Genomic DNA, 144,179 nt, shown 5'->3' with positions numbered 1-144,179 from the left:
ACCTCCTCCTCCTACTCCTCCAGCCCTACTTCCTACTCCTCCCCCTCCTCCTCCTCCTCCTCCCGCTCCCCCTCCTCTCCCCTCCTCCTCCTCCTCACTTACTCTTCCTCCTCCTCCTCCTCCTCCTCCTCCTCCCTACTCCTCCTCTCCTCCTCCGCCTCCTCCCTCCCCCATCTCCCTGCCGTCCCCCTCCCCTCCCCGTCCCCTCCTCTCCTCACTCCTGCCTCCTTCCTCCTCCTCCTCTCCTCCTCCTCCTCCTCCTCCTCCTCCTGCTCCGTCCTCCATCCTCCACTCCCTCCTCCTCCGACCTCTGTCCTCCTTCCTTCTCCTCCTCCTGCTCCTCCGCCCTCCCTCCCCTCCTCCCCCTCCTCCTCCTCCCTCCCCTCCTCCTCCTCCTCCTCCTCGTCCTCCCTCCGCTTGGGGCCTGGTCCCCACTGGGGTGTCTCCCGGTCCCCCTCCGTCTTCGTTTCTCCCCGGCTTTCTTTCTGAGATTCCATAAGAATTGTAAAAAAGACGCAAACTTTCCCTCAAAAGAGGTTTGTGTCTATTTGACAAATTTCAAGGGAGGTTTATGAAATTCTTAAAATCTCAAGAGAGGTCAATGAAAATTTTGAAATTTCAAGAGCTTTTTAGCGAACATTAGGGGAGGTCAGTGTATTTTGCCTAAATATATATGAACACACACACACACACACACGTTCACACGCATACACATTTAGAAAATTATATTAGTAATCTTCAAATTATAATTCATGTTTGACACTTACGTTTGCTTTCATTTATCATCTCATATAGTATCAGATCTAAGTGATTTTAGTCGACTCTTCAAGCTATTTTACCAATATTCTTGATCATCCTAATTAGTTTACGAACTACTAGCAGGTGCAATTTTGTTAGATATAACTACCAAAAGTGGTGTTTTGTCTAAAATTCTCAATTGAGACTAACGTGAGAAGACAAATTAAATGTAGTTTAATTAGCAATGTGTATCAAATAAGGATCATGATTTGGGAATTATTGATGCAATTTATGTTAATTATAGGTCGTTAAGTAAGAGGGTAAAAACTTGTGCATATCTAAAGAAGTTCCGTATATAAATTTCTAACGCTTTAATACTTTTTTATTGTGTTAGCTTGAGCAATTTATTCAAGTGAAGTATAGGTCCACTTGCACAAACCCCGAAAATAATAAAAGTGGACTGCTTGCATAATGCAACAAGTGAAATTAAGGACTAATTCACTTGAATGAACTCGTATGCACATCTTGTATAAATTGAATTCACATTCTATTTGCATGTAAAATGCTAATGGGGCAAAATTAATTGGGAAATTATACTAAGAAATATCACCACCTAATATGCTCTTTCTTTTTTCATATATTTGTGTATGTTTGAACTTTGAAGAGGTTGAGGAGGTGTGGATGAAGAGGAGAACACTAGACACTATGGCCGCTCTAGCAAAAGCAACAGAAACTTCTTCTGCAGTCCCATACCCATACCATCCCTATTTTGTGCAGATTGTGACCTCTTATAGCTTTCAAAACTCAATAGTGGTAAGTCTTTTCTTGAAATATATATATTTTTATTTTGTTAACTATTCTCGACAAAATTTTCACAAAAACTAACTCATCTGGAATCAAAAGTTAAGGCTTAAGGCTTAGAGCTTTTCATGCATTGGTATGAGCTAGCTAGTCTGGTAACTCCTTTGAAATCAAAAGTTTACAGTACTACTTCTTCTTACAAGAGAGCTAACTTTCTCTTAATCATTATATTTATACATAGCTATGCATGAATATTTGTGTGTGTGTTGAAGATATATTACATGGCTAACAAGTTTCTTTGCATTTGTGATGCAAATTGATTTGTAACTCTTTCAGTATATACCAATACGCTTTGCAAGAGAAAATGGTCTAGCCAACTGAATTTGTGAAATAGCTCTTAAAAATGAAAAAGGAAAGTCATGGTCAGTGAGCTTAAGGTACAAGAAGAGTGATAGTCAAGTTTTTTTTGGACATGGTTTGCGTGACTTTTTCATTGCAAATGGCATAAAGAAAGGCGATTCTCTCACATTTGAGCTCATCGAGAATGGGATTAAGCCCATTTTTGCTGTTCACGGTATGTTGTACGAATGTAATTTCTTTATGAATATTTTGTTGCAAGAAGTCACTTTTTCCCCTTTTCTCTTTATCCTTTTTACCTTCATTGCATTATTCTATGCTGTCATAGTTGTAGAGACCCGGAAATTTATGTTATGATATTAATTAAGGAAAGGAGTAAAGGAAAGAAAAGAAGAAGAAGAAGAAAGACATTTTAAAAGGGGAGATTATACAGGGCTTTGTCGACGAGTGCCCTGAGCTCGTTGACGAATTGCCTTCTTTGATCGTCGACGAGGACATGTGTCTCGTCGTCGAGGAAATACCGAGAGCAGGATTTCAGGACATTCAGGTTTGTTGACGAACCCATGGCCTTCGTTGACGAACTCCCTTCTTCGGTTCGTTGACGAGTACACGTGGCTCGTCGACGAAGCCACGTGGACAGCTGTCTAAATATAGCTAGAAATTGCATTTCAGCAAGAAAATTATTCTCTTTTCTTTTTCTCTCTCTAGAATTCATTTTCCTCACCTTCTCTCTACAATTCCGACCCCGTCTTTCTTGTTTCGACGATCAGAAGCTGTCACGATGATCCCGGGGAAATTCTCTACAACTTAGTCGGAGTAGAATGTTGATTTAAGTTTCTTGGATACCATCTCAAAATCAGGGTAAGTAAGTTATTTTAAAGTTTTTTGGTTATCAGGATTTTCTGAACCCAGATTTTGTGTTAGATGAAAATATACTGAAGTTTGAATTGATTAAATTAGGGTGTTGTGATTTCAGGGTTTGGGTTTTCAAACACCACAGACTTGGGTTGAGAATTCCAGCAGGTGTTTCCTCAGGAACTCAAGTAACATTGATAAATAATTAGTAGTTTAGAATTTTATGGATAAAGATATATGTGAGCCAGGAGAAAAGACGAGTACAATTATTATTTTGAGTTTGGGTTGATTGAATTAGGAAATGTACATTATTTCGGGGTTTTGAGTTTGGTACACTGCAGACGTGAGAATAAAGTTGAGATCAGGCCCCCCACTTAGTTAGGTAAGGGAAATATATTAGCCAGCTAAATTAGAGATTTTTACTAGTGAATTATAGTATAAGAATAGGGGTTTTTCGAGTAAAAAGTATACAATTTTGCAAATTACAGCACATGAGTTTTATTTATTTAATTGTGTGGCATAAGTAAATATCAGTTTAGTACAGAATTTACACAACTTTCTAAGTATCACGATTTACAGTATATAGACAGAAAAATGTCTTACAAAACTAACAAAATCATGATTTACAGTATATACATAGAAAATTATTTTACAACATTTACAGAATACCATGATATACAGATTACATAACCATAACATTAAGATATTACAGTATATTCAGATATTACAGTTTATTTAGATATTACAGTTTATTCAGATCAGTTTTATAGTGTTATGGTTAATTTAGTTGAAAAAGAATCATGGTAACAGTAAAATACATATGCACATTAGTATTATATAGTATCAGACCCTAATGGACCAGATTAGATTTCAGAGCACGGTACCGTAGCTATTTCAGTTCAGAGTGCAATCACATGTCTCAGACAGTGTGTGGATTTTATGAGTAGTCGATTGTGCCTTGGGAGAGATTGCAAGCTCTCTGGTAGTTCGGGTTGAGGCAGCTGATATAAAGACAGAGGTTTCCATTGACTTATCCTGGTAGATCAACTAATGTTAAGTCCCGCCAACAGGCCACACAACCCTGTCATGAGGGGTCAAATCATGACATACAATTATCCATCCAGGGAAGTTTTTCACACACACACACACACACACACACACACACACACACACACACATATATATATATATATATATATATATATATATAGATTTACTGAAAATAGCAGATATACCTATAGATGCTAAAAGTATGATTAAATAGAAAGTTCAGAAACAATTTTATTTTAAGCCATATAGGTGTGAGTTATACTGTACTTTATTTTACATGTTATCTTAGTTTCAGTTGATTAAAAGTATATTGTTCATGTAAACTTAGTTGCCACACACTGGTAATAGCATATTTCGTCTTACTGAAAATTGTCCTATCTTAGTAATTTAAATATTTCAGGTGATCTAATTAGACGAGCAAATTAGGCTCGGAGATAGAGGGGATCTTGTATTGTTCTGTCTGTAGGGTAAGTGAATGCTAAGAGATATATTTTTGTGTAGACCCTAGACGATCTAGTGGAGAATACTGAAGAGATGTGTATATATATGTTTTGGGAAAAATAATAAATTATGGTATTGTAATTATGGTTATATGATTTTATGTTTTTTGTTGCATAGGTGTGTTATCTTACGAACAGGAATTCCTCGGTGCCCACTTTGGAACCGAGATGTTATAGTTGATTTTATCAGGGGTATCAGAGAAATATGATTTTACAGTATATATATAATAATAATAAAAAATTAGGACGGTCGTTACAATTTGGTATCAGAGCTTAGGTTGTTAGGTTCTGTAGACTCTAGTATACAGCAGAAAATAATACCAGAATATAGCAATGTAATTTTGAGAAGGATAGAAATTGGCATAAAATAAAATTTTAGTGGGTTAATGTTCAGAAATTAAGATGAGAATTTAGGGTTCTATTCTACAGTCTGGAAGCAGGAATGTCGGGGTGGTTTCTGTGATTTTCCTAGGGTGACGATTTCAGGAAAACCATAGTAAACTATCGTTGATTTCTATTTCTATTAGTAGAACTAGACCTTAAATTAGTGAGAGGTGGTGTGAGGATATCTTAGTTAGATTAATGTAAGAATAGCATTATGAGATCCGGATTCTCAAAAAAATTTGGTACTATTGTAGGATGGACCCTGGAGGTAGTAGTGCTCATACTAGCGGCGATGATGGTGCTATGCCTTCTAGCATGGGCGGCGGGGATTCAGATGTTGTTTTGCGCAGCGTAGCTCAGCAGGTTATGGCTGAAATTGCATGGAGCTCTAGGGAGTAGGGAGGCTTGTTTGCAGTTTAGGGGTGTACAATAGAGAAGTTTACCAAGATGAACCCTCCAACGTTTTCAGGAGGAGCTCATCCTCTAGCTGCTGAGAACTGGATGCAGGAGATCAAGAAAGTGCTATTGATGCTCCACTACATCGATGAGCAGAGGATCCTTTATGCCACGTATAAGTTGAAAAGTGAGGCTGAGAGATGGAGGATGGCTATGAAATTATAAGGGGAGTGAAGACCCGTACAAGTAGCTATGACTTGGAGCCAATTAAGGGAGGTATTTTTCGATAGATATTTTCCTACCACCGTCGGAGAGGCTAAGGTAGTAGAATTTCTGAATTTGACTCAGGGAAATCTCAAGGTCCAACAGTATGTGGCGAAGTTGATTAAAAGTATATTGTTCATGTAAACTCAATTGCCACACACTGGTAATAACATATTTCGTCTTACTAAGAGTTGTCTTGTAACAATCCGAAAACCTATATTTTTTTTTTCAAAATAAAATAAACCGCAAAACATAACATTATGTCACTCCTCTAAAATCTGGTATAACATCTCAGCCCCCAAGTGAGCATTGAGGAAACTTGATTATATTACATACTTATGCAGTGGAAAAATATAAAATTGTCCATCCATATAAACAATACCAGAATTTTAGTAACTCATCCCAACCATACACACATATATACACATCATCTGTTAGAATTGGTGTATTCCTAAAAGGGGGGGGGGGGGCGGTGAATTGGAATTTTAAACTTTTCTCCTAGGTAAAACTAGATGTTAGCAGGATATTACAACCGAGGGTCTTTCGAAGCAATCTCTAATGCGTTGATAAATATAATCTATGGAAATTTAAATCATCTGCATCATTCACACCATAACATACACGTGTGGTAAATATAGAGTGCAGAAATATAAACAAACACACGATATGTTATCGGGGTTCGGCCAACTGTGCTTATGTCCCCGCCTCTAGCTCGCAAGCTCGAGGATTTCACTAAAGGCTCACTTAAGGGTGGAGTAGCACCGATTACAATCAGGTCAATTAGCACAGAGCTGACCTCAACCTTTACAACTAGGTCTGTCGACACCCCAATTTTAACCAGGCCTTTCCAAGGAGACTTCATGGCAAACCTTCCCACACATTCTTGTAGGTCCCACGCTGTTGGTGGACCCCACACATTCTTGTAGGTCCCACGCTGTTGGTGGACCCCACATATCCTTGTAGATCTCACGCTATTTGTGGACCCCACACATCCTAGTAGGTCCCACACTGCTTGTGGGCCCCACACATCTTTGTAGGTCCCATATGGCTTGTGGACTCACATATCTCCATTGAGCCCTACATGGTTTGTGGGCCCCATATTTCCTAGTACGCTAGCTCGGATTCATACATCCGATGCACGTTACCTCCTTTGGTATGCTTCTGCCTGCTGGCTCGTGTTCCTATAACCCTTAAATGGTTCGTGGACCCCACATGGCTTGTGGGCCCCACATCTTCTGGTACGCTAGCTCGGATTCCTACATCCGATGCTTGTTATGCCCTCTAGTACACTAGTTCGGATTACTACATCCGATGCACGTTACCCCCTCTGGTATGCTAGCTCGGATTCCTACATCCGATGCACGTTACCCCCTCTGGTACGCTAGCTCGAATTCTTACATCCGATGCACGTTTCCCTCTTTGGTACGCTAGCTCGGATTCCTACATCCAACGCACGTTACCCCCTCTGGTATGCTAGCTCGGATTCCTACATTCGATGCACGTTACCCCCTCTGGTACGCTAGCTCGGATTCCTACATCCGATGCACGTTACCCTCTTTGGTACGCTAACTCGGATTCCTACATCCGACGCACGTTATCCCCTCTGGTACGCTAGCTCGGATTGCTGCATCCGATGCACATTACCTCTTTTGGTACGCTAGCTCAGATTCTTACATCCGATGCATGTTACCCCCTCTGGTACGCTAGCTCGGATTCCTATATCCGATGCACGTTACCCCCTCTGGTACGCTAGCTCGGATTCCTACATCTGATGCACGTTACCTCTGTTGGCATGCTTGCACCTGCTAGCTCGGGTTCCTATAACCCTCAAATGGCTTGAGGACCCCATGTGGTTTGTGGGCCCCACATATCTTCATTGGGCCCCACATGTTTGGTGGGCCCCACCTCTCTTGGTACGCTAGCTCGGATTCCTACATCCGATGCACGTTACTCCCTTTGGTACGCTAGCTCGGATCCACATATCCGGTGCCTTGCTAGCTCGGGTTCCTGTAACCGTCAAAAGGCTTGTGGATCTTACATGGCGCGTGGGCCCCACACATCTCCGATGGGCTCCGCACAGCTTCTAGAACCTCATATTATTATTATTATTATTATTATTATTATTATTATTATTATTATTATTATTATTATTATTATTTATTTTAATTTGTCAAATGCAAGCGTACTTTGTCCCCCCATCATCATTCACCACATGTCATGTTTTCTCCCTTTATCATTCTTCCCATGCTATATTCCCTTCATCATTCTTCATCCCATACTTTGTCCCCCCATCATCACTCACCACATGTCATGTTTCCTCCATTTATCATTCTTCCCATACTATATTCCCTTCATCATTTTTCATCCCATACTTTGTCCCCCCATCATCACTCACCACATGTCATGTTCCTCTCTTTATCATTCTTCCCATACTATATTCCTTTCATCATTCTTCATCCCATACTTTGTCCCCCCATCATCACTCACCACATGTCATGTTTCCTCCCTTTATCATTCTTCCCATACTATATTCACTTCATCATTCTTCATCCCATACTTTGTCTCCCCATCATCACTCACCACATGTCATGTTTCCTCCCTTTATCATTCTTCCCATACTATATTCCCCTCATCAATCTTCATCCCATACATTTTTCCCCCCATTATCACTCACCTCATGTCATGTTATCTCCTTTTACCATTCTTCCCATGCTAATTTCCCTTCATCATTCTTTCCCCCATACTTGGTTCCCCCAATCATCACTCCCTTATGTCTTCTTTCCTATGCTTGCCCCAAGCTAAGCCTATAAATAACCCTCTCATTCCAAGCACAAAGAGAGGAGAGCTCTTAGTGGTGGTAAGGAATATTGAAGTTTTCTATTATAAGTTTGTGAAGTTAGTTTTTTTTTTGAGTGAAGATCAAGAGGTCGACTAATCCCGTTTCCTATCGGTGCTGAGTCACCCCATTTGAAGAAGGCACCCCGTAGTGCCTCGAATCAGAGCTCAAGAACAACTTTCGGGAAGACGTTGTAGAGCGGCCCTAGTAGACTCACCAACAGGAAAAGAAGACTGGAGCAGAGGAAAACGAAAGAAGATCAAGCGATCGATTGATCCCTTTTCCTACCGGTGCCGAGTTACTCCATCAGAAGAAGGTACTCCGTAGTGCCTCGAGTAAGAGCTCAAGAACAACCCTCGGGAAGACGTTGTAGACCAACCCCTGCAGATTCACAGACAGGGAAGGAAGACCGGAGGAGAAAAAGATGATAGGTAAAACCAATGAACTTTCTCTTCCTATGTTACATCTCTGCCCCCCTTTCCCGAACCGGCCTCTTCTGGTTTATTTGATTATATTTCATTTCTTATTTTATTTTAAATAGCTTCTTTTTTAACCCATAAAAAAAAAAATTCATAAAAGACACAAAAATTCAGAAAAATTGTCAAAGAAAATTCAAAAATTTTTAAGGCTTTGAAACTTATTTACATTTGAAAATTTTTGAAAAAAATCCAAGAAAGTTTCCAACATGTTTGGCAAAGGTTAGATTTGTTTCCTTACATTCAAAATTTTCAAAAATACATTCTAAAGTCATATCTTTAAAACTATGACTTTCATGATTGTTGTCTAAAATTCTGTTGTATTCGGAAGAACAATGGAAAACCCCAAAAAATCAATGGTCTTGACCAAGACCTTAAACTGGTTTTTCCCCAAACCAGTCAACGTTTGACTGGCTCACCATTCCCGAACTGGTTCACCCCGATTTTCTCCATTTCGCTTGTATATTATTGTTGTATCCATAAAATTCACAAAAATCACGAAATTTTCAAAAAATTCCAAAAATATTTTCACATTTTGATTTCAACTGATTTCATTTGTGTTATTTTGAAAGTTCGGGAAAAATCACAAAAATCATTTTCGCACTTAGGAAAAATCACAAAAATATCTTTTTAGGCACAAAAAAAAAAATCATTCCAATCCCGAACAAATTTCAAAAACCTCTCGAAATAGTATTTTTGATACTTTAAAAAAAAACCTATAGATTTCAAAATCCCCGGGAGCGTGTTTTGTATTCTATTTTCGATTTTCCTTCCTGATGATTGCGACCAAGAGCATTGGCTCTTTGGGGTATTGGATTGCCCCGGTTCTGAGGGAATACCTATATAGTATTTTCATTTTTTTGACTTTTGAAAGGGAGTAATTTTTTAAAGACTTATCACATTTATTTTGGGAAAACTCTTTATTAATTTGGTATCGTTCGTAAGAACGGGCGTGTAGGGGGTGCTAATACCTTCCCCTTGTGTAACCATACTCCCGAGCCCGACTTTGGTGACGCAGACCGATTCTACCCCTAACGGGGTAGCAATCAAGTGTTCTAACCACACTTCAAAAGGTTAGTGGCGACTCCACCACACATCGTTTTCTACGAAAATTCATATTTTCAAAATACACATTCATTTTTCCCAGTTCGTGAGCCGAACCCATTTCTAACCAAAGATTGGTTCTCTGGGTCGGGTCTGGGACGTCGCGACAAGGTCAATTAAAGGGGCTGACATCAACCAACACGCCTTACCAGGATGGCGCACCTAACTTTCCTAACTGGGTCTAAGCCAATCCGAGACTATTTCAAAGGGCTAGTATCTCTTTTCAGGTCCGTGCCTAGAAATACAACATATTTGCTCAATCAATGAAATGGTACAGTGATTATGCTTTCATGTATAGTAAATGTGTACACAGATACGCTCAGTCGCATACACCACAATATGATTTAATATGTAAGCTCAGTGTGGTCTAATATTTCAACTCTCAAAATATTTACTATCAGTGTAATGAGTGCGTGAGAGTGTCAACAAACAACCTTTGTTTCTTAAGATATTCAATCAAGGTGTTCACACAAAGATATCAAACAAGTCTCATGTATATTAATCAGTATGATATCTCAGTTACGTAGATTAGATAAGGTATATGCTTGGTTTGCAAAAGATATATAGTCTTTGTACTCAGCAAATAATATATGAGTTCATGAATATAGCAACAGAGATCAATATCACATAAACAAATATCTTCTCAAGAAAATATGTTCAAATAAATCAACCAATATATTTGAAAATTTTTTTGAAAATATTTTTGTAACCCAAAAAAAAATACGAGTTTCCTAAGATGTTGCAACAAAAATGCAATACTCAGAAACTTAGGCTAGTCTTCTTAGGATAGGCTTATGAATAAAGCCCTCTAAGAGAACTTAGGTTTAGCTCTCGTTAAAATCTTTTCAATCAAACAAACAAGAAGAGCAAACCTTATAGAACAACAACACTTAAATCACACTTACAGAAGATATTTGAGTCGTAAGATCTGGTAAGAACAAGTGTTGGAGGCTAAAAAGGGCGTATTATAAATTTTGAAATTTCAGAGTATTTTTCCTAATTGATATTCTTAATCTCCTGCTAATTTTCCCAAATAAAGGGGTATATATAGACACCCCAAGAATTATAACCGTTGGGGACAAGATTGAGATTATTAGAAAAGATTAATGATGTTTTTATTATTTTAACCCTATTTTAAAAAATTAACCCCGGTAAAAAATTTAGGGCAACCCGAGAGTCCTGGTCGACTAATACACTTTCAGTCGAACGAAGTTCATATGGCTTGGTCGACTGGGCCATATTTGAATTTCAGGGTCGATCGACCAAGAGAGGCGATTTTCCCAACTAGCGCTGTTCAATTGACTAGGGATATTTGAACTGGATAATTCGATCAACCAGACCATTGGGACTTCTCCCGAGGACCCTCGATTGACCAGAGCGTTATAGTTCATTTTGTGCTCGATTGACCAAGTAGTCAAACTATTGACTCCTGAGAAGTTCGATCGACCGGGGTCAAATGAACTATAAGGGTTTGATCAACCGGGTTGTGGTCAACCGGTTGACTTAGACCGAATTCAATTGACTAGGGCAGAATGAACTATATGGGCCGGTCGACCGAAAGTGCACAAAGTGTGCATTTCAGTCCTATTTTGATTCACAAACACCCTATTCAAGTTCCTAACATATATGAGTGCAAAGGTGAGTGTCCTAGGGTTTCTTTAAGTCCAATTGAAGACACCGAAAAAATTCAGTGTTGGTCAACCGAAGGGTAATCGCTAAGGTCTTTCTAAGGTCATTTTCATTTTGAGCTTACGTATTTGACCATGCATGTGATGTGTGTGATTTTTACAAACAAAAAGCCCTAATTACTATTACAGACCCTTTACATGAATGAAATATATTACAACAAAAGAAATTAGGTCTTCAATAGAAATTTGGTCTTCAAGCTTCACTTGTTTTGTGTTCATCTTGATCTTGAAAATTTTAGGTTCCTGCACAAAGACTTAAACACCCATTAGATACAATGAGTATTTGTCATATCAAAACCGAGCGTGACTTATAAGGTCAACATCATCCCACTATCGTCTACTTAAAAATATTATCTCCTGTATACACTTATCCAGCAAATAGGGTAGTGTACTCGCCTTCTCTATCTGCAAGCCTGATCCACTTGCCTAATTGGATCACCCAAAAAATATTATATCACTGGGATGAGACAACGCTCAGTAAGAGGAAATATGCTATTACTAGTGTGTGGTGACTGAGTTTCATAAATACTATACTGACAATATCTGAAACTGTAAAAGCTGGTAAAACAATATACAATATAACTTGCATCTGTCATAGTTTAAGGTATAACTATAATGTGTAAGTTTTCTACTTTTCATACTTTTAGTATCATACTATATCTGCTGATATTCTGTAAATCCAAATACATATATATAACTGATATGTTTACCTCGGAAAACTGTACGTCATGATTTAACCCCTCATGACAAGGTTGTGCGGCCGTAGACGGGACTTTATCCTGGTTGGCCTACAAGATAAGTCAACTGTAACTCTACCAATCCTTAGCCCAGCCAAACTACAACCTCTCCTAGGCACGGTACTGGTATCTACCTCATCAAATCGGCCACCTCAACCCAGTCTTCTAGGGAGTCTACAATCCCTCCAGGCACGGTTGACGAAAACCTTCCACAATCTATCTAAGATGTGTGGTTGCACTTTGATCTTGTAATAGCAACGATATCGTGCTCTAATAACTGAATATTTACTAAACTGATTCATCAGGGTCTGATACTATATAGTACTGATATACATAATTATCTTGTTGTTTCATCATGATTCCAAAATAACCATAACACTAAAAGTTAATCCTGAATATATTGTAATATCTGTACTGTGTAAACTGTAATATCATAGTGTTATGGAAAATAACCATAACACCAGAAACTGATATGAAAATACTATATTATCTGAGTTGTATAAACTATAATAACATAGTGTTATGGCTTTAGTGTTTTAGAAAATCATGGTAATCTACATATGCTGTAAAATATCTATCTGTATAAACACTGTAATTCATACTCTTGTAAAATATGATAAAACATATCTCTACATAATAATATAAATCATACCAATATGAAAACTGTATTGTTTCTGTACTGATATGATAAGGTCTCATAAACATATTTATGTTTAGATACTATAAAACATAATAATCTTGAACTATATATATTCCATATACTGATCTAATATTGTCTCATGCCACACAATACATAAATAAATATCTCATATACTAATACTGTATTTTCTGATATACAAATAATTTTTGAGCTGAATAATAATATGGAAAACATATAATTTATTAATAAATATTATAACATTTCTAGCATAGCATATTTCCCTTACCTAACTGATTGGGAGGCTCGCCTCCAACTCTACCCTCACGCTCTCGGCGTACCAATCTCAAAATCCTGCAATAATACATTTATACAAATTCCTTAGTAAAACACGAAATTTCCCTAGAGAATTATCTCACTCATATTTCCTAAACATGCCTATTCACAATTTCTTAAACTTTAATATACCTGGGCTCTTGGAAAAATATTTATACTAGGGTCCTCAACCCATGCTTGTAGGGTCCCAAAAACATCCTAACCCTGAAAATATAACACCCTAATTTTACTTCACAAAACGCCAGTATATTCTCATACAATACCAAATCTAAGCTTAAATAAATCTGGTAATACTAAAAATACCCAAATAACCTTCTTATCCTGATTTTGGGATGGTGCCCAAGTTGGCCTAACTAATAATCTACCCCAGTAAACCTGAAGAGAATCTTCCTAGGAATAGCGTGGCGGCTCCCGATTGTCGAACCGGCTAAGAACGAAGCCAAAATCAAAGAGAGAAGTGAGAGAAACCGAGTTAAAGAGAGAAAGTAAATTGATAAAATGAATTTTTCTGCTGGAAATCAGTTTTAGGGCTATATATAGAGTGTTGTCCACGTGGCCGCTTCGACGAGCCACGTCACCTTTTCGAAGAGTCCAAGAAGGGAGTGCGTCGACGAACACCTACCCTCGTTGATGAGACATGCATCCACGTCGATGAGCCCAAGAAGACTCTTCGTCGACGAACGCTCTGCGTTAGTTGATGAGGCTTTGCTATGTTCCCTTTAAAATTTCATTTTTCCTCTCATTTCTTTATTATTGGATTCTCATAATTTTCCAGGTTACTACATTCTCCCTTCCTTATAAAGTTTCGTCCTCGAAATTTGCTATCTGTATTGAACACTATCCATCGAGGAAAATGGTCTACTTATATTATTAATTACCCTAACTTATGGTATAGGAATACCGTGGTTACATAAGTTGTTATGGGAGATTACAATTATACCCATAAAATAAAAATTTCTCCCAAAACCAAAACACTAACTATCCTATAACCTAAAATACAACTATACATTCATCACTCTGTACTGAATAAAATAAAACTGTTGTTATCTGAAAAATACTGATTCTAACTATACCCCACTAAATAGGTGTGGGTAATTCTATATAATTTCCTCCTCAAGCTCCCATGAAGCTTCCTCTATGGCATGATTCCTCCACAAGACTTTTGCTAACTGAATTTTCTTGGTGCGCAATTTATGTTCCTTCCTATCTTAGATCTGTACTAGTGCTTCCTCATATTCCAGTGAATCTCTAAACTCTATTTCTACATAAATGATCACGTGTGATGGGTCTGGGACGTATTTCCTCAGCATGGAAACATGAAATACGTTGTGTATTCTAGATAGAGCTGGTGGTAAAGTTAGCATGTACGCAACCGACCCCACTCTTTCAAGTATCTCAAATGGGCTTATGTACCTAGGGCTCAGCTTACCATTCTTCTCAAATTTCATAACTCCTCTTAGTGGAACTACCTTCAAACATACTCGATCTCCCACATCAAACTCTAACGCTCGGTGGTGAGTATCTGTGTAGCTTTTTTGTCGACTCTGAGCTGCACTAATTCTGTCTTTAATAAGTCAGGCTTTATTGTACGCCTGCTGCACCAACTCTGGTCCCAATACTCGCCTTTCTCCTACTTCATCCCAGTATAATGGAGAACGACACCTCCTACCATATAAAGCCTCGTACAGTGCCATCTTAATGCTAGCTTGATAGCTGTTATTGTACGCAAAGTTGACTAGCAGTAAATACTGAATCCAACTACCCACGAAATCCGGAACACTTGCATGTAGCATATCCTCAAGTATTTGTATTGTCCTCCCTGTTTGCCCATCTGTCTGAGGATGAAAAGGGGTGCTAAATGCTAACTGTGACCCCATCGCCTTTTGAAAGCTCCTCCAAAATCGTGAAGTAAATTGGGAGTCTCGGTCTGAGACTATAGATACTGACACACCATGTGAGCACACTATCTCCTGAATGTATAACTCTACTAGTATGTCCATAGAATAATTGAATTTGATAGGGATGAAGTAAGCGGTCTTCGTTAATCGATCTACGACCACCCAAATAGCGTTTTGTCCCTGTCGCACTGGCAGTAGCCCCTGTTACAAAATCCATAGAGATGTGATCCCATTTCCACTCAAGGATGTAGAGTGAGTGCAAGTGCCCCGCAGGTCTCTGGTGCTTAGCCTTTATCTGCTGACACGTCAAGCACTACTTTACGAATTTAGAAATCTCCTTCTTCATGCCGCTCCACCAGAAGGATACCCGTAGATCCCGATACATTTTAGTACTACCTGGATGCACGGTGTATAGGGATTTGTGAGCCTCCTGTAAAATAACTCTCCTAATCTAAGCATCAGCAGGAACGCATAATCTGGTATAAAATCACAGGGCTCTAGGATTTGATATACTGAACTCTTCTTCATGCTCATCTTGCACTTTCTCTATCAACTCTGCTAGTTCTAGATCAGTTCTTTGGGCGAATTTAATCCTTTCTTGCAATATAGGTTGTAACACTAGGTTGGCAATAAATTTCTGGTGATCACCCTCTATCAGCTCCACGCCTACCCTCTCCAAATCAATCTGGATAGGGCGCTTAATCTCCATTGCTAACACCGCTGCTCTTGTTGTTTTCCTACTCAGTGCATCAGCCACCACATTTGCTTTACCTGGGTGGTAGCTGATAGTACAATCATAGTCTTTGATAAGCTCCAACCATCTTCTCTACCGCATATTTAAATCTTTTTGGGTGAAGAAATATTTTAAGCTTTTATAATTTGTGAAAATTTCGCATTTCCCACCTACTTCTCAATTTTAGCAACCAACATTTTATATTACATCTCATACATGTAACATACATTTACACTGTATTACCATCTACTTATGCCACACAATTTTAGCAATAAAATTCCTACATTGCCTGTAAAATAAGCCAACCAACATTTAACATTTATATATTGAAAATACCTTTCATTTCTCATATAATTATCCTGAAAATATTTTCAACTTTCATCAGTTCAATTTCACGTATACATAGCTAAATAAGCAGCCCTAAGTTCAGAAAATATAATTTACATGGTTGGCATTTTATACTCACATGAAAGCATATTTACATATATATAACTTAGTCCATTTCATTTAATTCATGAAAACCTGATTTAATATATAAATTTCCCCCTTACCTGAATCCTTAAACTACACCAATAGGTATCTCAAACTGATGTCTGTGATGCTCACCCAGTTCTTGGTTCAAAAACCCTAGTTTAATTAAATAATCCAAAATAAACCACTATTTCAGCATTTTCTCAACTTAATATCCTTAAATAACTTTTTAAAAACTCAAAACTGAGAATTCAGACCCTTACCTCAACTTAGGAGCGTTTCCTAAAATGCTCAGTTTAGAAAACTGACCTGCTAAATGTGAAGAGAATCTTCCCTAGAATACCGTAGCGACCTCCGATTGTTGATTTGGCCTGAATTCGAGCTCGATTCTTAAAGAGAAGGGAGAGGAGAGGACTTAGAGAGAGAAATCTGAAGGAAAAACTAATTTCCTTCATAGAGAAGCTACCCCAAACCTTCTTATACTCGTCTTTGCCACGTGGACTCGTCGACGAGAAGATAGGACTTGTTGACGAACCACTGAAGAACACTCGCTGACAAGGCCGTGAGCTCGTCGAAGAGTTTCAAAATAGCCAAAACCCTCTCGGTTAATCCTTGTTGACGAGACATACATATTCGACGATGAGTTTCTACAAATCTCTCGTCGACGAGAAAATCCTATTCGTCAACGAGCATCTATTTGTAGCCTTTTACAATTTCTTTTCCCTTTTTCTTCTAAACTTTTCTTTTCCCCTCTTTTCCTTTATTCCTTATTTATCTTTTTCATCTATTATTTTTCTTAATTATTTTATCAATAAAATTTTCCGGGTCATTACATTCTTCCCCCCTTAAGAAATTTCGTCCTCGAAATTATAGGCAATGGTTCCCGACAATTTTTCTTGATATGACCTAGTTTACCGTACCTGAAACAATTCAGAGTGCCAAACCCGCATTCGTCCCTATGCCTTTTATTAGATTTCTGGAATATGGAGTCTACCACCTCTTTTCCTTTCTTCCCGGATCCCTGACTGACCTCAAATTGAAAACTAGATGGTGCACGCCTCTTCTTCTGCTCTGAAGGCTCTGTGCTACTCTGGATACTCTTCTCCAGCACTAAAGCCTTGTCAACTAGATCTGAAAAATTCTGAACCTGAAACCCCACCACTAGCTCGTATATTCTGCGTCTCAAACCTTTTTCAAATTTCCTGGCCTTTTTCATTAACAATGCATTTCTTACGTAATCTGCATCTCATACATGTAACATGCGTTTACACTGCATTACCATCTACTTATGCCACATAATTTTTTCAATAAAATTCATACATTGCTTATAAAATAAGCCAACCAACATTTTTATATACTGAAAATACTTTTCATTTCTCATATAATTATCCTGAAAATATTTTCCACTTTCATCAGTTCTTTTTCACATATACATAACTAAATAAGCAGCCATAAGCTCAGAAAACATAATTTACATGGTTGACATTTTATACTCACATGAAAACACACACACACACACACACACACACACACACACACACACACACACATATATATATATATATATATATATATATAACTTTGTCCATTTCATTTAATTCATGAAAACCTGATTTAATATATAAATTTACCCCTTACCTGGATCCTTAAACTACACCAACAGGCATCATGTGATGCTCACCCGATCCCTAATTCAAAAACCCTAGTTTAATTAAATAATCCCAAATAAACCACCATTTTTGCATTTTCTCAACTTAATATCCTTAAATAACTTTTTAAAAGCCCAAAACTGGGAATCCAGACCTTTACCTCAACTTAGCAGCATTTTCCAAAATACCCAATTTAGAAAACTGATCCGCTAGATGTGTAGAGAATCTTCCCTAGAACACTGTAGCGACCTTCGATCGTTGATTCAGGCTGAATCTAGGCTGGATTCTTAGAGAGAAGGGAGAGGAGATGACTTAGAGAGAGAAAGATGAAGGAAAAACTAATTTCCTTCGTAGAGAAGCTACCCCAAACCTTCTTATACTCGTCTTTGCCACGTGGACTCGTCGATAAGTAGGTAGGACTTGGCAACGAACCACTGAAGAACAATCGTCCACAAGGCCATGAGCTCGTCGACGAGACATACATATTCGGCGACGAGTTTTTGAAGATCTTTCATCGACGAGAAAATCCTACTCGTTGACGAGCACCTATTTTTTAGCCTTTTACAATTTCTTTTCCCTTTTTATTCTAAACTTTTCTTTGCCCCTCTTTTCCTTTATTCCTTATTTATCTTTTTCATCTATTATTTTTCCTAATTATTTTGTCATTAAAATTTTCTGGATCATTACAATATACATATAGGAAAATTTTAGAGAGGTTAGTGCTAGAATTATGGTCGAACACAACCATTTTCTTAAAAATGCTGAACCTAAACAAATGTCAGATATTTTGGAAGCATTGAGTTGGTGGGTCTTATGGTAAGTGATCATGATGTTTTACTTATGGGTTCAAAACATCGATCTATGGAAATTGATAATGCATGAGCCTTGTTTGCACAATCAGTACATGATGTATATGCTTTTCTTATGCTAGTATTTAAACAATAGGGAGAGGTCTCATCCTCACCCTAATTTACAATGGTTGCCATCAAGTGCCATATTTTAAAAAGAGAAAGTAATAGTAAGCTACCCACACATATCATAGAACTTATGGGACATCAACAATGGAATCCATGGTGCAAGATACATATCTTCAAGTTTTCTTTAACTGAATCGTGTTCATGTGCCAATGCTTTGTTCAGAAAATCATTATTGTTGTTTCAAAAATCATTATTATTTTTTTAAAAATATTTATAAATTATTCTACTATTACTTTTATATTTAAATATGAAGCACATCAATTTTGGAATGTCTAGAGAAGTCTTAGACCTATCTTTTTCACGACTACAAACTCTAAAATGTCAAAATGTTTTGCCAATTCAACCATAGTATAATATTAATATCAATATTATTATTATGGCAACCTTTTTCTAAATATAAAAGCAAAGAATGATCAACTAGACATTGTCATGGTCTCACCCACTTCCATCAAAACCCAGAAAAAGCCTATGCATGGATCTTAGGTTCATATACAGAATTAATCTGATTGGATTATGAGAATATTTGTCCCATACATACATATATATAGGGAATTATACTAGTGAAAAAAAAAAGCTACTTCTCTGGATACTCTATCTACTCAAAAGTTACTGTGTCCTTGCTTGCTCGAATTAGGCTACCATTTCTTCCATACTACCACCTGCAGTCAAGGCTTTGTTTGTTAGCGACTAAGAGGGAAACACACTTCTCATTCAATATTTTCTTAATTTTCACTCTTCTTAGAATGCAAATAGAATGAGGTCCAAACTTTAATGGTATGTTTGAAAAAGTTTCGGATTTAGATTTGTATTGCATTTAGATAAAATGTAGTATAAAATTGTATTAAAATTTATCAAAATCAACTCAAATCCAAATCCAAGATTCGAAATCCATACTTCCAAACATAGTGTAAATATTACTTTTTTTCATATAATATTAAGTAGTGTTTGGGAGAGTAAATTTCTTTCTTTCTTTCTTTTTTAAAGAAAAAACTCAATCCGGTAATTTTATACTACCTCCCAAATTAACACAGGGTAATGTTTTTTTTTTTTTTTTATATATATAAATGAATTAGGCCTAAGATAAGTACATTTGCACATTTTGCCCTTTTCATATAATATATAATATATAATTTATATTATACTATATATATATATATATGTGTGTGTGTGTGTGTGTGTATATGTTGAGCATCTTCGAAAATAAGAATTTGAGATGGGATATAAGTCAATGTTTTTATTGACCAAAAAATGATGTATTTTTTAATTAAATTAGTTTAAATTATTTTAAAAATATTTTGTATCTCAAGAATGAAGTAATTAAATTAGAGGTTTAATTAACTTACCACAAAAATTCATAATAATATTCTTTCCTCCTGCCTTGTCGAGCTCTAGCATGAATAAGTCTCCTACTTTTAATCTGTTTGCTGCAATAAACTTACTCAAGCCACGTCCAATATAAGTAACGCCAGTGTTCTTCATGTGGCTAAGCATCATGGGCCACAATTTTCCCTTTTGATCTCTAAGAATTATCTCACAATCTTTGTTACATAAATCATTCGCTCTTGCAAATTCAACAGGAATATTCTGCATCCAAACATCACACATATATATTCGCACAATTAATTTCCAATTGAAGCAAGAAAATTAATAAAATAACAAAGCTTAATTAGTTATAATTAACCCATCAAGTATATATATAGTGTTGTACCAGTTGATTCATCTTGAGGCAACGTCGGTTTATGGTGGCAACCAAGTACTGGTGAAGAGTAGGAGGGGTGGTTTTCCATGTAGGAGTTCTCATCACTTGCTTAGCCATATCCATGCCTCTTGTTGCCATAGGAGACCCTACTAATATTTAATGTGACAAAAAAAATTCCCATATTATATATATATACATATATATATATATATATAATTATGCAATTTTTTGGTTTAAAATAAATTAATTTATATATTATTTGAATTTATTTAAAAAATAGTTATTTGAGCTATGAGTCTCTGGGAGACATGCATGACTTAAGCCATGAACTTACTAATTTCTCTTATTTATATAATTATAGTGGCATAGAATAATGCAATGAAGGTAAAAAGGAAAAAGAGAAAAGAGAAAAAAGTGACTTGTTACAATAAATATTCATAAAGAAATTACATACATACAACATACCGTGAACAGTAAAAATGGGCTTAATCCCATTCTTGATGAGCTCAAATGTGAGAGAATCGCCTTTCTTTATGCCATTTGCAATGAAAAAGTCACGCAAACCACATCCAAGAAGAACTTGACCATCACTCCCCTCGTACCTTAATTTCACTGGCCATGACTTTCCTTTTTCATTTTTAAGAGTTATTTTACAAGTTCTGTTGGTTAGACCATTTGCTCTGGCAAAGTGTATTGGTATATTCTGAAGAGTTACAACACAATTTGCATCACAAATACAAAGATATTTGTTAGCCATGTAATATATATTCAACACGCACACACATATATTCATACAGAGCTACCTACAAATATAATGATTGCAAGAAAGTTAGCTTTGTAAGAAGAAATAGTACTATAAACTTTTGATTTCAAAGGAGTTACCAGACTAGCTAGCTCATATATTTGATTATTGCAAAAATATTATTAAAAGCATCACATACACTCATTAAGTTTTAAGATTATATTCTGTGAGTATGTGTAGGAACTTATTGTACTCATCAACTTGTTGAGAAGTATTTGAGTGTTCAGAAATTTCATTCAATTATTGTATTGATGGTTCGGTTTGTGAACCGGGAAGGAGGAAGCTACACCTCTTGTAAGCAGCGGAGTAGGAGGAAGTTGTGTTTCTTGTAAACAGTGGAGTAGGAGGAAGTTGTGCCCCTTGTAAGCAGCAGAGTTGGAGGAAGTTGTGCCTCTTGTAAGCAGTGAGTTTGTAACGAGAAGCTCTGCCCGAGTTTAAGGAGCAGATTAGTGGAATCCTTGGGTGTTTTGCCCAAGACGAGGATGTAGGTCGGGTTTGGCCTAACTTTGTTAAAAACTTAGTGTCTGCGCTCACTCTCTCTCTTCTCTCTTTACAATTCCGCATTTATATTTATTTGATCTGCTGTGCATGTTTAAATATTAGCATATCTGAATATCTAAAATACTTGAAATTGATTGAGTAATACTAAAATTAAAGATAGGACATACGAAGAATTTTAAAATACCCAATTCACCCCCCCTTTTAGGATTACACCTAATTAACATTTGGTATCAGAGCCAAGTTGCATAGAACTAAACTTTTTTTTGTAAAAGATCACGATGGCTCATTTTGGTATATCCCCATTCGGTGTGGTACAAATCTCTGCAAGGCCTCCAATGGTTTATGGTGAAAATTTCACCGAATGGAAAATAAGAATGACTATTTTTATCAAATCAATGGATTGGAGGAGGTGAAGAGTAATTGCTCAGGGAAACTTTGTACCTATAAACATAGTTGATAATGTTAAAATTCCTAAATCAAAATATGAGTTGAATGAGAATGACATGAAATTAATGCAAATAAATTTTAGTGTCATGAATATTCTATTGCTTGCTTTAGATACTAATGTCTTTCATGAAATCAAGTCATGTCAAAGTGTTAAGGAGATATAGAAAGAATTCGATAGGAGATTTGGAGAGATCAAAGGAAAGAAATCCACTACTTGAGAAGATTCATACTCAAATGATGAGATAGTGGAAAATTGTAGCCTAGTTGCATTAATCGACGAAGAGGTACATTCCTCTCCTTCTACTTCTCATAATGATTCTCAAAATGATTCATGCAATGATTGTGATCAATCTTGTGATATATATTGTGATAATTCTGGTAGTGAATCTTATGATGAATCAAATAATGATAACTTGTAATCTTATGAGGAATTACAAAAGAGATTTGTTAATACATATAAGATTCTAACAAAGATGTCTAAAAAGAAAACAATGTTGAAAAATGAAAATAAAAACTTGGCAAAACAATTAGAAGATTTTAGAGAGTCTCATACTTATTGAAAAAAAGAAAAGATTGAAAAGGACTTAGAAATTAAGAGATTAGTAAACAAAAATGAGGCATCATTAAAGGAATTAGAATAAAAAATTCTTGTTGGAAAAGAAAATGATTTGAAAATCATGAAATTAGAAAACAAGAATGATATGATAGTTAAAGAGCTGAAAGAGTTAATTTCCAAAATTTCGAGTGATAATGCAAAAGATCTTCAAATTTCTGTACTTGAATATAAAGCAAATAAAATGACCAATGAATTTGTAAAATTACAAATTGTTTGCAAAGGCTTAAAGAATTTAAAAATTCAAGACCTAGAAAGAAAGATAGAAGATCAAGCTAAGATCATCCACTCATTTACTAGGGGCAAGGAAAACTTTGATAAAATCTTGGGTTCTCAAAAGATGACCTTAGATAAGGAAGGGATAGGTTATAATGGAATTGAAAATAGGAGAAGAAAGAACCTATACATGAGGTACTTTGTTAAAGCATCAAAATTCTATGCTAGTACCTTCTCCAGTCCGTATGCTCACACCACCGGCGTATTATGCAAAAATAAAGGGCACATCAAATTTGATTATCCATTTAAAAGAAAATGAATGAAACGCAAACAGGTCTAGAGAGTCAAAGAAAAATGGGTACAAAAAACGAACCCCAAAATCTCCTCCTTAGACCTTAGGATTGAGAATTTAGTGGAACCAACCACACAAATTATGACTAAAGGCTTAGGAAGTGGTGTGTAATTATAATGACAAATCTTAGTATATGCACACTATTGGTACACTAAGAACCGTAGAAAGGCTAACCAATGTGGAAATATATATAAATAATTTATCCAATCTAAACTTAATGAATATATATCATAATGATCGGGTAAGATAAAAAAATATTGGTTAAACCATGCTAACTTTGATTTGTTCAAAGTAAAAGGTTGAAGGCTTAACTAGCTAAAATATCAGGAACCTTATATCTTTGCAATGAGTAACATAAATCATAATATTAAATAATAAATCCACTTCCAAATGGACTAATCATCGTTGTTTAGCGAATAATTCTTATTGCTTAACCTATGCTTAAATATTAAAATCTTAAGTTAAGTAGATCATGTCCATTGCCTAAGACTGAGCCTAAGGAAATAAATGATATACTAAGCATCATCTAATCCTAAACTCATCCTTGGAGCCTTAAATGCTTAAATCAGTCATCACTTTAACCACAAGCACTAATAATCATAAATTCCATATCTATCAAGTGCTTATTAAAAGACATTCTGTTATAATCAAATCAGGAGCATTCTCTAAGGAAATCAAATTGTTTATCAAGACATTTTTAATAAATATTCCTTTTGTGCTTAAAATGTAAAATTCCCTAATTTGGATTTGTGATAAGTCATTTCCTTCACAAGAAATCTTTACCATCTATCCTTGGCTCGTTCCCTTACTTAAAATTGAGATCATACTTGTGAGATACCATCCAATGGTGGGATAATTAGAAATACCCAAAGAGCAGTAATCAAAAATTAATATTCTCCCAAATTGCTCTTTGCCTAAGTAGTTGGATATATTCACTTCCACATTATATTTTGAATATTGTTCAATCATAATGAATATTCTTCTGAACTTAATGATAATTTAATTGTTAAGAGTATTTGTCCAATCTTACTTCACAAGCTCTCAAGCCTCAAATCAAATCTATTAGAAGCTTTTGAATATGTCAAATACTAAGTTATTTGTAATAGGTTTCAATATATATGAAAATGCAAATGACTAGGAAACCTATGCGTTGAGATCCATAAGAAAAGAAGCAATATTGGCTTATGATCCCGAAGAAGAATTGTTTATGACTTTTTGGTCCTCTAAGCCAAAGCAGGTAAAGTCAAGTATAAATCATTGAAAATCTTAGAACAATCGGCTAAACTAGTGAAGAATAATTAAAAGAAAAAGATATAAGACGATAATAAGTGCACAACTGAGGGGGAGTAAGTTAACTTGAAAATACTATAGCTCTGATAATCATAATCTCATTTGGTGTCACATTTTGTATTTACATTTGGTATCAAATAATGAATGGTATGTATAAATTCTTTTATGCATATTTGATGCAACTTGTTAACCATATAAATTTTTTTAAACTATACTGAACTAAACTTGTTGCATGCTTGAAAATATTTAGGGGAGCTGAGCTCCATCCCTAGAGAAAGATCATAAAGAACTCATGTGCATCATGGTATCGCTATAGTTTGTCAAAGTTATTCTAAAATGATTGTTTATACGGCTTGGAAATATTAGTGAAATTAATTTTTGATAAGTATAAGCATTCATTTCATCAAAGCAAGTCTTCAAACTCAAAGGAGGAGCATTTGAAAATTATTTTGTATCTTATTATGCTCACCAATATTGTTATACTTAGATGTGCATTGAACTTTCTGTGGCATGTACTTAATTATGATGATTTTATTGAATACTCTAAATGAAAAATATATTGCTTTACCACAAGTTCCTTGAGTTAACCATATGATCTTCTTTTAAAATGCATTGATATTGTTAGGATCTGCATGGTTAGTTTTTCTGGTTATATTTCTTTTCAAAATGTACTTCAATGCTTAACTAGAAAGATGTGTGTTTGCTTAAGCTTTGAATTATAGTTTCTTTTTCACCAAGCATCATCCCTAGTGCTAATTGATAAATATCGAAGGGAAATCTTTTCATATCATATTTTTATGGCAAAGAAATTTTTTTTACACTAAAATTTTTCTTCTCTTAACTTATTCTTTATATATATATGTTGTCGAATTGCATAATTGGTTCAATATCTACACATAACAATGCATGCGAACAAGTTAGATGGAAATTGTGCTCAAACCTACTATTTGCTATCATAAGCCGCATGTTCTGAACTCCATTCATTTTACGGGTCTTATGTATTGCTTGAACTGCAATGGCTTGTGAACATTTCCAATTTGACCTGGTTTCACTTATCATTTTAGGTTTTTAATGGTCAGTTATACTATCTTTATGAGCTTAAATGCCAAAAAAAGGGGGGAGAGTTTCTTAAAAAGGGGGAAAGTTTTTTTGAACTAAAATAAAAACTGTTTCAAAAGGGGGGAGTTCTCTTTTTAAAGCTAAGAAATTTTTTGTTTTATACTTAACCCTTTTGCTGATGCCGAAAGGAGGAGAGGATTGTTGAGTAAAATGATATACTCCTTGTGTTTTTAAACGAGCTTTAAATTTTAAATGAGATATGCGTATATGCTAAATCTAGATGTATACTGCACTTAAAATTCTCAACTTGAAATATTTCAATGTCTTCTCTCTGGATATGATTGAATTACAATGTCTATTTTGAATTTATGCATTTTGCTCTTACGTTTGTCATTATCAAAAATGGAGAGATTGCTGACTTTTTGAGTCTAATCCTATTTTGATAATGACAAAACACAAATATCTCATCTGTGTGTTTAGTACTTGAATAGGTTTATACTTCAAACACGCACACATGACCAAAGAAAAATGGAAGTCATAAGGAACATAAAGCTCACATATCTTGGCCCAGTCTATAAGAGAATTTAAAAGTAAATGAGTGAAGACATAGTCTTATTTCAATTGTGTAATTTTAGATTATATTTGTGTAGTGACCCGAAAAATAGTATTTAAATAATAATAAGGGAGAAATGGAAACAGAAACAAAAGGAGGCAGTAGGCTTCGTCGACGAATACAGGGTTTCATCGACGAAGGTCTTCAAGACCTCGTCGACGAGACGACGAAGTCCCGTCTCGTCGACGAGAAAATACCGAGCGAAAGATTTTGGGCTACTCCGAATTTCGTCGACGAAGGGTAAGGTTCGTCAACGAATTTACTGAAGGACTCATCGACGAGGTGACGTGTCTCGTCGACGAATCTGGCCCTAAAAATAGTGTAAACTCAAATTTTTATCACATTTCAGCGCCAAAACTTCCCTTTTTCTCTCTCCTACGGCCCATCCTGCTTCTCTCTTCAATTTCGGCCCCGCCAATCGCCAGATCGACGATCCGAAGCCACCATGACGCTCTTGGCGAAGTTCTTTGCAAGTTTATTGGAGCGGATCATTGGTGAAACGAAGTTAGATTTCATCCCAAATTCTGGGTAAGGTCTTTTAGTCCATTTTTTGGTCTTCTGACAGTTATAATAAATGATATATGTAAAGAAATATTGATATTATGTTCTGTAAAATATTATTTTCAGGGTGCTGTGTAGGAGGCCTTGCGAGTGTTAGGCCAGTAAACTATAGGGGCTTTCCAGTAGTCAGGTAAGGGAAATATGCTATGTTAGGAAATTTTAAAATATTATACAGTTTATTAAATTATGAATATTTTGTATTAAAGTATGGTGTGGCTTGAGAATATGAATATAGTACGAAGATAAGTTTTACGAATTTCAGTACCATGATTATAGGAATTTTAGTACCATGATTATACGAATTTCAGTACCATGATTATACGAATTCCAGTACTATAATTATGCAATTCTCAATGTTATGATTATACAGTTCTCAGTACTATGACGTATGGATTATAGTTACAGTTTATTCAGTATCATGGTTATTACGGTTATTTCAGAATCATGGTAAATCAGATAGTTGTATATAGAGATATATTATATAGTATCAGACCCTGTTGGACCATACAGTAGAGTACGGTACCATTGTTATAGATATTTATGTTATGAGTGCAACCACCTATTTAGATAATACGTGGTAGTAGGTCGATCACCTAGGCCCTTGACATGGACAAGCTCCCCATCAGATATGGGTTGAGGTGGGCAGATCAAACTGATAGAGTATAGTGATTTACCTTGGTCGACCAACTAGTGTAGATCCGCACAACCCTATCATGAGGGGTTAAATCATGGCATACAATTATCCACAGGGAAAGTTTTCAGTTACTATTACGTATATACAGATTTACAGAAACAGGGAACATACTTATGTACACTAGAAGTATTTTGAATAGTAACTTACAATACTGTTATGTTAAGCAACATGAAAAGGGTGGTGGATTTTATCACTTGTACTGTATTTACATATTCAGTTATATATGATTATATGAAAAAAGATTTTCATAATATTGTAGCTCATTTGTCACACACTAGTAATAGCATATTTCGTTTTACTGAGCGTTGGCTCATCCAAAATACTTTAACATTTTTCAGGTGATCCAGGTAGGCGAGCAGACCAGGCTCGCAGATAGAGGGGCCATCGTACTGCCCTGTTAGTAGAGAGTGAGTATATTTTTGGGAATATTTTGTGTAACCCTCACCAGTTGAGGATATTTTGAGAACAATGATATATGTAAATTTTGAGAAAACTATTAGCACTCTAGTATTGTATTGTATATAATTATATATGGATATGTTTATTTGATTTCTGCTTCTCGCTGCTTAGGTTGATGATTGGGTTTAACCAATATGGTATCAGAGTATGTTAAATGCCTTAGTATATATGAAAAAAAAAAAAACCCAGAAATTGCAGGTCGTTACAATTTGTATATGCATTCTCACATAATATAGTTGGAAGCTCAAAATGATATATAGACCAACCTTAGGATGTATGTTTTTCATGACATATTCATATGCATTGACTTAGGTTGGATCAGGTTGATTAACAGGCATCTCGTTGACGATTCCCCTGATCTCGTCGACGAATGACTGAAGGTCACTCATCACCGAACGCTCTGCTCTCATCAACAAGAAAATACTGAGAGCGCAAAAATCTTAGACAGTCCACCCGTTGACGAATCCCATGGTTTCGTTGATGAACGAGTTTTGGACACTCGTCGACGAATGTATCCAATCGCCGACGAGGTCGTCACACTAAAAGATGCTCCAACACTAAAACGGATAGATTAAATTTTAATTAAAAGATCCAACGGCCAGAACTTGATCTAATGCCGAGAACACTTATTTAAACAAAGCCTAAACCCTAAAAACACAGGAAGAAACACATTTGAGAGACTAATATTCATATCTGGTTCTAAGTGTGTCTCCATTCAAAACACTTTGCCAACAATCTATTGTATTCATACATCTTTGGGCAAATCATCTCAATTTTTCAAAGGGCATTCATATACACATCTTGCAAGCAATCTTTGGTTATTGAGGTTTGATTAATAAGTTGTTTCTTTGTGTATTCAATCTACATATTAAAGGTGTTTCATCTCTCATATTCTTATATCTAATATTTTGATTGAGAAGAAAAATCCTTCTTCTTCATCTATCTATTACTTGAAAATTTTATTTGGAAAAATTTTTTGCTAGAGTTTAAATCTATGAAAGCATTCATGTTTATACTTTATTCAAAGATTTCTTCGTATTCCATTATTGCAAAAACTATTTGAGAGTAAATCCTAAAATCTCCAAAATACATATTTTTGAGATATCTTTAGTGGAGAAATTTTTTAAATAAATTTTAGATCTTTGGAGCAAACATATCATATATATTTTTATATACAAAGATCATATATTTGATTATTGCAAAAATATTATTGAAAGCATCACATACACTCGTTGATTCCTGAGGAGTTACCAAATTCATATAATGTAATTTAGTTTAAATTAGTCGACAATTACTCTATTAGTGTTTTGTGAAAATTTTGTTGAGAATAGTTAACGATATAAAAAAAAAAATATTTCAAGAAAACACTTACCATTCTTGAGTATTGAAAGCCGGAAGAGGTCACAATACGCACAAAATAGGATTGGCATGGGTATGGGACTTCAGAAGAAGTTTTTGTAGCTTTTGCTTGAGCAACCACAGTGTCTATTTTCCTCCTCTTCAACACCTCGTCGACCTCTTCAAAGTTCAAACATACCCAAATATATGAAAAAAGAAATAGCACATTAGGTGGTGATATTTCTTAGTATAATTTCCCAATTAATTTTGTCCCATAAGCATTTTACACGCAAATATAATGTGAATTCAATTTATACAAGCTAAGCAAACGAGTTCATTCAAGTGAATTAATCCTTAATTTCACTTGTTGCATTATGCAAGTGGTCCTCTTTTATTATTTTCACAGTTTGTGCAAGTGGACCTATACTTCACTTGAATAAATTGCTCAAGCTAACATAATAAAATAGTATCGGATCGTTAAAAATTTATATATGACACCTCTTTAGATATGCACAAGTTTTTCTCCTCTTACTTAACAACCTATAATTAACGTAAATTGCATCAATAATTCCCAAGCCATGATCCTTATTTGATACACGTTGCTAAACTACATTTAATTTGTTTTCTCATGCCAGTCTCAATTGAGAATTTTAGACAAAATACCACTTTTGGTAGTTATATCTAACAAAATTGCACCTACGCTAGGAGTTCATTAACTAATTAGGATGATCAAGACTATTGGTAAAAGAAATTGGAAGTCTATCTAAAATCCTCAATTGATACTAATGAAGAGATAAATTGAAAGTGAATGTCAAGTATGAAACATGAGTTATAATTTGAGGATTACTAATATAATTTTCTCTATGTGTGTGTGTGGCCATATAAATATAAGTAAATTAATACACTAACACTTCTTAAAGTTTGCCAAAAAGAAAGGGATCACCCTTGAGATTTCAAAAATTCCATTGACATGTCTTTAAGATTTTAAGAATTTCAGAAACCTTCCAAGTGGTTTGTCAAAAAGACACGTACAAACCTCTTTTAAGGAGAAGTTTGCATCATTTTAACAAACCTCATGGAAGGTTTCTAAAATCCTTAAAACCTCAAGATAGGTACTTACCCTATGTTTCGATAGGTCTTGAATTTGGAATTGTATTAGATTTAGATAATATGTAATGAAATTTGTTCAAATCTATTCAAATTCAAATTCAAGGTCGGAGATCCATGTTTTCAAATACATCATTAGACGGTGAAGATTTCTATTTCTTTTTTTTGTAGAATCTCAAATAAGGTCTGTGTCTTTTGTTCATATATATAACATATCAAATCTACAAAAAGAAATTGATAAAGGAACTCACCATGATGGGTCCCCAAAGTTTGATATTTCTCATCCTCCCTTAGACAATATTCTTCTTCTGTTTTCACGTAATATTCCTTCTGGCAGGCGGTAGGATCAAAGACCATAACATGAAATCTCAAATTCAAAAAATTGCATAATTTCCAATTGAAGCAAGAAAATTAATCAAATAACAAAGCTGAATTAGTTATAATCAACTCATCAAGTATACATATAGTGTTGTACCAGTTGATTCTTGTTGAGGCAATGTTGGTTTATGGTGGCATACAAGTATTGGTGAAGAGCAGGAGGGGTGGTTTTCCTAGTAGGACTTCTCATCACTTGCTTAGCCATACCCATGCCTCTTGTTGCCATAGGAGACCCTACCAGTATTTAATATGACAAAAATTTCCTGTATTAAGTATAATCAATAAAAAAATAATAATAAAAATTAAAAGGTGTTTGAGAATACTTATACACACACACATGTATATAAAATTATGCAATTTTTTTGGTTTAAAATAACTTAATTTATATATTATTAAAAAATAGTTATTTAAGCTACGAGTTGCTTGGAGACATGCATGACTAAAGCCATGAACTTAATAATTTCTCTTATTTATATAACTATAGTGACATAGAATAATGCAATGAATGTAAAAAAGAAAAAGAAAAAGATAAAAGAGAAAAAATGTGACTAGTTACAATAAACGTTGATAAGAAAATTACATACGTATGACATACCGTGAACAACAAAAATGGGCTTAATCCCATTCTCGATGAGCTCAAATGTGAGAGAATCGCCTTTCTTTATGTCATTTGCAATGAAAAAGTCTCGCAAACCACGTCTAAAAAGAACATGATGACCATCTCTCCTCTTGTACCTTAATTTCACTAGCCATGACTTTCCTTTTTCATTTTTAAGAGCTATTTCACAAGTTCTGTTGGTTAGACCATTTGCTCTTGCAAAGTTTATTGGTATATGCTGAAAGAGTTACAAATCAATTTGCATCACAAATGCAAAGATATTTGTTAGCCATGCAATATATCTATTCAACACACACACAAATTCATACATAGCTACCTATAAATATAATGATTGCAAGAAAGTTGACCCTCTTGTAAGAAGAAACAGTACTATAGACTTTTGATTTCAAAGGAGTTACCAGACTAGCTAGCTCATACCAATGCATGAAAAATTCTAAACCTTAAACCTTAACTTTTTATTCCAAAGGAGTTACCAAATCCATTTCATGTATTCTAGTTTAAATTAGTTGGCAATTACGCTATTAGTGTTTTGTGAAAATTTTGTTGAGAAAAGTTAACGATAGAAAAAAAATATATATATATTTCAAGAAAACACTTACCATTTTTGAGTTTCGAAAGTTGGAAAAGGTCACAATATGCTCAAAATAAGAATGACATGGGTATGGGACTTCAGAAGAAGTTTCTGTTACTTTTGCTTGAGCGGCCACAGTGTCTAGTTTCCTCCTCTTCAACACCTCCTTAACCTCTTCAAAGTTCAAACATACACAAATATATGAAAAAAGAAAGAGCATATTAGGTGGTGATATTTCTTAGTAAAATTTCCCAATTAATTTTGCCCCATTAGAATTTTACATGCAAATAGAATGTAAATTTAATTTATACAAGTTGTGCATATGAGTTCATTCAAGTGAATTAATCCTTAATTTCACAATAAAATAGTATTGGAGCGTTAAAAATTTATATATAGCACCTCCTATGTGCACAAGTTTTTCCCCTCTTACTTAACAACCTATAATTAACGTAAATTGCATCAATAATTCCCAAATTATGATCCTTGTTTGATGCACCTTGCTAAACTACATTTAATTTATTCTCACGTTAGTCTCAATTGAGAAATTTAGACAAAATGAGTAGCTATATCTAACAATTCATAAACTAAATAGGATTATAAAGACTATTAGTAAAATAGCTTGGAAGTCTATCTAAAATCCTCAATTGATACCGATGATGAGATAAATTGAAAGCAGTATGAAACATGAATTATAATTTGAGGATTACTAATATAATTTTCTTTGCGTGTATGTGTGTGTTCATATATATTTAGGTAAAATATACTGACATCCCCTAATGTTTGCTAAAAATAAAGGAGTCTTCAAAAATTTTATTGATCTCTCTTGAAATGCTAAGGTTTGTGTCTTTTTGACAAATCTTATGGAATCTTTGAAATCCTTAAAACCTCAAGGTACTTACCCTATTTTTGGATAGATTTTGAAGTTGGAGTTATATTGGATTTAGATAAAATATAATATAAAATTGTATTGAAATTTATTCAAATTCAAATTTAAGGTCTAACATCTATGTTCTTAAATACAATATTACAATTTTTTAAATTTTAAAAAAAATTTCTATTTTTTTACCTAATCTCAATTGAGGCTTGAATCTTTTGTTTATATATATAACATATCAAATCTACAAAAAGAAATTGATAAAGGAACTCACCATGATGGGTCCCCAAAGTTTGATCTTTCTCGTCCTCCCTTGGACGATATCCTTCTGTTTTGACATAATATTCCTTCTGGCAGGTGGTAGGGTCAAAGACCATAACATGAAATACCATGTCCCCTTCGTGTCTGAACACCAAGAGATCTCCCACGTGCAGGTCATGCTCTCCGGCAAACTCCGGCCAGCCCTCCTCCAGACGTCGTCCGTTCACCTTCACCGGCCATTGCTTCCCGGCGACCAGGCAGCTTCTCAGCACAGCTTGCTGCTGCTGCTTGCATGATGAGTACCCATCACCACCACCACCACCACCACCCAAGTACTTGAGGAAGAAAGCAGATGGAATTAACTGCATGTATGCAATTAATTAATTAATCCACAATTTCTTTATTTAATTTGTTCTTTTGAGTTAATTAAAATCGTTTCTGGGCAACTTAAAAATGCTTGAATCAACTAATCACGAACCATATATATATATATACACACACATATATATAAACGTACAGTACAGATCTGTGTGTGTGTGTGTGTGTGTGTGTGTGTGAGAGTGAGAGAGAGAGAGAGAGAGAGAGAGAGGAGAGAGAGAGAGAGAGATACAAGTTGGAGGTGGAAACCAGGGAGAAGAGGCTGGAAGAAATGGGGTTTGGTAAGAGGGATTGGTGGGCGTGCCATTCTACATGCAGGGAATGAATTGGATTGAATGAAATAGCACTGAAGAAATGTCTCTCTGTTTTTTTTTTGGGTTAAAAAATAAAAAGGGGGGGGGGGGGGGGGGGTTGGTTGTAGATCGTAAATGTTCATATAAATTTATTTGCAGTACATTGATTAACCACGCATGCATTGATGGGATCAAGTAGGCATTATTTGTTTCTTGGTTTCTTTATTAGATAATGAATAATTGGTAGGTACGTAGCTGCTAGAGCTCCTCTGGGTTTTGACCCTTGGTTTTTACTAAACTTATTAGTAAAAGAGGGGGGTTGGGGTTGTTGCTTACACCATAAATGTCCAATTGCATTCATTATGCATTATCCCATTGAAGAAGACCATTTGCATTCATTATGCATCATCCCATTGGCAATGATCTTTGATTGGAAAATAGTTTTTACAAAAGGTGGAATAGCTTTTCTCGATTAGCATATTTGTTTCCCAAGGCATTTAAATTTTAGAGACATGTGAAAAAGGAAAAAAGTATATATTTTTTATATACCAACTAGGAGAAGTTATGTAGGAGACATTTCCCTCCGTTATCCATATGTTTGTTCTTTGGATGTGAACATGTGACAAACAAGTCCTGCTCCCCATATGAGAAATTATATAGAGGACCAACCTCTCTACATGTTTATGTGCTTGTTAGATGTTAAACACATGGTAAATGGGTCTTGCATTCATAATATTAGACATATAAAGAGAGGGACTCATTTCCTGACACGTGAAGAGGCAAGTCCTTTATATAACTGTCGCAATGTCTCAAAGGGTCAACTCCCAAAATAAGGGGGTCGAATCTTTGAGTTGCCTCCATCAAATGGCGAACTCGAGATCATATGGGAAGGGTTAATATATGCAGTGAGAAATGGGTTGAAATATAATCTAATGGGATCACCACTAACCTATTTTTAACTCTAAGTGAGGTTAGAACACCCATTTAATATATTACTAGGTTTTTGGTCTCTAAAACTATTCTTAGGTCCAAGAAAATTGATAGTCAATGGAGTTTGCACTAGCAGGTTAGATTAAGGAGTGCAATTATGTAAAGGGAATGTAATAACACTCTGTTACACCCCGTCCGATGGACAGTACCTAATTAACATATATAGGATTACCATTGAAATAAACTAATAAAGATTAAAATCCTTCCTTTTTAATCAATTACCAATCCATAATATATTGGTCATGCAATGAGCAAGAGACACAAGAAAAACTATTGAAAATGACCTAAACCAAGCAAAAAGGGTCTTAGGGTTTTTCTAGATTATTATCTCTATTTTTCTCTATTTTTTGAAATTTCTAAATATTTTTAAATGTTTTTTTTTCCAATTTTTCTTTATTTTAATGAATTTTATTTTTTTTTGAGTCAAAAAATTGGAAGGATTTTTCCTGATTATTTTTCTTAATTTTTTTGTGCATTCTTTTTTGTAATTTTCTTGATTTTTTATTTTAATTTTAATGAATTAAAAATAAAATTTTAAATTATTTTTAAATTAAAAATAGGGAGGAGCAGTTCAAGCAGCTGAACTAGGTCAAACTAGTTTAATTGGCTCATCAAGATCAATAGGGGTGACCCGAGTTGGCCCGGGTCAAACCAAGTTGACCCGGTTCAAAGAATAGAGAAGAGGTAGGACAGTTCTAGTTCTACCATGTTTCATCCATTTGAAGGTGACATGTGACACACTAATAATGGCCATATTTTTATATATAAAAAAAAGGTACATGACACATAGCAGGGTGATGTCACCACTATGTCATTTTTCATGTGGCGTCACGTCACTGGCTTGGGCCAGCTTACATGGTAACAATCCAACCATTCACAGAAAACACACAATAGACGAATTGGATCGTGCCACATCACTGAGTGACGTCACTTAGAACACAGAGTCCTCAATGTGCCATGTGCCACCACCCAATAGGTGACACATGGCCCACAATGGGCAAAATTAATTTTTAAAAAATAATTATTTTGTTTTGAATATATATACGTTTTTTTTTTCATTTTCTTCTTTTACTTTTAAAAAAATTAATTTATTTTGAATATATATACATTTTTTTTTTCATTTTCTTCTTTTACTTTCTTTTCTTCTCTAGTTTCCCTCTCCATTTCTCTCAAGGCTTCTCTTTCCCTCTCTGTTCTCTCACATAGTAGAGAACCCTAAGGATTCTTTACTACCTTTCTCTCTCTACATAGCCTCTATAACCACCTCTAGCAAGCCTCACAAGGTAAACCCCCTTTTCTCTCTCTCTCTCTCTCCTCTCTCTCTCTCTCTCTCTCTGTATATATATATATATATATATATATATAAAATTCTCATTTTCTCCTTTATTTCTCAATCTTTCTCAATCTCTTTCGTTGATTTCTCCCTTTCTTCCTCAATCCCTCTCTCATTGATCTCCTTCTCTATTCTCTCTCTAATTCCCTATATATAAATCTAACTCTGTCTCTGATCCCTCTTCTTTTGAAAGTTGATAAAAGGAGCAAGGGCAAAGAGCTTCGAACTCTTAGCCTCTTCTCTAAGCTTGAATCGAACCCCTACCACATAGGTATACGCCTCTCTCTCTCTCTCTCTCTCTCTCTCTCTCTCTTCTCTCTCTCTCTCTCTCTCCTCTCTCTCTCTCTCTCTCTCTCTCAATCCCCTTCTCTATTCCTGATATCTCTATTCTTTCTTTCTTCATTTTCTCATGAACCAACCAGAGGTCGAGGGTTTTAAGTTTTATCACAAGTTCGATTTGGTTTGGTTAGGGTTAGGTTGGGTCAAGTTTGATTTGGGCCTAAGCTATTTGGGCTAGGTTGGGTCATGGTCTAGTTAGGCTAAGAGTGGTTAGGGTCTAAGTGGGTTTAGGATTTTAGATTAGGTTATGGGCTAAACTTGGTTGGGTAAATGGTCTTTGGGTTTAAGTTGGGCCATATATAATTTAGTTTCAAGTAGGCCCAATGATGCGGAACCCCAAGAATAAACGTCCGGAGACCCCGAATCAAATTTATCAAAACCCCAAACCCAAAATAAGATTTGACATGAGCACAAACCAAGAATATCAAATTAATAGATGAACGCCACAAAGGTAGCACCTTTGATAAGTTCGGTGAAAATTCAATGGAGAACTTGAAGAGCAATAAACCTCACTTGGAATTGTATTCAGCAAAAAAATATTCCTCTTTAATACAACAGTGAGTTAGCTACTTATAGAAAATAAAAGAAACTCATGACATCAGTTCAACCAATAAAAATAGGCTATAACATCAATCTGACCAATAAAATAGCCCCACATAACCTTAAGCATGCCATGTCAATTAATGAAACATGTGCAAGTCACATGTCATGCTTAATCGACACAATTGACCCACTATTTAGTCCATAAAAATTCCCCAAACAACCTTATTAGCTTAAGGTTCCATCTTCACACATCTTTAGACAATTTACCATCTTAGGCTCTTCAAGAAAGTCCTTTTATTTAGTGTCCATGGCCCTCATTGACTCTTGCTCAAGAAACTTCTCGATTAGTCTTTGCATAGCCTCCTTGACCTTCTTAGCTCTAGCTCTTGTGATGGGTTCGCTTAGCATGTGCAGATCATCCTGTGCAATCGGAGCTTGTGGATTCATATCATTTCCCCTCTCCTAAAAAATATTCATCCTTGAATCATCACCTACATCAAAAAGGGATAAATCGGAAACGTTGAAAGTTGCATTGACCTTATACTCACCCGGTAGATCCAACTTGTATGCATTATTGTTGATCTTTTCTACCACTTGAAAAAGTCCATCACCCCTCGGGTGTAGCTTTGTTTTCCTTTTAGTAGGAAACCTCTCTTTTCTCATATGCACCCATACCCAATCTCCTGGTTCAAAAGTAAAGAACTTGCGCCCCTTATTAGCTTGAGATGAATATTGTCGGTTCTTCTTTTCGATGTGTTCTCGTGCTTGTTCATGGATCCTCTTCACCAAGTCAGCCATGTGTCGTTCGTCTAAGCTAGCTATCTCATTCACAGGTAGTGGCATCAAATCCAATGGAGTTAAAGGATTAAAACCACAAACAATTTCAAATGGAGAAAAATTAGTATAAGCATGCATAGTTCTTATAATGACCTCTTTATTTATTTATTTATTTATTTATTTTTTTATGTGCTCTGATACCCCATACTATGGAACTCGAGCCTCGGAAGGCACCGGGGTGAATCTGAATATAAAATCATACCTATGTAGTGAAAATGTAATCCATACATCCATACATATTATACAATACCAGAAATCCGTATTTCTATACCATAACTATATAATACATCTCTCTCCAAAATACATATCCCAAAATACAAAACCCTACACAAACTTACCCTTTAAATCAGGATAATCAATATACTCTCTATTTGCAAGCCTGATCTGCTCGCCTAACTGGCTCACCTGAAAAATGTTAAAGTCATAGGGTGAGTCAACACTCAGTAAGTGGACACATGCTATTACTAGTGTGTGGCAATTAAGTTAAGAATACTGTTTAAATAATAACTGAACTGTAATACAATAATAAATCGGTAAAGCATATCTTTCTTTTCACAATTTAAAATATAATTGTATCATCTGTGTTTTCTTCTTTTCATACTGCTAATATCATACTATATTCATCATATACTGTAAAGTTGTATACATATACATAACTATGTTTTATCCCTGGAACTATGTATGTCACGATTTGACCCATCATGACAGGGTTGTGCGGCCCGTAGGTGGGACTTAATCTGGTCGGCCCTCCAAATAAGTCAATATATTCTACACTACCTCAGACCGGCCAAACTACATCCACTCCTAGGCTCTGGAATGGCTGCTTCCTCGTCAAACCGGCCCCCTCCACCCAGTGAACTGGGAAGCTGCATACTCTCCGAACATGGTCGACCGTACCCACATACTATCTAAGATATGTGGTTGCACTCTATCTGTATATAGCAACGGTACCGTGCTCTGTATTCTTTATCTGTATTTGTCTGTATTCTTTCCTCAGGGATCTGATACTATATATATACATATATACTCTTTTACTGTTTTCATTATGGTTCCAAAATTACCATAACGCTATCTTTCTGTACTGTAAATATTGTAATCTCTGTATACTGTATCTATAGCATCTTGATTTTATCTTTGTGTATTTGTTTGTATACTCTGCCTATATACTCTGTATGTTATGGTAATAGGAAACATGACATACTATAAAAACTGTATATACAGTTCTGTATAAAGCTATAATATATACTGATTTGAGTAAATCTGTAACATACTAATTTGGATAAATATCTGTGATATACTAATCTGTATAAAACTATAACATATTGATCTCAGTAAAAATGTAATATACTGTTCTGGATAAAATATCTGTAATATACTGTCTATATCTGTGTAATCAATATAGTATGACATACTGTAAAAACTATGTAAGTTCTTCATCACATAAATATCTACTCAGGCCACACAAGTATTTAAAACTCATATTCTATAAAACTGGGTAATAAACTAGTATGCACATACGTATGTGAAAAATCTTTGATAACATTATAAAAATTCCTAGTATAGCATATTTCTCTTACTTCAGCTCTGAAAAGCCCCTACTAAATTCTAGCCCTATACTCGCAGAATTCTCCACTCAACACCCTGAAAATCAAATCCCCCAGAACAAAACATCAGTATTTTTTCGTGAATTGTGTTTCTTATAATTGAGGGAAAGATAAATACTGAATAAAATATCTTACCCTGAGATTGGGACAAAATCCAAACCAACTCCACCAACTATCAGCTCCAGCAGACTTGCAGAGAACTTCACCAGGAGCGTCGTGGTGGCTTTAGATCATCGATTCGGCATAAAACGGGCCCGAAATCGAAGAGAGAAGGGGTGGAAGATGTTTTAGAGAGAGAGAAGGAATTTCTTGCGCTGATTTTTCATTAAAAATCTGGGTTTTCACTATTTATAGAGCTAGATTTGTCGATGAGACATGTCACCTTGTCGACGAGTTCTTCAATAATTTCGTTGACGAATTTCAGTCTATTCCGAAAACCCTTCTCGGTATCTTCTTGTCGACGAGTCATAGCTTCATCGATGAGGTCCCCTTGTGCACTCGTTGACAAATCCCCTGTGTTCGTTGACGAGGCCTTATGTAAGAATTTCGGGTTATTATCTCCAAAGTGCAATACGTTTGTCGACTTCACAATGAAGCCTACTGCCTCCTTCTGTTTGGGTTTCCATTTCCCTCTCTTATTATTTAAATACCATTATTTTCGGGTTGTTACAGTTCTATTATAAGCAAACTCAACAAGCGGTATGCATTCTTCCCATGATTTTAAATTCCCTTGAATGATCGCACACAATAAGGTAGCTAAAGTCCGATTAACTACTTCAATTTGACCATCGGTTTGAGGATGACATGTAGTAGAAAACAATAGCTTAGTTCCTAAGTTTCCCCACAAAACCTTCCAAAAGTAGGTAAGGAATTTAACATCCCTATCACTCACAATTGTCCTAGGAATGCCATGCAATCGCACAATGTCCCTAAAAAATAAATTGGCTATATTTGTGGCATCATCAATTGATGGCAATGAATAAAATGTGCCATTTTACAAAATCTATCCACCACAAATATAGAGTCCATACCCCCTTTGGACCTAGGAAAACCTAATATAAAATCCATTGAAATGTCTACCCAAGGTTCACTAGGTACAGGCAAAGGAGTATAAAGGTCATGAGGTAAGACCTTAGACTTAGCTTGTTTACATGAAATGCATCTAGAACACACTCTCTCTACATCTCTATGCATATGTGGCCAAAAGAAGTGTTCATGCAGAATATCTAAAGTCTTTTGTACCCTAAAATGTCCCATCAAACTCCCCACGATGTGACTCTCGCACAAGCAATTCTTTTAAGGAGTAGTTAGGCACACAAAGTCTATTCTCCCTAAACAAATATTCATCATTCCTATAGAATTTATGAAACGCAACTTTATCACATGCCTCATACACATTAGAAAAATTAGAATCTTTAGCATATAAATCCTTTATGTACTCAAAACCCAATAGCTTAGTGCTAAGTGTAGTAATTAAGACATACCTGCGAGAAAGCGCATCAGCCACGACATTCTCTTTCCTCTGCTTGTACTGAATGACATATGGGAAGGTTTCGATGAACTCTACCCATTTGGTGTGGCGATGATTTAGCTTACCTTGTCCCTTCAAATGCTTGAATGATTCATGATCAGAGTGGATCACGAATTCTTTAGGCCACAAGTAGTGTTGCCACGTCTCCAATGCCCTCACCAAGGCAAGTGGATCACGAATTCTTTAGGCCACAAGTAGTGTTTCTAGTTTTGGGAGGGTTTTTTTGTACTCTCTCTTTTGTTTTATCTTGTAACCATGGTATTCTTTCGCCAAAAGTGAGGGTATATTAATAAATAAATGGAGGTGTCGCCCTCTTTTTTTTTTTATTTAAAAAAAAGGCATATAGTTCTTTATCATACGTGGAGTAGTTCAATGCTTCCCCATTGAGCTTTTCACTAAAATGTGCAATGGTACACTCATCCTGCATCAAAATAGCTCCAATACCAATCCCAGAGGTATCACATTCAATCTCAAAAGTTTTAGTGAAATCAGGTGTTGACCTTATTGGTTATGCCCGGTTTTGATTATGACAAATACTCATTGAATCTAATAAGTGTTTGAGGTTTTGTGTAGGAACTAAGATTGTTAAGATAAAGATGGGCATAAAGCAAGCAAAGACTGCAAAGACTGAAGACCAATTTATATTCAGTATTGTAATATATTTACATAATTGGTCTGTAATAGTAATTAGGTCTCTGGTTTGTAATAAGCTCACACACATCACATGTATGATAATACGTAAGCTCAAAGAAACCATAAATGAGAAATGACCTTAGAAATACCTTAGGATTTTCCCTTCGGTCAACCGACACCAGACTTTTTCGGTGTCTTAATTTTGGACATAAATGACCCTAGGACACATACATTTGCACATATGTTTGTTAGGCACTTGAATAGGGTTTGTATGTTTTGAAACGGGACCAAAATGCACATTTGGTGCACTTTCGGTCGATCGGCTAACATAGTTCATTTTGGCTTGGTCGACCGAACTAGACCTAGGTCAACAGTTGACCAAGGTCCTGGTCGACCGAGCTAGGTAGTTTAAAGAGCTCCGATAGACTAAAACCTCCTTAGGTCAACATTTTGACCATCTAGTCGATCGAGCCTTTTTTGTACTCCAACTACCTGGTCGATCGAGGGTCCTTGAAAAAATCCCAACAGTCTGGTTGAATGAACCAGCCAGTTCAAATTGGCTCGGTCGACCGAACCTCGGTAAAATAGGAAAATCGCTTTTGGAAAGGGTCTTTCGGTCGACCGAGCTTTTAGTTCAAAATCTCCCTGGTCGACCGAACCATATGAGACCTCGTTGACTGAACCTGTTCTGGTCGAATGGGCCTCTCGGGTTGCCCTGATTTTTACCACAATTAAATTTTTTTTAAACAAGGTTAAAATATTTGAAACATCATTAAATTTTCTTAATAATAGTACCCAATAGGTCTCTAACGGTCATATTTTCTCCCATGTCTATATATATAAGATCATTTGTGAAAATTATATGGGATTAACCACTTTGATTAGGGGAGAACTCTCTGAAAATCCAAAAGCCTATACTACTCATTTTTTAGCCTCATTCACTCATGCTTACTATCTATTAGTGCCTACATCATTCGTAAGTGGATTGAGTGTTTGTTTCCATAGGTTTGCTCTCCTTGCTCTAGTTACTTGGTATAATTTTCTTGAGAGCTAAACTTAGAATTTTTCTCCTTTTTAACTTTTTTTAAAAAATATATATTAAATAATACCTCATTCTGGGAAGTATTTCCCAGAATGACTCTGACGTAATCTCGCTACTCCAAGTAGTGAGATTTACTTTTGACTAAAGGGCTCGTGCTAACGCATGACAAATCTCGCTACTCCAAGTAGCGAGATTTTATTGGGATAATTAATGCTCTGCCAACCGCCTTTCGACGCGTGGTAAATCTCTGCCAACCGCCTTTTGATGCGTGGTAAATCTCGCTACTCCAAGTAGCGAGATTTTGTTGGGATAATTAATGCTCTGCCAACCGCCTTTTGACGCGTGGTAAATCTCGCTACTTCGAGTAGCGAGATTTAAATGACCATCCACCCGGATTTCGACGTGAAGCAAATCTTGCTACTTGGAGTAACGAGATTTGCTTCAAAATAACCTCGCCCGTTCTTCCTCCTTTCTTGCGAGAACAGACAGTACCTGTTGCAGAGCCGAGCAGGTTACCATTGAAGGAAGACTCCGGAGCAGGTGACCATTGCGGGCTTCATCAAATCGAGAGTTATATAAGGAGATGGGGTAAGTTATGTTTTCCTTGTTCAGTGCATAGATTTTTAAATTATTTTTATTTCATCCAATGCTTTGATAATCGGAGAGACATAGTTTGTGATTTGTGTTGAAAGATTCGTGGATAAACACTTTTCTTAAGGTTTGTATTTCATTTTTTTGGTATTTGAATTTAATTTTTTGCCGATAATATTTTATTTTTTCCATTCAAACTGTTGTTCAATATATATATATTTTTTTGATTGTTGTTTCATTGTAAAATTCATTATCTTTCCTGCCCTAGAATTTGTTGAAGTTTCCTCCACTCACTAAATTTGTTGAATTTCCTTCTGCTCTTTTTAATATAATTGTGCAATTATAATTAGATCATATGGTTTACCTTCAAAATGGGAAATTTTGTTAGTCAATCCTTGAATTTTCTTCTGCTGTTTTTAATATAATTGGGCACATCCACTAAAGTTTTTCAAGAACATGTAAATTGTATGGTTTTAATTGATGCTTTGAGTTAATGTCAGTGCACATTGTAATTATAAATTGTATTGTCATTTATCGTATTAAGTGTATATACTTTTCTATGAGTTAACGAAATTTAGAATTTAAATTTTGACTTATTTTATTTCCTACACAAACTTTAATAATTTTAGCTCATTTAAGAATGTAATGCCTATGATATATTTCATAGATAACGCATAGAGTATATATATACACGTGCCTTTAATGTTTCTTATATTTAATTTCAAGCTTTAGTTTTCCTTGAATTTTAGTTTCAATTCCTAATGAATCAAGCTCATACCTTGAACCAACCACATAATAAAGTTCAAGTTGAGCCGCATGTTTGAAATATTTGGAATAGATTAGAATAGAACTTTATAATTATAATATAAGGAGTATCATTTGTGAATTTTTTATTGTCAAATAAGAGGTCCTAGTGACGGGATTAAGTCCCCTCTCCCTCTCTTATGATTATTAGAATACAATAATTAATAGGATAAAAGATATTCATTTTTTTTAAGTTTGCTTAAAAGACAAATATCTTTCCTGAAATTTCAAAAATGTCACGGACGTCTCCTAAAGTATCAAAAATGTTAAAAACCTCATTTGATATTTGTCAAAAGAAAATGAAATTTATCTTTAAAAAAAAAAAACTTGTCTTTTTGCAAATTTTAAAGTGAGATTTGTGCATTTTTAACAAATCTCAAGAGAGATCATTGAAATTCTTGAAATGTCAGCGGACGTTCTACAAATTCTTAAAACCCCTAGTATAATATATAAAATTCTTGAAACCTTAGGATATGAGATTGTCTTTTTATCAAATTTTTGGGAAGATTAGTGTCTTTGTCTAAATTAATATACTTTATTAAAATTACCTTATAATTTAGTTCACCAATCACACTAAAAAACTGAAACTTGCAAAAATTATATTTAAAATAAATAAAAATATCCAAAGGAAGTAAGAGCAGATAAGGTGGGGAATTCATCATGAGACAAGCCCCATATGTATAAGATCCTAGGGTGGGGGGTGCTTGAGGAAGCCACAGTCCACAGAGCACCATTAAAGATCCAACGGTACAAGGGCGAAGCCGACCTCGACTAGTCACCGTCGATGATGCTGATTGGGAACATCGTAGAGATGATAGCTAAAAGGTCACATTATTAGAGGAGAGTAGTAATGAGTTTTTTCCTCCCCGAATTTATGTATTTTTCACCAATATATCGATATAAATGTAGTGTTCACATTTTAAAGCACTTGCCATAAAACGATCCCATTCCCATTTCATGAATCGGGATGTTATGCGTCCTAAGTAACATTTTTCCAAAAGATCCCTTCAACTCCTTTGAGTATGACTGTTCGGATTAGCAATGAATCCTCAAAAGGCTACTTAACAAAATTGAACTTCAAATTAAGTGGCAACCCAACCCATAATGAGACAGAGTACTAAGTACCATTTTGGAAAAATTACTCTTAAGAGCACCATTTCATAGTTCTTTGGATTCTAAGTTGAATTACAATTTTGGGAAAATCCGAAGTATATGTCATATGGGGAAAATCAATACATATTCATGTTGTTTATTCATAGACGTTGAATTCATCTATTTATTTTCTTAGTGGGAAAGTTAGGTCCAAACTCTAAGCTCATTCATTCATTAGAATTTGTATACATCTATTTGGTTTATAGTTATTAGTTATTTCGTCTCATTTACACATCACTTATACATACAATTTTGTCTTGCGTAGGTTTTTTTTATTTCCCGATCGCCGATCTAAGTGGCAAGAAGCTCAAGCAGTGATCCAGTCACGGTATTTTTATATATAGGGGGGAACATTATAACCACATTAGATGGTGTTAGGTATAGTAGTCGGCCAGTTCGACTCATTCGAATTGGCCGTAGGTGTAAATTAAGTAAATTATATACGAAGATATATAAATATTTGCATATTGATCCAGATCAATATGCATTGCGGGTGACCACAAGATACCCTGCGCGAGAGTTAAATAATACAGTGTTCTACGAGGCTGTTCCGATATCAGATGATTATGGGTTGCGCATTGTATTGGACGCACACTGTGTTGGTGAGACATATTTAACGATGCAATTGAATGTCGAGACCATTCCTCAAGTGGGTGTAATCGCAGTTAGGCAACCAGATGCGCCCGCGGAGCAATTGGATGAAGTCGGTGAAGACACCGAACAAACACATCAGGTCGATGTTGGTGGGGAGGTTCGTGCTATGTCCACGGTCAATTTTAACGAATATCCAGGATCGTAATTTTAGCCATCGGAGTACGAAGCACCTGTTCCCCACACGTTTCCGCAGGGAGGTTGCGAAGACATCCCGAGTACGGGACCAGCATCGTTGTTCGCCATTGCGAACAACGCATTGGACGAGGGCATGAACATTACGAACGATGTTCATATTGAAGACGAACACATGCACGAGTAGGAAATGGGTGAAGGGTTAAATGAAGTCCCCGATGATGTGAACTTACCTCACCATGACATGGACGACGCAACGTTTGACGCGCAATTCATCGGCGAGCTCCGATGTATGGTCATATTGACCTAGCTGCTGCAGATTTAACTGCGGTCGATGAGCTTCCCATACGCGTCACTCGTTGGTAAGAATCCTCTGAGTTGAGTAAGGGGATGCTCTTCGGTTCAAAGGATCAGCTGATCGCCGCAGTGCGAATATATCACGCTCGCACCCACCATGACTTCCACGTGGTGCGATCTACTCCTGAGTTGTGGGTTGCTAGGTGTAAGGACCACAATTGCGCGTAGAGATTGCATGCCATGTATCGGATGATACACCGTTTTTTCGAAATCACCCAATATAGTGGTCCGCATACGTGTCTGAATGAACTTATATCACAGGACTATAACCAAATCACGTCTTCCCTCATTGCTGGGGAGATAGTGAATATGATCAGGGGAGATGCGTCGACGTTGATCGATACATTGAAGGAGTTCATTGATCGTCGATTCGGGTATGCAATCTCTCATAAGAAGGTTTGGTTGGGCAAACAGAAGGCAATAGCCCAAGTCTTCGGTGATTGGGAGAAATCGTATGAAATGTTACTGAAGTGGATGGAAGCGATGCGCGCGTACAATCCTAGGACTATAGTCAGGTGGAGGTCAACTCTTGTTCCAGGTAGCACTAACAGCGCAACCTTCGTATTTGTATTTTGGTTATTTGCAGCATCTATTCAGGGTTTTCGTCACTGCCCTCCCGTTATATGTGTGGATGGGACACACTTGTACAGTAAGTACAAGGGCAAACTCTTTATTGTGGCGTGCCCCGATGCAAATAGGTAAATATTTCCCCTTGCATTCGCTATTGTGTAAGAGGAAAGCCTCGACACATAGAATTGGTTTCTATGTTCTCTGCGTTTGATTACCAACAGGGACGACATTTGCCTCATATCAGATCGACATCCAGGGATTATCGCTGCGGTGCAACACAATTCTGATTGGCAACCACCACGTGCGCACCACCGATTTTGCCTTCGACATGTCGTGAGCAACTTTAATACGAAAGTGTGGAGTGTCAATATGAAGCGAATGGCTGAGCGAGTGGGAAGGAAGCATCAGGTGAGAAAATTTGACACTTGGATGGAGAGGATATTCGATGAGGGTGGAGAGCCAACCAAGTCGTTCTTTGATGAGATCCCTCCTCATATGTGGACTCAGTGCCACGACGGTGGAAAGAGGTATGGAAACATGACCACCAACCTGGTCGAATGTTTCAACGCCGTCCTAAAAGGTGTACGTAGCCTTCCCATAACGGCTCTCGAGCAACTAACATTTTATGGCGTTGCACATTACTTTAATAGCCGACGGGAGGCTGCTCGTAATGCAATATTTGGAGGAAATACGTTAACTCCGCATATGTTGCTAGCGATGGAAAGAAGGAAGCTAAAGGCAACCGGACAACTGGTCTAGGGGTACTTTTAGCATCACGACCGCGCAGCGGGGACCCATAAAGGAAACAATGTCCAAACTTTGAGCATCCAGAGGCGCGAATGCTCCTGCGGGAAGTGGCAATCTTTACATTATCCCTGCTCGCACCTTCTTGCAGCCTGTGCCAAGACACGGCTAAACGCGAGCCAGTTTGTTGAGCCATATTGGAGCACTGCCGAGCACTATGCAACATATGCTGCCGAATTTTATCCAATCATGCATGAGGCATATTGGCCAACTTGCTCGTTGCCAAACTTGCAGGCAAATCCTGCATACGCTCGACATAAAGGTCAGCCTAGGAGCTCATGTATACATAACGAGATGGATGCTCGGGAAGGTCGGAAACATATCACGTGTAGCATATGCCGTCAAGAAGGACATAACCGCACAAGATGTCTGAGAATGACCCAACTTGGGGATGCAGCTGGACCTTCGCACTGACCTATAACTTATAGGTTAACTAGGATTTGCGTACTCATACTCGTCGTGTCACGACAAGTTTTCAGCTGCCATTCTACTCCTTCCTTCTGAACAATTTGTTTCCAAATGTTAAATCCTCAAACCGCTTTCATTTTTCGGTGAACACGCGAATGCTCCATGCTCAATTTTTCTCTGAGCAATTGAGTCACTATGTCCATCAATCAAGAATAGTGTATGTTCAAATGAAAACTTGGTGAGATATTTTCATTTGTACACATATAGGATAAACCCTGAGATTTTTGTTCGGTTCCACCATACAAAGCACCGGGGACAGATACTCAATTCTTATGATTTCTATGTTAATGCTTTCAATATTCTGGCTTGTTTGCAGGATTGATCCAGGGCCGTCCGATACTAATGTACTGAGTATGGGCGATCGGCACTAGTCCAGTCGGGCGTGGACCGATTCGCATGCTAATGTGTCATATTGCCGAGGGGGCAGTCAGAGCGTACAGGATAGGATAGGCGCAGACCCTCGCATTATTGATTGGATACGTGACGCGGGTTTTTATGGGATATATTAGATTGGCCATATCCAGTTGGATTATCGATCTGACTCTGCCGCGACGCCGTCGATGTCATACTTACTAGACGACCCTCTCGATGCGGAGGAGGTGGACGCACTCGGGTTGCCAGCTCGGACTCGTCCAGAGACTACATACGACATAACTCCCCGTCCGCTTCACTTAGAGATGGATTATCCAGTACGTATGGGTGGAGATGACAGACATGTAGCTCGTCGACGTGACCGGACGCCAGATGCGGACGAGCAGCCAGGTGAGGGTAGACGCAGACGGCAGCCACCCCGACACCGGAGATGACCTCCATGCGGTACCGAGTAGGCGATATATGTATTTTTTAATTAGTTCGTACTTTCATTTGTACATCAGATATATGTTTACAACTTCATTTGTACATAATGTATTTATTCATTATTCATTTGGGCATAATGTATTTATTAATGACTTCATTTGTTCAGCATCTATTTGTATAGAATATATCATTTGTACATAATGTATTTGTTTGGAGTATCATTTGTACATAATGTAATTTTCTTAATTCTGAATCTATAGAGCAGCAATAGGTAAAGTGACAAGCAGGTATCATTTAGTGTAGTAATTTGATATGTTGAATGCATACGAATCTGATGAATGTAACGTTGTGAACATATTGGTATCAATTGTATTTGAAGAATGTTTTCTTTGCACAGGTGCGTGGATGGATATGGTCAATTTGTAAACAGGACACTGCCAAAATTAGTATAATAATTTGATAGGTTGAATGTATATGAATCTCGTGAATGTAACGTTGTGAACATAATGGTATCAATTGTATTTGAATAATGTTTTCTTTGCACAGGTGCGTGGACGGATATGGTCAATTTTTAAGCAGGACTCTGTCGAAATTAGTATAGTAATTTGACAGGTTGAATGTATACGAATCTCGTGAATGTAACGTTGTGAACATAATGGTATCAATTGTATTTAAATAATGTATTCTTTGCATAGGTGCGTGGATGGATATGGTTAATTTGTAAACAGGACTCTGCCAAAATTAGTATAGTAATTTGATAGGTTCAATGTATACAAATCTCGTGAATGTAACGTTGTGAACATAATGGTATCAATTGTATTTGAATAATGTTTTTTTTGCACAGGTGCGTGGATGGATATGGTCAATTTGTAAACAAGACTCTACCGAAATTAGTATAGTAAGTTGATAGGTTCAATGTATACGAATCTCGTGAATGTAACATTGTGAAATATAATTTAGTCTCTCTATGTATGCTTCTTAGGTTTTATTTCTACTTTTATTTTCACAATATTGAAACTAACACCAAATGGGCCCCCGAGGAAAAAGGAAAGAATTCAATTAGGTGCAATTCAACTTGAATAGGGTTGAAATGTATACTTAGTAAAAGAGCTGTATGATATGATGATTTATCTTTAGAACTACCCAAAAAAATATAATCCTAAAAAGTGTATACCGAGCCATTTGTATTTCTACAACAGTTGGTTCGTGGCATCATTGTATCCTTTGACTTTCGGATGCTTCAGAATTGCGTTACTGAAGATACAAAATTTTCATGAACATAAGAATTTTAATGTTTTGACCACAAACATATTGCTAATAGATTCCTTGGAATGGAGCATTAATCTATTGTTCATAATAAGATTGATATGGAAAGGAGGGTATGTCTTATTATTTTAAATATAAATTAAGATTTTTTGTTAATTAATACCAAGTTGCGAATTTAGATATGAATGAACAGCTTCAATGAAAAATCTTTATTCTTGATAATGGAATTCGAACTAAACGAGAGAAAACATTGGAATACTTTGGAATCATTGAATGCACAAACCAAATGCTAAGAAAAGGCACAATAGAACCAATCATTAAATCAAAAATGTAATGACAATCCAAAATGTAGAAAGTTAAACATGAACCAGACGAAAATAATAACCTATGATCTGTAAAGGAGGAAGTTCTATTAACTCCTATCGATAATGGATACATATATGATGAAGAAGTAAAAGTTAAAAAACATTAAATGCAGGACAGTGTTGTCCCAACTCTATATGCTAGAACATGTTAATAACATAGAAAAAGGAAATAATTTACAAATCTCTACATTTTGTAGGATTCATGAAGGGTGAAACCATTTAACATTCGGAAATGTAAAGACAATCCAAAGGGGGATTGTCGTCTGAAGGAGAAGTAGAATCAGAATTCACCTTCTCTCAGCTACTCGCTGCCTTCTCTTCATTACCACCTACTCTGCCGAACACTGAACTACTCTTCTTCTCTGGTGAAATCCATGGATTCTCTGCAGGCTTCAAAATGTCCGTCAGCAGCTTCTGGCCTTCTAGCTGAGGCTGCTGCTTATTATCTTGTCCTCTTTTCTTTCATGCAGTTGTTATTGTCCATTTGGCATTTGTTGCTACTTGTTTTTTTCGACCCCCATTCTTTCCATATTCTGGGCGACCAGCTACCACATCCACCTTAAAATTTTCATCGCTGAAATCATCGTTTTCATCTTCCCTATCAGATATCTCTGTAACAGTTAACGACTTTTCTGTGCTGCAGCCTTTGATACTTTCTTCCTCGCTGGCACTTGGGGAATTTCATGTTAATTCCCAACATCAAGAACAATAAGTTTTGAAATGAACAAAAGACTCCATAAGTATAATTGTAGTAGTCATTAGAGGAGTAATGACTAGTCTATCTGATCTGAGATCATTAGGGTGTTCCCTTACTTGGACAAATGGTACGGTTTGGAGCAAATTGGCCAGGGTGATTCCTAATTAGAGATGGATGCTGGGGGATCTGAGGGCCTAAAAAAACCTATAAAGGCTCTTAATGCATCCCATTTCTCCCAACAAAAACTGCACGACAATCCCTCGGATGGTGACCTGCAACTACTACTGAATGAAAGGAGAGGGACTGTGAAATGATAGATGGGAAAGGAGAGGGAATGTGAAATGATAGGTGGTCTAGGTGTGCTGGATCTGAAAGCTTGGAATCTTTCCTTGCTCACAAAAACACTTTGGAATATCCACTCTAAAAAAGCTTTGTCTGGTCCAAATGCGTCAATCAAATATACCTGAAAGGTTCAAGTCTGTGAGAGGTCAGGATATCAAATGATGAATTCTCACTATACAAAAAGCTCATTAGAATTAACAATCAGATTATGTGAAGATGTGCGAACCACTTGGATGCATTGCTTCAGCTTTTTGAGGAATGGGACCTCGATCATTCTAGCTCCTTCATTTGTTATAACTTCTGGATAACTAAAGGAACTACGGTTCCTTGGTCCATGGTGGTTTGGAAGAGTGGAAGTATCCCTATACATGCTTTCACTCTTTCGCTGGGAATTATAAGGAAACTACCTACTTGTGATAGGCGTATTGGGTTTGAAAGAAACCTGTATTGTTCCTTTTGGTTGGTAAGAGAATTGGTTTCGCCTCTACTGTTTATCTCATATGGAATGCCAGAAATAGGAAAAGGTTTGAAGGAAAATTCATATCTCCAATGGAGTTGATTGTGACCATTTAGAAACATATATACACAGTACTAGGCCAAAAGGTCCCTAGATTTGCTCAGGCTCTCTTAAGATCCTGAGTGTTAACTTTATTGCTTGTAATTTTGATGGAGTTCATTTCCCCCCTATATCTGTCCAGTGTTCCATGTAAATACTCATTTTGATCAATATATTTACTTTTCGATAAAAAAAACAGTATGATAAATTAATGGATCATCGACTCTCTTTGTGCTACAGATAGCGGTAATAAATGGAACATAACATTTAAATATTTCCTACTCAATAATAAAATATATAAAGATTTTCCTATTTATATATATATTTATAGTGTATGATTGTTATATAGTGTATGGAGTAGCGATATTTAACCAAATCTGGCTACTTGAAGTAGCGAGATTTGCCAAGTGTCAATTTGAGAATTATTTTTCTAAAAAAAAATATTATTTAATATCCATATTTTAAAAAATGATAAATGGGGAAAAAACTCGGTTCCTTGTGCTGTGGTGTTTTTTGGTTCGTTGGATGGATCGTCTCTGGTGGACAGCCCCAAACCCTAATTTGTCAGCTTCTGATTGGACAATATGAGATGGCTGACAGGCAGCTTAGTCTTTTGGACGGTAGCAAATCGCAAGATGGGATTCAAAAATTTTTATATAAATAATTACTAAATATATATATATATATATATTATATTTATTTTTATTGCTTATTGGTATCCTAGTTGGATAGATGCTAGCAAAAATAGAATGGCAGGAAATAATGGCTATACCTGCAGCTGCTCTGCACGTCAATTTCACATGAATAGTACTTCCAAAATATTAAAGATGAAATATTAAAATTTCTTTAAAAATTCAAAAATTAAAATTTTATAAAATAAAATAAAATATATATGTATTAAATGTGAAATTAGATAAAAATATTGAATAAAAATGTTAACAAATATAGCATATGAGTGCTGAGCTAATTTCCAAAATCCCCTCGAAAAAAATTATTAAACAATAGTTTTTGTTAAACTTATTTTTATTAAGCATTCACTTTTTACGTGTCTTATTGTAATTTATCATTATCATTATGGAATCTTTTAAAAAAGAAAAATTGAAAGATTAGGAGTTAGGTAGGTAAAAGAGAAATTAAAATAAATCATAATTTTGGAATTTAGAGATGGATTTGAGTTTTAATATTTTATAAAAAGGGTAAAAAATATTTCCAATATATATTCTATAATACTTTAATTAATTCTTGGCTTGTAAAGTAAAAGATAACTTGATGCTTGTACTATGGGGGGATATCATACAAATTTGTTATGAAAAATATTAAATTCAAAATTTTGAATAGTATATGAAACAATTTTGAAATGAGGATACACTTCTTAATTTCGTTGTCTTGCCTGATCTTAATAAACATTTAAATGGATCCAAAAACATAAGGGGGCAGCAATACAATATTAATGAATTTTTTGTAAAATTATAATTGCATTATTATTATTATTATCCCCAAGATCCAGCACTATCTATGATAAATATTTTTGTCATTTGACTTAATAAATGAAAGTGTCGGATCCTTCTAATTTAAATATTAATATTAGTAAAGATATTTTTAAAAAATAGGCTAAAATCAACAAAATTATATTTAATTTTTTTATTTTTATTTTTAAAAGTAGCTAAGACTTAAAATTGGGACTAAGGAATTGTATTACAGATGACCTCCTCTTCCTCTGTCTTAATTAGTCTCAAGCGATAACCACCCTTAGGCCTCTCTATTAAAGAAATTTTTTTTTTTTTTTTTAAGAAATGAATTACTAAAAAGGTGAATTACATTTTTATTGTGCATGTCAGTATAATGGATGTGATCTATAGGTCAGAATTCTGAGCTGTTGCTATAGAACATGCACAACAGCCTGCATATAGCTATTATTTCCTACCATCCTATTTTTGCTAACATCCATCAACTACAGATACTAATAAGTAATAAAAATAATATAATGTATATAAACATATTTAGTAATTATTTCTATAAAATATTTTAAATCCCATCTTGGGATTTGCTGCCGTCCAAAGAGACTAAGCTCTTTGTCAACCATTTGATATTGTCCAATCAGATACTAACAAATCTGGGCTGACGTGGGCCATCCAACTCTGCACATTTTGGGGCTATCCACACAATACGATCCATCCAACAAACCAAAAAACACCACAACACAAGGAACCGAGTTTTTTCCCTATTTATCATTTTTTAAAATATATATATTAAATAATATTTTTTTAGAAAAATAATTCTTAAATTGACACGTGGCAAATCTCGCTACTTTCAAGTAGCGAGATTTGGTTAAATATCGCTACTCCAAGTAGCGAGATTTGTTTTTAGAAAAATAATTCTCCAATTGACACGTGGTAAATCTCGCTACTCCATGTAGCGAGATTACGTCAGAGTCATTTTAGGAAATATTTCCCAGAATGAGGTATTATTTAATATATTTTTTTAAAAAAAAGTTAAAACGGGAAAAAACTCGCTAAACCTAAGTATTCTTAGGGGACTTTGTTAATAAGTCTCTCCTAAGAAGACTTATATATAACTTCTGAGTATTGCATAGTCATTGCAATATCTTGAGAAGTTTGTATTTGTTTTTGGATTGCAAAAAATTTTCAAACACTTCCAAATATCTATTGTGCTTTTATCTTGAAAAATATTTGAAGAGATATTTGTTTGTGTGATAGTGATCTTTGTTGCAATATTCACTCACTCATATATTATTTGTTGAATACAAAGATTACACATCTTTTGCAAACCAAGCATATACATCATTTGATACTTACATGCTTGAGACATCCTGCTGATTGAAATACTTAAGACTTGACATCTTTGTGTGAACTTATTGGCTGAATATCTTGTGATACAAAGATTGCTTGTTTGACACTCTCACGTACACATTACACTGACAAAAAATACCTTTGAGAGTTTAACTATCTAGACCACACTAATCTTACATATTAAATCATATTGTGGAGTATGTAAATTGCGCGTATTTGGGTACATATCTTCTTTACATGAAAGTATAATCACTGTACCATTTGATTGTAATACACTTCTATTGTATTTCCAAACGCGGGCCTAAAAAGGGAGACTAGCACTGAAATAGTATTGGATTGGCTTAGACCCGGTTATGAAAGTTAGGTGCGTCATCCTGTTAAGGCGTGTAGGTTAAGGTCAGCCCCGCTAATTGACCTGGTTAAGGTTGAGGTCAGCCTTGTGCTAATTGACCTGGTTGTAATCGGTGCCGCTCCACCCTTAAGTGAGCTATTAGTGGAATTTTCGGGCTTACGAGCTAGAGGCGGGGACGTAGGCACAGTTGGCCAAACCCCGATAACATATCGTGTGTTTGTTTATATTTCCGCACTTTATATTTACTGCACGTGTATGTTATTATGTGAATGATGCGCTTGATTCAAATTTCCGTATATTATATTTATTGGCGTATTTGGAACTGCATAGAAAGACCCTAGGTTGTAATATTTTGCTTACACCTATTTCAACCTAGGAGAAAAGTTTAAAATACCAATTCACCCCCCCTTCTTGGGAATACACCAATTCTAACATCAGGTAAAAACAACGATGGAGCAAAACATAACCTATCTTTAAGCATTTTAAAGGAATGTTCTTATGCATTACCCCATTTAACCCCACGTTCTTTTTTATCACTTCAGTTAAAGGTGCAGCAATGGTGCTAAAATCTTTCATAAACCGCCTATAAAAACTAGTCATCCCATGAAAACTACGTACGTCAGTCACAGATTTAGGTGTTGGCCAATCTTTTACTGCTTTCACCTTTTCCTCATCTACTTCTACACCTTTAGCACTCACCATATAACCCAAGAAAATAACATTTTCCATGCAAAAATTACATTTCTTTAGGTTAGCAAACAATTTTTATTTTTTAAGAATATCCAGTACACCTTTCAAATGATCCAAGTGATCATCAAGATTCTTACTGTACACTAGGATGTCGTCAAAGTAGACAACAACAAATCTACCTATAAATGCACGCAACACATGATTCATCAAGTGCATGAAAGTACTAGGTGCATTGGTGAGACCAAATGACATAACCATTCATTCATACAAACCGTACTTTGTCTTAAATGTAGTTTTCCATTCATCACCTGATTTCTTTCTTATTTGATGGTAGCCACTTTTTAAATCAATTTTAGAAAAGATGCAAGAGTCATGTAGTTCATCTAACATGTCATCTAGTCTAGGGATAGGATGGCGATACTTTACAGTGATTTTATTGATGACTCTATAGTCCACGCACATCCTCCATGATCCATCTTTCTTCGGTACCAATAGCACGGGTACCGCACACGGACTCATGCTCTCCCTCATATGGCCCTTGGCTAGTAGCTCCTCAACTTGTCTTTGAAGTTCCTTAGTCTCCTCAGGACTGCTCCTATAAGCTGGATGGTTGGGAATTGTAGCCTTGGGGATGAAGTCAATCTGATGCTCAATTACTCTAATTGGTGGCAAACCATTAGACACGTCCACAGGAAAGAGATCCTTATATTCCTGCAGCAAAGAAACAATAACACTAGGCAAGGAAGAGGTGAGTTCGTTAGTGCTCAAATATGTCTCCTTTTACATGAGTACAACTAGAGGTCTTTGTGCATAAAAAGCTTTCTTACACTCTTTTTCTTTTGCATACAAACTCACTTTTTCCTCTCTCGCTGTTTTTCCCTCATTTTTACTACTTTTTTTTTTTTTTTCCTAATTTCAGCTCATCTCTTGCCCTCATTTTCTCTCCTTTTTTTTTTTTTTTTCAATGCTCTCTGCCTCTCCTTTTGTTTTATTCTCAGCCTCTTTTTTGGTTTTCTCATCATTTGCTCTTTTCAATCTCATTTGATCTTCATACACTTACTTTGGAGTCAATGGTAAAAGGGTTACACTCCTCCCATCTTTGATAGAGGAATACCTATTCTTAAACCCATCATGAGTGACACGTCGATCATATTGTCATGGCCTTCCCAATAAGATGTGACTAGCATGCATAGGGACCACATCACATAGAATCTCATCAGAATATTTTTCAATTGAAAATACAATCAACACTTGTTTATTCACCCTAACCTCCCCACACTCATTCAACCATTGAAGTTTGTAAGGCCTAGGATGTTTTATGCATTGTAACCCCAACTTCTCTACTAATGTGGTACTAGCTACGTTATGTAAAAAAGGAAAGTGAAAATGTGGATCATATTTTCTTGTATTGTCATTTTAGCAAACAAATTTGGGCTAAGGTGTGTCAAAGAATGTGTAATCATATGGTCATGCCGAATTCGCTGAAAACAATGTTTTAACATATAATTTTTCAAAACTTAAAGGATTTCTTAAAATGATGAAAGCAGTTATTCTGATAGTCATTGGTTGGGAAATTTGAAAGGAAAGGAATGGAAGAATTTTCAATGAAAATTAGTCCACTGTCACGAAGGTATTTGATAAATATTTATCAAATTCTATATCTTTTGACTAGATGCAATTCTTTTTCTTTCTTTCTTTTTTAAAGACTAGATTCAATTCTTTATTGTTGCATCTGAATTGGCAAGAATTTTTATGTATTTTTCAAAACTTGAGAGGGTGATTAAGTTCATCTTTTCCTCACTTTTATATATATTTTTCACTTGGGATGATTGAAGCTTCTTGCTTATCGCTCAATTAATAAATTATCTCTTTTCAAAAAAAAAAAAAAAAAGATTGAAAGAAGAAGAAAGAAATTGAGAAGAAGAAGAAGAAGATGGAGAAAGGAAATAGTAGTAATAGTAATACGAAATGCCACTTCTTCTAGCCTCTTCTTCCTAGTTTTCACCGTGAACTCGTATGTTTCTCTCTCTCTCTCTCTCTCTCTCTCTCTCTCTCTCTCTCTGAGCACTACGTGATAATTAATAATGGGGATGATGAGTGCGGCTGCAAAAAAGAAATATCGTCGAGAAGCTGCATGTCCGGCAAGCTTTGGCCGGTGAAGATGAACGCTCGGCGTCTCCAGGACGGCTAGTCGGAGTTTGCCGGAGAGCATGACTTGCACGTGGGTGACTTCTTGGTGTTCATGCACGAAGGCGACATATACTATGTCATGATCTTTGACCCTACTGCCTGTGAGAGGGAATACCCACCATGTGAGATTGGAAGATGATCAAAGTCAAATGAAATATCAAAGTTGGAACCCAGATCTCTCTTTAAAGGAAGATTTTAATGGTAATGTGCGTGTGCAAGTGTATACACATTATAATTATTTTTTTTTGCTAATCATCCTTTTATAATCATGAAACAAAACTTGACGGATCGGCGAGAGAAACTAATCTCACGTCTGCATGTACGGCACCTTCCACATGTGCAGGAGTAAATCGCGGATGTGCACTCGAAATGGTAGGGTTCGAACTTTCAACCTCTTCATCAAGTGGCTTACGAGAATTCATCCTTACCACCCGAGCTTATGCCCAAGGGCTTTTTGGTCATCCATCTTGTACATTATTTCAAATGTCTTTTTAAATCACTTTTTTAATATTATTAATATGTTAATTCCAAACTCATTACCTTTCTCTAGAAGTTTATATAACATATGACAATATTTATTATTATCATCCTCATTAATATTATTAAAAAGTATTATTAAAATTATTACTATTATTATTATTAAGTTGGGTTTATAGTGAAATATTATTAAAAGATATTTCAGTCATTTTTAATAATTAGAAGGGTATTACGGTCAGTTGACATTTTTATGGAAAATGCCAGCTGTTACATCTTGTACGTAATATAAAATACAAAATTTCTCCTTCTGTAGTTAGCATGTAAATCATGAGGCCCTTTTCCCTATACATGTTTACTTTATTTTACTTGAAATTTTAAATTTCTCTCAATAATATTTTTATGGTTTGTTTGATAAAGATTTTACTTGGAAAAAAGAAAAGAAAAGAAAAATAAGAAAGAAACTCATTTTTCATTACATTTTCCTTTTACGTTAAATATTATTAAAAATAAAAGTTTGTTTTAATATGATCTAATAGTTTAAAAATATAAATATTAATAATCTGTAAAATAAAAAATTTGTTTATGGGTTCTAAATATTTTTTACTTTCCTTTTCTTTTTTCTTGATAACCAAACATGAATTAAATTTCCTTAATATATATTTTTATTTCCTTTTCCTAATACTTTTTGAGTTCCAAACGTGACCTTAAGCTCTATAAAGAACTAGTAAACACTAAAAAAGGAAGAAAAATATCAAGAAATTTGCATTTTCATATTTGGTTATCAAGGAAAGTGAAAAAGAAAATAAAAACTACACCAAATCTAGAAGAAAATTTTGATTCTACTAATAATTAATTTTCGGTTTTTTTCATACTTTCAAACATATTAAAATAGACTATTATTTTCAATAGTATTTAATATAAAAGGAAAATATAATGAAAAATAAATTTTCTTTTCCTTCTCTTTTCCTTTCATTTTCTCAAGTAAATTTTTTCATTCAAATAGACCATTCTGCTGCTTTTGAGAGCATAACTTTTAGACCTTAGATTTGAATTTGAGTAAATTTTTATAAACTTTAATACAATTTTTATTATATTTTATTGAAATCTAATACAAACCCAAATCTAAAACCCTTTCAAACATAGGGTTCGAAACGACTGTGTTTTTGTTTCAAAGATTGTGAAGACATGTTGAAGAAGGGAGGAGAGATGGTTCATCCTAAAGAAGAAACATTTGTTCAACGAGAGATCCCTATTTTCTATGCATAGTAAAGTCTTATAACATTACTTTATCAAGACTGGCATGTAAGTTTTGTAATTTATTATTTTCACAAAAAAAAAATTACGACCCGTTTGAATGAAAGATTTTGATTGAAAAAGGAAATGGGAGAAAAATGAGAAAGAAATTTATTTTTAACTATATTTTTTCTCTCCACCAAATATTAGTAAAAAATAAAATTTGATTTAATATGATTAAAAATCAAGAAGTATCAAATGTAAAGGGTGTATAAAATAATATTTTTATTTATTAATTTGAAAAAATCAAATATGAAAAAAAATGAATTCTTTCTCATTTTCCTTTTGTTAAGATTTTCAAGTTCCAAACAAATACTTAGATATTGCATGAACATAAAGATTTTTGGGATTTGAATCAATGTAGATTTATGTAAATTTGAAAAAAAATTAATATAATTTTCTACTCCTTTTTATTCAAATCTATACAAGTATAAAGTTCAGAGTCTGAATTTCATTAATTATATTTTACATACAAGACACAAGTTGCAACATTTGTACATCGTCCAATGTGCCTTCTTTATTTTTTATTTTTTATTTTCTTGAGGTGGATTGAAAATCTCACATATCTCTAAAGAGAGAGAGACACACACACACATAATTTGTCAGATATAATAAATTAGGGTATTCAAAGAGGACGGACCAAGCTTATGTTGGAAATGGTTGGTGTGACTTTGATGTTGGAAATGACATAAAGGGGGGAGATGCACTGATATTTCAGCTCATTAAAAATGGAAGAAAGCCCACTTTTAACGTTGTTGGTAAGATTAATTTAACTGCTTTGTAAACATTTATTATTAGTCAGTCTTTTTTTTTAATTTGTTTCTTCATTTTCATGCATGGAAATATGGAACTGACTTGGTAAGAATAAATTATGTACCACAAAAGTGAAGTGAGGGCACCTGAAAACAGTTGGAATAAAAATCTTTGTGTGAACATGTTGAGTGCTTCTTTTAGGCTTTCTGCCGAACATGTGGTGTGCATAAATTGATAAGTAGTCCTTTATCCGATCTGCGTTTCCTTCTAAAGCTATCTGCAACTAGTTGCTTAGTGTTCAATGCGCCCAGCTTTTTCCCAAATGGGAGCCCAAGATGTTTATAAGGTAACTCTACTTTGATTTCTGCAATTCCGCTCTTGTGAAAATTGACATTAAGGCTTTAGAGGAATTCAAATCACTGCTTCTGATTTCTCTCCATTCAGGTTTGCAAAACATAATCATACCATCCATGAATTGACTATGAATGATGGTTAGGTAGAATGCAAGTGAGACAGTTGATTTGCATTCTAAAATCCATGAACTTCATTTAGCCTGCAATTCCACCTTTTGCATCATTGTGCTTGGAAAATTTCACAGTTGAAATCACATTTCAACATTCCAACCAGTAAAAATATCTCTGGGAGAACATGGTTTCCTGCAACTTGAATTTGTTTGGGTCCAAATTCCAAACTGCTGATGATGCCCCCTGATTTACATTCAACAGTAACCCATTTAAATTCTGCATCTTTCCTACCCCATAGTATGAAGCTAATTTCTTATCAAAATATGCCTGCAGCTTTGTTTCTTGAATCAAATTGGGTTAATTTGCCTTATCACTCTCCTCTTTTGTTTTCATCTGTTCTTCGCAATCTGCTGGACTATCCACGTGAGACAATTCATCATGATGCTGTGAGAGGACCCAAAACATTCTTTGGCACCAATATTTAAGGTCTAATTTTTTCCCCCCCTCCCAGTTCCTTTCTTTCCTACCTTTTTCTTCTTGCTCAAATAGAGTTTGCATTATGTCTTCGTCACCACTGTTGTCAAATAAGCCTAGATTAAATGCTTGGTTTCATATTTGTATTACTTCTGTTCTAAGCAATATGTTTCTGTTCTCCATTCCATCATTTGAAACTGAAATATCTTCAGGACCTTTCCTTTCCTCCAAGCTTGAATCATTTTGCCCTTTGACTTGTTGGCTTTTGGACAACAGTTGCCATCAGATTTTTGGCCCCTTTCCACAGGCATCCATTTCTTTATTCTTTTTTGCAGTCAGTCTCTTTCAACTATTTTTCTCTTGGGTTGCCTTCATTGTAATATTCCAGTCAAGCTTGAAGTTTAAATAAACAAATAAATAAAGATGAAAAATTATGGGGTCACTGGTGATTATTTTTAATATTTTGGTGCAAGATGAGCATACACTAAGCTTTCCCCAACTGGAAAAAGAAAAGTTGTAGTGGGTAAAATCTTATAAGCTTATTTCTGCCATTGCAGAAGTCGCCATTCCTACAAGGCAGCAGCGTTGTTGTATTGCTGCCATAAATCGGCATAGCCTCAGACCTCAGGGCATCTCAATTGGTAAGTAAATGCCACATTTGGTCATTGAACCAAAAATGGGTCATAATTAAGATCTTTTTCCCTATGCATGAATTGAAGGCAATGTGTTTAATTTTTTACAGAATTTTCTCATATTAGTTATCAAGAAAATTTAAAAAAAAAATAAAAAATATATTGAATCAATTGTTAAAAAGGTAATTTATAATTTTATTAATATAAATATATAAAAAGAAATGCTGCGTGTGAGGAATTGTGTTGAAGCTGCAGTAGTGACTTGCAGTCCCTGCTGTAATACTTCTATACTCTTCCACTCACAGCACTCTCCACACACTTTATGCAGACAACACTCTCCACACATTATAATAATGCAGCCAACAGCTTCTACAGATACGCCTAAAGCCGCTTCCTTGGAATTGATCTTCTGTATGCGTTTGACTAGTGTTAAAAGGATTCATTTCTTGACCTGAATGTTCAAATTTCAAAGACTCTGTCTCGACTTGCAAACCCTAGGCCAAGCCGACGAGGTGCAGCGGCACTCGCCGACGGTCTCTGTGTGTGCTAGGTGGGTTTGGCCACAGTGAGAAAAGGCGTTAAGTGGAGACGATTTGGGAGGCTTCCGGAAGGAGGCGGCGTTTTTCATTCATGTGAATTGCCGGAGGAGCTCTATTTGTAGAGCAGTTGTTGGAGTTTTTTTCCTTGGAGTAACAGATTTAACACGTATCAATTTGAGAATTATTTTTTTAAAAACAAATCTCACTACTTGGAGCAGTGATATTTAATCAAATCTCGCTACTTGAAATAGTGAGATTTGTCACGTGTCAATTTAAGAATTATTTTTTTTTAAATATTATTTAATATCTATATTTTAAAAAATAATAAATAAGGAAAAAACTCGGTTCTTTGTACTGTGGTATTTTTTGGTTCGTTGGATGGATCGTCTTGTGTGGCCAGCCCCAAAATGTGCAGAGTTGGATGGCCCACGTCAGCCCAAATTTGTCAGTATCTGATTGGACAATATCAAATTGGTGACAGAGAGTTTAGTCTCTTTGGACGGCAGCAAATCCCAAGATGGGATTTAAAATTTTTTATAGAAATAATTACTAAATATGTTTATATACATTATATTATTTTTATTACTTATTAGTATCCGTAGTTGATGAATGCTAGCAAAAATAGGATGGTAGGAAATAATGGCTATATGCAGGCTGCTGTGCATGCTCTACAGCAACTGTTCAGAATTCTGACCTGCAGATCACATCCATTACTGACATGCACAATAAAAATATAATTCACCTTTTTAGTAATTCATTTCTAAAAAAAAAAAAAGTTTCTTTAATAGGGAGGCCTAAGGGTGGTTATCGCTTGAGACTAATTAAGAAAGAGGAAGAGGAGGTCATCTGTAACACAATTCCTTAGTTCCAATTTTAAGTCTTAGCTACTTTTAAAAAAAATAATAAAAAAATTAAATATAATTTTGTTTATTTTAGCCTATTTTTTAAAAATATCTTTACTCATATTAATATTTAAATTAGAAGGATCCGACACTTTCATTTATTAAGTCAAATGATAAAAATACTTATCATAGATAGTGCTGGATCTTGGGGATAATAATAATAATAATAATAATAATGCAATTATAATTTTACAAAAAATTCATTAATATTGTATTGCTGCCCCCTTATGTTTTTGGATCCATTTAAATGTATATTAAGATCAGGCAAGACAACAAAATTAAGAAGTGTATCCTCATTTCAAAATTGTTTCATATACTATTCAAAATTTTGAATTTAATATTTTTCATAACAAATTTGTATGATATCCCCCCGTAGTACAAGCATCAAGTTATCTTTTACTTTACAAGCCAAGAATTAATTAAAGTATTATACAATATACATTGGAAATATTTTCTACCCTTTTTATAAAATATTAAAACTCAAATCCATCTCTAAATTCCAAAATTATGATTTATTTTAATTTCTCTTTTACCTATCTAACTCCTAATCTTTCAATTTTTCTTTTTTAAAAGATTCTATAATGATAATGATAAATTACAATAAGACACGTAAAAAGTGAATGCTTAATAAAAATAAGTTTAACAAAAACTATTGTTTAATAATTTTTTTTCAAGGGGATTTTAGAAATTAGCTCAGCACTCATATGCTATATTTGTTAACATTTTTATTCAATATTGTTATCTAATTTCACATTTAATACATATATATTTTATTTTATTTTTTAAAATTTTAATTTTGAATTTTTAAAGAAATTTTAATATTTCATCTTTAATATTTTGGAACTACTATTCATGTGAAATTGACATGCAGAGCAGCTGCAGGTATAGCCATTATTTCCTGCCATCCTATTTTTGCTAGCATCTATCCAACTAGGATACCAATAAGCAATAAAAATAATATAATATATATAAATATATTTAGTAACTATTTATATAAAAAATTTTAAATCCCATCTTGTGATTTGCTACTGTCCAAAAGACTAAGCTGCCTGTCAGCCATCTCATATTGTCCAATCAGAAGCCGACAAATCAGGGTTTGGGGCTGTCCACCCAAGACGATCCATCCAACGAACCAAAAAATACCACAACACAAGGAACCGAGTTTTTTTCCTCATTTATCATTTTTTAAAATATAGATATTAAATAATAATTTTTTAGAAAAATAATTCTCAAATTGACACTTGGCAAATCTCGCTACTTCAAGTAGTCAGATTTGGTTAAATATCGCTACTCCATACACTATATAACAATCATACACTATAAATATATATACATTAACTATATTTAATTAAATAGGAAAATATTTATATATTTTATTATTGAGTAGGAAATATTTAAATGTTATGTTCCATTTATTACCGCTATCTGTAGCACAAAGAGAGTCGATGATCCATCAATTTATCATACTTTTTTTTTTTATCGAAAAGTAAATATATTGATCAAAATGAGTATTTACATGGAACACTGGGCAGATATAGGGGGGGAAATGAACTCCATCAAAATTACAAGTAATAAAGTTAACACTAGGATCTTAAGAGAGCCTGAGCAAATCTAGGGACTTTTTGACCTAGTACTGTGTATATATGTTTCTAAATGGTCACAATCAACTCCATTGGAGATATGAATTTTCCTTCACCTTTTTCCTTGTTTGCATTCCAGAATAGATAAACATAGAGGCCAAACCAACTCGCTTACCACAAAAGGGACAATACAGGTTTTCCTTCAACCCAATAGTCTATCACAAGGTAGTAGTTTCCTATAATTCCTACGAAGAGTGAAAGCAGTAGGGGGTACGTCCCTCGTCCAACCACATGGACCAAGGAACCGTAGTTCCTTTAGTTATCCAGAATTTAGAGCAAATGAAAGAGACTAGAAATGATTGAGGTCTCATTCCCAAAAGCTGAGCAATGCTCCAGGTGGTTTCGCACATCTTCACATAATCTGATTCTAAATTCTAATGGCTTTTTGTATAGTGAGAATTCATCTATAATTTCACAGTCCCTCTCCTTTCATTCAGTAGTAGTTGTAGGTCACCATCTGAGGGAATGTCATGCAGTTTTTGTTGGGAGAAGTGGGATGCATTAAGAGCCTTTACAGGTTTTTTTAGGCCCTCAGATCCCCCAGAATCCATCTCTGATTAGCAATCACCCTGGCCAATTTGCTCCAAACCGTACCATTTGTCCAAGTAAGGGAACACCCTAATGATCTCAGATCAGATAGACTAGTCATTACTCCTCCAATGACTACTACAATTATACTTATGGAGTCTTTTGCTCATTTCAAAACTTATTGTTCTTGATGTTGGGAAATAACATGAAATTCCCCAAGTGTCTGCGAGGAAGAAAGTATCAAAGGCTGCAGCACATAAAAGTCGTTAACTGTTACAGAGATATCTGATGGGGAAGATGAAAACGATGATTTCAGCGATGAAGATTTTAAGGTGGATGTGGTAGATGGTCGCCCAGAATATGGAAAGAATGGGGGTAGAAGAAAACAAGTAGCAATAAATGCTAAATCTACAACAACAGCTGCATGAAAGAAAAGAGGACAAGATAATAAGCAGCAGCCTCAGCTAGTAGGCCAGAAGCTGCTGATGGACATTTTGATGCCTGCAGAGAATCCATGTATTTCACCAGAGAAGAAGAGTAGTTCAGTGTTCGGCAGGGTAGGTGGTAATGAAGAGAAGACAGCGAGTAGCTGAGAGAAGGTGAATTCTGATTCTGCTTCTCCTTCATACGACAATCCCCCTTCGGATTGTCTTTACATTTTCGAATGTTAAACGGTTTCACCCTTCATGAATCATACAAAATGAGCTAAAATTTGTAAATTATTTCCTTCTTCTATGTTATTAACACGTTCTAGCATATAGAGTTGGGACAACACTGTCCTGTATTTAATGTTTTTTAACTTTTACTTCTTCATCATATATGTATCTATTATCAATAGGAGTTAATAGAACTTCCTCCTTTACAGATCATAGGTTATTATTTTTGTCATGCTCATGTTTAACTTTCTACATTTTGGATTGTCATTACATTTCTGATTTAATGATTGGTTCTATTGTGCCTTTGCTTAGCATTTGGTTTGTGCATTCAATGATTCCAAAGTATTCCAATGTTTTCCCTCGTTTAGTTCGAATTCCATTATCGAGAATAAAGATTTTTCATTGAAGCTGTTCATTCATATCTAAATTCGCAACTTGGTATTAATTAACAAAAAATCTTAATTTATATTTAAAATAATAAGACATACCCTCCTTTCCATATCAATCTTATTATGAACAAAAGATTAATGCTCCATGCCAAGGAATCTATTAGCAATATGTTTGTGGTCAAAACATTAAAATTCTTATGTTCATGAAAATTTTGTATCTTTAGTAACACAATTCTGAAGCATCCGAAAGACGAAGGATACAATGATGCCACGAACCAACTGTTGTAGAAATACAAATGGCTCGGTATACACTTTTTAGGATTATATTTTTTTGGGTAGTTCTAAAGATAAATCATCATATCATACAGCTCTTTTACTGAGTATACATTTTAACCCTATTCAAGTTGAATTGCACCTAATTGAATTCTTTCCTTCTTCCTCGGGGCCCCGTTTGGTGTTACTTTCAATATTGTGAAAATAAAAGTGGAAATAAAACCTAAGAAGCATACATAGAGAGACTAAATTATATTTCACAACATTACATTCACGAGATTCGTATACATTGAACCTATCAAATTACTATACTAATTTCGGCACAGTCTTGTTTACAAATTGAGCATATCCATCCACGCACCTGTGCAAAGAAAATATTATTCAAATACAATTGATACCAGTATGTTCACAACGTTACATTCACGAGAATCGTATACATTGAACCTATCAAAATATTATACTAATTTCGACAGAGTCCTGTTTACAAATTGACCATATCCATCCATGCACCTATGCAAAGAAAACATTATTCAAATACAATTGATACCATTATGTTCACAATGTTACATTCACGAGATTCGTATACATTCAACCTATCAAATTACTATACTAATTTCGGTAGAGTCCTGTTTACAAATTGACCATATCCATCCACGCACCTGTGCAAAGAAAACATTATTCAAATACAATTGATACCAGTATGTTCACAACGTTACATTCACGAGAATCGTATACATTGAACCTATCAAAATACTATACTAATTTCAACAGAGTCCTGTTTACAAATTAACCATATCCATCCACGCATGATGCAAAGAAAACATTCTTCAAATACAATTGATACCAGTATGTTCACAACGTTACATTCATCAGATTTGTATACGTTCAACATATCAAATTACTACACTAAATGATACCTGCTTGTCACTTTACCTATTGCTGCTCTATAGATTCAGAATTAAGAAAATTACATTATGTACAAATGATACTCCAAACAATTACATTATGTACAAATGATACTCCAAACAAATACATTATGTACAAATGATATATTCTATACAAATATGTGCTGTACAAATGAAGTCATTAATAAATACATTATGCCCAAATGAATAATGAATAAATACATTATGTACAAATGAAGTTGTAAACATATATCTGATGTACAAATGAAAGTATGAACTAATTAACAAATACATATATCGCCTACTCGGTACCGCATGGAGGTCGTCTCCAGTGTCGGGATGGCTACCGTCTGCATCTGCCCTCACCTAGCTGCTCGTCCGCGTCTGGCATCCGGTTACGTCGAGGGGCTACATGTCTGTCGTCTCCGCCCATATGTATTGGATAATCCATCTCTAGGTGAAGCAGACAGGGAGCTATGTCGTATGTAGTCTCTGGACGAGTCTGAGCTGGCAACCCGGGTGCGTCCACCTCCTCCACATCGAGAGGGTCGTCTAGTAAGTACGACATCAACGGCGTCGCGGCAGAGTCAGATCGATAATCCGCCGGTCTACTGGAAGGTCCCGCAAAATCAGCAGCTGTCAATGGGGCATACGATGCGGACGGCCCAAACACATACTCCTCATGTACAATGGGCGGTGAGAAGGCCGGACTCGATGGACGGCTGGAGGTAGCTGCTCGACCTCCTCCTACTGGAGCTGCTCGACCACCTCGTGGGGCCAGGGGCCGGCGTGGGGTAGGGATCCGTCGCCCGTCCTCGTAGACAATGTCCAAACCAACTCTCGCTAAATCGCTCACAGCGGGGTCTGATGATAGTGAGTCGACCTGGTGTAATACGTCAGCCTGTAGTATACGAAAATAGTGCTTACAACATTGAACTACTAATGTAAACGGTAACAAATTATGTATACGTTTGAGTAAGCGTACGAGGTTCATGTAGACTGTCGCAGTCCTATCTACGAAGCGACCTGTGATCGACCTGTACTACGCGTAATACGGATCCTCCGGAAGCATCGGGCCATCTGCCCGCACTCCCTCGACGATGTACTCCCGCCTATGTCCCCACATACTCACGTACATGGCGTGCTCCGTAGCCCAATCTGCGTTCCCCCGACTGCGACCATCAATCTCGTGCAAGTCCTTCCCACGTACATCGACCCCTGAAGTACAGAAGTGACCGGGGATGCCCTGTCGAAAGCCAAACTGGTGCATCACTCGGTTTGGGAGATGACACTCGACAATATGAAAACATATAAGTGGCACTCGGGCAACCCAGAGGTCCGACCCAACTGCATAGCCAATCGGTAACAATGTCATTAGTGTAGGGCGCCAATACAAACTGCGCATATACATATAGTAAATGTCAGAGATGGGATGGGAATGTATGCAAATATTGAGAAATACTATCACACATAACCGAGACTACCTCATGTTCCCGGTGCCTGTCTAGCTCGAATCTGTATCAGGGCAGCGTGTGTTGCGCAGCGTTAGGCGCCAACAACTGATCCCTCCACCTGTACACAATGAAAAGTAAGTTAGCAAGGTGTAACCACTAGTATGTAGTACAACTGAAGGAAATGATTTTAAGTGGAGTTACTAACCTCCACGCGAGTGGAGCTGGGTCAATCGGCCGTCCGTCCGCGTCCCTTTGAATAAGACGTCGGAGACCGCGGCGCGTAGGAGCTAACGAGTGAATCTCTCCCATGCCCAAACCTGCAATAAGCGGAGTGCTCCTCCGATTTGTGAGTGCGACACGATAGTGGCGCGGCACATCTCCCGGTACAGCCTGGCTAACGTCGCAGCACCCCAACTATAATGGCGTATCTCTGCTTGTTCCGCGAGCAGTGGAAGGAACATCAAGTGTGCGTAACTCCCCGATAGGTCGCAGAACAGCATCCCACATATCAATCGTAGCATGTGGGCACGTGCGTGACACGCTATAGTGTGATCATCAGAATCAGTCGGAAGCTGGCGAAACATCTCCCCCTCTAGAAACCGCATGTGAATGCGGGCACCAACAAGCTCACCATCTGGAGGCACCACTCCTAATAATCTCCCTCACATGCGGCGAAGTCCTCCCCCCTGACCGACGCCTCCATCCTGTACTGGTCCAGCTGTATGACTAGTGACGGGCAACCCATCAATCAGTAGCCCGAACAACAGCGTAACATCCTGTAATGTGATAATGGCCTCCCTGTGCGGCAAGTGGAAAATGTGTGTCTCTGGCCTCCATCGCTCGACCAAGGCGGTCACAAGATGCCAATCCAACTGGATATGGCCAATCTGATATATCCCATAAAAACTCGCATCACGTATCCAATCAATAATGCGAGGGTCTGCGCCTATCCTATCCTATACGCTCTGACTGCCCCCTCAGCAATATAACACGTCAGCATGCAAATCGGTCCACGCCCGACTGGACCGGTGCCGATCGCTCATACTCAGTACAGTAGTATCGTACAGCCCTAGATCGATCCTGCAAACAAGCCAGAATATTGAAAGCATTAACATAGAAATCATAAGAATTGAGTATCTGTCCTCGGTGCTTTGTATGGTGGAACCGAACAAAAATCTCAGGGTTTATCCTATATGTGTACAAATGAAAATATCTCACCAAATTTTCATCTGAACATACACTATTCTCGATTGATGGACACAGTGACTCAATTGCTTAGAGACAAATTGAGCATGGAGCATTCGCGTGTTCACCAAAAAATGAAAGCGGTCTGAGGATTTAACATTTGGAAACAAATTGTTCAGAAGGAAGGAGTAGAATGGCAGCTGAAAACTTGTCGTGACGCGAGGAGTATGAGTACGCAAATCCCGGATAACCTATAAGTTATAGGTCAGTGCGAAGGTCCAGCTGCATCCCCAGGTTGGGTCCTTCTCGGACATCTTGTGTGGTTATGTCCTTCTTGACGGCATATGCTACATGTGATATGTTTCCGACCTTCCCGAGCATCCATCTCGTTATGTATACGTGAGCTCCTAGGCCGACCTTTATGTCGAGCGTATGCAGGATTTGCCTACAAGTTTGGCAACAAGCAAGTTAGCCAATATGCCTCATGCATGATTGGATAAAATTCAACAGCATATGTTGCATAGTGCGCGGCAGTGCTCCAATATGGCTTAACAAATTGGCTCGCATTTAGCCGTGTCTCGGCACAGGCTGCAAGAAGGTGCGAGCAGGGATAGTGTAAAGATTGCCACTTCCTGCAGGAGCATTCGCACCTCTGGATTCTCAAAGTTTGGACATTGTTTCCTTTATGGGGTCCTCGCTGCGCAGTTGTGATGCTAAAAGCACCCCTAGACCGGTTGAACATCGTGACTCGTTGTCCGGTCGCCTTCAGCTTCTTTCTTTCCATCGCTAGCAATATATGCAGAGTTAATGTATTTCCTCCAGATATTGCTTTACAAGCAGCCTCCCGTCTGCTATTAAAGTAATGTGCAACGCGATAAAATGTTAGTTGCACAAGAGCCGTTATGGGAAGGCTACGTGCGCCTTTTAGGATGACGTTGAAACATTCGACCAAGTTGGTGGTCATGTTTCCATACCTCTTTCCACCGTCGTGGCACTAAGTCCACATATGAGGAGGGATCTGATCGAAGAAAGACTTGGCTGGCTCTCCACCCTCATCGAATATCCTCTCCATCCAGGTGTCAAATTTTCTCACCTGATGCTCCCTTCCTGCTCGCTCAGCTATTCGCTTCATATTGACACTCCGCACTTTCGTATTAAAATTGCTCACGACATGTTGAAGGCAAAATCGGTGGTGCGCACGTGGTGGTTGCCAATTAGGATTGTGCTGCATCGCAGCAATAATCCCTTGATGTCGATCTAATATGAGGCAAATGTCATCCCTGTCGGTAATTAAACACAGAGAACACAGAAACCAATTCCATATGTCGAGGCTTTCCTCTTGCACAATATCGAATGCAAGGGGAAATATTTGCCTATTTGCATCGGGGCACGTCGCAATAAGGAGTTTGCCCTTGTACTTACCGTACAAGCGTGTCCCGTCCACACATATAACGGGAGGGCAGTGACGAAAACCCTGAATAGATGCTGCAAATGACCAAAATACAGATACGAAGGTTGCGCTGTTAGTGCTACCTGGAACAGGATTTGACCCCCACCTGACTATAGTCCCAGGATTGTACACGCGCATCACTTCCATCCACTTCGGTAACGTTTCATACGATTTCTCCCAATCACCAAAGACTTGGGCTATTGCCTTCTGTTTTCCGAACCAAACCTTCTTATAAGAGATTGAATACCCGAATCGACGATCAATGAACTCCTTCAATGTAGCGATCAACGTCAACGCATCTCCCCTTATCATATTCACTATCTCCCCAGCAATGAAGGACGATGTGATTTGGTTATGGTCCTGCGATATAAGTTCATTCAGACACGTATGCGGACCACTATATTGGGTGATTTCGAAAAAAACGGTGTATCATCCGATACATGGCACACAATCTCCACATGCAATCGTGGTCCTTACACCTAACAACCCACAACTCAGGTGTAGATCGCACCACGTGGAAGTCATGGTGGGTGCGAGCGTGATATACTCACACTGTGGCGATCAGCTGATCCTTCGAACCGAAGAGCATCCCCTTACTCAACTCAGAGGATTCTTCCTAACGAGTGACGCGTATGGGAAGCTCATCGACCGCAGTTAAATCTGCAGCAGCTAGGTCAATATGACCGTACATCGGAAGCTCGCCGATGAATTGTGCGTCAAACGTTGCGTCGTCTGTGTCATGGTGAGGTAAGTTCACATCATCGGGGACATAATTTAACCCTTCACCCATTTCCTGCTCGTGCATGTGTTCGTCTTCAATATGAACATCGTTCGTAATGTTCATGCCCTCGTCCAATGCATCGTTCGCAATGGCGAACAACGATGCTGGTCCCGCACTCGGGACATCTTCGCAACCTCCCTGCGGAAACGTGTGAGGAACAGGTGCTTCGTACTCCGACGGCTGGAATGACGATCCTGGATATTCGTTAAAATCGACCGTGGACATAGCACGAACCTCCCCACCAACATCGACCTGATGTGTTTGTTCGGTGTCTTCACCGACTTCATCCAATTGCTCCGCGGGTGCATCTGGTTGCCTAACTGCGATTACACCCACTTGAGGAATGGTCTCGACATACAATTGCATCGTTAAATATGTCTCACCGACACAGTGCGCGTCCAATACAATGTGCAACCCATAATCATCTGATATCGGAACAGCCTCGTAGAACACTGTATTATTTAACTCTCGCGCAGGGTATCTTGCGGTCACCCGCAATGCATATTGATCTGGATCAATATGCAAATATTTATATATCTTCGTATATAATTTACTTAATTTACACCTACGGCCAATTCAAATAAGTCGAACTGGCCGACTACTATACCTAACACCATCTAATGCGGTTATAATGTTCCCCCCTATATATAAAAATACCGTGACTGGATCACTGCTTGAGCTTCCTGCCATTTAGATCGGCGATCGGGAAATAAAAAAAACCTACGCAAGACAAAATTGTATGTATAAGTGATGTGTAAATGAGACGAAATAACTAATAACTACAAATCAAATAGATGTATACAAATTCTAATGAATGAATGAACTTAGAGTTTGGACCTAACTTTCCCACCAAGAAAATAAATAGATGAATTCAACGTCTATGAATAAACAACATGAATATGTATTGATTTTCCCCATATGACATATACTTCGAATTTTCCCAAAATTGTAATTCAACTTAGAATCCAAAGAACTATGAAATGGTACTCTTAAGAGTAATTTTTCCAAAATGGTACTTCGTACTCTGCCTCATTATGGGTTAGGTTGCACTTAATTTGAAGTTCAATTTTGTTAAGTAGCCTTTTGAGGATTCATTGCTAATCCGAACAGTCATACTCAAAGGTGTTGAAGGGATCTTTTGAAAAAATGTTACTTAGGACGCATAACATCCCGATTCGTGAAATGGGAATGGGATCGTCTTATGGAAAGTGCTTTAAAATGTAAACACTACATTTATATCGATATATTGGTGAAAAATGCATAAATTCGGGGAGGAAAAAACTCATTACTACTCTCCTCTAATAATGTGACCTTTTAGCTATCATCTCTACGGTGTTCCAAGTCAGCGTCATCGACGGTGACTAGTCGAGGCCGGCTTCGCCCTCGTACCATTGGATCTTTAATGGTGCTCTGTGGACTGTGGCCTCCTTAGGCACCCCCCACCCTAGGATCTTATACATATGGGGCTTGTCTCATGATGAATTCCCCACCTTATCTGCTCTTACTTCCTTTGGATATTTTTATTTATTTTAAATATAATTTTTGCAAGTTTCAGTTTTTTAGTGTGATTGGTGAACTAAATTATAAGGTAATTTTAATAAAGTATATTAATTTAGACAAAGACACTAATCTTCCCAAAAATTTGATAAAAAGACAATCACATATCCTAAGGTTTCAAGAATTTTAAATATTATACTAGGGGTTTTAAGAATTTGAAGAACGTCCGCTGACATTTCAAGAATTTCAATGATCTCTCTTGAGATTTGTTAAAAATGCACAAATCTCACTTTAAAATTTGCAAAAAGACAAGTTTTTTTTTTAAAGATAAATTTCATTTTCTTTTAACAAACATCAAATGAAGTTTTTAACATTTTTGATACTTTAGGAGACGTCCGTGACATTTTTGAAATTTCAGGAAAGATATTTGTCTTTTAAGCAAACTTAAAAAAAATGAATATCTTTTATCCTATTAATTATTGTATTCTAGTAATCATAAGAGAGGGAGAGGGGACTTAATCCCATCACTAGGACCTCTTATTTGACAATAAGAAATTCACAAATGATACTCCTTATATTATAATTATAAAGTTCTATTCTAATCTATTCCAAATGTTTCAAACATGCGGCTCAACTTGAACTTTATTATGTGGTTGGTTCAAGGTATGAGCTTGATTCATTAGGAATTGAAACTAAAATTCAAGGAAAACTAAAGCTTGAAATCAAATATAAGAAACATCAAAGGCACGTGTATATATATACTCTATGCGTTATCTATGAAATATATCATAGGCATTACATTCTTAAATGAGCTAAAATTATTAAAGTTTGTGTAGGAAATAAAATAAGTCAAAATTAAAATTCTAAATCTCGTTAACTCATAGAAAAGTATATGCACTTTATACGATAAATGACGATACAATTTATAATTACAATGTGCACTCGCATTAACTCAACGCATCAATTAAAACCATACAATTTACATGTTCTTGAAAAACTTTAGGGGATGTGTCCAATTATATTAAAAACAGCAGAAGAAAATTCAAGGATTGAATAACAAAATTTCCCATTTTGAAGGTAAACCATATGATCTAATTATAATTGCACAATTATATTAAAAAGAGCAGAAGGAAATTCAACAAATTTAGTGAGTGGAGGAAACTTCAACAAATTCTAGGGCAGGAAAGATAATGCATTTTACAATGAAACAAAAATCAATATATATATATATATATATATATATATATATATATTGAACAACAGTTTGAACGGAAAAAATAAAATATTCTCAGCAAAAAATTAAATTCAAATACCAAAAAAATGAAATACAAACCTTAAGAAAAGTGTTTATCCACGAATCTTTCAACACAAATCACAAAATCTGTCTCTCCGATTATCAAAGCTTTGGATGAAATAAAAATAATTTAAAAATCTATGCACTGAACATGGAAAACATAACATACCCCATCTCCTTATATAACTCTCGATTTGATGAAGCCCGCAACGGTCACCTGCTTCGGAGTCTCCTCTCCTTCAACGGTAACCTGCTCAGCTCTGCAACAGGTACTGTCTGTTCGCGCAAGAAAGGAGGAAGAACGGGCGAGGTTATTACGAAGCAAATCTCACTACTCCAAGTAGCGAGAATTGCCACGCGTCAAAAGCCGGGTGGATGATCATTTAAATCTCGCTACTCGAAGTAGCGAGATTTACCACGCGTCGAAAGGCGGTCGGCAGAGCATTAATTATCCTAACAAAATCTCGCTACTTGGAGTAGCGAGATTAACCACGCGTCAAAAGGCGGTTGGCAGAGATTTACCACGCGTCGAAAGGCGGTTGGTAGAGCATTAATTATCCGAATAAAATCTCGCTACTTGGAGTAGCGAGATTTGTCACGCGTTAGCATGAGCCCTTTAGTCAAAAGTAAATCTCGCTACTCCAAGTAGCGAGATTTGGTTAAATATCGCTACTTGGAGTAGCGAGATTACGTTAGAGTCATTCTGGGAAATACATCCCAGAATGAGGTATTATTTAATATATTTTTTAAAAAAAAAGTTAAAACGGGAAAAAACTCGCAGTTGCTGCCATCAGAAAGGCATTTGCACTAAAAGGTTTTCCTCAAGTTTTTTATTAATATTTGTCATGTATTTATACAAGTAAAAAGGGAATCACAGCTTGTTGCACAATCGGAGAGAAAAATGGAGAAACATGGAAGAGGGAGCTTTACAAGAAATATTTTTATCAATGTTAATATGTCCCCTCAAGTGCAATGTGTGTCAAGAACATTGAGACTCGACAGAAAATGAAGGAATTTTTCCGAGACCAACGACTTGGTGAAGCTATCTGCAATTTGATCCTTTGAGCTGAGAAAGGAGACTGTCGGTGATTTTGCTGCCACTCAGTCACGGACAAAATAAAAATTGATGTCCATGTGTTTTGTTCGAGAGTGATAAATTGGGTTAGCTGCAAGGTAGGTGGCGCAAATGTTATCATACCATAAGGTTGGAGCATGTGAGAGATAAATCCGTAGCTGATGCAGAATTGTTTTTAACCAGATATCTCAGCTGCAGTAGTGGCAATGGAGTTGTGTTCAGCTTATGTTCTTGATCTATCACGCCTCAAATCCGGAAATGGGGCATAAGGGTGAAAAAGTAATCTAATCCGTCCCTGTATCATACAAATCATCCACAGATATAGTACAAAGGATGAGGGTCTGACCCCGTGGGGTTCCCAGGCACCCTATACACATCCAACACCACAGAATATACGCAGCGAAAATAGGTCATTCTATACACATACAGTACCATACCAGAGTCTATACAAGATCAGAAACAGCCTCTATCACAAATGTACAAACGGGTGCCCAAATACATCTCAAAATGGCAACCCACCAAAATACAGTCTTAGCACTTACCCAAGCGCTAATCGTAGCACACCGGCTACTACGCTCCCTACACCAAGACGCTAGTTCCGATTACTTGAAGGACCTATAGAAATGTACGTACAGTAGGGGTGAGACACCTCTCAATAAGGAAGAACACAGGTTATATCAGTGTGTGGCATTTGAGTGTTATCATGATGCAACATACACACAGTTAAATGCAGTCCAGTACTAATTTTACACAGTGCATACACGCACACACACACATGATCAGCAATCCCGATGTCGTCACACCCTTCAGCCCGAAGCCGGCCTGCAACATACGGCGTTGGCCCGTAGCCAACCCGCGTAACACAGCGCCACCGGCACAAGGCTAGTCCCCGACTCCCATGGCATCGTACCAGCGTTAACTGGTGGATCCACACCCTTCGGCCTGATTTGCCGGAATAAGCTCACGCCCTCGGATATAGAGCCAAACCTTTGCCAACCTATGGCCAACGATTTTATACGCCCTCGGATATAGAGCCGGACACTCTCAGTACCTGAAACAATTTCGAAACCGCATTCCTACTAGCATTTAAACCAATCACACACACACATGCATGCTCATATAACCAAACAAACCACACTTATTTGGTAATCTAAAATCATGATTTTCCAAACACATACAGTTTAAACAAGTCAAGGCACGATCATCCTTATAACACAGTATAAATCAACATATACGTTCAGTTTTCAACAAAACCAGGGATGCAGGTTGTCGCCCCCTTTTTCCTAAAACTGTAATCATGAAAAACCCATAGTTTTCCCTGTTAGATTCCCCAAATGAGTAGCCAAAACACACAGAGGACCGTGAACCACAGTTTCACCAAGTCCGATTTTAAAAATACCCGATATAAACACAGTTCCCTTTACATTTTACCCAAATAGCAATTCCCGAATTCTAAGGCCCTAAACAGCGAACCGAGTTCCAAAACCTATAATTAATAGTACAGAAGGTACTCACAATACTGTTCTCTACTAAACAACCGGATCAGAATCGAAAACCGAGCCTTACCTCGATTTTAATCCGAAACTCGAAAATCTCTGAAACGGGATTCCAATCCATAGAACTTGTAGAGAATCCTTCCAAGATTCTCGTGGTAACTTCAGATTCACAATTCTAATGACGAACGGCGAAGAAATCTAGAGAAATAGAGAGTAGGGAGAGTTCTAGAGAGAGAGAGAGAGAGAGAGAGAAGATATTTGAGTTTTCTTAGTTGAGAAGTAAAGAAACTTTTATTTATAGCCCTTTGACCCGACCACATCTCATCGACGAATTGGGTCCTCGTCGACGAGACTATATTGTCTTCTTGTCGACGAGACGGTAACCTCATTGACGAGCCTGAGAACACTGATTTCCCGAGACTCTTAGCTTCTCCTCGTCGACGAGACTTTGAACTTCGTCAATGAGAGATACAAGGCCTTCGTTGACGAAGCCTGTTCAAATTCCCATTTTATCCCTCTCTTATTTATTTAAACTCATTTATCACGATTCAGGTTCTTACAATCTCCCCTTCTTACAAAAATTTCATCCTCGAAATTTGCAATCTCTCATTCACAAAGGCATACATACAACTGAATACATACTCGTAGCTCTAACAAGAATCTGGAGACTACTACAATGCAGCCCCATCATACACATATACACCCTTACTTATGGTGGATGAATACCATGGTTACAAATACAAACGTCTCAGGAGTTCACAATACACATACACACTCCTGACGACTAACCACCTCTCCTAACCCAAAGTAGGATAACATACAAGTGCTCAAAACAACTGTGGATACTTCTGGCGTATTTTCGTTTTCAGTTCCCAAGAAGCTTCCTCAACCTCGTGGTTTCGCCACAATACCTTCACTAACGATATCTCTTTGGTACGAAACTTCTGAACTTTACGGTCCATAACCTGAATAGGTATCTCCGCATACGCTAATGCATCCCCAATTTCCAACTCATCATAACTGATAACATGTGATAGATCCAGCACATACCTTCTCAACATGGATAAGTGAAACACATCGTAGACCTTCGAGAGTGTTGGGGGTAGTGCAATCCTGTAAGCTATCGGACTCACTCGCTCAAGTACCTCGAATGGTCCGATATACCTCGGGTTCAACTTGCCCTTCCTCCCAAATCTCATCACTCCTTTCATCAGAGCGATACGTAGAAATACCTTACCCCCCACCTCGAACTCTAAATCACGGTGGTGAACATCTGCGTAACTTTTTTGCCGATTCTGGGCTGATTTAATCCTCTCCCGGATTAAACCCACCTTCTCAGATGCCTGCTATACAAGTTTAGGTCCTAACATCTGACATTCACCAACTTCATCCCAATACAAAGGAGATCGACACCTTCGACCATACAAAGCCTCAAATGGTGTCATCCCGATACTAGCCTGGAAGTTATTATTATAAGCGAACTTTACAAGTGGGATAAACTGTATCCAGCTACCATCGAAGTCTAACACACAAGCCCGCAACATATCTTCCAAGATCTATATCATCCTCTCCGACTGTCCATCAGTCTGGGGGTGAAACGTTGTACTGAAAGAAAGCTTCATTCCTAGTGCCTCCTACAAGCTCGTCCAGAATTGAGAAGTAAACCTCGGATCTCGATCTAACACAATGGACACCGGTACCCCGTGCACTCTCATAATCTCATGCACATACATATCTGGTAACCTAGTCAAAGGATAGCTAACCTTCATCGGTATGAAATAAGCAGATTTCGTCAATCTATCCACGATCACCCAGATAGCATTCTGCCCGTGAAGCACTGGTGGCAATCCGGTCACAAAACCTATGGAAATATGCTTTTATTTTCACACCGAAATAGGCAAATGCTGCAACGGCCTTACTGGCCTCTGATGTTCAGCTTTCACTTGCTGACACATCAGACACTACTCCACGAACTGAGCAATCTTTCTCTTCACACCAGACCACCAGAAGATCTCCCGCAAGTCATGATACATCTTCGTGCTACCAAGATGTACCATATACAAAGAACGATGCGCTCCCTTCAGAATCGTCCTTCTTACCTCATCATTGTTTGAAACACATAACCTAGTCCCAAACCTCAACACACCCCTGTCAGAGATGTTAAACTCTGTAGCTAGACCCTGCTGTACCTTTTTACATAACCTCTGCCAACTCTACATCACTAGCCTGCGTAGCTTTAATACGCTCAAACTGTCACGCCCTGAACCCACAAGTGGGTCTCAGGTGTGAATATAGTAACCTAACCTGTCTCTGTATCAATTAAAACATACATGAAACAACACAAAAGATGGTCTGACCCTGTGGGGTGAATGGATGCCCTATATACATATATATAAACATCCATACTCATCAAAATATGTAGCGAAATACTGTCTTTCTATACATAAATGGTATCATACCAGAGTCTATACCATACAAGGACATACATCCCTATGAATACCATACATACAACGAGCGTCTACAAAATCCATCACGACAACCCGATTACAAAAACTCATACCTATTAGGCACTAGTAGTAGCTAAACGACACCCCTCGCTTCCGGACGCTAGGATGCTAGTTTCAGTTACCCGAAGGACCTGAAAAACATTTATATATTTGGGGTGAGACACCCCTTAGTAAGGAAGAAAGTAGGTTATATCAGTGTGTGGCATACCAGTGTTATTTTACATACTTCATAACATGATAAAATACGATACAGTTAGAGAATCCTTCCCTGATCCTCGCAGTAACGTCTGATTTACAAATCAGACGACGAACGGGGAAGAAATCGAAGAGAGAGAGAGAGAGAGAGAGAGAGAGAGAGAGAGAGATTTTCCTTCGATTTCTAGAGAGAGAGAGAGAGAGAGAGAGAGAGAGAGAGAATTTAGGGAAACTTAGTCCCAAAGCAACCAAAAATATCATTTATAGAACCTTTGACCCGAGTGGATTCATCTACGAATTGGCATCCTCGTCGACGAGTCCGCTATTAGCTTTGTCGATGAGTCGGTGGCCCCATCGATGAGTCGAATATTTCAATTCCTTCATACCTCTCAGCATTCCCTCGTCGACGAGTCTTTGAATTTTGTCAACGAGGAGCCTTCCGCCTTCGTCAACGAACCCTACTCGATTTACCATTTTACCCTTCTTTTACACAATTAACCCATATATCACGGTTCGGGTTTTTACAATCTCCCCTCCTTACAAAAATTTTGTCCTCAAAATTTGCAATCTCTCATTACAAACACATTCATACTACTACATACATATACACTCAGGCAAAGTGGCGATCATTTATATGTAGTCCCCCTACGATACATACACATATACTCTAGAGAATACGACGGCCATTTATATGCAACCCCGTTACAATACATACATACATACTCTAGAGAATACGGCGGCCATTTATACCCAGGCCGTTACGATACATACATACATACATTCCCTCACTTATGGCGGAGGAATACCGTGGTTACATTCATACACGGTCTCGAAAATTCACAATACTACAAGACTCTCCCAAAGACTAACCACACAATACTAATACGATAACAGAGTATTACATACATACATACATACTCAGACCACCCTACTATCCAAATACTACTCAAAACAATTGTGGATACTTCCAGTGTATTTCTGTCTTTAGTTCCCAAGAAGCTTTCTCGATCTCATGGTTTTTCCACAATACCTTCACCAATGGTATTTCTTTGGTACGAAGCTTCTGAACTTTATGGTCCAGAACCTGAACAGGTATTTCCTCATACGCTAGAGTATCCTCGATTTCCAACTCATCATAACTGATAACATGAGATGGATCCAACACGTACCTTCTCATCATAGATACGTGAAACACATCGTGGACCCTCGAGAGTGCTAAGGGTAATGCAACTCTGTAGGCTACCGGACCCACTCGCTTAATAACCTCGAATGGTCCGATATACCTTGAGCTCAACTTGCCGTTCCTTCCAAATCTCATCACTTCCTTCATCGAAGCGATTTTAAGGAATACTTTGCCCCCTACCTCGAACTCCAACTCACGGCGGCAAACATCTACATAACTCTTCTGCCGACTCTGAGCCGTTCTAATCCTCTCCCGGATCAAACATACCTTCTCAGATGCCTGCTGCACAAGTTCAGGTCCTAAAACCTGATGTTCACTGACCTCACTCCAATACAAAGGAGATCGACACCTCTGACCATACAAAGTCTCGAACGGTGTCATCCCTATACTAGCCTGGAAACTATTGTTATAGGCAAACTCCACTAGTAGTAGAAACTGAATCCAACCACCACCAAAGTGCAATACACAAGCTCATAACATATCCTCCAAGATCTGTATCATCCTCTCTGACTATCCATCAATTTGGGGGTGGAACGTTGTATTGAAAGTAAACTTCGTTCCCAATGCTTCCTGCAAGCTCTTCCAAAATCGAGAAGTAAACCTTGGATCCCGATCTGAAATAATGGATACCGATACACCATGCATTCTCACAATCTCATGCACATACAGGTCCGCTAGCCTATTCAAAGGGTAGCTAACCTTCGTCGGTACAAAGTGAGTAGATTTCGTCAACTTGTCCACGATTACCCAAATAGCATTCTGCCCATGAAGCACTGGTGGCAATCAGGTAACAAAGTTCATGGAAATGTGCTCCCATTTCCACACCGAAATAGGCAAAGGCTGTAATGGCCCTGCCGACCTCTAATGTTCAGCTTTCACCTGCTGACACATCAGACATTGTTCCACGAACCGAGCAATATCCCTCTTCATACTACTCCATCAAAAAGACTCGCGCAAATCTCGGTACATCTTCATACTACCAGGATGTACCGTATACAAGGAACGATGCGCTTCCTCTAGAATCGTCCTCCTGATCTCATCGTCGTTTGGAACACACAGTCTAGTTCCAAACCGTAACACACCTCCCTTAGAGATGTTAAAATCCACAGCCACACCCTGCTGCACTTTCTCCACAATCTCAGCTAACTCTACATCATTAGCCTACGCGGCTTTAATACGCCCATACAAGGTCGGCTGAATCACCAAGCTAGCAATGAAAGCCTGATGATCACCGGACACCAACTCCACACCAAGGCTTTCAGGATCCCGCCTGACATGATGCTGAGCTACAACTGCTGTTACTACTGCATGCTCTAACTTCCAACTCAACGCATCTGCTACCACATTAGCCTTTCTCGGGTGATAACTGATCGTGCAATCGTACTCCTTAAGCAACTCTAGCCACTGCCTTTGCCTCATATTCAGCTCCTTCTACATCAAAAAGTACCTGAGGCTTTTGTGGTCAGTGAAAATCTCACACTGAACACTGTATAGGTAGTGTCGCTAGATCTTCAAACCATAAACAACAGCAGCTAACTCTAACTCATGCGTAGGGTAATTCTCTTCATACTCCTTAAGTTGTCGAGAAGCATAAGCTACCACTTTACCATGTTGCATAAGCACACATCCCAAACCTTTCTGAGACGCGTCGCTATAAATCACAAAACCCCCATCCCCCAAAGGAATACTCCTTCTACGTGAAGAAATACCTGAGGCTCTTATGATCAGTGAAGATCTCACATTGCACACTATACAAATAGTGTTGCCAGATTTTCAGTGCATATACAACAGCAGCCAATTCCAAATCGTGCGTAGGGTAATTCTTCTCATACTCCCTCAGTTGCCGAGAAGCATAAGCTACTACTTTACCCTGCTTCATAAGCACACATCCCAAACCTTTCAAAGACGCATCGCTATAAATCACAAACCCTCCATTCCCCGAAGGAATGGTCAACAATGGAGCAGTAACCAGCTAGTGCTTCAACTCCTGAAAGCACTGCTCGCAATCACTGGTCCACTCAAACTATATTCCTTTCCTGGTCAATCGATTCAGTGACTAAGACAGTTTAGAAAAACCCTCCACAAACCGACGATAATAACCCGCCAATCCTATAAAATTCCGAACCTCCTGTACATTCTTTAGCCTTACCCAGTCGACCACAGCTTCAATCTTGCTAGGATCAACTGATATACCATCACCAGTCACCACATGACCTAAGAACGCAATCTGACTCAACCAGAATTCACACTTCTTCAGCTTAGCATACAACTTCTTCTCCCACAAAATCTGTAATACTAACCTCAGATGGTCCTCATGTTCTTTCGAACTCCTCGAGTATACCAGAATATCGTCAATGAATACCACCACGAACCAATCCAGGTACTCATGGAAAACCCTATTCATCAAATCCATGAACACCGTTGGAGCATTTGTCAACCCAAAAGGCATGACCAAAGACTCGTAGTGACCATATCTGGTGCGGAAAGCAGTCTTCGATACATTCTCAGATCTAACTCTCACCTGATGATATTCTAACCGCAAGTTAATCTTCGAAAAGACCCGCGTCCCCTGAATTGGTTAAAGAGATCATCTATATGAGGTAAAGAATAGCGATTATTTACAGTTACCTTGTTAATCTCGTGATAATCAATACACATTCACATTGACTCGTCCTTCTTCTTCACAAACAGTATTGGAGCTCCCCAGGGCGAAACACTAGGTCGAATGAAACCCCTATCCAATAATTCCTGCAATTGCTCCTTCAACTCTTGAAGTTCTGCTGAAGCCATCTAATACGAAGCTTTAAAGATCGGCGCCTTGCCAAGAGCAACTCTATCACAAACTCCACCTCCCGATCTGGAGGTAAACCGGGTAAATCATCTGGAAACACATCCGGAAACTCGCTGACTACCCGAATGCCTTCGAGCCTCAACTCATCCCACGACGGTTCCTACACACAAGCTAGGTACCCCTGACATCCGTCCAAGAGTAACCTCCTCGCCTGTAGTGCCGATAGAATCTTTGGCATCGAACGCACACACAATCCCATGAATTCATACTTTTGCTCCCCAAAAGGTCTAAACACCACTACCTTCCTATGACAGTCGATCACAGCATAACTGGAGAACAACCAATCCATTGCCAAAATAACATCGAACCCCAACATGTCGTATACCACAAGATTCGCTGGTAGAAGCGTCCCCTGAATTACTACTGAGCAATCTACCAACATCTTCCCACAGAAAGATACGCTCCCAAATGGCGTAGTAACAGATAATACCTCGTTCATGTCTCGACACTCAACCCCACACCGTCCAACAAAATTCACATATATAAGAGAATGGGTTGCACTCGAATGAAACAAAACAAAAGTCTTATTTGAAAGCAATAATAAGGTACTTGTCACTACGTTCCCTGCATGCTGAGCATCCGCTGGAATAAGAGAGTATACTTTGGCCGGAGTTGTATTCATCTAAATGGTTCACCGAGGTATCCGATTGCTCCCTCGGTTCATACTGGATGCAGGCATATCTCTCTTCGGTGCATGACAATCACGAAACATGTGACTTGGCTGGCCACAGTTGTAACAGTTACCTCCAAATGACTGGCACTCACCCTCGGGCCATTTGCGGCATCTAATACAACGTCCACTAGTCTGGCTTCCCTGAGAACCCTGGCGCTCGGTATTCTGACGGTAGCCCGAGCCCTTGTTCCTCTTCTTCCACAATCCTTGATGAGATCCAGACTAAGGACCAGAAGGTATTATCCTCTTCCTCGATTCCTAATCTACCTCGTCCTCTCGGATACCGGTCTCAATCATCGTGGCTTTATCCACCAACACCGAGAACTCGCGGATCTGAAGCATACCCACTAGTCTACGGATATCCTTCCTCAAACCCTTCTCGAACCTCTAAGTCTTCTCATACTCGCTCGAGATCAAACACGGTGCGAACTGGGATAGAACTATATATCGAGCCGCATACCTCTGCACCGTCATATTCCCCTGAGTTAGAGCATAAAAATCATTCGCCTTCGCATCACGTATGAAGCCGGGAAGTATTTATAAAATAACACCTCCTTGAAACGACTCCACGTCATCTCCTCTGGACCGGCTTTCTGCTTCTCTAGCTGACTCACAGCAGTCCACCATCGACCTGCCTCCCCAAATAGCTGGAATGTGGCATAAAGGACTCGTTGCCTATCCGTGCAGTGCAGGACCTCCAAGATCCTCTCAGTCTTCTCCACCCAATCCTCTGCTATCGTCAAGTCAGGTTCTCCAAAGAACGTCGAAGGATGCATGTGTGTGAACCTCTCAATGGTGCACCCCGCAGCAGTAGGAGAGCGCTCGCATCTCCTCACACTCCGTCCGATCTCCCGTAACACCTGCCTCGTCAAACCTCGAGGCACAGAAGGAGACACATCACTTGCAGTCTCATCGGAGCCACTTCCCAAGTCATTATCCTTGCGCTCCATTATGCAACACATTAGGAATCTATCAGTATCCCTAAAACACATACAGTTAATACAATGATCTATCACTAATCGTGTTAACTACTCCCTATTAGGTCTAGGTTTGTCCTATCACACCAACACAAAAGTCGTCAATGATCTGCCCTACTTTTATAGGAATTGTCATCCCAAGAAAAACACGGAATACCATCGACAATTCTCGGTCTAGCAACCGAACAACCCTCAACCAACTCTACCCATATCCAACATCCTATACTCTAGTATGTACTAATAGCTAAGCCTAACCAAGTCTACAAGACCTAACAACCTAGTTAACTCTGATACCAAGTTGTCACGTCCCGAACCCAGAAACGGGACCCAAGGGTGAAAAAGTAATCTAATCCATCCCTGTATCATACAAACCATCCACAGATACAGTACAAAGGATGAAGGTCTGACCCAGTGGGATTCCCAGACACCCTATACACATCCAACACCACAGAATATACGCAGCAAAAATAGGTCATTCTATACACATACAGTACCATACCAGAGTATATACAAGAGCAGAAACAACCTCTATCACAAATGTACAAACGGGTGCCCAAATACATCTCAAAATGGCAACCCACCAAAATATAGTCCTAGCACTTACCTAAGCGTTAATCGCGATACACCGACCACAACGCTCTCTACACCAGGACGCTAGTTTCGGTTACTCGAAGGGCTTGTAAAAATGTACGTATAGTAGGGGTTAGACACCACTCAGTAAGGAAGAACATAGGTTATATCAGTGTGTGGCATTTGAGTGTTATCATGATGCAACATACACGCAGTTAAATGTAGTCCAGTACTAATTTTACACAGTGCATACACGCACACACACACATGATCAGCAATCCCGATGTCATCACACCATTTGGCTCGAAGCCGGCCCGCGACATACGGCATTGGCCCATAGCCAACCCGTGTAACACGGCGCCACTGGCACATGGCTAGTCCTCGACTCCCATGGCATCGTACTGGTGCTAACTGATGGATCCACACCCTTCGGCCTGATCTGCCAGAATAGGCTCACGACCTTGGATATAGAGTTGGACCTCTGCCAACCTATGGCTCGTGATTTCATACGCCCTCGGATATAGAGTCGGACACTGTCAGTACTTGGAACAATTTTGGAACTGCGTTCCTACTAGCATTTAAACCAATCACACACACACACATGCATGCTCATATAATCAAACAAACCACACCCATTTGGTAATCTAAAATCATGGTTTTCCAAACACATACAGTTTAAACAAGTCAAGGCACAACCATCCCTATAACGCAGTATAAATCAACATATACGTTCGATTTTCAACAAAACCAGGGATGCAGCCTGTCGCCCCCTTTTTTCAAAAACTGTAATCATGAAAAACCCATAGTTTTTTCCGTTAGATTCCCCCAAATGAGTAGCCAAAACACACACAGGACCGTGAACCATAGTTTCACCGAGTCCAATTTCAAAAATACCCAATATAAACACAGTTCCCCTTAACTTTTCCCCAAATAGTAATTCCCAAACTCTAAGGCCCCTAAACAGCGAACCGAGTTCCAAAACCTACAATTAACAGTACAGAAGATATTCACAACACTGTTCTCTACTAAACTACAGGATCAGAATTGAAAACCGAGTCTTACCTCGATTTTAAGTCGAAACCCAAAAATCTCTTAAACAGGATTCCGATCCATAGAACTTGTAGAGAATCCTTCCACGATCCTCATGGTAACTTGAGATTCACGATTCTAACGACGAACGATGAAGAAATCTAGAGAGATAGAGAGTAGGGAGAGTTCTACAGAGAGAGAGAGAGAGAGAGAAGATATTTGAGTTTTCATAGTTGAGAAGTAAAGAAACTTCTATTTATAGCCCTTTGACCCGGCCACATCTCGTCGACGAATTAGGTCCTCGTCGACAAGGCTATATTGTCTTCCTCGTTGACGAGGCTATATTATCTTCTCATCGACGAGACGGTAACCTCGTCGATGAGCCTGAGAACACCGGTTTCCCGAGACTCCTCAGCTTTTCCTTATTGATGAGACTCTGAACTTCGTCGACGAGAGATACAAGGCCTTCATCAACGAACTCTGGCTTCGTCGACGAAGCTTGTTCAAATTCCCATTTTATCCCTTTCTTATTTATTTAAACTCATTTATCATGGTTCAAGTTCTTACATGATCTGGCTACTATTTTATGCTTTTTGGAAATCCATGAGATCAAATGGTTGCTAAGGAAAATGCAATATCCGCCGGTTGATCTTTTGTCATTTGGGCAACCTGCCTAATCAGCATCATAATAGGTTTGGAGGGTCAAGGAAGTTTTGAAGGGAAATTACCATGATTGATAGTTCCCCTAAGGTATCTTAAAATTCTATTTACAGCACTCCAATGGGATATGTTGGGATTATGCATGAATTGACACACTTTATTCACTGGACAAAAAAAAATGTCTGGCCTAGAGTGTGACATGTATTGAAGTGCTCCAATAGTGCTTCTGAAAAGAATTGGATCATCAAAGGAAGGAGAATCAAAGGAGGACAGTTTTAATGAAGCTGCCATGGGTGAGGAAATGAGTTTTGCATTAGACATTTTTCTACGATGTAGCAAGTCCTTAATGTACTTCCATTAAGTAAGCAGAACACCATCCTTTAGATAATCTATCTCCAAACCCAGAAAATAGGACAACTGGCCCAAGTCCTTAATAGGAAAAGCTTGACTCAAGGCATCAATTAAGGAATCAATAGTAGAGTTATGTGATGAAGTGATAACAATATCATCGACGTAAACCAATAGATATATTTTGATGTCACCATGGACAAGGGGATGTTGTTGGGGGGTAGGTAAATGATGGTGGATTGGGGTAGCTGCTGTTGCGACTGCCTCTATTGTAGGAGTATGAGCGTCCTCAGGTGTTGCCATGTCTGCTAGATCTGCCCCCTCTTGAGTAGCCTCGACCACAATGGTCTCGGCCTCCAATTGTTGTGACATTCACCGAAGGGTCATAGGGGAGCATGTTATTTGAGTGAGCTAATATGCTCTCGTAAACAAAAAGAAGCTAAAATAGTTCGTGGGAGGAGATGGGGTTGGATTGTGTGGTGATGGAGGTTATGAATGAATTGTAAGAGGGACCAAGCTTGGTGAGCATGTAGGTGACAAAGTCCTGGTCAGGAAGAGGAATCCCAATTCAAGCTAAAAGCTAGTGCTCGAACTTTGGAGAAAAAAATCTGTGACGGAGTGCTCACCGCGAGCAAGGTTGGCTAATTGAAAACAAACTTGGAATTGTTAGGCTTGGGATTTATAGGTGAAAAGGGAGTCAAGAGAGCTCCAGAGTGCAAGTGAGGTAGGAGAGGAGAGGATGTGGCATATGACAAATTCTGAAATTGAAGAAAAAAGGATGCTCAGTACAAGCTAGTATGTTTTCATCCAAGCATAGTACTTAGGGTTAACAGTGGGTTGATTAGGGAGAAATTGAGGAGGAGCCAGGAGAGTTGCCATTGACAAATTGGTATAGGTCTTGTCCACGTAGATAGGCACTGACTTGATCCTTATAGAGAGGAAAATTGTCGGTAGTGAGCTTGTTGGTGATGACATGAGAAAAGGAGGATGCTGGGGAAGAGGCATTAGTAGTAGCAGTAGAGGCGTCAACCATTGGAGACTGAGGTCAGCGAGCTCTGATACTATATCAGAATGGCATTTGCATTGAAAGGTTTTCCTTAAGTATTTTATTAATATTTGTCATGTATTTATACAAGTAAAAAAGAAATCACAACTTGTTACACACTTGGAGAGAAAAATGGAAAAGATTCCCTTTCGGTGCATCAAGAGCTTTACAAGCAATATTTTTATCTATGTTAATATTGTCAACTTGCAATAAATGCAGCCACTATAGTGCTTTTCCTCAGATCAAATTCTGATTACAATTGAAGGAAAATATCTCCAGAAGTTCAAAGAAGCAAATTTAGCAGAATTTGCGATTGAAGTAAAGAACATAATTAGTCAAATTAAAAATTGGGAGCATCATCTTCCGTCAACCCAGGCCATGAAGAGTGATATTCGGATCGTACTTGCAGAATTAGCGAGAAAGCAGCACGATGAAGAAATCACCAGTGCTCTGAAAGATCTCTAAAGAGGGATGATATTGAACGGTTTAGATGATAGTCCAGGTGTCATCATATCCCAGGCCAAGCTGAGTGGCCTACTCAAAAGGGTCATATCCAGACTTTTGTCCAGAATCATGTCATATCCCAGGCCTCGTCGAAAGGACGATTCGTCGGGTCATATCTTTTGTTGTTTAGTCAAAAGCTACTTTATTAAAGTTGTTGGTAATTTGTTTTATTTTAAAAGGTGAGTCAGCAAGCATGTGTTGTCCCCTCTTTCTTTTCTTTTTTAAAGTAAGTGAATCAGCAAAGCATGTATTGTCCCTTTCTTTATCCTTTTGCTTTTGCTTTACGTCAGACACCTACTTTTGAGAAAGCAAGTTGTGCTTATCCATTAGTAGCCGCTTGCCTATTTTAGGGAGCTCCGACCTTTGTGTTCGGGGAGGAAAAATTAAGAAACATCAATACAAGTCTATTCAGCTCATAGATCTCTTTCTCTTTCTTTGAATCTTTCTTTCTATTCCAAATACTATTATGTGACGTTTGAAGTTTTAAGGAAGCCTAAGGCAGCTCGGTCAAAGGAGCATTCGCAAAGGTTCCGTTTAGACACCAAGCATACTAGTGGGATACGAAAGATTACCTATTCGGTACCAATATCTTATGGATCCTTATTGGACTCAATTCTGAGACTAGAGTGACAAAGGGGGAAAGGAAAATAAATTAATACAAATTATTACCTTTTCTTGATCCTTCTCTTCAACCCTACACGAAGTTGCAACAGGTAATCTTTCGTATCCCACTAGTATGCTTGGTGTCTAAATGGAACCTCTGCAAATGCTCCTTCCACCGAATAGACTTGTATTAATGTTTCTTAATTTTCCCTTCCCGAACACAAGGGTCGAAGCTCCCTTAAATAGGCAAGTGACTGCTAATGGATAAGCATAACTTGCTTTCTTAAAAGTAGATGCCTGACGTAAAGCAAAAGCAAAAGGATAAAGAAAGGGACAACACGTGCTTTGCTGACTCACTTACTTTAAAAAATAAAAGAAAGAGGGGACAACACATACTTGCTGAATCACCTTTTAAAATAAAACAATTGCCGACAACTTTAATAAAGTAGCTTTTGACTAAACAACAAAAATATGACCAGACAAATCGTCCTTTCGACGAGGCCTAGGATATAACATGATTCTGGACAAATGTCTGGATATGACCCTTCTGAGTAGTCTGCTCAGCTTGGCTTGGGATATGATGACACCTGGACTATCATTTGAACCATTCAATCTCATCCCTCTTCATAAATCTTTCAGAGCACTGATTATTTCTTCATCGTGCTGCTTTCTCACTGATTCTGCAAGTATGATATGAAGATTACTCTTCATGACCTGGGTTGAAGGAAGATGATGCTCCCAATTTTTAATTTGATTAATTATATTCCTCGCTCCAATCACAAATTATGTTAAATTTGCTTCTTTGAACTTCTAGAGATATTTCCCTTCAATTGCAATTAGAATTTCATAATCTAAGAAAAATATACAATCTAAAGCTATTCTAGTTTCGAGAAGATAAATTCCCTATAAATTCTGAACCAAATCATAGAATTTCCTATGCTTCTAGAAATCCTCCCAGTCTGGTTCTTCTTCATGAAAATCTAAGACTGTTCCATCTTTCCAATCTTCTGGAAAACGATTCCAAAACAAAACTTTTCCTGATTTCAATTCAATTGGTTCAATGTAGCTAGTCCACCATAGTCATCTTGGATTAGTGAAGTTTAGCACATGTTTCACCATTGCTGGTAGGAAATCAAAAGTTTGTCCTGTCTTACTGAAACCAAAAAACTGGACTTCTCCTATTCCCAAGGCTTTCTGTACTGCAAATAGAAGTTCAAGGTTTAAATTTCTGGGCATGTGTAATTTTGGGATACACAGACCACTTCTCATCCAAAACTGCTTCAACTCTGGATACTCTGAAATATTTACTATCGCTCTGGTAGTAAAGTTGTATTTCTTCAATTGAATATCCATTTCAACTTTGAGTTTAATTTGCTGATGAATAAGTTCGGATGTACTCTCCCTGTTAATGATCCTGAAGTTTTCTTGAATAAAGGATTCAAATTCTTCCAATATTTCTACCACTTCCCTTAGATTAACTGAAAAAGATGTATTTGTTGTAGTTGTTGGATTATTGATTAACCCTTCTAGAAAATCTCTCTTTTCCTTCGTGATTTCTGGAGTCCTTCCCAGAAAATCTTCAATAACAAAATCAACTTCGATTGTTTTTCTATCCTTCCTAGATTTTGAAACATTTCTGTTGATCGTAGCTAACTCATTTCTTTGCCTGCCTTCTCCTTTTACGTTCCTAGTTTTAGGGTTCTGGACACATTGGGTGTTGTAATGTCCATACTGGTTGCAGACAAAACACTGAATATGACTTTTGTTACTAGGCCTGTCATCCTTTCTAGACAAGCTTCCCTTCTTCATTTGGTTTTCTTCCAAAATTGGAACTGGTCGTTCTCTCTTATGAGAAACACTTCTTCTTTCTTTACTACTTCATTCTCCCTTTCTGGAGTTGAAAGTTATCTGCATTTGTTTGTCAACAAATCTGGCAACTGGGCAATCTGCCACCTTATGCCTTTCTTGACAAATTGGACATTTGGAATGACTGCTATTGCTATTGCTACTGCCTGCTTGTCATTAGGTCTACAAGAATTCAAATATTTGGTTAGAGTATCAATAATAATATTATCCTTTCCCTTAATATGCTCTATATTAAAAGAATAATATTGCAATTCGTTTCTCTGTCTAATCAATCTTACTTGAATGTATCGTTTAACTTAATTCTCATGAAGTGCTTTACATAGGAACTATCTATTTTATGATAAATGGTTTACCCAAGAAAAGTTCATTGGCCCCAATTCCTTTAAGGATTGCCAATAACTCCTTTTCATGAACTAGGTAGTTTAGTTGTGCTCCATTAAAACACCCACTCCAATATTTGCTGAGGTGCTCTGTTTTATCAATTTTTCTAATTTTTAAAACACATCCCCATGCAATATCTGAAGCATCGGTTTCTATAATTATATCTAATTCTGTGTCGTTTGGGTATTCTAATTTTGGTAAATTCTTGGCTTCTTCTTTTAAGGCCTTTACTACTTCAGTATCCTTTGAAATCCAATTCCAAAGATTTTTTACTGAAACCTTTTTCTGAATTGGTGCTTCCTTTTCTACCAAATTTTTATAAATTTTCTAATGTAATTCAATACTCTTAGAAAGCATTGACATTGCCTTCTATCTTTGAATTCATTAGGGAATTCACATAGCCTTTCTGCTATATGTGGTTGAAGTTCCTCTTCACAACCTCGAATTTTTAAACCTAAGAATTCAATCTGAGGTTGCTCCAAATGGTTTTTCTTTCTGAAAGAATCATTCCTTCATTTTTGAACACTTGGGCCACCTGCTTTAAGTGTTCTAAATGATCCATAGTATTTTTACTAAATACTATAACATCATCAATATAAACTGCAACAAATCCAGTTATTCCTTCAAACACTTTTATCCATCCTTCTCTAAAAGATTCTTGGGGCATTCTTCAATCCAAATGGCATAACTAGCCTTTCGAAAAGCCCAATCGGCGTAGTGAAGGCTGTAAGAGCTATTGCTCTTTCTTTGACCTTTATCTACTAATATCCTGACTTGAGATCGAAACTGAGGGTTTCTTCCTCCTTATTCTATTTCTAATAGACTCTTGATTAGGTAAATTATACCCATCATCTCTTGTTTCTTTATTCAAATCTCTATAGTCAATAACCATCCTGGCTTTTCCACGTTTCTGCTCCACATTATTTGTTACCATGAATGCAACACTCCTGTGCTCACTTGTAATGTGCCTAATTAGTCCCAAATCTAATAATTCTGGAATTTGCTTCTCAAATTCCTTTATCATTTCGTTTGGATAACAAATCTCTTTACTCATAATAATTGTATCGGGATGTTTAAGCACAATATCAGCTTCTAGCATGGCCTTCTACCATAATGCCTGCGGATTCTCTGACCAATTTTCTAAAAGCATCTTCTTGATTTCTTCAAGATTACTTTCTTCTTTTTCCAACTGATTTACCTTTAGGATACTTCCTGATACCAGTTCCTTCCAATTATCAAGTTTCTCTTGATAATTAGATTTTTCTTCCAGTTTTCCTTCCTCGACTATCATATAATTCTTTATAATAGTGCATGAGGATTTCAGAATGAAATGGTTGTCTAGGATTATTCCATCTAAAAATATCGTAAATGGCTGATATTTTCTGAGGAATCTACTTCCTAAAAGGAAATCATCTGGTAATTCTGGAATCAAGCAAAGAATCTTATCCTCATAATCTTTGCCGTTTATCCTAATTTTCACATTTTTGGCAACCTCTCCTATCTGGAGTAATGAACTGTTACCAAGTATAACCCAAATATTTTCTGATTCCCAAGTCACTTCTGGAAATCTAATCTTCATACAAGACCTTGTACATCCAGTATCGATAAGGGTTGTACATTCTACCTTACTACTAGAAATGTTTACTAATGTTACCCATTCTTCAATTTTGGCACTCAAAATGGATGTTCCCATATATGCGATATGAGATTGGTCTTCATCTTCGTCTGCATAGATGGGAATTCTTATGGTGCTCTGACCAACTACCCTTCTGTTGCTTGAAGTTCTCCTTAATTCAGATGGTCCATATCCTTCTGATCTAGTTTCTAAATTAATATCTTCCTCTCTAGATATACTCGCTCTTCTAGGAGTATAGTCACTCAGAGGTTCTGTTATGACTAATCTATTTGCCTCTTGTCATACTGATTCTAGCAAAAGATTTTTCAAGCTTTCTTCTGTTCTTGGGGTTATCCAAATCTGCGGCTAACTTAGTGCTCTCGAATTTACGACCTCTAGTTGTTATCCTCTAACTGAGTCGGTTTGATCGTCTCGAAGAGTTGAGTGAATCTACTAACTCTCCTTCTGAGGGCTGGTTTTCTCGTGTTATAGAACTTTAAATATAGTCTAGCAATAAGTCTACTACACCTCCTATCTGGGCTACATTTTAACATACTCTGTCAGTCTTGTGTATTGACTTTAATCTGTAGAGTTTTCTCCATACTTTTGTCTTGAAGATCAACGTGTAAATCTAGTATGAATTTTATCCAAGTTGCTCCTAAATGTAAGTTAGCCCTTGCTCCTCCTAATAAGGACCTACATAAATTACCGATACTTCCATCCATAACTACAATAAGGATAGGAAGATCTTGCCCTTTCCTTACCAATGGATCTATCCCTACCTAGATAATTTCATAGTGGACATATCTTGCTCTTTTATTTATTGCTCTCTGGACTTCTTATGTGGTGAGTAATGGAACTATAAATGTTCCTGCATCCGTACTAAATACTTCTGTTGTTACCTCTTTCTTGATTACCGTTACAGTCTCTTTGTAAGGTATCCATGAGGTCTGGTATGCTTCAGCCCAACTTGTAGTGACCTGAAGAATAATAAGTATTTAAATAATAAAGAGGGAGAGAAATAGAAACAGTAACAGAAGGAGGCAGTCGACGATATCGCACTTTGGGAAAAATACCCCAATAAATTTATCAAGATCTCGTCGACGAACACAAGGGATTCGTTGATGAGGGTACAGCAGAACCTCGTCGACGAGGGCGAGCTTCGTCGACGAGAAGATACTGAGAAGGGGTTTTAGGTAGTCTGAAATTCCTCAATGAGGAGGTAGGGTCCGTCAACGAAATTACTGAAGGACTCGTCAACGAGATGACATGGCTCATCGACGAATCCTGCAGTATACATAGTGCAAAACTTCAGATTAATTCATAAATTCAGCGCCGCTCTCTCTCCTTTCTCTCCTACGGCCTCTCTTTCATCTCTCTTCAATTTTGGCCCCGTCAGTCGCCGGATCGACGATTTGAGGCCACCATGACGCTCATGGCGGAGTTCTCCTCAAGTCTTCTGGGGCGGATCGTCGGTGGGATTGAGTCGAATTTCTCCTCAGAATCAAGGTAAGGTCTTTTATTCAGTTTTTGGTCTTCTGACAGTTGTAAGAAATTATGTAGGCCAAGAAATATTGATGTTCTGTTATGGGATATATGATTTTGAGGATGTTAAGTGGAGAACCCTATGGGTGTAGGACACGTCTCAGTAGGGGGATTTTAGCAAAAATCAAGTAAGGGAAATATGTTATGTTAGGTAGTTCTAAAATGTTTTCTAGTATGAAATGTATATTTTTACCAAGTTATTATTCACAAAAGGACTTTATACCGTTTATTAATTATGAATATTATGTATTAAATTACTGTGTGGCTTGAGAATATAAATATAGTACAGAAGCATATTTTACAGTATTTTCAGGGTATGTTTTACACAATATACACCCAGTGAATATGTTTTATAGTAATTACAGGATACCATTATTATATAGTTTTCAGTACCATGACTTACGAATTATAGTTCAGTTCAGAAATACTGTTGACACAGTTACAGTTTATTTTAGTGTCATGGTTAATACAGTTATTTCAGAATCATAGTAAATCAGATAGTTGTATATAGAGATGTATTATATAGTATCAGACCCTGTTGGACCATACAGTTACAAAGTACGGTACCGTAGCTACAGATATGTCAGTTCAGAGTGCAACCACCTATTTAGATAATACGTGGTAGTAGGTCAATCGTGCATAGACATGGACAGGCTCCCCATCAGATATGGGTTAAGGAGTGGCCGATCTGACTGAGGGAGTATAGTGATTTATCCTGGTCGGCCAGTCAGGGTAGATCCTGCCTACGGGTCGCACAACCCTGTCATGAGGGGTTAAATCATGACGCACAGTTATCCACAGGGAAGTTTTCAGTTACTATTATGTATATACAGATTTACAGAGACAGAAAGTGTACTTATTTATATTAGAAGTATTTTGATTAGAAACCTAAAATACAGATATATTAAGTAACATGAAAATGGGGGTGGTTTCCATTACTCGTACTATATTTCCAGGTTCAGTTATACATGATTTTTATAACAACAGATTTTCATAGTATTGTAACTCATTTGCCACACACTAGCAATAGCATATTTCGTCTTACTGAACTTTGGCTCATCGTAGTGTTGAATTATTTTTTAGGTGATCTAGGTAGGCGAGCAGACCAGGCTCGCAGATAGAGGGGCCTCAGTATTGCCCTAACAGTAAAGTGAGTATCTTGGGAGTATTTTTGTATAGCCTTAACCAGTTGAGGGTATTTTGGGGAAACAACCATATTTGTATATTTTGGGAAACATTCTAGTACTCTGGTATTGTATATAATGATATATGGTTATGTTTATTTAATTTCCACTTCTCACTGCTTAGGTTGATGGTTGGGTTTAATTCATCTTGGTATCAGAACATTTTAAATGTTATAGTATAAAATAAAATAAAATAAAATAAAAACCCAGTTAAATAGCAGGTCATTACACAACTGGCTCGAGACATCCTCCATTCCTAACAATCCCTACTTTTGAAGGAATTTTAGTTTCTGTAGTTTGCACTAGATCTCCTTCTTCTCCTGCAAGAGAAATTAGTTCTAGTGCTTTATCTACTGCTCTCATTATAGCTAGTCTTAGCTGACATAGCTTCAGATTATAAGGAGATTCATCTTCTAAATCTTCCTCTTCTTCTTCCAAATCGGAGTATTTTGAGAAAATAGAATAAATACTCTCATCATCTGTATCTATTTCTTCTCCCCAAATCGGTTTATAAAGAAATTCTGAAGAATTCTCCATCAAGATACTCTTGAGGCTACCCTTCCTTTTCTCTGCTTCAAAATAATTATTAGCCTTATGACCCTTCTTGCCACAAAACCAACAACAGTCACAACTCTCCAGAGTCTTTCCTTGCGAACATTTAGGATATCGTCCATATTTCTTCTTGAACGATTCCTTGACATCTTCTCTAACCCTACTGAGTCTAAGATATCTCTTTTTTGGGTTTTTCTGCCACTTTTTAGAGCTCTTCCTTTTTCCAAATTTCTTCAAAGTCTTTCCTTTGACTTTGGATGTTTTCTTCTTATGGCATATTCCTCCTGCACAACAAGTTTCTACTCGTTCTGAGTATCTAGTTGGTCTCTAATTACAATCATATCTCCCTGCTACCCCACTTATCTTGGGACAACACTCTAGATTCAAATAAGGCATATTTCTTACCTGAAACATGTGCTGCTGCATACAGTAAAGTCTTATCATTTGTCTTACTGTTTCAGCTCTGACTCCGAGAGTATCTGATACTTTTGTATCTCTCTCCAGTCTCTGCTTAACAACTTGTTTTACCACTTCTGGCCAATTGCTGCGTAATTTATTAATAAAGACTTCTTTTGCGTATGCTTGATCTTGTGGATCGAGCTTGTAATACCAATATTGAAATTCACAAAGAAACTCTTCAAAGTAACACATGTCACAGATCTGAATCTTTGTGAGAGCCATTCTGGCTTTTTCAACCAGCTCGTCACCTCTATCAACTAGCGAATATCCTACAAACTCCTATTTGAAGAAATATGCTATGATAGCAATTACTTCATCTGGAGTTTTGATAGTGTTTATGATAATGGCACTCACATCTGAGTTTCTTTGAAGCATCTCCCAAAAATCTCCAGCATTTTCTCTGTAGGAGGAATATGCCATAAGAAGAAAACATCCAAAGTCAAAGGAAAGACTTGGAAAAAATTTGGAAAAAGGAAGAGCTCTAAAAGAGGGTAGAAAAACCCAGAAAAGAGATATCTTAGACCCAGTAGGGTTAGAGAAGATGTCAAGGAATCATTCAAGAAGAAATATGGATGATATCCTAAATGTCCGCAAGGAAAGACTCTGGAGAGTTGTGACTGTTGTTGGTTTTGTGGCAAGAAAGACCATAAGGCTAATAATTGTTTTGAAGCAGAGAAAAGGAAGGGTAGCCTCGAGAGTATCTTGATGGAGAATTCTTCAAAATTGCTTTATGAATCGATTTGGGGAGAAGAAATACACTCAGATGTTGAGAGTATTCATTTTATTTTCTCAGAATACTCCGATTCAAAAGAAGAAGAGGAAGATTCAGAAGACAAATCTCCTTATAATTTGAAGCTAAGTTAGCTAAGACTAACTATGATGAGAGTAGTAAATAAAGAACCAGAACTAGTTTCTCTAGCAGGAGAAGAAGGAGATCTAGTGCAAACTGTAGAAACTGAAATTCCTTCAAAAAGTAGGGATTGTCAGGAATGGAGGATGCCTCGAGCCAGTTGGGCTTAAGCATACCAGACCTCATGGATACCTTACAAAGAGACTGTAAAGGTAATCGAGAAAGAGGTAACAATAGAAGTATCCAGTACGGATGTAGGAACATTTATAGTTCCATTACTCACCACACAAGAAGTCTAGAGAGCAATGGATAAAAGAGCAAGATATGTCCACTATGGAATTATCCAAGCAGAGATAGATCCATTGGTAAGGAAAGGGCACGATCTTCCTATCCTTATTGCAGTTATGGATGGAAGTATCGGAAATTTTGGTAGGTCCTTACTAGGAGAAGCAAGGGCTAACTTACATTCAGGAGCACTTTAGATAAAAGTCATACTAGATTTACACGTTGATCTTCAAGACAAGAGTGTGGAGAAAACTCTACAGATTAGAGTCAATACACGAGATTGAGAGAATATGTTAAAATGTAGCCTAAATAGGAGGTGCATCAGACTTATTGCCAGACTATATTTAAAGTTCTATAATATGGAAAAACCAGCTTTTAGAAGAGGAGTTAGTAGATTCACTCAACTCTTCAAGATGAATCAAACCAACTCAGTCAAACGATTACAACCAGTGGTCGTAAATCCGAGAGCACTAAGTTGGCCGCAGATTTGGGTAACCCTAAGAATAGAAGAAAGATTGAAAAATCTTTTTCCAGAATCAGTACGACAAGAGGCGAATAGATTAGTCATAACAGAAACTCTGAGTGAGTATACTCGTAGCAGAGCGAGTATATAGGAAGATATTAATTCAAAAACTAAATCAGAAGGATCTAGACCATCTGAATTAAGGAGAACTTCAAGCAATAGAAAGGTAGTTAGTCAGAAAACCATAAAAATCTCCATCTATGCAGACGAAGATGAAGACCAATCTCATATCACATATATGGGAATATCCATTTTGAGTGCCAAAATCGAAAAATGGGCAACATTTGTAAACATTTATATTAGTAAGGTAAAATGCACAACCCTTATCGATACTGAATGTACATGGTCTTGTACGAAGATTAGATTTCCAAAAGTGACTTGGGAATCAGAAAATCTTTAAGTATGGTAACAGTTCATTACTCCAGATAGGAGAGGTTGCCAAAAACGTGAAAATTAGGATGAACGACAAAGATTATGAGGAGCAGATTCTTTACTTGATTCCAGAATTACCAGATGATTTCCTTTTGGGAAGTAGATTCTTTAAAAAATATCAGACATTTATGATATTTTCAAATGGAATAATCCTAGACAATCATTTCATTCCTAAATCCCCAAGCACTATGATAAAGAATTTTATAATTAGTTAAGGAAGGAAAATTGAAAGAAAAATCTAATTATCAAGAGAAACTTAATAATTGGAAGGAATTGGTCTCAAGAAGTATCCTAAAGGTAAATCAATCGAAAAAAGAAGAAAGATTTACTCACTTTCCACACATTATAATAATATAAAAAAAATACTAATAAATCATAAAATACTTAATATAATTATAATACTATAAATAAAATATAATTTAATATTATTAAATTCAAGTAGTCTATCAAAGATAGAATTAAAAAATTATAAAATAATATTTCAAAATTCATATTTCATAACGATCAAGTTGAAAAAGAAGTAGAGAAAGATTCATTTTACTAGACTTTATCTAAAAAAAATTACCAAAAAAAGCAAACACATCACACACACACACACACACACACACATATATATATATATATGAAGGTCTCTCCCGGTTGTGACTCAGTAATAAATGGGATGTGAATCAATTTAATTGTGTACACCCCACCGTTCAACATTCAATAAACCCTCACCAAAACCCTAGCTAGCACCAACGGCAGCAGATTCATTCATTAATTAAAGATATCACTCTTAAAATATATAAGTCATTTACATTTGCGTTTGCAATACATTTTACATTTACATTTACATTTCAATTTGTAGTTCATTTACATTTCATTTTGCTGCCTTGTATTCCAAAACAATACAGACAATAAAAAAATTTCTCTCTTTTCAGAGCAAAGCTCTCTCTCTCTCTCTCTCTCGCAGTACTTCTCTTTCTCTCGGAGTGAAGCTCTCTCGCTCGACGCAATTGGAAAGGAGATAATCATACGCGATTGCAAATTCAATCGGACGTTGCTGCTGCAGATTGTTCGAATTTGCTGTCACTGAACGCAGCAGATTTCTTCTTCAGTTGCTGCTGCAGATTTCTAGATCTACTTCATCTACTTCGTCTGAATCACTGGCTCAAATTCTCGCGTGCTGCTGCAGATTTCTTGTTCTTGTTCTTGTTCTTCTTCTTCTTCAACAGAAGTCATTTGTTATAATGGTATCAGAGCACCGAAACCTGGAGTGTTTGAATCTGAAGCAAAAGCTGCAGACGAGGATAGACAGAGAGCAGTATTTTTTGAATAATTCTGCGCACGCGCATTTCCTGCGAGATCGAGCAGCAGATATTGCAGAGATTAAACTAGAAGAGAGAGAGATTTGCTCTGAAAAGTGAGAAATTTTTTATTCTGTATTGCTTTGAAATACAAGGCAGCAGGTATTTATATACTGCTGAGTACAAAAGGAAATGAAATGTAAATGAAATACAAATTGAAATGTAAATGTAAAATGTAATGCAAATGCAAATGTAAATGACATATCTCTAACAATCAGAGAGAGAGAGACAGAGAGAGAGAGTGAATATTAGAGCTTCAATTCACTCATGCACAGCGCAATCAATGGCTGCATGTAGAAGATCAGCACTCCCAGCTTCCAAACCCCATTTCTTCCAGCCCCTTCTCCCTGATTTCCACCTCCAACTCGTATTTCTCTCTCTCTCTCCCTCACGCACACACACACGCAGAGATCTGTACTGTACCGTTCGTTTATACATGTGGTTCCATAGTTAGTTGATTAATAATGCATTTTTAAGTTACCCAAAGAAGATCTTAACTCAAAATAAAAAATTAACTGAAGAAATTGTGAATTGATTGACTAATTGCACGCATGCAGTTAATTCCATCTGCTTTCTTCCTCAAGTACTTGGGTGGTGGTGGTGATGGTGATGGTGATGGGCACTCATGCAACCAGCAGCAAGCTGTGCTGAGAAGCTGCCTTGTCGCCGGGAAGCAATGGCTGGTGAAGGTGAACGGGCGGCGTCTGCAGGAGGGCTGGCCGGAGTTTGCCAGGGAGCATGACCTGCACGTGGGAGATTTCCTGCTGTTCAGGCACGAAGGAGACATGGTGTTTCATGTTATGGTCTTTGACCCTTCCGCCTGCCAGAAGAAATATTATCGTCACTTCATCAAATCAGAAGAAGATGATGACCAAAGTTCAAATGCACACCTCCCTGCACACCATTTTCATCACGGTGCGTGCATGCGTCTTAATTTACTTTTATTTATTTATTTAAGTTGTTAATTTGAGCATATGTATTTAAATAATTGAGTTTAGTTTGGGTTGTTTGGTCAAGTGGGTTGGTCTCAGTTTTGGGTTAGTTGAAGAGTGATGTGATTGACTTGATTTACCTAATAATTTCTCAAAGATTTGGGCCCAAGCTTTCGGACAAGTTTGGATTGGTCAAAGTGGGTGGGTCTCTTCGTTTGATTCAGGTCAATCGATTTGTTTAGGCAAATTGGTCTTTTCGTGTCATCCATTTTGTTGTTGCCAGTCCCTATTTTTTTCCCCTCCTTTGATGTGCTTTTTTCAACCTAAATTTTATATTTGTTCTAAAATTTTCAAGCGAAACACTCTGTTAATATGATGTTTTATCCATATTGTATATTTTCATTTATTCACAAACAAGGATTTAGGGTTTAGGGTTTATATATGCAGGTCTGCATGTATATGTATATTAGCTACCTGCATCTTCTTAGTTACTTTGCACTTAGGATATAGGAAATAATACCTAGCTTAATTAGCTATGATGTTGCATTCATTTTCAAAAAATTAAAACTCTGCATTTAGGAGTATAGCTTTTGGATTTTAGATTTGATTTTAAGTAAATTTTGACAAATTTCAATATAATTTTGTATTACAAATACAAAGTTTCTCCAAACATAGGATTTGGTATTTCTATCTAGTCATTTTATTCTTAAAAAAAGGTTTTTTAATTTCTTAGCTCATCTGAGAAAAATAAATTCACTCAATTACAATCCATTTTTGATTTACCCAAATGAATTTGAAAAGGGTGTATAAGCATATATATTTAATTGCAACTTTACAAGGACTATATGTACATAAACATCTAATTTTTCATGATCAGATTTGTACCATGTCGGAATTTATTGACCTTTTCACATCCAATTAATGTTAATAAATCATAAGAATTCAACTGAATAACTTGTGAAAATTTTTTATGGTAATTATTATTTTTTTTTCATTTTCATTCATTACTCGATGCTTGATTTTAGTCTTACTGTCCAACTAAGATTGATTTATGTTATGCTTCTTCAAAGAGTCTGAAGGGTTATTGAAAAACAAGCGAGCCAAGATTCATCCCAAACCAACAGCAGCAGCAGCTACTTCTTTATCTCTCAAGTATCCCTATTTTGCGCGCACTATCAAGCCTTATAATATCAACAAATCGTCAATGGTAAGTGTTTCAAATATTTTTTGTTTTTTACTTAAGTTTTATGATGCATGCATCATATTTTGAATTAATTTGGAATTTTGAATTTGAAATCGATAAAGTGAATTCAAATAAAAAAATTATTTTATATAAATTTGTATTAATATTTGTTCAATTTTTTACAAATTCAAAGAGAGAACTCTGATGCCACGGTATAGAAATTGAACACTTGATAATATAGTTTACACTAAAATTATGCCTTCCATCTTATTGATCAGTCTAAATGTTTATCTCATCATGATTAAATCCATTAATCCATTTGACCAAAGTTTTAAGCACCACTCTGATATTTTATTTATTTTCTTTACATGCAATGAAATAGATTAGTGATCATCAAGTTGGTTAAACTTTGTAGGTGTGATGAGTTGACTCTACTCATTAACCTGTTGAATTAATCCGAGGCTATATGTATAAATGTGCATATTACATGATGATTTATAACCTTTTTTTCTACGCGGATTAATATATGTTCCTTCAGGGAATACCAACAGAATTTGCAAGAGCGAATGGTCTAATTAGCAAACGTGAAATGATCTTTGAAGATGAGAAAGGAAGGTCATGGCCTGTGAAAGTAAACAGAAACAAAGGTAGATTTTCGGTTGGACAAGGTTGGCGTAAGGCCCTTACCGCAAATGGCATTAAAGGAGGAGATTTTCTCGCATTTGAGCTCATTAACAAAGGACCAAAACCTACTTTTAAGATTCATGGTAAGTGCCATTGCTCAATGAATAAGGGTGACAATTCGATCTATTTTCATATAAGGTTTTTCTCTAAATGGGATAATTTTATGCCTATTGGTGTGGAATAGAAATTTTAATTTTGCTATGTGGCAAATCGCATGTCATATATGCAAAATATTGGTGCTATATATGTGCTCTTAGCTAGTGCATAGCAAAGGAGCTTTTCATGTTTAAATATTTGTCACATAATAATATGATATTCATATGGGTACCTTATAATAGTCCTGTTTTAAATAAGATCTTTGCCTATTACGTACGGGTCAAGTCTTAACAAGCAAAGCAGTAGTATTGTTCTACACTAGTGCATGGTAGAGGAGAAAGAGCTCCTTAATTGGGGAGAGGGCTAGAAATCCTTTGTTATGCACTAATGGTATGGTACATAGCTGATAGCACTAATACTTTACATATTTTAGATATTTGCGACATAATATATAGAGGATCAATATTCACAAAGCGCACATATTGTTGGAAAAACTAGGGCCTAATGAGGGATAGATCGAAGTGCTTAGTACTGGTATATGTATATACAAAACACCAGTACAATGTACTAATGCATAGCTAAGGAGTTGGAACGAAGGGCTTCATAGCTAGAAAAATAAGCTTTTATCACTTAATCATCAACGTTCACAATTGATGTCACAAAAATTTAAGCGTATAAAGTACCAGCTAGCTAGCAAGCAGTATGCAAGGATGCATAATGCAAGAACTAGGGCATGGGGAGGGATACAAGTGGTTTTGTTTTGCCTGTAATTACCTTATAACCTTCATCTATAGACATTACTTGTGAGTGCCATGTTTCCCATCTGATCATAAAACTAATTATTTGATTACATGTGGTTATGAAAATAGAAGGAATGAACCAAGAAATGTCTCATACTACTCCTGCAACAAAAGCCATGGTGAAGCAAGAAACGGCTACTGCACCAGCAGCGATGCCTCTTGGATGTTCACCTCATTATTTTGTCACCAGGATACGCCCATTTAACCTCAAGAAATATCTATTGGTAAATAAGTAATATATCTGTGCGCAGATCATAGTTAAGTTTTTTCTAATTTTCATGCACGGTCGATTGCAAGCATGTAAATGTGCAATGTCTGGTTGCAGAATATTCCTAATGTCTTTGCAAGGGCAAATGGTTTATGTGACAAAAAATGTGAGATATTACTTAGGGATGAAAATGGAAGGTCATGGCCCATGAAACTAGGGCACATGAAGAGCAGGAGCGGCACCCGCGCTTACATTGGACATGGTTGGATTAAGTTTGCTGTGGCAAATGGCTTAAAAGCAGGAGATTCAATCATGTTAGAGCTCGTCAAGGGAGGAACGCAGCATGTTATGAATTTCTATGGAAGAAAATTTGCGTGTATAGATTGCAAGGAAGAGCGCATGGAAGAAAGTGGCTTGCACAAGTTGGAAGTGAAATAGAGGCAGAGAAGCTGTTTTGTCAATAAGTATGGGCTCAACCCAACAGCTGAACCTAGCTTCCTTTATATATTTCTTTGTATGATCTTAACACATGCAGTTTAATTGTGGAGTGCACAAGGTCGTTTGCATGTTCAAAGGAATGAAAATGTTTGGGAACTATATTTTGAGAAAGTCATATGGGACACTCTGCTTTTATTTTATGGATTCAAATCTCTGTGATGATGATGATGAGGACAATGATATGCAGCGAGCGACTTGATAATCCTTTTTTATATAATTATTTTATAAACCAATCAAGGAAGTATTAAAAAAATAATAAATAAAGCAAACTAAATAAAATTAAAGTGACCAATTGGGCAGATGAAAATTTATTTTTAATTGTGTTTTTCCTTTATATCAAAATACTACTAAAAATATTTTTTTTCTAATATGATTATAAATTAAAAATAGTAAATACTAATTATGTGCAAATTAATTTTGTGTTCATTCATTTGTTATATATATAATTAAACATAAAAAATTCATATTTTTCTTTTCTTGTCTTAACTTTTTCAAGTAACAAGCACGCCCTATTCAAGAATCAAAATAAAAAAGATCTTCTGTCCCATTATACTGTTGACTCTTACATAAAGAAGACAAGTCATATTTACTATGAAAAATTTTATAACATAATGATATTATTTTCAATTTTATTGATTTTATTTTTATTATTATAAAAAATTAGTAAATATAATAAATTAATAATAGCATGTACTAATGCCACTATGAAGCCAATAATGTCGAACCAATCAAAATAGAGATGAAAATTTGATCACAAAAGTAAAATTCCTACATGAACTTCCTATACAATAGAAATTCATATTTTATAAGACTCCTTTATTTTTAGAGAGTGCCATTGTCACGTCAAATTTCAATATAAAATCACAAAATAAAATGCCATACATATCACATTTTTTCCCCCTTTTCGTGTATTAGGACTAACAGGAATACAGAACAATAGATAACTCATCTTTCTGCTCAAATTCAATCCATTCTTATTCCTCCCAAGATTCCAATCCTCAATCTCTTCCTATGCCTCCTAAGACTTCAAATCCAAAATCTCAAACAAGGAACAACAAATTAGTACAAATATTTACCATCTATGACATCTCAATGCTATAAGGCTTTTACAGTGTGGGCTTCTTCTTGTTTTTTCTTATTTTTCGGTTTCGCTAGCGTTGAGAAAATCTCATTGTTGAACAGAAACTGCTTAATTTTCATGGCATTATATGGTCAACACAAGCTTGCTCTGCTACAACACACTCAGTAGATAGTACATGCATAGATGTTGGGAACTCAAGTGTTACATCAAAACCCAAAAGCAAACAAAAAAAAAAAACATGTTAAGATCATACCAAAAAATGTATGATAGGAAGTTCAGTTGCTAGATTGAGCCATACTTGCCAAAGGAAAAAAAAACAGGCTTCTCTTCCTCTGTTTCACTTCCTAGTTATCATGCCCTGCTTGCGTCCTGCTTGTGCGAGCCATTTCCTTCTGTGTGCACACCTGAAATCGATTCAAATTTTTCTAAGATAATGAGCCAAAAACATTTCTCCCAAAATCTTATTTTTGTGGATTTTCTTTACATGGGAATTTAGAAACAAGTCATCAGAGTAATGGTAGAGTTTAATTAAGCTTGGGCTTTGATCTTGTGTTTGAACATCACCCAAACCCCAATATGTCAAGGTTCAAATCCATTGGGGAAGGCATCGAGGGATTTAAGGATAACAATTTTGTTGGAATTATAGAAAATCGAACTCCTGAAAAAAATAATGGATTTTAGGGTAATGTTTTTAATTACAGTGTCTAAAAGCTACAGTGTGTAATTGCACAAGAAGTGTGAATACTTACTTGCATGTAGTTAAGATGTTTCAATTATAAAACTAACTTTTCTATATCCATCTTAAGCTTATTTACATATAAAATATCTTCTTATTACTCAAAATATATGCTGTCTTCTTCAGAATTAATAAAAAATTACAAAAAGAAAAATAAACACATGCAAATAAGACCAAATTAATCGTTAAACTTACCATAGAAGTTCATAAGAAGCTTCTTTCCTCCCTTGACAAGCTCTATCATGAATAAGTCACCCACTTTTAAGCCATTCGCCACGGCAAACCTACTCCAGCCATGTGCAATATAAACCACGCCCCTTCTCTTCCCCTCCAGTTTCATGGACTTTGACCTTCCACTTTGATCCCTAAGTATTATCTCGTAATTTTTGTTACATAAATTGTTTGCCCTTGCAAAGTCTTTGGGAATGTACTGCAAAGAATTAAACATCTCACATTCAGTTCATGCATGGGAAGAAAGCTTAATTACCATCCATTTAGGTTTGATGATCACATGTAGTAGTGGTACTTTTTCTTCTTTCTTTCTTTTTCTTTTTCTTCTTCTTCCTTTTTTTTTTTTTTCATTGGGAAGGAGCCAGAAGCCACCCACATAGCAGCGTCCCATACATACAAACAATTGGAATGTTGAACGATGACTTCAGACTTATCGAGTGAACTTAAAAAAATGAGGAGATTCAAGGCCCTCGGTGCTTAGCAGGAAATTTCAAAACAGTTAATTCACCAGAGAAATTAACAAGCAATGGTGACTAACTAGAAGCCTATCAGGTCACAAAAAAGTATTAGTCACTGGTGACAAGACAGATATTTCAATTGTTGGCAATCTCATCGAAGTTCAAAGAGAATGTAGAAGAAGAATGCTGGCAGGGTTGCCGGCTTTTTCAAATATTCAAGAAGTTGAAGACTCACTAACTGCATGCTTGGTAGAAAGGAATGAAACAGATTTGAATTTCTCACTTCGATTTCCTCATGCTTTCCACTCAAATTTTCGTCCCATTCTACAAATGAAACATGATGTAAGAGTTGAGAAACAGGAAAAAGCAACGGAATTCTCGAAATAGAGTAGCCATTTTTAAAGAAGAGCTTGATAAAACTATATGAACTGTTTGTTGAATCAACAAATGGTGATTGACGGTTTTTTTTTTGGGGGGGGGGGGGGGGAGAGAGTGGGGAAGGAAGTTGGAAAGCTGCAGGAAGATAATCCATGGAAACAGAAAACAAAGGTTTAGTGGTTACAAGATGTACTAGGAAGATAGATACATCAAATGTCCTCTTGCAGTGGAAAATATGAGGAACAAGAGAAACTTGAGAGGGAAATTGAACTTTCATGGGACAAGGGTATGCCACCATAAGAGACAAAGAAAGCGATTATACACCATTTCAAATTATAAAACGTGCACACACACAAAGGCAACAACTCCAAAAAGTAGTAATTGATGCTCTCCCTGCAAGAGGATAGGATTTTACACACTGAAATTCTTGGAAGCTCCTTTCTCTAAAGACAAAAAAATCAATGCATTCTAGGAATGTGATTTTTTTTTTTTGGGGGGGGGGAGGGGGGGGGGGTCCCACTTTGAGCTTCATTGAGAACCTCTGGTACATGATGAAAGATGGTTTCATAAGATTTGCAGACAAATTCCATAAGGATAGCAATTAGCCAAAAGCATGAACCCAACTTTTGTGGCCTAAATCCTAATGTCAAATTTAGTTCATTGAACGGAATGGGGTTCCAATGCAATGAAAGAACATGAGGAAATCAAGTAACGAGTTTGATTACATCCCATTTTTCTACAAACTAAGAGTAAAAAACTAGGTATCCCAAAGAATCCTGCCCTGTAAGTTCTGCTGGGGGCATATGCAAACAGCTGGAAAGACCTAGGCCATCACTTGAGACGTGCTCATATGTTGGTATGTGACTTTCAATCAGCCTTTGGATCATGGATGGGATTCTGGACTGCTCCACTTTCAGCTTCATTGAGAACCTCTGGTACATGATGAAAGATGGTTTCATAATATTTGCAGACAAATTCCATGATGATAGCGATTAGCCAAAAGCATGAACCCAACTTTCGTGGCCTAAATCCTAATGTCAAATTTGGTTCATTGAACGGAATGGGGTTCCAATGCAATGAAAGAACATGAAGAAATCAAGTAACGAGTTTGATTACATCCCATTTTTCTACAAACTAGGAGTAAAAAACTAGGTATCCCAAAGAATCCTGCCCTGTAAGTTCTGCTGGGAGCATATACAAACAGCTAGAAATACCTAGGCTATCACTTGAGAGGTGTTATTCATATGTTGGTACGTGACTTTCAATCAGCCTTTGTGAGAGGTGGATGGATCATGGATGGGATCCTGATTGCAAATATCTTTCAAGAACTGTAAAGGGTGCATTATATTAACGAAAGATTTTGAGAAGACCTCCATTTCTCAATTGGATTTTTCTAAGCACAATGTTGCAAAAAGTGGGATTTCAGGCTAAATGAAGAACATGGATATAACAATGCATATCAGTGGAGTCTGTTTCCATCCTTGTTAATAGATCCAGAATCCAAACATGCAGTGGTTTCAGAGAAGGGGGCCAACTTTGAGTGCCCTCAACCAGTTTTGAAGGAACAAGGATGGTAAGACAGCCCAAAACCATAATTTATATTCAATTCATGGATGATATGGTTATGATTTCGAAATCCAAATGACGAAAAGTAGGCCTAGAGCCTAAAGGCAATGTTCATAAGAGCGGCATTGCAGGGATCAAAGAAGAAAAGAACGTGTGTAATATGGTAATGTGCAGGAAACTTGGGTTGTAACTTGTAAGGCAGTTGAATTACCTTCCAAATATATTGGGCTTCCATTCCGAAAACGCTACGTGCATTGAGCAGTTGGCAACCAGTGGCAGATAGCTTTACGAGAAAAATTTAGCTTGGAAAGAACAACTCATCAATTGAATGAAGAATTTGCACACCAATTGTTCGACAGAAAACCCAAGAGAATAGCTCAACAGACAACTACCTCCCTGGGATCTTTCAGGTGCACCCACTTCAGTTTGTGCTTTCTTATTGTGCAAATGAGATCTTTTTCACTGTATGCTTGGTTTCTTTCTTATCATTTGCCTTTGGGTTTTGTGGTACATTTTCTCTTAGCTAGCACCTAGCAGCAGTGATTCTTATCATGATAGTTTCATGCATGAAACGAGTAAGAATTGTTATTTGAAAAAAAAAAGAAAAAAAAAAAAAGAAGGAAAGTGTAGTAACTCATACTAAATATTTATAAAGCAATTAAATCTTACCATGAACCCTAAAAACGGGCTTTGTTCCTTTTTCAGTGAGCTGAAACACAAGAGCATCCCCTGTCTTTATGTCATTTGCAACTCGAAAATCTCTCCAACCATATCCATAATATATGCATTCATATAAGGTATAAACACACACCATTAAAATTATCTTCCACCATAGCCACAGGATGGTCCGGGTTGCAACTTTGATTTTTGGTCTCTTGACTTTGGTCAAATACCATGTCCCCTTCGTGCATGAACACCAAAAAGTCACCCACGTGCAAATCATGCTCTTTGGCAAACTCCGACCAGCCGTCCTGGAGACGCCGGCAGTTCATCTTCACCGGCCAACGCTTGCCGGACAGGCAGCTCCTCAGCAATATTTCTTTTTTGCAGCCGCACTCATCATCATCATCATCATCATCATCATCAGTAGAAGTACCATTATTACCATTATTAATCATCAAGCAGTGCTTGATGAACAAAGTTGGAATTAACTGCAAATAAATATATATATATATATATATATATATATATATATATATATATATATATATATAGAATGTTATTAACAAAGTGGCTTAGAGAGAGAGAGAATGAAACATACGGCGGTGGAAACCCGGAAGTAATAAAGATTAAACTTTATGATGGGACGGTGGCAGCAAAATTTGACCGTGGCAGCTCCACCAATCCCAGCCCATTGTTGTTGAATTTGCACTAGAGTTGGCAGCAACCTCACCAACCAATCCACCATTGTTGATTATAATCTTCACTTATCGTCAAATGCTTTGCTATAAATAGGTGTGTGTGTGTGTGTGTGTGTGTGTGTGTGTGTGTGTGTAATGTAATATGCGGTATAGAGAGGGTGAATAACAAGTGAGAAGAGAGAAATTGTATTGAGAGTTCTCTGTATTTTGTTTCAGATTATTATTGAAACCAATTAAGTGTATTTGTGTGCAATTCTCACTGAATTTCAATTACAACCAATGACTGAGTGAGTTACCTCGACCCATCAATGGTATTAGAACACCCAGGTTCACTGAAATTCGCCAAATAAAGGCTAAACTCAAATTTTCTCCCAGATTTGAAGTTACTCAAAATTTATTTTTGAGTACACCATTGTGAAATTCGCATCGAGAAGAATCCAAAGGGAAAAATCACGTCTTAAACGAAGTCCAGGTGTCCCCACATGCGCTCCCACGTGCCTCCAACCCATTCTGCATCCTCCACACGCGCCTCACGCGCCGGCAAGATTACTGACCGGTGAAGTTACACATTCCACGCGGCTTCTCCTCCCGGTTGACATGATCTGACCCGAACACTAGATCCGCGACCTGGCCCAGCAATGGGCAACTTGGATCCGAACCCGTAAGCACGACCCGACCTGATTGACTGACCCGCGCCCACTCACCAACATGCGATGTGACAACCTGCTTAATTTCCACATTTTTTTTTCATAATATAATAAATCAATATCACTAATCTCAACAGATCATAATTCACCTGGACCCATGGGTACTAGGGATATATCAGAAATACATCATGGAAGCCTATGCAACAGGAAACATAAATCACAAACACCTCATTATACCATACATCACAATACCACAGTTACTACGATCACTGTATACATATATACACATCACTCAACCCAAAAAAAATGTCTTAGGGCTATTTTCACAAAATACATCCGACCCTATCAAAATACTTACCCTTCTAGAAAGGCAGACCAACCGTACTAGATCAGCGGGGTTTTACCCGCTCTCCTATCAGAGGCTCCTAAAAAGTTTATAGAATTTTGGAGTGAGACACCTCTCAGTAAGGGAAATAAACTAATACGAGTATGTGGTAACATAACTATTTCGTGTTATACATACACCATACAAAACATATTCAGTAACTGTTTGTCAAATCTAGGGAAACATATATATATAACATATTCAGTAACTGTTTGTCAAATCTAAGGAAACATATATATATATATCAGCAAAACATGGCAGAATATACTGCATTTTCACAAACATATCTTATCTCATATAATAATAATAACACAAAAACATTCCTGGTAGGTTAGCTAGCCGTTGTCATGTATTACCCCCACATGACTGGGTTGTGTGGCCCGAAGGCGGGACCTGATAATGGTTGGCCGACCACTATCAAGTCAAAAGTACAGTCTGTAAGATGGGTCTACCAGACCTGGTCCGTACACCAGGGGTGCTCACACATTTCTTATAAACCACATCGACCATCCAATCTTAGACCACTCTGTACAACGGCATTAACACAAATATCATGATCACAAAGACCATAGACACATAGCAACGGTATTGTGCAAGTGCTAGCTTAAACCAAACCAACTAGGTTCTGATATCATATAACATATACTGAAACTGTGATACAGAGATATTTCATTTCATTAATTATCAAATCAATCATATCATTTTGCATATATACATATATCATGAAAATCATCGGCCCGTACGCCGGTATTACACATTTTATCATAACTCGATCTGTACACCAGCAAATCATAGCACAACCCGTACGCTGGAAAATCACATCCATAGCTCACCCCGTATGCCGAAAAATCATATCATAGCACAACCTGTACGCTGGAAAATCACATTCATAGCACGGCCCGTACGCCAGCAAATCATATATCCATAGCTCAGTCCGTACGCTAGCAAATCATACACATAGCACGGCCTGTACGCCGGCAAAACATATAAAAACCTCGGCCCGTACGCCGATTTTCCATTAAAAAAATCCATATCATAATCACATTTCCAGAAAAGAGTATTTCATAACATTTTCTACTCAGGCCACACTAAACAGGTTTTTCATATATTTAACATACCATCATTTTCAACAGTGTTTTCTTAAATATAAATCATATATATATAAACATATTTACTTTCCTGAAATCAAATGTTATATATTTATACATTTTCTAAAAAAAAAACTAGCTTAGTTTATCCCCTTACCTGATTCCTGAAAAGCTCCTAAGAAAATTTATCCCACACCCACAGGGTTCCCAACTCAACACCCTAGAAACAGCATTCCTCATAACTAAAGTTCAGTATTTCTACGCGTATAACACTTCCTACAACTGTCAATTAACCAAATTTTGAGTAGAAAGTCTCACCCTAGATTTGTGATGGTTTCCACCTCAACCCCATCGACGATCCGCTCCGGCAGACTTGCAGAGAACTTTCCCAAGAGTGTCGTGGTGGCGTCAGATCGTCGATTCAGCGAAGATTTGGCCCGAAATCGACGAGACAATGGGGACGAACCGTAGGGACAAAGAGTGGGAAGTTCTATGTAGGAAAAATGACTGAAAATTACCTTTAATCCCTATTTATACTGCGGGATTCGTCGATGAGCCACGTCACCTCGTCGACGAGTCCTATAGAAAATTCGTCGACAAAACCCACTCCTCGTCAACGAAATTCAGACTGCCCAAAACCTCTCTCGGTATCTTCTCGTTGGCGAATCCTACCATTGTCAACGAGCTCCTATTGTACCCTCATCGACGAGGAGCTGAAAAATTCTTTGGATTATCCTTTCCAAAATGCAATGTCGTCGACGAAGTCGACTGCCTTCTTCTGTTTCCGATTTCCATTTCCCTTCCTTTTTATTATTTAAATACCATTATTCGTCGGGTCGTTACACGCGGCACTCCTAGAAGCCGGCACGTGGCCCTAACGGCAATCACTGACGCCGTTAAACTCCATTAAGTCAAACCTTTTTAAAAAAATAAATCCAGAACTTCTTTTAGCCGGTTCAGTGATTTTTAAACCGGTTTGTTGTAACCCAAAATCGGTTCTTAAGGTTTTTCAACCTTTTGAAGACAATGGTGGCATCAGATTAGCCAAAATCAATCCCCATAACTCTACTTTTTTATATATTAAATTCAATGGTGAACAGTACTACCCAAGCAATCATTCCTAAGTTGACATGGGAGAACTATGACAACTAGTCTATTCAAATGAGAGCCCTTCTAGGTGCTCATAATGTCATGGACATCGTTGAAAACGGGTATAGAGAAAGCCCATCAAATGAAGCCGAAGCATCTATGTCTGATGCTCAAAAAAAAATCTTGCGAGTCGATTGAAAGAAGGATTGTAAGGGGAAATCCATAATCTACCAAGACCTTAATGAGGCCATGTTCAAAATCATCACCTCTGCCAAGACATCCAAAAAAGTTTAGGACTTTCTCCATCGAACACACAAAGGTGCAAACAAAGTGAAGAAGATTCGTCTTTAAACACTACGAGGTGATTTCGAATCCTTAAGAATGAAATCTACTAAATCTATTACTAATTACAATACACGAGTTATGGTAGTATCAAATCAATTGAGAAGAAATGGAGAGACTCTCAACGACGAGAGAATTTGTGAGAAAATTTTGCGATCTTTGGATCCAAAATTTGATTATATAACTATGACCATAGAAGAAACAAAAGATCTAGAAATCATGTATGCAGAAGAACTTGTGGGCTTACTCCAAGCTCATGAGCAGAAATTCAATAGAAGGAGTGAAGATAAAGCACTGGAGCAATGCCTCCAAACGAAGTTGTCCCTCACTATAGATAGATATGACAAAGGGAGGACGTCACAGCGAGGAAGAAGACGAAGCCGAGGGTCATATGGAAGAAGTTTGGGAAATTTTGAATCTAGAGAAGGCGGTAGAGGCAGAAGAGATCCCACTAGAGGAGGACACAATCAATAGAGCTATGTTCCACGAGGTAGAGAACAAGGAAGAAGAGGGGGATACAATAGCCACCCGAACGTAGACAAGAGAAACATTCAGAGCTATACAGCTGCCACAAGTACGAACACTACAGTAATGAGTGCAGAGGTAATCCCCAAAATCACGAAGTAAATGAAAATACTAAATTTGCAGAAAAGGAGAAAGCCGAAGGAGAATCGTTGATGCTGATGGCACACACCCACCAAGACCAAAATGTTTGGTACCTTGACTTTGGAGCCAACAATCACATGACTGGTAGAAAGAACCTATTTACTAAACTTGATGACAAAGTTCAGGAAAAGATATCATTTGGTTATCTCTCTAAAGTCCCAATTCGAGGAAGGGGAAATGTCCTAATGAAGATGAAGGATGGAGACCATGCTTTTATCTCCAATGTGTACTATGTGCCAATCATGGAGACTAATATACTTAGTCTCGGACATCTTGTGGAGAAAGGCTACCGATTTAGCCTTAGAGATAAGAAGATGGTGATAACAGACGCTCGAGATAAGCTCGTTACTTGAATACAAATGACAAATAATTGAATGTTTCTGCTCACCATTCAACATGATACGTTAAAGTGTTTAAGCACTATCATCAAAGACTAGCTATGGCATCTCAGGTACGGACATCTGAACTTTGAAAGTTTGAAACAAATGGGAAGCAAGAAGATAGTGAAAGGCTTACCCAACATCCACCACCCAAATGTGATATATGAAAGTTATGTTCTGAGCAAACAACACAGAAACAACTTTGAAAATCAAACTGAATAGAGATCTACCATGCCGCTTCAGGTAGTACACACAGACATATGTGGTCCATTGAAACCATTTTCAAATGGACAAAACATACACTTCCTCACTTTCATTTATGATAATAGCATGAAGACTTGGGTCTACTTCTTGAAAAGGAAGTCATAGGTGTTTGACAAGTTCAAAGAGTTCAAAGCTCTTGTGGAGAAATTAAGTGGCTATCGCATCAAGTCACTTCGATCAGATCAAGGAGGAGAGTACAAGGATGAAGCTTTCCTAGAATTCCTTAGGCAACAAGGGATTCAAAACTGTTCACACCGACCTACACTCCCCAGTTGAACGGTGTAGCTAAGAGGAAGAATCACACGATCCTTATCATGGCCAGGAGCATGTTAAAGGATAAGAATATGCCCAAGATTTTCTGGGAAGAAGCACTGCCATGTGCAGTCTATCTGCTTAACAAGTGTCCTACGAAGTGTCTTGACACAAAGACACTACATGAAGCCTAGAATACTCACAAGCCCATTATGAGTCATCTTAGAGTGTTTGGCTCCATTGCCTACACCAAGATCCTAAAGGCAAGAAGGACAAAGTTGGAAGATAAAGGAGAGAAATATATCCTTGTTGGATATGGCGACAATACCATGAGATATCGACTCTACAATCCCATCAACAAGAAAGTCATTCATAGTCGGGATGTCATTTTTGAAGAAAATGAATCCTAAAAGTGGGACCAGGCCGAATCTTCCAAAGATGCAGAATTAATGCTTGAAGGAGAAGAGCCCACATAAACAAGAGAACTGGCTATTGAGTCACAAGTTCCTGAGCTGCAGACACCTCCACACGGTTGACCACAGAGGAATAAAGTTCCATCACCAATTGAGCGTGAAATCTTAGATATGAGGCCTAGAGGAGCCCATAATCTGGCTGACCTATATGAAACTACAGAACCTATAGAAGAGTATGTTACATTATACTGTCTATTGTTTACCAGCGACCTAGTTAGCTTTGAGGATGCTAACAAAGAAGACAAAATGGAGAAAAACGATGGATGAGGAAATTCAATCCATCGAGAAAAATAAGACTTCGAAGTTGACAAATCTCCCGAAGGACCGTAAAACTATTGGTGTGAAGTGGGTCTATAAGACCAAGAAGAACGCTCAACGAGAAGTTTAGAGATACAAAACAAGACTTGTCGTCAAGGGCTACAGGAAGAAAGAAGGGATTGATTATGGAGAAATCTTTTCCCCAGTTGCCAAGCTTGAAACTATCAGATTACTAATTTCACTATCAGCACAAAATGAATGGAAGATTTATCAACTAGAAGTGAAATTAGCATTTCTGAATGGTTTTCTAGAAGAAGAGATATATATTGATAAGCTATCTGGATATGTGAAGAAGGGCAAAGAAGATAGAGTGTACCGACTGCAGAAGGCACTAGTTTGAAGTAGGCACCTTGTGCATGGAACATAAGGATTAATGACTATTTCCAAAAGAATGAATTTAAGAAACGTCCTTACGAGCATGTGTTATACATGAAGATGGAGATAGACAGAAGTATGCTGATTGCCTACCTATATGTTGATGATCTAATTTTCACCAGCAACAATCCAGAGATGTTTGCAGATTTCAAGAGGAGCATGATCAATGAATTTGAAATGACGGATATTAGCCAGATGACTCATTTTCTTGGCATAGAAGTCGTGTAAAGCGAGAAGGAAATCTTCATCTCCCAAAACCACTATGCAAAAGAAGTACTGAAGAAGTTTGAAATGGACAAATGCAACCCTGTGACAATTCCGGTTGAAACGAGATTAGAGTTGAAAAAGAATAAGTAAGGAAATGTTGACGGCACATATTTCAAGAGTTTGGTTGGAAGCTTGAGGTATTTGACGTGCACCAGACCAGACATACTTTATGCAGTTAGATTTGTCAGTAGGTACATGGAGACTCCTGACTAGTCTCATTTGAATGCAGCGAAGAGGATACTCCGTTATGTCAAGGGTACCATCACTAATGGTATGTTTTATTCATCAAGAGGTGATTGCAAACTTATCAGCTATTTAGATAGCGATTGGGGAAGAGATTTTGATGAAAGAAAAAGTACGACTGGATTTACATTCTTCATGGGAGATACAACGTTTACATGGTCATCAAAGAAGCAACCTATTCGTAACGTAGTCATCATGTGAAGCTGAGTATGTTGTTGCCAGTTCAGCTGTTTTTCATGGTATATGGATCAAGAATGTATTGAAGTATCTGGGATTTCTTCAAGATAACCCCAAAGAAGTCTACATCGACAACCGATCAACGATTGCACTTGTGAAGAATCCAGTTTACCATGAAAGAAGCAAATATATTGATACTCGGTATCATTTTATCAGGGAGCATGTCAAGAAAAAAGAAGTGAAACTAATATCCTGCAGAATGTATGATCAGATTGCTGACATTTTCACAAAGGCACTCAGGCATGATATTTTTGTAAAACTGAAGGTGATGCTCGGAATGACAAAGTTAAGAGAGTCAAGTTTAAAGGGAGATGTTGAAGATTAAACTTGACAATGGGACGTTGACAGCAAAATTTGATGGTGGTAGCTCCACTAATCCCAGTCTACTGTTGTTGAATTTGCACTGGAGTCAACAGCAACCTTACCAACCAGTCCATCATTGTTGATTATAATCTTCACTTATTGAGATGCTTTGCTATAAATAGATGTGTGTGTGTGTGTGTGTGTGTGTGTGTGTGTGTAATGTAATATGTGGTGTAGAGAGGGTGAATAACTAGTGAGAAGAGAGAAATTGTATTTGAAAGTTCTCTGTATTTTGTTTCATATTATTATTGAAATCAATTGAGTGTATTTGTGTGCAATTCTCACTAAGTTTTAATCACAACCAATGATTGAGTGAGTCTCCAACACCCATCAGGAAGAAGGGGCTGGAAGAAGTGGTGTCTAGGATTACTATTACTCCTACTCACTTTCTGCATATCTTCTTCTTTCTTCTCAATTTTATTTTTGTACACATATCCATGGATGCACTTAATTTCAACGGATCGAATTAATTATTTTGTCCATTTACATTTATCAATGCGCTCATGTAGTAATAATTAATTAGCTACTGCCACATCTGTAGCTACTAGTGCACTCGCTTTACTCAGTAGCCGCATAACGTACTAGGGCAGAGGGAACCTACTTGTATGGGCGGGTAAATACATGTTCTATGTATATACATAACATGTATGTTATGTACATACATACTTCTAATATCATGTTCTATGTAAATACATCAGCAAGCCCTCAGGAGAAAGGTACGCCTTGCCCAATCGTAACATGTTCTATGTACATACATACTTCTAATATCATAATACATCATTCTTTCTATCATTATTTAATTATACACATCTATTCATATTCATGGCTTAACATTGCATTGTATTTTACTTTGAGTGACTCTTTCCCATTTTACATTGTTCACATTTCACATTTCATTTCCATTTTATTTATTTCCCTTTTCATTTCATTTCATTTCATACCCAGCATCTTTCAACTGTTTTACCCAACATCTTTCAGCTGTTATACATTTACCCAACCACTTTCAGCTGTGACACATTTACCCAGCCACTTTCAGCTGCAACACATTTACCCAGCCACTTTCAGCTGTGACACATTTACCCAACCACTTTTAACTGTTTTACCCAGCATATTTCAGCTGCTTACCCAGCATCTTTCAGCTGTTTACATAATTGCATTAACACATACAGGCAACATTGTCCATATCATATTTTATTTTCATGGTTTTACTTACTTAGCATGCATCTCATACATTTAACATATATTTGCACAGATTCTCATGCCACAGAATTTAACAGTAAAATTCATACACTGCCTGTAAAATAAGCCAACCAATATTTAATGTTTATGTATTAAAAATACCTTTCATGTCTTACATAAATATTCTCAAAATATTTTTCTACTTTTATCAGTTCATTTTCACACATATATATCTAATAAACAGCCCTACACTCGAAAAAAATATAATTTAAACAGTTGGCATTTTACCCATATTGAAAAATTACATGTATATATAACACAATTTATTTTTCATTTAATTCATAAAGCTTTTGATTTAATATATATTTTTCCCCTTACCTGGTTTCTTAAACTACGCCAACAGGGACTCCGAAAAATACCTACAACACTCACCCAAACCCTGAAATTAAATTCCTAATTCTAATAAATTATTCCTAAATAAAATATTAATTTAATACTTCCTAGGCCTTTAAATACCCAATAAATAATTATCTCCTTAAATTTAGCCAAATTCTCAAATCCCACTCTCACTTTGGAGTAGGGCCTAGAAAACCCCAATTGAAAAATTACTTACGTCAAAATGACGATAACAACGACTAGGACCCCGTGGTGGTGTCTGTTCGTCGATTTAACCACATATTAATAGTAAAATTGAGAAAATGGAAAAAAAAAATTACCTTTCCCTAGGAGCAGTGCCTAAGTCGTTCCCATGAAAAATCTGCTTTAGTAGAAAAGTCGGCAACAGGACCAGGATTCCAACGGCACCTTCCGTTTCCCGATCCGTCGCAAACTCGTCGAATAATTGAGAGAAGAAGAGAGACAGAGACGAAGCGGCCGCACGCAGGAAATAAGTTTCAAGGGGGGGGGGATGTCTGCTTCTTCTCCAGCTTCTTCTTTCTTCTTTCTTCTTCACTTCTTATCTCATTCTTTTACTTTACTTTATATATATATATTATTTTAACTTATACTTATCATATATATATTATAATAACTTACTTATATATATCATTTTAATTAATTTTAATATTTTTTTAAATCTAATGTAAAAATATTTAATTTAATAACTAATTATTTAATTATTTAATTTATCTTAATTTAATTTAATTTCTTTATTTTAAATTTTTTTTCTTTTCCCACGTCATTCCTTTTATTTATTTATCTGTTATTTTATTTATTTATTTATTTATTTAAATTATTTTAATCCTTTTTAAATTTTTGAATCTTTACAAATAATAACTAAATATGTACAAGCAGACGGTACACACATATTTACTATAAAGCAAACCTCAGCATTTGCATACATATACAGGTGATAATGCACAAACACTTCATTTCATTACATGGTGCCCAGTTACTTTTCATCACATGGTGCCCAGTGTACTGAGCATCCCTTCCCATCGTTCTTAGTACATACATCGTGCTAGAGTCTCAATGTTACAATAGAGTCCCACAAATATATCACAACAAGATCCCATAGTTACAAATCACAACCACTCTTTTTTTTTTTTTTTGCTAAAAGAGGGCGGCACCTCCATTTATTTATTAATAAACCCTTACTTTTGGCGGAGGAATACCATGGTTACAAGTTAAAACCAACCAACCAAATTAGGACAAACAAAATTAAATATAACTAACAAAGGAGTTAAAAACATAAAAACAACCACTCATTTCATATAAAATATACATATCACATCAACCAAGCAGGCAAATACACCACAACCACAATATCCATTTCATTAATAAAATCAATCTCATGCCACACAATTTAAGGATTTAAATTGTACTTTACAAAACTGAGCTAGTCAACCCTACTAATTACTTTGATCCTTTAAAAAATCTATAAGATAATCCAAGCTAATATTCTAACCCAATCAATGTGTTCAGAAAACTCACTACTTTAATGCTATGGTCTCGTATTCAAGTTTAATCAGCTAGTTTTGAAGATAATAACCCATAACCTAACCCTAAGCCCAAATACTCCTTTTTAAATGGTTAGATTTTGAAACAAAAGTCGTAAACATACACGTATAAATATAAACTTCTTTTTAACTGGTAAAATTTAGAAAAGAACTGATATAATTTATTCCCCTTACTTGTTTCTAAAAAAGTAACCGAAATGGATGGAAAGACTCGAAACCCTAGCTTTTCAAACCAATAGAACTACGAGTACCGGCTAGCCTGGAGGAGAAAGAGTGAGCCGGAAGCAAGAGAGAACCCATAGAAGCCTTTTAATGAAGAAATCTCGAAACCCTAGCAGAGCCCAAAAAAGAGAGATTTTGAAATTCCAAGAAAAAATGAGCTCACTTCTATTTATAGGTGGGCAACCCAAGAGAAAATTGTAAGAACCTGAACCATGATATATGAAATAAATAAATAAATAAGTGAAGGATAAAATAGTAAATTGAGCAGGCTTCGTCGACGAAGCCAGAGTTCGTCGAAAAAAACCCTTTTGTCATTCGACGACGAAATGCAGAGGCTCGTTAACGAGGAGAAGCCGAGAGGTTTTGGGAAATTTGGAAATCACAGGCTTGTCGACGTGGCCACCACTACGTTGATGAACTGCCTACCTTAACTCGTCGAGGAAGATGCCACCTCGTTGACGAGGTTGGCTGAGTCAAGGGTGTTATAAATATCCATTTGGGTTGCTTAGAAGTTAAGATATCAAAATCCTCTCCCTCTCTTTCTTAGAACTCAAAACTTTCTCTCTCTCTCTCTTTAGATTTCTTTGTCGTACATCATTAGAATCGATGATCTGACGTTATTACGAGGATCAGGAAACGATTCTCTTCGAGATTTGTGGAACGGATCTTCGTTTCGAGCGTTTTCAGGATTTGACCCAAAATCAAGGTAAGACTCGGTTTTCATTTTCATTTTGGTAGTATTGTAGAGAATGAAATTGTAAGTATGTTTTATATTTTGATTTATAGGTATTGGGAACTCGGTTAGCTGTTTAGGAGCCGTAAAGTTTGGGTTTGGATTTTTAGGGAAAGGTAAGGGGATTCTGTTTATATCGGTTATTTTCGAAATCGAATTCAGTAGAACTGTGGTTCACGGTCCTGCATGTATTTTGACTACTTATTTGGGAAAATCTAATAGGTAAAAATTATGGGATTTTTATTTTACAGTTTTGGGAAAAATGGGGCATTGGGTTGCATCTCTGGTTTCGTTAGAAAACCGTGGATATATTGTGATATATATTGTGTTATGAAGATGGTCATGCCTTGACTTGTTTAAACTATATTTTTGGAAAATTACGATTTTTAGATTACCAAATGGGTGTGGAATGAATTATTATATGAGCATGCATAAGTTGTGATTTTCTGAAATGAGATATAGCAACGGGATTCTGAATTGTTCCTGGTCATGAAAGAGTGTCCGACTCTATATCTGAGGGTGTGAAATACCACCTGCCAGTGGCAAGAGTGTTCGGCTCTATATCCGAGGGCATAAAATACCGTATTTTCGGCTGATCACTGAAAGGTGTGGATCAATCAGATGTACCGGTACGATGCCATGAGAGTCTGGGGCTACGCCATGTGCCGGGGACGCCGTGTAATGCAAGCCGGCTTCGGGCCGAAGGGTGTGACAACATCAGTTACTTTATTGTGTGTGTGTGTGTGTGTGATGAGCACAATACTAGAACTGTTTTGTGAAAATACTGGAATTGTATTGAACTGTGTATGTTTTATGTCATGATAGCACTCATGTGTCATACACCGATATAACCTATATCTTCCTTACTAAGAGGTGTCTCACCCCTATCGTACATACATGTTTTCAGGTCCTTCGAGTAACCAGAACTAGCGTCCTTGTGTTGGGAGCGTAGTGGTTGGTGTACTGCGTGAAGTACTTGTGTAAGTACTAGGACTATATCGGTTGTCGTTTTGGGTTTTGGCTGGCACCCGGGTTTATGTTGTGTATTATAGAGCTTAGACTCTTTTGTATAGACTCTGTTATGGTACAAAGTATGTACAGAAAGAACATTTTCCGCTACATATATGTCATGTATGTGAATGTGTATAGGGTGTACGGGAACCCCATGGGGTCAAACCCTCATTTATTATTATATCATTGGTGTTTTATATGATATAAGGACAGGTTAGGTTACTATGTCACACCCTAGATCCCATTTTCGGGTTCGGGGCGTGACAAAAACCGTCGATAGTTTTCCCTGTACCCACAAAACTGTCGACGATTTTGCAATTGACTCGCCCAGTTAACCCAAAATCGGAGACAGTTTTTCTCATGCTCTCTGAAACCATCGACGATTTTGGCCCTACCAAATCCAACTTCTTCCTTTGTTTTTATTTTCCTTTATTTTTCCTTATTTCTCCCTTTTATACATATTTTCTTTTATTTTTCAAGTTCGGGTTTCTACACCAAAATTTTGATTTACTTCCGTCCCCAACCAAAATCTTCATATGATCCCACATAACCAAATTGAGTTTAAGGATATTCATCCAAAGACTTCCACCTATGGTACCAAAGGGGATAGGGGAGCGCCATATGGGTTTACTGAACTCATACTTGACACATATCACCTTTTTCCATAGGCTATTGTCTTCAACAACAAATCTCCAAATCCATTTGCCAAGTGTTGTGTAAAACCCCAAAATATGCACAGCGGAATATATGTATATATATATATATATATATATATATATATATATATATATATGTGTGTGTGTGTGTGTGTGTGTGTGTGTGTGTAAAGAATCAAATTCAAACAATGCAAAACTTTAATGATGAATACAAAACAACAACCACAACAAGTAAATTAAAGCAATAACAATCACAAAGACGCAAAGAATTGTGTGGTTCAGCAATGTCTACATCCACGGGAGCAAACGACAAGGATTCACTATTTTCTTGTGTAAATTACAAGAGCAATACAAGAATCCTCTCAATTCTCTCAACGATCATCAACCAACACTAGACTCACTATATATATATATATATACAACATACTCTATGTATATATAAGCCTCCTCAGAGGTTTCCTCCCCGACACCCAACCATATTAACATCCAAATATTCAAAATTCAAAATCTGCGTTGGGTGTCCTGAGCAAAACCATTGACGGTTTGCCCTGTTGCACTGCTGCACCCTGATTTCCTTCATGTTTTCCTTTAGAATGTGAGTCATATTTCACAACACCAAGAAAAGCCTTTTTCATGATCTCCAAACGCTTGATTCCAAGCCCTCCTTTATTTTTGGAAAGAGTAACTGACATCCATCTGACCAGGGAATATTTAAAACTCTCGGACGTTCCTCACCAAAGGAAATTTCTTTGGTATCTTTCCATGAGCCTAGAAATCCTCTTCTTCAAAGATAAAATTGACATGTAATAAATGGGCAAATTGGAAAGCTCTGAATCGATCAAAGTTGGTCTGCCTCCCATAAAGAGAAAATTTGACTTCCATGTTGCCAATTTCCTTTCCATTTTTTCAAGAATCGGGTCCCAAACACGTCATCTAACAACTTTGCTCCCAAAGGAATGTCGAGGTAAAAAGAAGGGAAGGACCCCCACTGAACAACTCAAAATATCTGCCTTAGAGTCCACATCTGTGATATCTCTGATCGGGTATATTCAACTTTTTGACAAGTTAACTTTTATCCCGATCACTGCCTCAAAGAAAAGCAAAATTGCCCTTAGATTTCTAAGCTCTGAAAGGGAATTACTGAAAAAGATAATAGTGTCATCGACAAAAAGGAGATGGTTTTACTTGTTTGCTTGTAGGGTAATGGTGGTTTTAGATTGGTAAGTGTTATATTGTATTTTTATTATTATGGGAGGTTGTTTTATCCTCGCCTCTTTCTGTTGGAGGTAGTTTTATCCTCGTCTTTTTCTATAAAGCTTGTTTGGAGTTTCCAAGCATCTTGCTTGGTTTCTCCTTTGATAACAATATTACCTTTTCAAAAAAAAAAAAAAAAACACTCAATTAATAAGCTCAAACTAGAGTCCTAGAGATGAGATTAGGCCTCCATTTTTTGAAAATTGCAAGTTGTGGCATTAGGCTTTGAATTGGGGCTCGCTTTGTTTAGGTTAGAGGGTGTTACGCTCATCTTTGATTGTTTTGGGTTTTGTGTTTGAATGTATATCATGTAAATTCATTGTGTTTATGGGTTTAAGTGAGTTTTTTTTTTCTTTTTTTTTTGGGAATTGACAAGTTTGCATGCATTTACAAAAGTGATGACATCATGAAGATGGTAATTTGAGGGTAGAATTTGGAGGTTTTTTTTTTTTTTTTTGTTAACTATTATGAAAATGTCTTTTTGTTTTTTATTTTTTATAACCCGGGGTTTCCATCCACCATCGCGCCACTTTAAACACTATGGTACGGCACCAAACCCGAGGGGTAAAAGGCGCATGTCTATTAGTGCACTCTTGGTAATTCACTGAGATAAACTCTCAAGGGAGAATAGAACCCGTGACCTTAGGGTCACCAAAGTCCCAAGTCGCCCTTATAACTTGAGTCAACCCTGCTGGACATAGTAAAAGGGAAATCTCTTTTTATTATTTTTGGTTTCCTGATGAGGCATGTGAATGAGAGAGAAGAGAACCTAATAAGATAACAGAGAGAAGGTACATACATAGAATAAAATGACAAGAACTTTATTTTTGCAGCTTAAAAAGGTAAAACTCTTACTATCTTATTAATGAAAACTAATTTTGAAAATTGTTTTGAAACTTTTGATTTAAAACCCCCTTATTCACTAAGCTTGTGGATTTTTTTTTTCATGAAGTTGAAGATCAAAACAAATTATATAAATCTTTGATAATAACATTTAATTGTTTGGTCTGGTTTATTTTTATTTTAAAAAAAATATATGTAACAAATGAACAATTCAAGAGACTAACTAGAAGAAACAAATGAACATATTTACATGGAAAGCTAGAGTTAATTTCTAGTTTAGTTGTACAAAACGAGCCTCACAGTTAGGCATTTTGATAGGTCTCATACCTAGTCTCATCATTTGGAGACTTTGGACTCATCGATGTAAAGTCAGGATGGAATCAATTCATGATTCAGTGATAACTATGTGGCTTAATATTAAATATTGAATGAGATCCATTTCAGACAAATTATCTAGATGTGCACCTGCTTCTTGCACAGATATCCGTGCAAAGATTTCGGGTTTGATCAAGTGGAGATTGTCTGTGACTCTGCTTTGTTGGTTCAGTAGATTAATTCTGGGAAGTGTTCAGTTTGGAACTTATGGGAATTGTGGGAAGAGTTTGTGTTAGCATTGAGAGACATACATTATAAAGTGGAACATGTGTACAAAGAGGCGAATCAAAGTGCAGATTTCTTTGTCAAGCAAGGTGAATTTGGTATATCTCGATCATATTGTTGCTAGGATGATCTTCCACAGCAAGTCAGGAAATGATTCGATTGGATTTGTTGGAATTTCCTTCCTTGCGTTCGTGATGCTTTGTGTTGGTATTTGTGAAGGCTGTAGTGGATGGTTTATTTTTCGAGACCTTTCAAAATTTTGTTAGTTTTCCACTTACAGTTATCTAATTCTTATTTATTTATTTGGTTGTTGGTCATTGGTTTATTGGTTTTTAATAAATTTGTTAAGTCAATTGGAACTACAGTATTCATTCACCATAAGTGAGGGGTTTTCTAATAAAGATAGGAGGTGCCACCCTCTTTTACAAAAAAAAAAAAATTACATACCCAAAAAAAATAATTTAAGTTATTTGAAAAAATTAGATTGTCATATTTGTCTCTATCTAAAACATTATGTAGATAACCTAATTAATGTATATGTGCAACAAAAACAAGAACCCATGCCTTATTTTTCTAGGATTTTCTTTGGCAAGAGATACTATATGTGTCCACATCCTTTATTGAGAAAGAAATTTACTATCATATCCATTTTTACAAAGACCATGTCACATCATGCCCTTTGTAGAATCCAATCTTTTTAAGATTATATTTGGTTTAAATATTTATTCTTACGAATAAAATAAAATATAAATACATGTAAAAAAAATTTTATGAATGTAATATTTTTTTTAAAAAATTATATTTATATAAAAGTTTGTATTATTGCATCAAAAATGAAATAAGATAACTATACGAAAAATTTGCACAGTGAATTTGGAAAATACTCATTTTTTAATTTATTTGCAAAATACTCTCTCTTTTTTTTTTTTTACCTATTCTCCTATTATATGAATTTAAAATTTTATAATTTCATTTATTTTATGACTATAATTTTTTTTGTGGAGTCATAACATTTCAAAATTATAATAATTCCATTATTGAAAATAGACATTTTGACCAAAAAGTATGTACTTTCACTAATTAAAATTAGGTAATGAAAATCCTAGGTGACCCACGAAGGGTAATGTAGGGATTAGGAAAAAAGAGGTTGGGAATATTACTACCTTTCTTAATTATGAGTCCAACTATACCCTTTTATAAATGAGAGGCTGGTAATGTCATTTTTTATCTAAATCATGAGTAATTTTAATTTCTAAATTTCAAATGATGCATTTTTATATTGGACTTAAAATTTTAAATTTAAACTTGTGTGAATTTAAATGATACTTCATCAAATTCATACGGTCCACACAAGTACAACTCAAAACACCAAATTTGAGTCGGTGGATTTAAATGAAATTAATTTTTCCATACAATTTTTGATAATATTTTATTTAAAACCCTCACAAACTTATATTTATTTTCTGAATACCAAGCTTAAATGGGAGAAACGTAATTCATGTTCTCAAGATAAATATCATTCCTATTATATAACAACCACAAACCAAACAAGTATGAAATACATGAGGCCGGCCAATTCCCCTTTCTCAATTGCGATAGGTCAGTTACATAAAAGCATAGCATACTTAAAATATAAAGAACTAAGAACTAATTGTCGAGTCTCCTATTGAAGACAAGTTCAGTGACTATTTAGTCATACTTGCACATAACAAAACTTTTCTAATGCTTACTCTCTAATGATTGTGCATACTTGCACATAACAAAACTTTTCTAATGCTTACTCTCTAATGATTGTGCAAAGAATTCCTTCCATGAAAAGAAGTTCATAACAAGTTTCGCTCCTTCCTTAACAAGCTCTACCACAAAGATGTCTCCAACTTTTATGTCATTTGCCACAGTAAACTTATTCCAATCATTTATAATATGAACTCGGTCATCATTTTTGTGGATCAATGTCACAGGCCATGACCTACCTTGTTGATCTCTGAGGAATATCTCACAATTTTTTTCCCATAAATCATTCTCTCTTACAAATTTCATAGGAATAACCTGCAACTCAACATTGTAGAGAAATTAGTATAGCTTAATTACTATTCTTCATCCATTTTATGGTTTGATCACAAATGCATAGCTTACCAAATAAGAATAATTGATGTTGGTCGGCTTCATAGTTTCAACAAAATAAGGATGAAGGCATGTGCGAGAGATGTCTTCTCCAACAACATGCAATAATATCGAGTTAATAAAGTGTATCCATTGTAATATTGCATTTTGTACTGTCATAAAATACTAAATATATGTTCTTCCTTTGTAAACAATTAATCACTAATGAGTTAACTATTCCTTCATCTTTAAATATATTTAGAGGGAAATTAAGGAAGCAAAAAGGGTTGTGGCTTGTGGTGGATAATATTCATGAAGCAATTAAATCTTACCATGAACATTAATAATGGGTGTGGCACCTTTCTCAATGAGCTCAAATATCAGTACGTCTCCACTCTTTAAGCCGTTTGCAACTTGGAAGGCAAGCCAACCCTGGCTAATACAAAGTCGGCCATCACATTTTTTGTACCATAATTTCACTGGCCATGATTTCCCCTTTTCGTTTATTAAGATCATCTTAGAGCATCTGCCACTTAAACCATTTGCTCTCGCAAAGGATGATGGTATACACTAAAATAGCATATCAACATCCATATCACAAACATCAAAAATCAATTATGATCATATTTAAACAATGTACATGCTTCAACTAAGTAGTTTGAAGAGATGAAAAATACTCTCACAAAAAAATTCCTCCATATATGATTTTGTAACTATAAAACCTATGCAATGCATCACATAAAGGGTTGTCATTTTCTTACGGGATGGTATAAAAAAAATTTGTACGTGGATTTTTTTAATATATAGGAATAAATAAACAAAGGAATAAATATTTTGAGAAAACTCACCATTTTAGGATACTTAAAAAATGGTACAGTGCCCCAAAAACAGGGATGCTCTGGCTTCTTCTTGAAGACATCTTTAGGCTCTTCAAAATCAAGAAGCAATATATGTGAAGTGAAGTGAAGTGAGATTTAAAACAATCATTGCCACGTTAAGGAAGAAACCATAATACAAAAACATTACTTACGTCGGAAATCTTTCAGAGGGCCTGATTTGAAACTTTGATCCGTATCTTGACTTTGATCATCATGATGATCAGACAGTGGGTATTTTCTCTCGCAGGCCGTTACGTCAAAGACCATAACATGAAACACCAAGTTCCCTTCGTGCCTGAACACCAAGAAATCGCCCACGTGCAAGTCATGGTCTCTGGCAAACTCCGGCCAACCATCTTCCAGACAGCGGCCGTTCATCGTTACCAGCCAATTCTTTCCGGTGCTGCTGCTTTTCAAGACGGCTTGCTTGCAATGTTCATCGCGAGTGTCATCCAATAAGTACTTGATCAAGAAAGAAGATGGAATCACCTGCAATAAATAAACAAATATATATTGCATTTTTTCTGGTTAGCAGAAGTATTAGTAAAAATGAAAAGCCTTGAGAGAGAGAGAGAGAGATGATTGGTAGTGACCAGTTCTTGGTGGGAATCAGGAAGAATGGGCTTAAAGAAGTGAGGACTGGTTGGTGGGATTGTTGAACGTGCCATTTCTGAAAGGAAAAGGGGAAGGGATCTGCGTTTTCTCTCAGTTGTTTGATGAGTTGGGCAGTAGTGTAGTGAAAAGTTGAATAGGTTGTGATAGGGGAGGGGGGAGGGGATGGGTCTCTGTCTCTCTCTCACACACCCACATATCGGGTCATTCTAATTTAAAATAAGGCTATAATAAATTATTACATTGAATCGATTGATTGATTAAGTGAGTACACTGATTTTCTGTCATTTAATTATTTTATGGCTAGGTCTTGTTAGTCGTTCCATTTGCACCTGCCTCTTCTACTTATTGGCGGTTCAAGATAGAAGAAAGAGGAAGACGAGGAGAAGCTACTGCTCTACACGGGACAGTCGGCGACAAGTGGTCGGCGGAGGCTTGGGAAGGCGCACGACTCTTTGATTGAGACTCCTCAACTGAGCCTCCCTAGGCCCTAGCCCAAGTGACAATCAGCCATTGAGCATCAGCGCCAGGGCAACTGGTCCGAGGTTCTCACACAGCTTAAGCCCAAGTGTCCCCTTCTGGCTTCTACTTAAAAAGGGGAGTTTTTTCTCGTTTTATTATTAAATATAAATAAAATAACATTTGATTGGAAAAAATTTTCCTACAATTATACTTATTAATCTCGCAACTTCATACTGCGAGATTTAAACTCATGGGTCGTTCTACTTTCGACGCGTGGCAACGAGAGAAACAGCGGGCAAGTGACGCATGACGACGCTGGACCAAATCTCGCAGCTTGGAGCTGCGAGATTTCATGAGGACATCCAACTGGAACGTGACGCGTGGCGGAAATCTCGCAGAATCAAGTTGCGAGATTTGCACCTGAAATCCATGCGCGTTGTGACACGTGGTAAATCTCGCAGAACTATCCTGCGGATTTGCTTTGTCTGCTCAAAACCTTCTCGAGCTCTCTCAGAAGACTAACAAAGGAGAAAAGGTTGCAGAGGACCGTTCGAGGTGGCAAGTTACCGTTCGAGGTGGCAAGTGACCGTTTGGGCGAAAGCGAGGCTATTTAAGGACCGAAGATGGGGTAGGTTTATTTTTATTTAGCAAAAACGTGAAAATATTATTTTACTTACTGAGATTTATTTTCTGTTTTGAGTTGGTTTCGTTTCATATTTTCATTCCAACTATTTGGGTTCGTTGCTGTATCTAGAGGAAGGTTAGTTTTTTTAATTAACAATTTCATTAACGTGCAATTTTAGTGAAAGCAATGAAGTATCATAAGATCCATGAATATATCTATATTTATAAACCTGAGTTTTCTTCACAAATCAGTTACCCATGCCATGTATGTTTGTGTCTCTGTTGGTATGTGTATATACTCTGTGTGCATAATGATCTGTAGAACTTGGTATTGCTATACACTTAGGGCCTGTTTAGTTCTTAAAAATAAATTTTTTTTCCATTTCCAGGTTTATTATTACTATCTTTAGAAATTCAATGTGTAATTTCTTTAATTTCAGTTGTTTCACTTGAGTAGTTTTGACTATTTCAGTTTATAAAATTTATTTATTATTTGCTTAATTGATATTACTTAAGATTTTATGTTTCATAATAAAAAATCGAACCGCAACATCAAACCAAACCAGATCGAAATATTGGTTAACCATTTCTTTGGTTCAATTTTGGTCACAAAATTTTAATTTTTTTCATTTATCAGTTTGGTTTTTATTTGGCCCATTCAATAATCACAATTAACCAAACCAAACCGATATACTATAAATATATATATAATGCATATTATGCATAATATCATGTAAATTTTTAATAATTTAAATTAAAAAAAGTATATTGATCTAATATTCATGCTTCAAATTTTATCTTGAATATTTTAAATTTACATATTCATTATTATCAAAGAAAAAATACTGTTTGTAGTGTCTTTAAATTTTCAAATTATACTTAACAGTTCGGTTCAATTAACCATAGAAATTAATTTAAAAATCTATCAATCGAATTTCAATTACCATTTTAAGTGAACTGATTTCAATTCGCATTTTGTAGAGAATCGAAACATTGGTTCGGTTAACGGTTCGAGGGCATTGTTCAGTTAACCAAACTATGCCCAACCCTAACCTATGATTTGTTATGCAGTCTAGCCTAACTTAAGGGAGTAAGTTAATCATTTGTAGATACTACTTTTTATTTTCAAGGAGGTCAAAATTTTTCAAATCGAAAAAGAAATTTGACGTCTTGTCGGCTATAAAAATATAGAACTCTATATGACTTTATGATTTTCATTTCTTCTTAATTAAATCCAGACATGTCATTGGTCTATTCTAATTCTCTTTTGTTGTAATAAAGCAACTGATGCGGCTCTATTTTTTTTGTTCCCCTAATATAGAATTTTGGGGCATTCATATAAGTTGAAGGAATTATAAGTTAATTATTTAGTATACACTCAATGGCACATGATGTTTTGGAGCTTTGCAATCTATATTTGAGATATGTATATATACATACATACATATATATATATATAATTCATTTAATTATATAATATAAATATAAAATGTTAATTAATTTTTATAAAATATTAAATAAATATTTGTGACACATGCATTAATTGAAGGCTTGCTTACAAAAAAGTTTCAAAGATATTATATGTTATATCTAAGAAGTCTTTTTTTTTTCTAAGCGCGAATTTAATGCCTCCTGCATGGCTGATGCGGTGATGTGAATTGCATGCTGGTAGATATCATAAGTTCTCGCATGTTTAAAGTATATTAATATATTGTCTGCAAACGTTTAAGGGTCATTGTAAAAATGGGTAAATGTTCAAATTATACTCGGTATGTTGCCGAAATTTCGATACAACTTTTCGTAGAAAAGTCAAAATTACATGCAAGAATATTTTCAAAGTGACAAGTGAAACATTTAGAGAATATTGCATGCACATGAACGTAGTGAAAATAATTTTTGTTTACTATTCACTTAGCATATCACTTATACATAAAATTGTTGTTTTGCGTAGGTCTTTTATATTTCCTGGGCGTCAATCTAGATGGCAGGAAGTTCAAGCAGTATTCCGATTCCGGTATTGTTGTACATAGGGGGTAACATTATAACTGGACAAATCGGTATTAGTTATAGTATTCCGCCAGTTCAACCTATTAGAATTGGTCATAGGTATAAATTAACTAAATTGTATACGAAGATATACAAGTACTTGCATATTGATCCAAATCAATATACATTGTGGGTAACCGCAAGATACCCGATTAAGGGGAGATGGAACCCTATACCAGGCAGCGATCAGACCGTAACATTTGTATCAGTCTTTTGGGCGTTCGCAGCATCTATTCAGGGTTTTCCTCACTGTCCTCCTGTGATATGTATAGATGGGACACACTTGTATGGTAAGTACAAGGGAAAACTTCTTATTGTGACGTGCCCGGATGCAAACAAGCAAATATTTCCCCTTGCATTCGCTATTGTGCAAGAGGAAAGTTTGGACACATGGAATTGGTTTCTGTGTTGTCTTCGTTCCATTATCGACAAGAACGACATTTGCCTTATATCAGATAGGCATCTAGGGATCATCGCTGCAGTGTCTCACAATCCCGATTGGCAGCCACCGCGTGCGCACCACCGATTCTGCCTTCGACACGTTGTAAGCAACTTCAGCACGAAAGTGCATAGTGTCAATCTTAAGCGAATGGCTGAGCAAGAGGAAAGGGAGCATCAAGTCAGAAAGTTTAACATGTGGATGGAGAAGATCTTTGATGAGGGTGGGGAACCCGCGAAGACGTTCTTTGATCAGATCCCTCTTCATATGTGGACTCAGTGCCACGACGGTGGCAGAAGGTACGGGAACATGATGACAAACCTCGTCGAATGTTTCAACGCCGTCCTTAAGGGCGCTCGTAGCCTCCCAATCACTGCCCTTGTGCAATCGACATTTTATCGCGTTGCATATTATTTCAACAGCCGACGGGAGGCTGCTCGTAATGCAATATCAGGAGGAAATGCATTAACTCCTCATATATTGCTTGCGATGGAAAGAAGGAAGTTGAAGGTAACCAGACATCGCGTGACAACGTTCAACCGGTCTAGAGGTACTTTTAGCATCACGACTGCGCAGTTGGGACCTCATAAAGGAAACAACGTACAAACCCTGCGCATTCAGGATTTACACGTCTGCTCGTGTGGGAAGTGGCAAGCCTTACACTTTCCATCCTCCCACCTTCTCGCTGCATGTGCGGAGACACGACTGAACGCCATGCAGTACGTTGAGCCTTGTTGGAGCACCGCCGAACATTATGCGACATATGCGGCGGATTTTCAACCGATTATGCACGATGCGTACTGGCCAGCATCGTCGTTACCAACTATACAGGCAAATCTAGCGTATGCTTGACATAAAGGTCGTCCTAGGAGCTCCCGTATACACAATGAGATGGACGCTAGGGAAGGTAGGAAGAGAAGCACGTGTAGTATATGTCATCAAGAAGGACATAATCGCACAAGGTGTCCGAGAAGGACTCACTCAGGCGATGCAGCTGGACCGTCGCGTTGATGTCGTATGCAGTTTAAGACTCATTCACACCCTTCTTTTTTTGTATATAACTATTTTGATGCGACGATGCATTTTACAGGATTGATCTAGGGCCGTCTGATCCTAGCGTCTTGACGATGGGCGATCATCACAGGGCCAGCCGAGTGTGGGCTGATGGGCATGCGGAGCCCCTGTTCTCTCGAGGGGGCACGCAGTTTGCGGAGCATTGGTTAGAGGCAGACCCCCGCATCATCCAGTTGATACGCGATGCAGGATTTTATGGCATTTATCGGATTGCTCATATCCAGCTTGATTGGCATCTTGTCACAGCATTGGTGGAGCGATGGAGACCCGAGACCCACATGTTTCACCTACCTCATGGCAAGGCCATCGTCACATTACAGGACGTAGTTGTTTTGTTCGGGTTGCCGATTGATGGGCGAGTCGTCACTGGTTGCACTGCCAGACCAGTGGAGGACCTACAGACTGTCAAGGTCGACTCGCCCTGCGTACTATGTGCGAGTGTTTGTTAGGCATCGTTCCGCCTGACAGCGAGTTGGTTGGTGCACGCATCCGTATGCGGTTCCTCAAGGGGGATGGGTTTCGTGAGCTCTTGGCAGATGCAGATTTTCAGACGATAGCATGCCACACACGAGCCCACTTGTTGCGTTTAATTTGTGGGGTGATCTTCTCTGATGTTTCCGGCAGTTATGCACATCTAATGTTCCTTCCACTCCTTGAGAACTTCGGAGCGTGTCACTCGTACAGTTGGGGGTCCGCCACTTTGGCGTGGTTATACAGGGAGATGTGTCGCGCTGCGCACCACTCGAAGACACAGATTGCGGGCCCCCTTCGTTTACTCCAGGTTTGGGCTTGGGAGAGATTTCCTTCATTTGCCCCTACGCGGCGAGGTTTCCTGCAGATTGAGAGGGGTCAGGACAGTCATCCAGTTGATCCTCTCCCACTCGCATACCGATTAATACAAATTGTATTTATCCCTCCTCATTCACTCTATAACTATTACGAATACTAATTCGTAATACATAGTAGTTTTACATTTGGAAACTTACGTTTCATCTTATACAGATGGAGGGACGACTTGAGGGCATCGATGGTTGCGCTTCACACATTGCCCTGGTACAAGTTCGAGTTGGACATGTACCGAGAACATGAGGTATAAATCAGTTAAAGTATAGCACATGATATTCTTTCTTTCTTTCAGTTGTGTATAGTCCGCTTATCTTTTTGTTTTGTCTAAGTGCAGTTTTTATGTATGCCCTACACGGAAGAGATTTTAGCCGACCTACCGCCTGACTATGCAGACGGGAGGGACCTGTGGGTAGCTCGAGTGCCACTCATATGCTTTCATATTATTGAGTGGTATCTCCCCGATCGAGTCATGCGACAGTTCGTGTTTCGACAGGTCATTCCCACCCCATTTATGACTTCGGAGGTAGATATTGTTGGGGACGATCTCCACCTGCATGGATGGGCGCGGTCGAGGGGCACAAATTGGTCGAGTACGCACACAATATTCGTCACCGTGTGGGAGCATCGGCGAGACTACATTGTACGAGGAGTGGTGGAGCACGGTCCGATGCGTCTAGATGACCCATACTTCACTTGGTATAGGTCTATCACACGCCGCTTTGTCAACAGGACCGCTGCTGTATATTTGAGCCTCGTAAGAAGACTAATGCCACAACTCATTTATGATATATATACGTTCCGATTTGAATGAGTTAATAATATATGTTCATATCCTGCAGGCTGACATAGTCATTGAGGCAGACCAGATCTCGTCGGATCCTGCGATCCACCGATTGATTAGTGTTGCACTGGACCTCGTCCACAAGGACGGTTGACGGATCTCAGAACGAGGAGGTCGACCTGATGTGCCAGCACGAGGAGGTCGAGCAACTCCAGTATGAGGAGGACGACATGCCTCCTCTAGTCATCCAGGGACTCCCATGTCCTCCCCACCAGTCGTACAGGCCGAGTACTTGTTCGGCCCGTCAGCGCCTTATGCGCCTTCCACTGTAGCTGATATTGTCGAACTGTCAAGCAGACCGACTGATGCCCCATCCGACCCTGCTGCTACCCCATCGATGTCATTTTTATTGGACGATCTTTTCGATGGGGTGGAGGTCGATGCACCCTCTATGCCACCTCATTCTCGTCCCAAGACATCGTATCATTTCTCATCGCGTGCACTCCGCATGGATGATGATGATTATGCAGCACCTCTTGGGGGAGAGGATTCACATCCAGGACGACGGGATAGGACACCTGATGATGCTGACCAGCAGGGAGAGAGTAGACCCAGACGACAGTCACCACGACCCCGGAGACGACCTCGTTGCGGCACGGAGTAGTTTAGCATTATTTTAATTGCATTTTATTTGTATGTATATCATTGATTGTTTTGATTTCATTTGTATATAATTGATTATTTTTTTTATTCTTTTGTATATATCATTTAATAATTCGTATCTCTAAAGAATTCAATACTGCCAAATATAAAAAATGACACATAATTCGTATCGCTAAAATTTGCATGCCTAGTTAAGTTAATTCCTTAAATTGAATTGTCTTTTACTGTAAAATTCGTATCGCTAAAATTTGTATGGTATTTGGTTAATGGATTTTACTTTTCACGGTGTATTTGGTGTCATGAGTAATCAAAGTAAGATTACTTGTGTATTAAAAAAAAATAGCTTGAATTTTTTTTAAGATAATTTTCGTATAATTTTCCAAGACTATGAAAACAAATTAGACATTTAAGTGTGCGTGGAAACTAGTGTCATAGGTGTTTAAGACTATTTATTGTACTTAATTGTAATCGAGTTTTGATAAATAACTTTTTAATAAAATAATTTTATACCTTATCTCAAAATAATAAATTAAATAAGAATAATCTACCTACCCATATGATAGTATCCTAAGATAATTTTTGTATAATTTTAATCATTTCTCAGTTAAATTCCAATAGATTATTACTTTGTTTTGTTGGGTCTCATAATAATATTCTCTTCCCCTCCATCGTTCAAAAATTTCTAACTTGATTTACCACTCCATACAAGAAATTATTATGTCATGCTTTAATTATATTTAAAATCGATTTTCAAATATTTTTTAACAGTCCCATCCTTGATGACTCGGGGGTTGTAAATTGAATTTATATTAAAATTGTTTTTACGCAATAGTCCACATGCATATAATAATTGATTATTTTTTATCAATCCCAATATAATTCCCTACTAAAATAATAAACAATTAAACAATTAAACACATTCCCTTTTAATAAATTTAATCATAACTTTCCCTTATAAATATAATTTAGAGTTAAATTTAAATTTAAACTTAAATTTAAAATTTTAAATTTAAAATATCTAATTTTAACAACTTCCCTTATAAAATTTCCCTTATAAATTTAACAATTAAACAATTAAACACATTGTTAATTTTTTAAAAATATAATTGGAAAAAGTAAATTTCTCAATAAATTATAAAAATGCTTAATAATTATAATGTTGCAAAATATTTATTGGATGTAATATATAAAATTAACAATGTGTTTTAATTAAATTTAAGTTTATAAATTTTATAAACTTAAATTTAAAATATAACAATTGTTTAATTGTTAAAATATAACTTTCCCTTATAAATTTAAATTTTTTAAAGTTATAATTTAAATTTAATTATAACTTTCCCTTTCTAATCCACTTATTTGACTTTAATCATTATATTAATCATATATATATATATATATATATATATATATTTTATTTACTAAATTAATGTCATTTTAAAATATCATTTTATTAAGGACAAATTTTGTCATTCCACATGCATTTAATAGTTAACTAACAAAATATTCATTCCATCAATAAAATTAAATTATAAGAAATTTTTTAGTATTTTTTTGAAAATTCAAGGGTTAGAATCATATTTTGAAATTTTTTTTTGGATTTTATCCAAAATTTATGACAAAATACTTATTTATAATCAATAATTTCTTTTATGTAAATATATATTTTTTAAATTATATAATTAAAATTTAAAAATTTAAATTTAACTTTAAATTATATTTATAAGGGAAAGTTATGATTAAATTTATTAAAAGGGAATGTTTATTATTTAAATTTAAATTTGTAAAAAAAGAAAGTTATAATTTATAAAGGAATGTTTAATATAGCCGTAGATCTAGCAGGACTAACCTGCGAGATTTGTTCAGTGTCACGTGTCACCATCCTATTGGTCTGAAACTTTAAATCTGGCAACTTCATGTTGCGAGATTTTCTCTGCAACCGTACCACGCATCAGTTTCTCATTGGCTGGACTTTTAAATCTCGCAGCATCAAGCTGCGAGATTACGTGAGCATTAGTTTGGGAATTTTTTTCTCAATAATAGTATTATTTTATATTTTATTTTTTTTAATAATAAAATGAAAAAAACCTCTAGAAAGGGATTTTTCTCTTTATGTATTTATTATGTATATTTTTTCCTCTTACTTGCACAACCATAATTGCCTTGTGAAACCTTGAATTTTGAATATTAATAGAAACATGTTCAATTAATTATCTCTTTCTTTTTCCCACACATTTCTACACGTAAATGTCTGCTTAATCTTACTCCATTAACCTATAAAAACTCATTCATGAATTGAATTTGTAAACATAAATTTAATTCATCAAGTTACTCGAAATCTTAAAATTGAATATTTAATTGGAGTGGATGTGTATTCTTAGTGACAGACTTTGATATGAAAATCAAAACGTCTCTGGTAGAGAGAACCCCAAACGAAAAAGGAAGGAGAGTGTGTGTGTGTGTGTGTGTGTGAGAGAGAGAGAGAGAGAGAGTGAGTGAGTTAGAGCAGTGTGGCAGTGGCAGTGGCACTGGCAGAGGCTACAAGATTGGAAATGGAAAACAGAGTCTGAAGCCTGAAAAATAAAACAAAGACTAACGTCCCACCCACTATCCCGTCGATTCTCATAATTATTTCCGTCTTGCTGAAAAGCTGATGTGCCGCGGCCGTACGAGCCACGCCCCATCGCCGTCGCCGCTATTTAATAATTTTTTATGTTCGTTTGCTGCTTCATTTGCTTTTTTTCTATTTTTGGGTGGAAGAAAGAAAGAAAGAAAAACAAGTTCGTCACTAAAGAATAGCCATTGAACCATGCGGCCACATTAATCTGTCCAAATAACATTTTATCATACAAAATATTCAGTGAAAGTTCTCATCACATTGCACAAAGTCCAGATCATTAGATTAAACACCTCTGAAAATCGCATTTTCTAACCGTTAGAACCTCCTCCGTAACAACTGGATGCAATAACGAGCTAGGGTGAGTTAACTGGGGGCAAATTTTGGGAATCCTGAATACAATCACGGTGCAGTTTGTTGATTGGCAGTCTTGGCCATCCTATGAAGATCAATTTTCTCCCTTCGTTCCATATACCACCTCTCTGACATAATGATTATGCATCAAAATTAGATAATTAAGTATTTAAATTCATTAATTAAGTGTTACCATTTTAATTAAATACTTAATTATGTCTATTATTTTAATCATTAAGATCATTCGATAATTTTAAGATAATTATCCTACTTTTACCGTAAATTTACAAATATTCATATTTTATTATTGGAAGATAATTTTTAGAAATTAAAGTCGAAATTAAAATACACGTGAATCATGTATGAGAAGACTATGTGGATTTTATGCACGTGAATCCGTATCATGCATGCAAAGTGGACCGTGTGCACCGAATGGAGGCCTGCCATGGATGAACATTAAAGTGGAACCGTGTGAGACAAAGAAGACTCAAGGGGCATGCATGAAATTACATGGGCGTACGTGTGTGGAGAGGAGAGGCCCATGCACGTTTGCATGGGCCATGCATGCGTGAACCTGAGATAAAACGAAAAGGAGGACTGAGGAAATTAAAATATAATTTCACCAATACAAAGCGGCTTGGACGAATGGGCTAGCACAAAATTGAAGGTGTTGTGCGTGAACCAACAAGGAGAGCCGTGAGTTGTTAAATGTGGGCTTTTTGGGCTGCCATGCGCTGGGCGTACGTGGAGGGCTAGAAGTCGTGCATGGGCCATGCATCAATATGTGGATTGGACGTACGTGAGTTGGAGGCCATGTGTGCATGCGCTGAACAGAAGCAAGACTTGGGCTGTTGCACAGGAGTAAAGAAAGCCTTTTGCGTGGGCTTGGCCGCTGGGGGAAAACCAAGAAAGTCCTGCATGAACGTAGGCCCATGCGGAGAAGGCCCGTGCGTGAGAATGCCACACATGCGGATCTATCTCTCATCCCTCTCCCTTGTTTCTTTGTTCTTTTTCTTTACTTTATTGTCCTTTAAATACATTATTTAAGTTATTTTTATTTAAGCTTTTGTTCGAGTTTAATTTTTGTTTAAGTCAATATTTAAGTTTAGTTTATTTTTGAAACCTTTATTTTAAGTTTAATAAATTAATTTATTTTTTTAAATCTATTGTTGGATTAAGTACTATTTTTGTTTAAGTTATTGATCGAGTTGAGTTCATTTTTTTTGAGTGAATGTTTAATTGAGGATTTTATGGTTGGATGTTTAATTTGAATAATAAAGTTTTCATCTTTGGTCTTTTGTCCAAAGTTTCAATTGTAGGATTTATTTCTTTGTCTGAATGTTTAAACGTAAAATTGTTTTACTCATTTGATTTTGTTATCATTTATTTTATTGTCTGGATGAATCATTGAGTGAGAAATACTAGTTGGGTTGATTTTCCCGTCTTTATTTATCGTTATCTATTTCTTGTCGTTAATTTTATGCATGTGATGTCCGTAGTTTATGTTTTGATTCGTTTTAATTTTATCACAAACTCTCAAAACCCAGAAGTTGAATCTGAACTATATTCAGTAAATTTGTTTTCTTATTTTCTTATTTTTATTTTAACACAAGTTTGAAATTAATAGGCATTCCCTAAGGAGACGATTTAACCTTTTGGGCTAATTACTACATGACATAACTCATATACTTGGGATAATATTTGCGCTACTCATTTCAGAGTAAGTCACATGAGATGATCGTGAAGCAGCATATTCTTTCCAATCATCTTTGTTGGGCTCATCTATGCCTGTAGTGTGATGAGTCGCTACATTTCCACTTAACA

The 144,179-nt window shown here is 36.8% G+C and overlaps 3 protein-coding genes across 6 annotated transcripts; 1 reads left to right on the top strand and 2 right to left on the bottom strand.

Annotated features, from left to right (window-relative positions):
• The first annotated feature begins 60,781 nt into the window (after window positions 1-60,781).
• On the top strand, window positions 60,782-107,314 carry LOC131151023 (B3 domain-containing protein REM10-like). 3 transcript variants are annotated; one of them, XM_058102184.1, is made up of 8 exons: window positions 60,782-60,990; window positions 62,481-62,564; window positions 102,377-103,169; window positions 103,360-103,717; window positions 104,805-104,941; window positions 105,456-105,684; window positions 106,567-106,721; window positions 106,823-107,314. In XM_058102184.1, exons 3-8 carry the CDS (start codon window positions 103,086-103,088, stop codon window positions 107,141-107,143), a joined length of 1,284 nt encoding a protein of 427 aa, XP_057958167.1. In that variant the 5' UTR covers window positions 60,782-60,990; window positions 62,481-62,564; window positions 102,377-103,085; the 3' UTR covers window positions 107,144-107,314. The 3 variants fall into 3 exon arrangements, with proteins under 3 accessions (XP_057958167.1, XP_057958165.1, XP_057958164.1); XM_058102182.1 differs by having other exon boundaries at window positions 60,987-61,331; XM_058102181.1 differs by lacking the exons at window positions 60,782-60,990; window positions 62,481-62,564 and having other exon boundaries at window positions 102,192-103,169.
• A 1,063-nt stretch (window positions 107,315-108,377) lies between these two features.
• Window positions 108,378-112,691, bottom strand: LOC131151028 (B3 domain-containing protein REM14-like). 2 transcript variants are annotated; one of them, XM_058102196.1, is made up of 3 exons: window positions 112,323-112,691; window positions 109,216-109,450; window positions 108,378-108,688 (listed from the first exon to the last, which is right to left on the bottom strand). In XM_058102196.1, exons 1-3 carry the CDS (start codon window positions 112,377-112,379, stop codon window positions 108,636-108,638), a joined length of 345 nt encoding a protein of 114 aa, XP_057958179.1. In that variant the 5' UTR covers window positions 112,380-112,691; the 3' UTR covers window positions 108,378-108,635. The 2 variants fall into 2 exon arrangements, with proteins under 2 accessions (XP_057958179.1, XP_057958180.1); XM_058102197.1 differs by lacking the exon at window positions 112,323-112,691 and adding an exon at window positions 111,865-112,198.
• Window positions 112,692-130,629: 17,938 nt separating this feature from the next.
• On the bottom strand, window positions 130,630-132,508 carry LOC131151479 (B3 domain-containing protein REM17-like). The gene is made up of 6 exons (XM_058102719.1): window positions 132,434-132,508; window positions 131,993-132,329; window positions 131,811-131,890; window positions 131,295-131,532; window positions 130,996-131,069; window positions 130,630-130,908 (listed from the first exon to the last, which is right to left on the bottom strand). The coding sequence occupies exons 1-6, from the start codon at window positions 132,506-132,508 to the stop codon at window positions 130,630-130,632; spliced, it is 1,083 nt and encodes a 360-aa protein (XP_057958702.1).
• Between the last annotated feature and the right edge of the window lie 11,671 nt (window positions 132,509-144,179).

The sequence above is a fragment of the Malania oleifera genome, chromosome 3 (genome assembly GCF_029873635.1).
Source record: "Malania oleifera isolate guangnan ecotype guangnan chromosome 3, ASM2987363v1, whole genome shotgun sequence".
NCBI classification, from domain to species: Eukaryota; Viridiplantae; Streptophyta; class Magnoliopsida; order Santalales; family Ximeniaceae; genus Malania; species Malania oleifera.
This window is presented reverse-complemented; position numbering and strand designations above follow the sequence as displayed.

Excerpts from the sequence above, each read along its gene's own strand:
- LOC131151023 (XM_058102184.1), top strand. The coding sequence starts at position 103,086 with ATGGCTGCATGTAGAAGATCAGCACTCCCAGCTTCCAAACCCCATTTC. Across the intron at positions 103,718-104,804 it reads TGCACACCATTTTCATCACG|AGTCTGAAGGGTTATTGAAA; the intron begins GTGCGTGCATGC and ends GCTTCTTCAAAG. Across the intron at positions 106,722-106,822 it reads ACCTCAAGAAATATCTATTG|AATATTCCTAATGTCTTTGC; the intron begins GTAAATAAGTAA and ends GTCTGGTTGCAG.
- LOC131151028 (XM_058102196.1), bottom strand. The coding sequence starts at position 112,379 with ATGCTCTTGTGTTTCAGCTCACTGAAAAAGGAACAAAGCCCGTTTTTA. Across the intron at positions 109,451-112,322 it reads GCCCGTTTTTAGGGTTCATG|TACATTCCCAAAGACTTTGC; the intron begins GTAAGATTTAAT and ends AATTCTTTGCAG. Across the intron at positions 108,689-109,215 it reads GCTTCTTATGAACTTCTATG|GTGTGCACACAGAAGGAAAT; the intron begins GTAAGTTTAACG and ends AATCGATTTCAG.
- LOC131151479 (XM_058102719.1), bottom strand. The coding sequence starts at position 132,508 with ATGGCACGTTCAACAATCCCACCAACCAGTCCTCACTTCTTTAAGCCC. Across the intron at positions 131,891-131,992 it reads CCCTCTGAAAGATTTCCGAC|AGCCTAAAGATGTCTTCAAG; the intron begins GTAAGTAATGTT and ends TTGATTTTGAAG. Across the intron at positions 131,533-131,810 it reads TTTTTAAGTATCCTAAAATG|TGTATACCATCATCCTTTGC; the intron begins GTGAGTTTTCTC and ends ATGCTATTTTAG.